Source organism: Topomyia yanbarensis, chromosome 3, assembly GCF_030247195.1.
Source record: "Topomyia yanbarensis strain Yona2022 chromosome 3, ASM3024719v1, whole genome shotgun sequence".
In the NCBI taxonomy this organism is placed as follows: domain Eukaryota; kingdom Metazoa; phylum Arthropoda; class Insecta; order Diptera; family Culicidae; genus Topomyia; species Topomyia yanbarensis.
Genome location: NC_080672.1, coordinates 148,594,982 through 148,701,580, shown reverse-complemented (window position 1 = coordinate 148,701,580; position 106,599 = coordinate 148,594,982). Strand labels below are relative to the sequence as shown.

Sequence of the window (106,599 nt, the reverse complement as noted above, 5' to 3'; positions counted from 1 at the left end):
GACAATGAAATCATTAAGCTAGAGCTTGAACATTGGCATGGGTTGCCAGTGTTTTCTTCCTGGAATAAGAGCTGCCAGTTTTCCGGCTTTTGTGTCCGCCTAACTCTATATATAGGAACTCTAATCCTGTCGGGTTAGTTGAGCTAGGGCGAACTCGGTTTCGCTCGCGTTATCTGGCAAATTTTGACAGGAACCGAGCAAAACCCAGGCATAACTCGGACATAAACTGTGCAAAGATCCTGGCAATTCCTACCTGTTAGAATTTAGCACGAATCGAGCAAAACATCTGACAACGATGTGGCAGGAAGCGTGCAGAGATCTTGGCCGTACATTTCTGGCTGGATTCTGGATAAAAGTGAGCAGCATCGGTTGGTTTAACCGCTTCTGTCAGAAACGGTTGTTGCATTTGAGCGAATTCGTTGCCAGAATTCTCGTACAAATCGCGCAAAATGCTCGCAGAAACTCTGCCAGCATCAATTTCGCTTTGCTCAACTTTTGCTAACTTTCTGCTCGCCACGCTGATCTGATTTAAACCCAATGCACGACCACCCGGTCAGCGCGGCATGCAGAAAGTTAGCTAAAGTTGAGCAAAGCGAAATTGATGCTGGCAGAGTTTCTGCGAGCATTTTGCGCGATTTGTGCGAGAATTCTGGCAACGAATTCGCTCAAATGCAACAACCGTTTCTGACAGAAGCGGTTAAACCAACCGATGCTGCTCACTTTTATCCAGAATCCAGCCAGAAATGTACGGCCAAGATCTCTGCACGCTTCCTGCAACATCTTTGTCAGATGTTTTGCTCGATTCGTGCTAAATTCTACCATGTAAGAATTGACAGGATCTTTGCACAGTTTATGTCCGAGTTATGCCAGGGTTTTGCTCGGTTCCTGTCGAAATTTGCCAGAAAACGCGAGCGAAACCGAGTTCGCCCTAGCTCAACTAACCTGACAGGATACACGCAGAAATCTGACAGAGCTGCCAAACCAAGACTTACAGAAATCTAGCAGAGCGGTCTCTGCCAGAAAATTTGCTCACTGGGCATGATTTATATATAGGTGTGGCCAGCGTTGCCAACATTTTTTTTCAAAAAAACTGGAACCTTGAAAAAAACTGGATACTCGAAAAAACCAGAGTTTTTAATAGTAGAGTTGCGTAAAGAGGATTGGCAACATTGGACCAATCATTGGTCTTTTTTAAATTTTGGCAACCTTTTATTTTTAGTTAAATCCATATTAAATTTGCAAAAGGGCGAATAAGATTTGTAAACAAACTTTTATTTTGATGATTTCTCTTAATTTTTTATAATTTCAAAGCAGAAAACAATTGAAATTACTTCTACGAAGGGCAAAAATTTACATTAACGCATATTTTTCATGAAATTCCACTCTGCAGCAGACTAATGAGCGAAACAAGTTTGTTTACAAAAAACAGTTTCGCCCTTTTGACGAATTAATATTGAAATTTCAAATGACTTAACCCGAACGCTTCAGTTAGAAGTTAACTTTGTGCATTTAAAAATTTAAAATTAAATGTTTAGTTTTATTTTGTAAAAATCAGTACGATAAATAACATCGTATTCAGCTTTTTGTTGGTGGCTGCGTCCTCAAATGCGCACCCCACTTTGACAAGTCCTCCGTCCAATATCAATTTTGACAAATCAACAGTCTTGTCAAATTTGACAAAACGTGCTTTAGATTCAAATTTTTGATCGCGGTAGGCGTTCACTTCTGCTCTCAACTAAAATTGAACGTCAAATAAATATTGTTTTTCAGTTGAAAAACTAAACTGATTTCGGTACGGATTCGCACAGTTAACTGTAGTTCCATTCAACAGCGGCACTCAACTCGAAATATGGATACAGAACATCTGCTATTCAAAACTATTAGCTACTCGCAATCGGCATACAAAAATCGGTCGACCATTAATTTTGCTACAAATTTGTATCCAAAATCAGATGCGAACAAACATTGTTTAGGTCTACTTTTAGGTACTGTATCGTTAAAGATGCTTTTCCTGGTGGTTTAAAAGCAAGTTTCATGTGCTATTATTAGTCATTTCATGTGTGATGAATTTAGGTAAGAGCAGAGGTTCTAATCGCATAATTCTCTCGACACTTTCCAAAAGCTGAGAATCTGCTTATAAATAAAGAAGGATATATGATAGCCATGAAACTCAAGGCTGATGAGACCGCTTGTCAAAATTGACACTGCTGACGAGTTGTCAAAGTTGACACTGTACAGACGACTTGTCAAAATAGAGTGCGCATTTAAAAACGCAGCCACCAGCAAAAAGCTGAATAAAGAATTTAAGCTTTTTCCGGTTCTCAACTGATCCGCAACTAAGGCTAGTTTACAGTTCGGGAAATGGATCACGGGATTTCGCACGGGATTTGCGTCGGGATTTGATCAGGGAAAATTTCCCGCTGAGATCTCTCCAAACTGTCAAACCAAAAACTCTGCTGCTTCTTAAAAATACAAACTGTATCCAACTTGCAGCGAATTGTAAACTTTATAAAAATACTATTTTCCCCGTCGGAAACAATTTGTGTTGAATTGTTCCCGGCCGGATTTCTGTGTGGAGAGTTTTAAAATCCCGTGATGTTTCCCGCGGTTGGGTTTACACTTCAGGAAAACTGTCATTTTTGTGTAGACTTATTTCCCGTCACGGGATTTGAAATCCCGAGCTCCATTTAAAATACACAGGGACCCAAATCCCGTGACACGTTTTCCGGACTGTAAACTAGCCTCTAAGAACGAAATGCATTGATTTTTGCCGCTTGCCGTCTGATTGGGGTGTGACAAAAACAGTCGAATTTGCAGCGTAAGATAAATTTGAAACAGATACATATGTATAAGTGGAATGCATACACAAATTTGTCAAAATTTTAGCTGCACTTTAACTATGAGAAATACCTTCACCCTGTCGGTGGAAGAGCTGTTCCGGTGTTTAAAATAGTGCCAAATTTGAATATCAGTGAGCATAAATTTTTTAATAATTGTCATTAAGCAAAATATTAACATTATTTAAATGTTAATATTACATCATTGAATTTTTTCTCATAATTATAATCACATAATAACGATACTCCCCACGCATTCGAGCATTGTTATTCTTCGTGTCCGATAGGTAGACGTTTTGAATGTTCAATAGGTAGATTTGCTTCAGTCTTTGCGCAACTGTTCTTTATAAACTATGGAAAAAACCTGCTTTACCCTTGTACTGTTAAAGTCAACGATTCAATGAACGTAATATGGTTCATACCTTTTACTGAAAATTTGAGTCAGTTTTTTTGATACAGTCGTAATTCGCTGGTTGGGCCACACCTCTGTCCATCTAACGAATTTTATTCGTTAGTTGGACCGACTAACAGATGTCAAAAACTCTCCAAAGGAGACGTAAGTAGTGTAATTACATCTATTCACATCTCCAATAATTGTCAGATTGATTGTCAAAGTAAATTTGACAAAAGATTTCGACGTTCAGATGTTTTTTAGTTTTTTTTCCATTTGTTTATTTGATAAGGCACGTATGCGTTAGCTTAAAGGTGCCATTTTTTCATTGTTTTACATTTTGATTTTCTTAAAACTAGGGGGTTACACATTTCAATATTATTTTGTTTTATATAATGAAACTAAAAAAAACTTTACAGCTAACTTATACATATAAAAGAGGGTATAATATAATATTCGTAAGATTTGGGGGATGGGTCATTTTGTGTGTTCTTTGTATAGTAATTCACTTTATGATTTTTAGAAGGGAGATTGTAGGAGAAATTAATTATTAACTAAGCGGAACATTTTACAAGCTTATTAACTAGAAATAACTAGAGAGAGTGGTTCAAGATTAAGGGGAATTAATTAGGGCTATTTTAAAGTAGTGGTACTGTTGTGCATTTCTTAACGAGATTAAATATTGATCAACTAAAACTAGAAGATAGGGGGGCACATAAGTTTTGGGAAGATATTCAAGGGGAGAAGGGGGTGAAGTCATACATCTGACGCCGGGCGGTTTTCCTCGAGTCGGCAGGGATTCCTCCAGACGATTTCGTAGTACGGCTCAGATACGGATCGGAAACACACCGCGTTGCGCGTGTGATGTTGTACTGTAGATCTCGTGTTGTTGGTTCATTCGACAGATGTTTTGTCTCGTCTTGGAGTCGTATCAAACCATCGTTGGGGTACGGTAGGCGGAAGAGGGCACTTCTGGGAATGATAAGAGAAAAGATAGGGGCATTTAAATTTGGATATTGATGGTTTTGAGGAACGTGTATATAAGGGACATGTAGAGAATATCGCGGCTTGCTAGTACATCTAGAACCGGGACATTGGGTGATCTTCCTCGGGCCCGAAGGGAATCGAATAGTTGAGATCATGTAGAACAGTACTCGGCGCATGCCCAGACAACATGTTCAATTTCGTGATAACCGTTGCCACAAGGGCAGATACCGCTATCCACGAGCCCAATACGCCGGAGATGTGCGTCCAGCGTGTAGTGATTGGACATGAGCCGAGACATCACGCGAATGAAATCCTGACCCACATCCATCCCCCTGAACCAAGGTTTCGTCGATACCTTAGGGATTATCGAATGTAGCCACCTTCCCAGTTCACCATTGCTCCATGAAGTTTGCCAACTTTCGAGGGTTCTCTGATGAGTAATACTGAAAAATTCGCTGAAGCTAATTGGTCTTTCATATATGTCACCTTGCAAAGCGCCCGCCTTAGCTAAAGAGTCCGCTTCTTTATTACCTGGAATGGAGCAATGCGAGGGAACCCAAACTAAGGTAATCTTGTACGATCTTACAGACAAAGCACGCAGGCGCTCCCAGATTTTCCCCAGAAAATATGGAATGTGCTTTCTAGGTTTCATTGAACAGAGAGCCTCGATTGAGCTGAGGCTATTCGAGACAATAAAGTAATGATCGGTGGGCAAAGTATCAATGATCCCAAGGGTATACTGAATAGCAGCAAGTTCTGCGACGTAAACTGAAGCAGGATCATTGAGTTTGAATGAGGCGGTGAGGTTTTGATTGAATATACTGAAGCCAGTGGAGCCGTCGAGGCTTGACCCGTCGGTGTAAAACATCTTGTTGCAGTCGACTTCTCGAAATTTACTATGAAAGATGCTTGGGATCACTAGCGGACGTATGTGATCCGGGATTCCACGAATCTCGTCTTTCATGGATGTGTCGAAGAATACAGTTGAATCAGAAGCATGAAAGAGATTGACACGGTTGGGATAGTATGAAGAAGGATTGATATTTTGTGCCATGTAATCGAAGTACAAGGACATAAATCGGGTTTGAGAATTGAGCTCGACAAGCCTTTCGAAATTTGCAATTACTAACGGGTTCAAGATATCGCATCGGATGAGCAATCGATATGAGAGTTCCCAAAATCGATTTTTCAGCGGAAGGACGCCCGCCAGCACTTCTAACCTCATCGTATGTGTCGAGTGCATGCAACCCAAAGCAATACGCAAACAAAAATATTGGATTCGCTCTAGTTTGATGAAATGTATGTTCGCAGCGGAGCGGAAACAGAAACTCCCGTACTCCATCACCGGCAATATTGTTGTTTGGTACAGCCTGATCAGGTCTCCTGGGTGGGCACCCCACCATGTTCCGGTTATTGTACGGAGAAAGTTGATCCTTTGCTGGTACTTCTGTTTCAGATACCTAATGTGACATCCCCAGGTTCCTTTAGAGTCGAACCAGACCCCGAGATATTTGAAAGTTGAAACCTGAGCAATAGTTTGACCCATTAATTGAAGCTGTAGTTGCGCTGGTTCACGTTTCCTTGAAAATACGACTAGCTCAGTTTTCTCCGGGGAGAACTCGATACCTAGCTGGAGGGCCCAAGCAGACAAATTGTCCAAGGTATCTTGCAATGGTCCTTGCAGATCGACGGCTTTGGAACCTGTAATAGAGACCACACCGTCATCTGCAAGCTGCCTTAGCGTGCAGGAATTGACAAGACATTCGTCAATGTCATTCACGTAAAAGTTATAGAGAAGGGGGCTTAGACACGAGCCCTGGGGAAGACCCATGTAGCTAATTCGTGATGTCGATAAATCACCATGCGAAAAATGCATATGTTTTTCAGACAGCAAGTTTAGCAAAAAGTTGTTTAGAGTCGGTGAAAGACCACGCTGGTGCAGCTTCTCAGAAAGAATTTTGATAGAAACTGAATCAAAAGCCCCCTTTATATCTAGGAAAACTGATGCCATCTGCTCTTTGCTAGCATAAGCCATTTGAATTTCTGTTGAGAGCAACGCAAGACAATCGTTCGTCCCTTTGCCTTTGCGGAAACCAAATTGTGTATCTGACAGTAAGCCATTTGCTTCAACCCAATTGTCGAGGCGAAACAAGATAATTTTCTCGAACAACTTTCGGATCAGGACAGCATCGAAATCGGTCGATACGAATTATGGTCGGAGGCTGGTTTTCCCGGTTTTTGATGACCTTCACTTGCCTCCAGTCATGAGGGACAATATTACCCTCAAGAAACTTATTAAATAAATTCAACAAGCGTCTCTTTGCAGAGTCTGGCAGATTCTTTAACAAGTTAAATTTGATTCTGTCTGGCCCTGGGGCTTTATTGTTACATGAAAACGGTGTTTCGTTCGCGTTATTGTGAGGGGACGCGGCGCGATAGATCTTCTGTGCCGGGGCGGAATCCGGACAAACCTTCTTGGCAAAATCGAATAACCAACGGTTTGAATATTCCATGCTCTCATTAGTACTGTTTTGGTTTCGTAAGCGCCGGGCCGTACTCCAAAGAGTGCTCATCGATGTTTCTCTCGTTAGTCCGTCGACGAACCGGCGCCAGTAGCTACGTTTTTTGGCTTTTATCAAACTCTTCATGCGCGTTTCCGCCATCGCGTACTGTCGGTAGCTAGCTGGCAGCCCGTCGTCCCGGAAGGTCTTATACGCAGCGGCCTTCTCCACGTACACGTCTGAGCACTCTTTGTCCCACTATGGATTGGGAGGACGCCCGCGTGAATTCGCGTCTGGTACGCATTTAGTCTGAGCTTGAATCGCGGTATCGAGAATCAAGCCAGCCAGGAACCCGTACTCTTCCTCCGGAAGAAGCTCTTGAGTGCACTCGATTTTGTCGGATATCGCGGACGCGTAGCTCTTCCAATCAATATTTCGTGTGAGGTCATACGAAACATTGATTGTATTCGGTGGCCCTGAACCATTAGCAATATTAATTACGATTGGCAGATGGTCGCTGCCGTGGGGATCAGAAACTACCTTCCACATGCAATCTAACCGCAGCGATGTCGAGCAGAGGGACAGATCTAAGGCGCTCGGGACAGATCTAAGGCGCTGGAGGGGCAGGAATCCGTGTCATTTCAGCCGTATTCAAAATAGTCATATTGAAGTTGTCGCAAAGCTCATGGAGTAGGGTAGATCGATTATCGTCATGAAGGCAACCCCATGCCGTGCCGTGGGAGTTGCAGTCACCTAAAACTAGCCTCGGTGCGGGGAGGAGTTCCGCAATATCGCAAAGCCGTCGGTGGCTAACTAAGGCTGTAGGGGGATGTAGGTGGAAGCAATGCAAAGGTCTTTGCCTTTTATTCTGGTTTGGCAAGCGACAACTTCAATGCCTGGTGTCGAGGGAAGGTCGATCCGATTGAAAGAATAGCACTTTTTGATCCCCAAAAGTACTCCTCCGTAAGAGTCTTCTCGATCCAAGCGAATAATATTAAAATCGTGGAAGTGTATGGTTATTTCTGAAGTGAGCCATGTCTCGCATAGGGCAAATGCATCACATTTCAAATTATTTAGTAAGATTTTAAACGAATCGATTTTCGGGTTAATGCTTCTGCAATTCCACTGTAGAACAGTGATTAAATCCTTGACCTCGTTCGATGAATTAGCCATCGAAGGATGCAATCGCTGAAAGGAGGGGCCATTTCGCAGTGAACTGCATCAAGAATGTTTTTACTGCGGGGAGAAAGCTTATCAAGATGCTTTTAAGGGGGTCAGAAATATTTAAAGCAGTAAGAATCCGGTCCACAATGTCAGAGAAATTTATTAGTTTTCTTTCTCTGGCTGAGATATGGGAACACTTGGGGTTTTTGATGTTCCTGGAAGTGCTGGGAACTCCTTTTCTGAGCTCAGGTTACTGAGACCGGGAGCGACTTGCTTCGGTTTTGCACCAGTACTTCCTTGAGTAGTTATTTTAGGGGGACCATGAAGAGACACCTTCTGGCCTTTACGACGAAGCTTGGAAGAGGAAATGTTCTTCCTTTTTCTACTACTTCTAGGCACAGCAGAAGATGTTCCCTCCTGGGGTTCATCACAGTCGCCTTCGTCAGTAGACAAGTTGGTAAAGATGTTCGTAGAGACAGGTGGCGTAGCTATTTTAAACTTTTCTGCAAAAGATCGCTTAGAGCGTCCCTGAAGGGAATGGAGATCATGTGGGTTTCCCCCACAGTAGAGACACTTTTCGACATCTCTACCACAGGAATCATCCGCATGATTCCCACCGCATTTCCCACAGAGGGCTTTATTGCTACAATGGGAGGCTGTGTGTCCCAATTGTTTGCAATTAGTACAGTTCATGACTCGCGGCACAAAGAGGCGAACAGGTAGACGAACCTTGTCAAAGAGGAGGTAATTGGGCAGGGCAGAGCCGGCGAAGGTCAGCTGATAAGAGTCTGAGTTGACGTATATTTTCTTGCCGTCAGTTGCGACTGATGCTGAATGCAAACGTTTGCATTCCAGTATCTTCACTGGCTTAAGCATGGGGTCTTTGAAACAGCCAGTCCCATATTTTAGCAGGTCCTCGCAATTCAGACTCGAATCGGAAACGACCTCACTGACTTCAACCCTGCTAGCTGGAATATACACCCTTTACTCCCTCGTAAAGGGCTCGTAGCCAGCAATATCGTTTGCCTGAGTTGAACTGTTAACCACCACCCGAAGCTTATCAGGGCGAATTTTCACTTTTTTTCTTTGGTCCGAAAGAAGATCACAAATGACCCGGTGGCCGAGCTTGGATATACCTTGAGCCGGGGAGCCGATTTTATTTCGACGTCCATCTCACCTTGAGATGAACCGCCATCAGGGGAAGTCATTTTTGCACGGGCCTATTGCCCAGTACACGTTATTAAGACAACCAAGAAGGGGAAACGAAAACTAATACTTAGCTTGTGCAGGTAACGGTATCCACACGGCTTGCTAGAAGAACACTGCTTCACTTCACTGACCGGCTAACGGTACTCAGAAACAGAAACACAAAAGAAGGGAAAAAATACTAAAACCTCAACTAGGCGCAGAGTGTGCAAATAACCTTGAACGCGGATTAACACTATTTGTCGCTATAGAGTGTACGGACCGATGACAAAAGACTTCTATCTCGACTGAGTGCTCGATAACGAATGTTTTTTAGTTGGACAATGGTCCAACTAGCGGAGGTCCAACTAAAAAGCGGCCCAGTTAAAAAGTGTCCAACCAGCGAATCACGACTGTATTGCTGTCCAAATTAAAAAAAAATATTAAAGCATTCGAATTTAATTGTAATTGTAATAGTTACAGTCGAATTCAAGGGGTGAGTCGCTTGGCACAAATCGAACTGGGCTCACAAACAAACAGCGTGATAGCTTGTGCCACGCTGTGCCATGGTGTTCAGTAAAGCAAAAGTAATGATTGCTATGATTATTCAACTACACTTTGTTGACAGTTTTTGAGTTGTCAAAAGTGTGCCTCATTGTGCCACATATTGTGGTAACGAGTGAAATGATCGTGTATTACTGTGAATCGTAATCTTATATCGTGTTATGGTAGGTGATACAGTGTGTATGGCACATTGTTCTAAGCGACTCACCTCTTGGTCGAATTTTACTGTTTTGTAGGTTTAAATCTACACACCCACAAAATCCTAAATTTAAGACCATTTGCTAAACTTGAGGATGCGCTTAAACCTTTCATACGATACCAATGTAGCAACTAGCTGAGAATTCAACAAATGTTTATTAAAATATTTTGCACAATGCACTTCCATCTTTATGTTTGAGTAAAATTCATTTAAAATCGAATCAAAATGTACATTCCTGAACCGTTTAATTCACAAATATTATAAAAAGAGTACATGTTACGGTGGATTAAAATCTTATTCTGGGGCACTCGGCATCATCCCATCGCTTGCTTTAAAATTCTATGAATCAAGTTACAATTTGTGAGAAAAAAAAACTAAATAAATGAATATTTATCCAAAAACTGGAATAACTGGCTCAAATTTCAAAAAACTGGAAGATTTTTCCGATTGTCTGTTTGGCTGGATGTTGTAAAAAAACTGGAAGAATCCAGTTTAAACTGGAAGAATCCAGTTTGCTATCCTCTGAGAACGGTTGGTTTCAAAATTGTCCAATGAAGAACGTTCGTTGGACCAATTTGGACAACGTACAAATAACAGTTCAACAAACGTCCATTGTTGGAACCGTGTTGAACGATTTTGAAACAATTTTTCGGATATCTCAGTGGGTAGTGTTGGCAACCAAAAATGTGTATATACTTTGTAGCCAAAATTCTATCAAAATTGTTGTTTTGATTTTCATGGCAGTGATGCTGCCCAGTTAAGCTCATCCGGAAATGAACCGGAATTCTGGCTGGTTCGAGCTCGCATTCCGGCTGCAGTGACTAGTTAGAATCGGTTGTGTCACTGGAGCCGGAATACAAGCTGGAAACAGCCAGAATTCCAGTTCATTTCCGGCTTAACTTTACTGAGTGGTTGTACAATAAGGCCTTCCTTGACAAGGGGCTGGTCAAACCTAAGACAACACGTGACAATAGGGGGCCTTTTTTGTTCCAATTTGACGTCAGATTAGTCCAGCTCCTGATTGGTTGACTCTGATTTTTTGCACCGTACACAATATTACCACAGACTTAGTCTGTGATATTACTGCAGAATAGCGCAGAGATGCCAGGTACTTTTTTCAAATGTCTGCAATAATAATTTTAAGAGTCGAAGAACAAACAATGTCAGGAAAGCTAGTGTAACAAAAAGCCTTTACATTCAAAAATCTGTAAATATCTACAACCAAACTAAAAAATCTGCAAATATCTGCAACCAAACTAGAAAATCTGCAAATATCTGCGTCATCGAAAAAATCTGCAGCTTAAATTAAGTCTGCGAATTTGCAGACTTGTCTGCAAATCTGGCATCTCTTGGGTAGCGAAATGATGTCTGGCAGTGTTGTTATATTTATAGGAAAAGATTGTCATTTCTTCTGACAAAAAAAATTTCGTTGAAAAAGTATAAATGACTAAATTGAACTGAAATTGTGCCGTTTAGTGAAACTATAATCTAAAATTATTCAGAAAATGGCTTCATCAAACCTTTCTAAACACCCATGACATGGAAAAACGGTGCCCTTCATCAATATAGTGGATTCAAGATACAAAATATTGCTGGCATAAAATATTTAACAAGACTCCACTTTCATTAATAAAAATAGCAACACTGTTCGGAAGATTTCGGCAGGGTGAAAATGTGCGAAAAGAAGAATACCGAAGGAAAAATAAGAAGCCGATTGGCGATTTGCGGCAAAGCCAAAATTAGTCATGCGACACCTATGATTCAGCTCATGAACTGGCAAAGTGATACAGTTTGCTTTTTTCACCCGTAAGTGAGTCGTAGCTTACAACAAAATCTTCATTATCTTCTCGGAAAAAGCTTACCACTGCCAAAATATGAATGAAACGAGTAAGAAATTTAGTTTTATTTGCAATTATTCTGAAATTACAGCCATTTGCAACTATTTCACTCATATATTTCTTCGAAATGTAATCGGGGTGTTATTGTGGTTATAAAAAATCGTTCCATAAATAAAGTTCCAACTCGAAACCGAGACCCAATCAGTACCAATGTCAAACTCCTGCATATTTTGAACTACGTTGGAGATTCAGTGAAGACTATCGGAGAGAAGGATCGGCTGTGCATGATACAAAGCTGACACTTTCCTATTAGCCGGATATATTCTTTCCTCGCCTGATCTGGAGAGTTTCATGAATTTACACCATCTCATGAAGGTTTAGCTTAACTTAGGACGAACGGGAAATGCTGTTGCGGCGGCTACGGTGCTCAACAAATTACATTTTGAAACAGCGCGCATATAGCTCTGCGAATAATGTTAGAAACCACTATGTTTTACACTCTTTTCGCAAGATGTTTACTCATCATCTTATAAAATGATGGTTTTCCTTCATTTTCATAAACAATTATCAACAAATTGATCGGTAATTTGGTGTTTAAAAGTCATTTTTTACCAATGTTTACATAAAATATATGCACTATGACAGAACAGAATAAAATCAGCAACACTTTCCTTCCAGCGCTATCTGCGAGCGGTTTCAACGTAGAATCGCCAATTGTCACGTCTTGTCTTCCCACCCTCTAAGAACGGTTGGTTTCAAAATCGTCCAATGAAGGACGTTCGTTGGACCAATTTGGACAACGTCCAAATAACCGTTCAACGAACGTCCATCGTTGGACCCGTGTTGAACGATTTTGAAACAATTTTTTGGACTTCTCAGTGGGCAGTTAAGCTCAGCCGGAAATGAACTGGAATTCCGGCTGGTTCCAGTTCGCATTCCGGCTCCAGTGACACAACCGATTCTAGTTAGAATCGGTTGTGTCACTGGAGCCGGAATACGAACTGGAACCAGCCAGAATTCCAGTTCAGTTCCGGCTGAACTTTACTGGGTTATAGGGTCAAACAGGGTGGCCAGACCTACCGATTTATCGGTAGTGCTACCGATTTTGGTCTTCCCTACCGATTCACAGACGACCAAGGCAAAACTACCGATATTTTGTTATACCTAATGAAAACTACCGATTTTTATTGATTTTGGACACATCCTACTCAACTTTCCTTTTTTTGGGTTGGATTTGGTCTGATATCTGTATTTTCAGTATTTTACAATTCTATGTCAACGATGTCAACACTGAAAAAAGTAACAGTCACCGCGAACCGGCAATGGCCGGTCATTGCGAACCGGACCTGTCTTGACGAATTTCATTTTTTTTGAATGGATAGTGTCTGGATATTATTGTAGTATCCTTGCTATGACTCCTATTATATTTTGAAAACAAACCGTATGGTGATCGTTGGATTTATCAAATCCATATTAAATTTGCAAAAGGGCGAATAAGATTTGTAAACAAACTTTTATTTTGATGGTTTCTCTTAATTTACTATAATTTCGAAGCAGGAAACAATTGAAATTACTTCAACGAAGGGTAAAAATTTACATTAACGCATACTTTTCATGAAATTCCACTCTGCAGCTGACTAATGAGCGAAACAAGTTTGTTTACAAAAAACACTTTCGTCCTTTTGACGAATTAATATTGAAATGATATGCATTTCGAAACAAAGAGAAGAAATAATTCTAAAGCTTGCTTTTACTAATACATATACTCTAGAATGCACCATACAATCACGATTGAACTGAATTAAATTTCTTTTTTGATGGATGTACAATACAACGCTTGCTGCCAGATGACTGCAGAGATGCCAGATTTGAAGATTTGTCTTCATTTTGAAGACATTTGAAATGTTGTGAAGATGTGTTTGAAGACAATTTTTCTCGAATGTCTGACTGATTTCTGGCAGAATTCTGGCTCAAAAGCAATAACCGATTCGGAATCCTGGTCGATGAAGACAAATTAAGACATTTGTTTATGAAATGTGAAGACATTTGAAGAATATACCTGGTATAGACTTTTCTACGGATCATGTACGTACACGCCACATGACACAAATACTACATCACAAACTGATGGAAAATATTAAACAAAGACGGCAAAAGTAAATGGGGTTGTTTTCAACCAGGAAACTGCATTAATGTTCGTGAGACCGGTCGTCAAGCAATGAGGTTGATACTAAGGTGTGGCAATGCTATTGCTCTCTCGCTCGATCTCTGTAAAGCACGTGGACAGCAGATATATGGAAAATATATGGAGTTGAACTTTATTACGTAATAAAGTTACAGAAATTGAACGAGAGAGCAATACATCATTGCCACACCTTAGTATCCAGTACATTGGTCGCCAAGAGCTCAATATGCCTGAAATCATCATAAAGGGAGTGTCCCGAGCAAACGAAAACCCCATAATGCCCCCATGCTCATGGTCCAAATTCACTTCTACCACAGAGAACAAACATCCATGATCGAACAAAAATATTTAAAAAACGTGTGTAAACATTTGAATTAATATACGAAAAACACTAGCGCCGCCACACTAACCTATCCCAACTATCCGTCATATCGATTCCGGAACCGGTTCGAAATCCTGGATGGATTCAGCATGGAATCTTGCTCAAAGAAAACAACCGATTCCGGTTTTATCCCGGTCGGCGTGGCAAGCAGAAAGTTAGGAAAAGTTGAGCAAAGCGAAATTGATGCTGGCAGAGTTTCTGGGAGCATTTTGCGCGATTTGTGCGAGAATTCTGGCAACGAATTCGCTCAAATGCAACAACCGTTTCTGACAGAAGCGGTCAAATCAACCGATGCTGCTCACTTTTATCCAGAATCCTGTCAGAAATGTATGGCCAAGATCTCTGCACGCTTCCTGCCACATCTTTGTCAGATGTTTTGCTCGATTCGTGCTAAATTCTACCAGGTAGGAATTGCCAGGATCTTTGCACAGTTTATGTCCGAGTTATGCCAGGGTTTTGCTCGGTTCTTGTCAAAATTTGCCAGATAACGCGAGCGAAACCGAGTTCGCCCTAGCTCAACTAACCCGACAGGATACGCGCAGAAATCTGACAGGGCTGCCAAACCAAGACTTACAGAAATCTAGCAGAGCGGTCTCTGCCAGAAAATTTGCTCACTGGGATCGGTTGACGCAGTTGAGATGGTATTCATGCTGGAAGTCCGAATCGGTTCCGGACTAGTTTGACTGGGTAGAGGAATAACCGCTGTCAATTCTGTCGCACTCAGCCACAAAAAACATGACGACAGTAGCGCACATGGTTTAGATATCCAAACTACCTTCGAAACCGTTAGAGATTTTACACAAGTTGAATGCTGAAGATGGACGTCTAATCTCTGTGCCCCTACTGCATGGTGTTTTGATAGTGTCTGAAATGGGTTCAACCCATAAAAAATCCATCACCATGGTCCGGACGATCTCATTTAAAAACCATATTCTGGTATATTTATGGGTTTTTCAGGCCATTTCATGGTGTTTTGATGGTTGAGAAATTTGGCGGTATCACGGTATCTTTATGGGGTTGCATCTCTGTCAAAAAAAATGCGGATGAATGGTCAGGCGATTTAAAAAGTTCGACGTATGACTCAACTCGCCTGTGCTAATTGCCCCTAGGAACAAATGCAATTTGCGAATTCGATTTAAAGGCAATTTCAATACTTAGATAAATTTTCTGGCGGCTGAAATGGACTTGGTTGTTTTTTGCGTTTTTCAAACATGGCGGTTCATGTTTTTTTAAACAATAGGGATCTTTAATTTGGAAAAACTGTGTCAGTTTTTCATATATATGGATAGCGGGTGTCCTTACGAGTTCACTCATATCATCTTAAACCTTAATTATTATTTTCTGATTTTTAAATTAAAAAAGACCAAATCAAATTCAGCCAACAAACTGACAGTTGTCCTATTAAATGACGTATCTGCAACTATCTCGTTCGCCTCATCATGATCTGGTACTTTTGCAATCCTCTAGCAGCCTGACATCCCAAATTTTATCTGCAAACTATGGTAGATCTCATGAGGCAACCTAAAGAGTTGTGCAAGTCGCATGGGTTTGGATGTGTTATTGTTCTTAAAGGAAATAAACTAAAAAATGTTGTATTTATAGTTTCGGGCCTAAAAATAGAAAAAAAATTGAGTTATGAACTCACGGTACTAATCTGCATCAGAAAATGTCTTAACCCACACACCCCTAAAGATCCCTATTGGCGTGTTCCCGCTTGTATTTTGTTTGTTTAGTGCACTTAATTTAGCCAACGAATGTGGAAAATTGTGGAATCGTGGGTAAGTATAGTGGAACAAGATCTCTGTGTCTAAATGAAAGTCAGATTGTGGTAAGTTTTGGTGTGCAATACGAATTTCACCATCGATTCTTCCTATAGTCTGGTGGTGATTACCTAGTGTACCGATAAATTTATGTGAATAGATAGTGAATCCGAAAATAATGATTATTTTTAATTTTCATATCAGGCAATTAAATGACGCGTTCCCTGGGCGATTTAAGGGCGGGTAGAGCGCAAAAAAATGACGGCGGCAAATCGCCCAAATGCTGCATATAAAATAGCCCCCTAATTGCCAGCAAATTGCTGACAAATTGTGAGGCAATTAGCGCATCCGAGTTGGCAAATAGCCCCCCGCTAGCCAGCAACTTGCCCTTTTTGACTGGGATGGTGTTTGAACTAGAGCACTTTAGTTAGAGTGAGGCCAAGAGCCCATGACGTATCCAAACGAACATGGCAATTAGGGGGCTATTTTATATGCAACATTTGGGTGATTTGCCGCCGTCATTTTTTTGCCGCTCTACCCGCCCTTAAATCGCCCCTAAATCGCCCAGGGAACGCGCCATTTAATCGCATTTAATTGCCTGATATGAAAATTAAAAATAATAATTATTTTCGGATTCACTGTCTACTCACATAAATTTATCGGTACACTAGGTAATCACCACCAGACTATAGGAGGAATCGATGGTGAAATTCGTATTGCACACCAAAACTTATAACAATCTGACTTTCATTTAGACTCAGAGATCTTGTTCCACTATACTTACACACGATTCCACATTCGTTGGCTAAATTAAGTGCACTAAACAAACAAAATACAAGCGGGAACACGCCAATTGTTTAAAAAAACAATTTTAAACTTAAGCCAAACATGAACCGCCATGTTTGAAAAACGCAAAAAAACAACCAAGTCCATTTCAGCCGCCAGAAAATTTGTCTAAGTATTGAAATTGCCTTTAAATCGCATTCGCAAATTGCATTTGTTCCTAGGGGCAATTAGCACAGGCGAGTTGAGTCAAACGTCAAACTTTTTAAATCGCCTGACCATGTTCGTCCGCATTTTTTTTGACAGGGCGGGGTTGCCATTACCCGGTCAAATCATTCGGAATTTGATTCGGAACCCTGAATGGAGTCATTATGGGTTCCAAATCAAATGCAACAACCGATTCTGAGTCGGTTGTTGCATTTGATTTGGAATCCATGATGACTCCATTCAGAAATCCGAACCGGTTCCGGAATGAGTTTAACTGGGTATAAATGATTTTCACTCTTCGTCTCTCTCTCCCTATTCTCTCCGGGTCAAACACGTTTATTTGGTCAAATTTTACTTCATCAAATATTTGACAAACAGTGTACTGGTTTGGTTACATTGGTGTGGCTTGACTGGAACCAGCCAGAATTCCGGCTAATGAATTTTCCTGGGAAGCCGTGTCAAAAACAACAGCAAAAAAATAAATAAAGCGAATTAAGCCAAGCAAAACAAAAACGATGGAAAGCATAGTATAATCTTCAGTGTCGGTATCTAAAAATAGCTCTTTTTAACTATATTTTGGTATTATAGCGTTTAACTAACAAAAATGACCACGTATTCATCAACTGTATGAATTGTACCCAAAAAGGCAAACTCATATGTTGCGTTTATTTCTGATTAGTGATTCCAAGGGTTGTTTCTCAAAGCTGTTAGACATTAGTCTTCCATCTGTATAAGATTGTGTATCCTGATTTGACGATGCATGTTCCATACATGAAGGTAGCGATATACGCACTAACATTTTTGACCTATGCATATAGCGGATATGGTTCAAATATGCTGGGTAGTTTACGAGACGCTCTCATCGCCGCCGAGGCCGTTTTTGGAGATGTACTCAAAAATGTAGTACATGTTGCGAGAAAGTTTAAGGTTATTCACGAAGTGTTTGACGCGGCCGTAGATGAAAATTGCATATACAAATGTCCTGGAGGTGAGTCATTAATGAAGTGATGTAATGCTTAAAATATATTAAGTTGTTTTGTAGACATTACACCATCACGGAATAAATTCTATGTTCCTCAATCGGATGGTTGTGGTTCGTTGGGAATGAAAATTGATACCGAGTATCTACCGGCTGTTGAGATGGAACTTTGCTGCAACGTTCACGATATCTGCTACGATACCTGCAATAACGATAAAGAATTGTGCGATCTGGATTTCAAGCGATGTCTGTATAAATATTGCGATGAGTACGAAAAAAATGTCGTTGGTGATCTAGTTGTGAAAGGTAGATTTCATACTGAATATTCAACTGCTAGATCTAAAATTCAAATCTATTTCATGCTAGATCTAAAAAATGAGCAAAAGGGTTTTTCCACCGCTAGGTACAAAATCCGGGATACCTGTACTGCCGTTAAAAAGTATATTTGTCCTATGTTCTATGGGATTTTTTATATGCATGGGACAATTATGCATACAACGGCAGTGTACACAGAAAGCATAGGGAAAGGGACCAGGAATGTCAGGTGATATTTTGAAAAATCTGCGCGCGGCCCGTTTAAAAATCTATATCTATCTGTGTTACGGAAAACGTACTTGGCTGAAAACATCTGGGTGACGTTTTTTGGCTTTTATACGTGAGGCAAAAGTTAAGCGCAAGGTAAAAAATTGAGAAATCTGTGCTAATCTGTGCATTGTAGAAGAAAGCTGTAGAAATCTGTTCATTAAAACAGGAAACTGTGGAAATCTGTGCAGTATTTGCACATTCAGCATTCCTGAAAGGGACGAGAAATTTCAACATTAGCATTTTAGCAACCGCTTCAGCCGGTAGCTTTTTGAATGACTAAGGGCCGATTTCTTCACCCTCGCTTAGCGCTTAATCCATGTTGAAACGTACTGGTGAACCTGGTTTAAAACTTAAGCGAGGGTGAAGAATTCGGCCCTAAGGCTACTAAGGAACCATTTGGAGAAATGGTGTCAGATTTTAACTTTTGGTTAAAATCTGACACTTCGAAAGCTATTTGCGAAATAACCCTGTTATGATGAACCCCAGTTAAGCTCAGCCGGAAATGAACCGGAATTCTGGCTGGTTCCAGTTCGTATTCCGGCTCCAGTGACACAACCGATTCTAGTTAGAATCGGTTGTGTCACTGGAGCCCGTGTACGAACTGGAACCAGCCAGAATTCCAGTTCAATTCCGGCTGAGCTTTACTGGGGCATGGATAAAATTAGGGCTGTGAACCATTTGGTGAAATTTTTAACTTTTAGTTAAAATCTGACACTTCGAAAGTTATTTGCAAAATAACCCTACTCTGAAGTATGGTTAAAATTGACAGAGCGATAGTTAAACTGGACAGGTCGATAGTTAAAATGTTGCGCATGGTGCCGAATAAAAAGGGGGAAACATTTTCTATACCTAAAAACAACCCCCTGTCAAGAGTTACAAATAATCGTAGCTTTTTTTGACGGCTGAAAATGAACCTGATGCGACTCGCGGTGAATAGAAAAAATATTCATTCAAATATCCATGTTATTCATTCAGTTGAATATCGTACAATATATGCATTTCACTAATTATCAAGGAAAATGTTTTCAAACGCCGGTAAAGCATATGAAACAACAATCATCATCGCTTTCATTGTGCCAGAGCCTACTTTGATGCGGTTGATTCGTTGCTGCACGGTCGGTTCGTGTAATAATCGTAGACGAATGAAAATGTGCATGGATGAATGGGCGGTTGGTTCGTTTGACGTTTTCAGGCGCGTCACTGAATATTGAAAATGAATGCGGCTGAATATGATCAAATTTCATTCAATGAATATTTTTAACTCTGCCCCTGTCAAGGACGACGTCTCTGTACAGCCATGAAAATCAAAACATTAATTTTGAATTGGCGATTCTATGTTGAAACCGCACGCAGATAGCGCTGGAAGGAAAGTGTTGCTGATTTTATTCTGTTCTGTCATAGTGCATATATTTTATGTAAACATTGGTAAAAAATGACTTTTGAACACCAAATTACCGATCATTTTGTTGATAATTGTTTATGAAAATGAAGGAAAACCATCATTTTATAAGATGATGAGTAAACATCTTGCGAAAAGAGTGTAAAACATAGTGGTTTCTAACATTATTCGCAGAGCTATATGCGCGCTGTTTCAAAATGTAATTTGTTGAGCACCGTAGCCGCCGCAACAGCATTTCCCGTTCGTCCTAAGTTAAGCTAAACCTTCATGAGATGGTGTAAATTCATGAAACTCTCCAGATCAGGCGAGGAAAGAATATATCCGGCTAATAGGAAAGTGTCAGCTTTGTATCATGCACAGCCGATCCTTCTCTCCGATAGTCTTCACTGAATCTCCTACGTAGTTCAAAATATGCAGGAGTTTGACATTGGTACTGATTGGGTCTCGGTTTCGAGTTGGAACTTTATTTATGGAACGATTTTTTATAACCACAATAACACCCCGATTACATTTCGAAGAAATATATGAGTGAAATAGTTGCAAATGGCTGTAATTTCAGAATAATTGCAAATAAAACTAAATTTCTTACTCGTTTCATTCATATTTTGGCAGTGGTAAGCTTTTTCCGAGAAGATAATGAAGATTTTGTTGTAAGCTACGACTCACTTACGGGTGAAAAAAGCAAACTGTATCACTTTGCCAGTTCATGAGCTGAATTATAGGTGTCGTATGACTAATTTTGGCTTTGCCGCTAATCGCCAATCGAATGATTAAAAGCTGTAATTAGTTACTAAGTGTTGTTTTTTCTGAATAGTATGGTGTTAAATCATCCCACAAGATGCAAAACGTCGTGTGGAATACTTGAATATCGCGTATAATTCCGAACATAATTCTTTGTTTGGGGCTTTATAGCTATAACGGCCCAACCTAAAAACTACCTAAAATTGAGTACTTTTGACTCAATCTCGTGGCATCGTGCAGGAAGGTAAAATTAGGTAAACCGTGTTTAAGGTAGTTTCCATTTAACTACGGCAAAAATTATAACTCAACCTTAAGTTTAATTTACTTAAATTTAAGTTTAATTTACCTAATTTTGAGTATACCCCAAACAACTCAAAAGTACCTTACTGCACGGAAGACATCGACTAAGTCGAATCTCTCGTTTTGTTTTCGACAACACTAATGAGTGTGAAAGCGACGCTCAGCTCAAAAGTACCTAAATTTACGTCGAAAGAACTTATTCTGTAGCCGTTGGGCCGTTCATAAACCATGTAGACTCATAGGGGGACGGAGGGAGGGGTCTGGAAAAAGTCTACGTTTGTCTACGAGGTGGGAGGGGGTATGGGGGTCTTTGAAAAAGTCTACGTAGACTTTTATTTTTTGTTATTCTCGTTTTTCTAATTAAAAATAGGATTTAAATAGAGTTGTATTCAAAATATCGGTCTATTCAGCTAGGTGTATTTATGCAGACACTTCAAAGCTAGTACACTATTGAGGTAACTACTCGTTAAGCGACCATTCAACCCAGAACCCACGATTTTTTTTGGACAACCTCATGCGTTGTTGTTTCTTGCGTATATTTTGATATAGTTTTGATCTAGAAATAATACAAAATGACAGTTTCAAAGACGATCGCCTAAAATGCCTCTCGACGGAAGATTTTGACTGTGAAATCATCTGAGACACCACTAGTTAGCAGACATTCATGGACCATTAAATGCATGAACCATAAAAAGTAAAAAAATGGTCAAAGTTAAACATTAAAACCACCATTGTAAAAACAAAACTCCCGATTTTTAACAATAAGTGTATTAATTTTTTAATTTTTTATTTTTTTGATTTCGGTGGTTAAAGCAGTAGTGTAGTTAAACTTCTACAACAAAGTGTCTACTCGAGTTAATCAGTTTCGCTTACAATCATTTACACTGATTTCAAAATCTTTAAACACCCGTTAAATTTTACGTGTTGACCAACTCAACTTCGTGTAAACCGGTTCTACTATATTTATCTTTGAAAATATTCGGAGTTAAACTTTGATACTTTGCGATAATATTCTCAGGTGATATGACTATTAATTACACAAGAAAAACAAATATTTTAGGGAATATTTAAATAGCTTTAAAAGTGAATTTTGTGTGCATGTTTGGTTTATTATTTTAGTGTAGATGACATTACACATCGACAGTATTATTTTATAATTGTTTCTTATAATTTAACAATTTTAAATGCACCAGTAAGGCTCAAAAAGTGTTTAGCAATTCTGCATTGTTGGTGTAGGTCGCACTACGGCCAAAATTTGAACTAGTTATAGCAATATATGAGTGACTAACCTTGAAAAGAAGTATTCCGCTACACAAACGTTGGAAAGCACCTTGAATTGGTATTAATTGATTTGATCAATCATAGACAAAAAACAACCTTTCTTTAATATTTAAAAAGCTTGAAATTTAATTGAACATTATAATGTGCATCTTGGTAATTTCACATTTCCAGCGAATTAAAAAAAATTAAGTCTACGTAGACTTTTGGGTTGGGGGGGGGGGGGGTTTGGTAAAAGTCTAGTAAGGTCTACAAGGGGGGGGGGGGGGGTTAAAAATTCTCAAATTTCGGTCTACGTGGTTTATGAACGGTCCCTAGGTTATTTTATGGTTCCTGGTCAAAAAAGGCGGACGAGCATGGTCAGGATATTTAAACAGTTTGACGTTTGACTCCACTCGCCTGTGCTAATTGCTCCTAGGAACTAATGCAATTTGCGAATGCGATTTAAAGGCAATTTCAACACAAACAAATTTTCTGGCAGCTGAAATGGACTTGGTTGTTTTGCACTTTTCAAGCATGTTTGGCTTAAGCTTAAAATTGTTTTTTAAACAATTCGCGTGTTCTCGCTTGTATTTTGTTTATCTAGTGCACTTCATTTAGCCAACGAATGTGGGAAATTGTAGAATCGTGTGTAAGTATAGTGGAACAAGATCTCTGGCCTAAAGTCTTAATGAAAGTCAGATTGTAGTAAGTTTTGGTATGTAATACCAATTTCACTATTCTTTCTTCCTATAGTTTGGTGGTGATTACCTAGTGTAGTGATAAGTTTATGTGAGTTGATAATGAATCCGAAAATAAGTATTATTTGTAATTTTCATATTAGGCAATTAAGGGCGATTGAATGGCGCGTTGCCGGGGTGATTTAAGGGCGGGTAGAGCGGCAAAAAAATGACGGCGGCAAATCGCCCAAATGTTGCAATTGAAATAGCCCCCTGCCAGCAATTTTCTGGCAAATTGAAGGGCAATTAACGCATTCGAGTTGGCAAATAGCCCCCCGTTAGCAAGCAACTTGCCCTTTTTGACTGGGTAGCGTGTAGGTCGCTGTCAAACTCCATATGGTAAAGGGTTGCCAGGGGGCTACCTAAAAAATGAGGTTGACAAAATTCAACGCTCTTTCGTGAAAAGGGCGATAGTTACAAACAGGGATGCTACATTAAAATCTGCGTTTCAGTCAAAAAATCTTTTTACCTTCTGTGATGGCTAAAACAGGAAAAAAATCTGTGAAAATCTGTGATAAATTTCCAAAAAATCTGTGAAAAATCACAATATTTCCAAAAATCTGTGAAAATCTGTGAAATTTTCATCAAAACGCCAAAAATCTGTCATCTGTAAAAAAGAATCTGTGATACAAAATTGTGAAAAAAAATCTGTGAATATGGTAACCCTGCTTACAAATGTAAACATAACGCTTTTTCATACATGCGAATGAGGGTTTTGAAACGCAACCTAAATAACCTAAAAATTTTGATTCTACGACATTACTTTCTTAAACTACAACAAAAAATACAACGGGCAAAACTGTATTTTTGTTTGTTTATTTAAAGTTTCGCCCTCCACGCTCCATGCAAACAAACACGGCGATACTTTTTTTGCTAGCAGTTTAGAGGCGAAACTGTTTTTTTTTTCGTTTTTTTTAGGATTATCAAGCTGATACCAGCTGTAAATAGTAACAATGATCGCTATTGAAAAAACCCGGACGAAATCGGTGGTGTAAAACGGTAGTTATTGTAAAAAAACGTAAGGACTATACTTCAATGCTGATAGGTGGGACCGAAAAAGTAAACAATCGCCAAAGGGGCGATACTATCATTTTGTCAATTTCAATAGCAAAAACAAATTTTAATTTAATAATTTCAAATACTTTATGAAGCTTTGGGTTTCGATTACTTAATCATGCAATCAAGGATGTAAAAAACACAATAGTTCTTAAATAGGAAATAAAATCAAGTCTGGAAATATTCACTGTTGATTTTCTTTGAATGGTGTCACTGCTAGTATCGCCCTTTTGAAGAAAAAGCGTCGAATTTTTCAAAACAAAATGAAGGGTTAAGGGCATGTTCAGGAGCATTTTATTTTATATAGGAGTTTCAAAGTAGAACTGGAACTGAAACATCCACATCCCCAGCAGAGCGTTTTGTTTTATAATTTCGAACAGTTTTGTTTCAAAATTTAAAACTGTTATACGACGCTGTTCTATTTGTTGATGATTTTAAAACACGCTTAGAACTGTGTTTTAAATACATGCAAAGTTTTCAGCTCAGACACTTAGACCTGATGGACTGGGGAAAAATTTGAATGTAGTAACGCTTAAGGCACAGAGAACACATCCATGATCGAACAAAAATATTTAAAAAACGTGTGTAAACATTTGAATTAATATACTAAACACACTAGCGCCGCCACACCAACCTATCCCTAGCGGGAGACTTCAACGCTTGGGCAGTGGAGTGGGGCAGCCGCTGTACAAATAGCAGGGGTCAAGCGCTAATGGAAGCGTTTGCGAAACTCGATACTGTGCTAGCTAATGATGGCTCCGCTAGTACATTCCGTAGAAACGGAGTGGAGGCGTGGATTGATTTGACCTTTGCCAGCCCGAGTCTGGCTCCAGGCATGGAATGGAGGGTAGACGAAGGCTACACCCATAGTGATCATTTAGCAATCCGCTTTAAGATCAACTATGGTGTGCAGCATCCGAGGGCGGGAGATCCCTGTCAGGTACGCGGGTGGAAGTCCAATCACTTCGACAGCGAAGCTTTCACCGCGGCCCTGGGACTGGAGGCCAACACCGACAGTCTAAGCGGGGATGCGCTGGTAGCTGTTCTATCACGCGCGTGCGACGCCACTATGCCGAGAAAAACACTGCCAAGAAACGGTAGATGCCCGGTATACTGGTGGAGTGCCGAGATTGCAGCTCTACGGTCAGCCTGCCTCAGAGCTAGACGTAGGATGCAAAGAGCTCGCACCGAGGATGCAAGAGAGAACCGCCGTGAAGTGTTTCGAGCTGCGAAATTAGCCCTTAACAAGGCTATTAAAAGCAGCAAGAGAGCGTGTTTCGACAACCTGTGTGAGAGTGCCAACGCGAATCCGTGGGGTGACGCCTACCGGATTGTGATGGCCAAGACCAAAGGGGGCTCCTCACCCCCAGAACGGTCTCCGGACCGGCTGGCAACGATTATCGAAGTACTCTTCCCGTCTCGAGCCACAAGCCCCTGGCCACCTGCACTACGAGACAGTGCGGGCACGGTCGAAATGGTGGCTCCAGTGACGAACGAAGAACTACTCGCAGTGGCTAAATCCCTAGCAATGAACAAAGCTCCAGGGCCGGATGGAGTCCCGAACAACGCTCTCAAGGCAGCGATCATAGCGAACCCGAACATGTTCAGGCTAGCTATGCAGAGATGCCTTGACGAGTGCCGTTTCCCCGATAGATGGAAAAGGCAGAAACTGGTGCTGTTGCCGAAGCCCGGGAAGCCGCCAGGCGACCCATCGGCGTACAGACCAATCTGTCTGATAGACACGACTGGCAAACTGCTTGAGAGGATCATCCTCAACAGGCTCACCCCGTACGCGGAAGGTACGGACGGTCTGTCAAGCAACCAGTTTGGCTTTCGGAAGGGTAAGTCCACAGTGGACGCTCTCAACTCAGTGATAAATACTGCCGAGATAGCGATCCAACGAAAAAGGCGAGGTATTCGATACTGTGCGTTAGTGACACTTGACGTGAAGAATGCATTCAACAGCGCAAGCTGGGATGCCATCGCGCTCTCGTTACACCGGCTTAGCCTACCGGTGGGTCTGTACCGGATCCTGGAAAGTTACTTCCAAAACCGCGTACTGCTATACGAGACCGATGCCGGTCAGAAAAGGGTTCCGATTACCGCCGGAGTCCCGCAGGGCTCGATCCTAGGCCCGGTGCTATGGAACCTCATGTATGACGGGGTTCTGAGACTGAAGTTCCCTCCTGGGGTCAAGATCGTCGGCTTTGCCGACGACGTAACCTTGGAGGTCTACGGGGAGTCAATTCCTGAGGTAGAACTAACCGCAGAACACGCGATTAGCACGGTGGAGGAATGGATGAGCGCGAGAGGCCTGGAGCTCGCTCATCATAAGACGGAGGTAGTTATCGTCAACAACCGCAAGTCGGCACAACATGCAGTTATCCATGTGGGAGAAGTCGCGATCACTTCACAGCGAAGTCTGAAGTCTCTCGGAGTCATTATAGACGACAAGCTGACCTTCGGCAGCCATGTCGACTATACGTGCAAGAGAGCGTCGACTGCTGTTGCGGCACTATCGAGAATGATGTCCAACAGCTCAAAGGTGTGCGCCAGTAGACGTAGGTTACTGGCAGGCGTTGCCGTATCTATCCTCAGGTACGGCGGCCCGTCATGGTCAAGAGCACTGAGGGTAACCAGTTACCTACAGAAACTGGAGAGCACCTATCGCGTGATGTGCCTCAGAGTGATATCTGCCTACCGCACGGTATCACACGATGCATCCTGCGTGATAGCGAGCATGATGCCAGTCGGGCTGGTCATTCGGGAAGATGAGGAGTGCTTTGAGCTACGTGGAAATAGGGGAGCCCGCGAGCGCACCAGGGTGACCTCGGTCGCCAGATGGCAGCGTGAGTGGGACAACTCCTCGAAAGGTAGGTGGACCCACCGGCTGATACCTAGCATATCGAGCTGGGTGGGAAGACCCCATGGGGAAGTTCACTTCCACCTGACACAATTCCTGTCAGGCCATGGCTGTTTCCGTCAGTACCTCCACAGGTTCGGACACGCGGAGGTCCCAGTCTGCCCGGACTGCCCAGGTGTAGATGAAACTGCCGAGCACATACTGTTCGTATGTCATCGGTTCGACGTCGAAAGAAGAGCAATGCTTGACGTCTGTGGCTGGGACACAACCCCTGATACCCTTATTCAGCGGATGTGTCAAACGGTGGAGAAGTGGAACGCAGTCTCGGCTGCTACCATCCAGATTGCCAGTAGGCTACAGGTAATCTGGCGAACCGAGCAACAGACGGCGGGCACGGCTAACTAGTGATTGGTTAGTTGGAGCGAAAAAGGCCAAGCGCAAAATAAGAGAGTGAATGGTCTGTTCATGCCGAGGTAGGTTGGCGCAGCGAATGGCAACCGCGTAAGGGGTAAACCCAGCCACCCCGAAGCAAGACAGAAGAGTGAGTGTATAGGCGTATAAGTGGACTGCCTCATGCCAAGACGGGAGGGTCGTAGCGTAGTATGTTGGAACTAAGCTATCGATGCCTCATGGCGTGGCAGAGGAGTGAAAGGGTGAGCATCCAAGTCAGTCTCACACTGCATGTTAAGGGTGAGCATAAAAGTCAGCCTCACAGGTTGGTAGAGGCTAGCACAAAAGTCAGCCTAGCAAGGAATGAAAAAGGTGAGCACAAAAGTCAGCCTCGCATGGTATGTCAGAAGTGGGGCCTAAGAAAAATGTCCCACATGGGATACCAGAGGGAGTGACAAAGGTACAATAGAGTGGCACGATTGAGAGTGAATCAGGTGATAGGGTGAGCACCCAAGTCAGCCTCACATGGATGGGTAGGGCGAGCACAAAAGTAAGCCTAGCAAGGAATGAGTAAGGTGAGCACACAAGTCAGCCTCGCATGGAACGTAAAAGGTGAGCACAAAAGTCAGCCTCATGTGGGAGTGTTTGAGAGTGAATCAAAGTGTGATTGAGAGAGCACCCAAGTAAGCCTCATACAGGATGTATGATCGCGCGAGTGAGAGTGAATGAGTACATTCAGTACAGCCATCCCCCCAGAAGTAATACCGAGAGGTAGTTCCTGGGAGGAATGATGGCGGAGCCCAATGGAGTTTAGTCGGTATTAATGGCTGGTCACCATTTGAGTCCGACACGCCCCCAGTGCACCCCGTGTGGTAGATTGGACCCTACCGTTAGCACGTGTACTGGGCTAGGACATAAAGGTCTTCTCCATTGTAAAAAAAAAAAAAAAAAAAAAAAAAAAAAAAACACCAACCTATCCCAATTATCATAACAGTTTTTGCAACCGACCGAGACGGTTGTGCCTCCAGGTGGAAGGTTTTGTTCTCGAGAGAGTGACGGAGTGCGAGACGCTGTATGCGTTATTGTGGGAGAGAGAGACGAATTTGTTAAGTGTGAGTCGACAGTTGATACGTCGGAGGCGTGGTCAACGGCATCCTCGACAAGTGGTGTTTTGACAGCAAACCGCGGGTAGACGAATTTGCCTACCGCGGTGGCAGAAATCGACAGTGATCGTGCCTGTACACACAGAAAAAAAATATAGTGTATTGGTGTCGTCGGGCAATTCTAATCGACGAGAGGGAAGCGTCACAGGTAGACCCATTTGCTCTATTTGTCTACCGCAGAAGTGGTACGACGAATAAGGAAAACAAGTGGCACCGAAAAGTGCCGCATCGACAGTGGGATTTTCGCAGCAAGCCACAGGTAGCCATTTGTCTACCGAGGTGGTGGAAACGGAGAGAGCGCGCTTGTGGTGGTGATACCGACGAGCAGCTTAATCGGAGAGAGTTTTGAAGTGTTGCAGGTAGGACTATTTCTCTACTGAAGAAGCAACACGACGAAGAAGGACAGCAAGTGTCACATTGTCAAACAACGGGCACCGAGTTTACAACGTAACACATGAGGTGTGTTCTACCGGTGTCTTCGTCACCTAATAGATAGTAGATAACAGGTATATTTTTCATTCCTTTTTGTGATAGTTTTTCTTACTAGGTAAAATGGATGAAGAGATGGGAGAACGAGTAACAGACCCTCCCCCTAAACCTTATGCTGAAAATGTAAATCCGACTAGAATTAAAATTTACCCAGAGTCGTCAACGGGACCATGGATTGTATTTATTAGGCGTAAAGCAAAGGCGCTAAATATCATTCAAATTTCTAAAGATTTGACTTCGCGATTCTCGGATGTAAAAGAGATCGTAAAAGTTAATAAAGATAAAATACGCATTGTCGTTGGTAGTCTCAAACAAGCCAATGCAATTGCTTCTTGCGAGCTTTTTACGCGTGAATATAGAGCGTATATTCCTTCAAAGGAAATTGAAATTGATGGGGTCATCACAGAATCGAGTTTGACTGTTGATGACTTAGTTAAGCATGGGGTTGGTCGTTTCAAAGACACCATACTTAAAGACGTAAAAATACTTGAATGCAAGCAATTGCATTCAGTATCACACGAAGGAGATAAAAAAGTTTATCGACTGTCTGACTCATTTCGAGTGACTTTCGCTGGGTCTGCGCTGCCCAACTATGTCATTATCGATAAGATTCGTCTCCCTGTTCGCCTTTTTATCCCTCGTGTAATGAATTGCCTTAATTGCAAACAGCTTGGCCACACAGCCACTTACTGTTCCAATAAGGCACGGTGTGGCAAATGTGGGGGTTCACATCAAGAGGATACATGCAATGAAAATTCAGAAAAATGTTTAATGTGCGGAGAAAACTCACATGAGCTCCCTGCATGCCCCATTTATAAATTGCGTGAGGATAAAATTAAACGATCCTTGAAGGAGAGGTCTAAGCGCTCCTATGCAGAAATGTTGAAAAATGCTACCCCTAAACCCATCTTCTTAGAAAACACTTACGCATCTCTATTTTCGGAACAGTCTGACTCTGACGGAGCGTGCGAAGGTACATCATTTGTTTTACCCGGAAATCCCAGAAAAAGAAAACAGTCTTCTTTTCCCAAGCTGCCAAGAAAAGGCCTTAAAATTTCTCCACCAATAGATAAACTGCGCCCAAAACCGAAATATTCCGATTCAAAACCGAAATCAATTCCGCCCGGTTTTGGGAACGTACAATACAAACAGAACACCATTACTGGTAATAATAAAATTTCGACTTCCTCTGAGCCTCAGCCAGGGGTAGGATTATTGAAATTTTCTGAAATTGTTGATTGGATTTTTAAAGCATTCAATATTTCTGAACCACTAAAGAGTATACTTTCAGCTTTCCTCCCAACAATTAGAACATTTTTAGAGCAGCTGATTGCTCAATGGCCCATCCTTGCAGCGATTGTATCTTTCAATGGGTAATTCACCTCCTCCAATGAAAGATTCCATCACAGTTTTACAGTGGAATTGCAGAAGTATCATACCTAAAATTGATTCCTTAAAAATTTTACTGCATAATTTAAAATGCGATGCTTTTGCTCTATGTGAAACATGGCTTACCTCAAACATTAATTTCAACTTAAATGATTTCAACATTATTCGCCTAGACCGAGACACCCCGTATGGAGGAGTGCTTCTAGGAATTAAAAAGTGCTATTCTTTCTATAGAATTAACATCCCCTTGTTTGCGGGCATTGAGGCTGTAGCTGTCCAAACGAACATTAAAGGCAAAGACATGTCTATCGCTTCTATATATATACCTCCCAAAGTTCAAATTGGACAACGTCAAATTTTTGAGGTAGTGGAATCCATGGCTGCTCCGCGTCTGATACTGGGAGACTTTAACTCGCACGGAGTATTGTGGGGTTCCCTCTACAATGATAATCGATCCTCTTTGATATACAATGTTTGTGACGAATTTAATATGACAGTTTTAAATACTGGCGAAACAACACGCATCCCTAGACCTCCTGCACGTCCAAGTGCATTAGATCTATCTCTGTGCTCGACATCACTTCGGTTAGATTGCACGTGGAAGGTTGTACCTGATCCTCACGGTAGCGATCATTTGCCAATCGTTGTTTCAATTAACAGTGAATTAGGCCTTACGAATTCAATCAATGTTCCTTATGACTTAACACGAAATATTGATTGGAAAACATACGAAACATTAATTTCCACTTCTCTTGCTTCGACAGAAGAGCTACCCCCTACCGAAGAATATGAATTCTTAGCGGGTTTAATTATTGAAGCAGCAGAACAAGCCCAAACGAAATGCAATCCTGGAATGACAATAAATAGACGGCCCCCTAATCCTTGGTGGGACAAAGAGTGCTCTGATGCATATGAAGCTAAACAAATTGCCTACAAAGAAATTATGAAACAGAAAGGGGGTATACGTGAGAACTTTGAAAATTATTTCATTTTGCAAAACAAATTTGACAGTATACGTCGTGCCAAAAAATCTAGTTATTGGAGACACTTCGTTAATGGCTTGTCAAGAGAAACATCAATGAGTACTCTTTGGAACACAGCCAGAAGAATGAGGAATCGAAACGTGACTAATGAAAGCGAAGATTTTTCGAATCGTTGGATATTTAATTTTGCCAAGAAAATTTGTCCCGATTCTGCTCCTGCGCAGAAAATCACTCGCGATGCTCCCACAAGTAACGATTTCATAGATTCGCCTTTGACAATGATGGAATTCTCAATTGCACTCCTCTCATGCAACAATAATGCTCCGGGACTAGACAGAATTAAATTCAACTTGGTGAAGAATCTGCCTGACCTAGCAAAAAGACGCTTGTTGAATTTATTCAATAAGCTTCTTGAGCAGAACATTGTCCCGCACGACTGGAGACAAGTGAGAGTTATCGCAATTCCAAAACCGGGAAAACCAGCCTCCGATCATAACTCGTATCGACCGATTGCAATGCTATCCTGCATCAGGAAATTGTTGGAAAAAATTATCCTACGACGTCTCGACAATTGGGTTGAGGCGAACGGCTTGCTATCAGATACCCAGTTTGGTTTTCGGAGGGGAAAGGGAACGAATGATTGTCTGGCGCTACTTTCGTCAGAAATCCAACTCGCTTACGCAAAAAAAGAACAAATGGCGTCTGTGTTCTTAGACATAAAAGGAGCATTCGACTCAGTCTCCATTGATGTTCTCTCGGAGAAGCTACATCAATGTGGTCTTTCACCGATATTAAATAATTATTTATACAATTTATTGTCAGAAAAGCACATGCATTTTTCATATGGCGATTTGGCGACACTCAGAATAAGTTACATGGGCCTCCCACAAGGCTCTTGTCTAAGCCCCCTTCTCTATAATTTTTACGTGAATGACATTGATAATTGTATTGTCAGCCCATGCACTTTAAGACAACTTGCAGATGATGGCGTGGTTTCTGTTACAGGACCAAAAGCTATAAATTTACAACAACCATTGCAAGATAGCTTGGATAATTTATCAATTTGGGCTTTAAAGCTGGGCATCGATTTCTCTACGGAGAAAACAGAGTTGGTCGTTTTTTCAAGGAAGCGTGATCCAGCTCAGCTTCAGCTTCAGTTGGTTGGTAGAACGATAGCCCAAGTCATGACCTTTAAATATCTCGGAATTTGGTTCGATTCTAAAGGTACATGGGGAGGCCACATTAGGTATCTGATAAAGAAGTGCCAACAAAGGATAAATTTTCTGCGAACAATAACTGGATCATGGTGGGGTTCTCATCCAAGTGACATGATAAGATTGTATCAAACAACAATACTTTCAGTAATGGAATATGGGTGCTTCTGTTTCCGTTCAGCTGCGAACACTCACATTATTAAACTGGAACGGATACAGTATCGTTGTTTACGAATTGCCCTAGGTTGCATGCAGTCGACCCATACGATGAGTCTTGAAGTACTAGCGGGAGTTCTTCCTTTAAAAGACCGATTCTGGGATCTCTCCTCTCGTTTACTTATTCGTTGTGAGGTTATGAACCCACTGGTAATTGAAAATTTTGAAAGACTTGTTGAGCTCCAACCCCAAACCAGATTCATGACAGTGTATTTCAATCACATGTCACAAGAAATAACGCCTGCTAGGTATGTTCCCACATACGTCAATATACTAGATACTCCTGAATCCACTTTATTCTTCGACACGTCCATGCAAGCAGAGATTCGTGGAATTCCGGATCATCTACGCTCGCGGGAGATCCCTAAAATATTCACAAGTAAATATCAACACATAGACTGCCTTAAAATGTTTTACACTGATGGGTCACGAATCAGTGAGGCCACTGGTTTCGGTATTTTCAACAATAATTTTTCAATTTCTCTCAAACTTGCAGAACCCGCCTCTGTTTATATAGCGGAACTAGCAGCAGTTCACTATAGTTTTCAAATAATTAATACTTTACCCCCGAACCATTACTTTATCCTCACTGATAGTCTCAGCACAATTGCAGCTCTACGCTCAAAGAGGATTGATAACCATGATCCATTCTTTTTGGGGAAGATACGAGAATCTCTGAGTAACCTGACAAGAAACTGTTATAAATTTACCCTAGTGTGGCTCCCCGCCCATTGCTCTATTGCGGGAAATGAGAAAGCTGATAATTTAGCCAAGATTGGTGCACTAGATGGTGAAATATATGAAAGACCCATCGCTTACAATGAATTTTATAGCGCTTCTCGACAGAGGACACTTGTTAGTTGGCAAACATCTTGGGACAATGGAGATATGGGACGATGGCTACACTCAATTATCCCTAAAGTATCAACGAAGGCATGGTTCAAAGGATTGGATGTAAGTCGGGACTTCATCCGTGTGATGTCTAGGCTCATGTCCAATCATTATACTTTAGATGCGCATCTCCGTCGTATTGGGCTCGCTGAGGGTAATCATTGTGCTTGTGGAGAAGGTTACCATGACATTGAGCATGTTGTTTGGTCCTGCACTGAATATCGTGAAGCCAGATCACAATTAGTAGATTCTTTACAAGTCCGAGGAAGACCAATCCATGTTCCTGTTAGAGACATCCTGGCGTATCGCGATCCTCTATACATGGAACTTATCTATCATTTTCTAAAAACAGCATCTGTCAAAATTTAATTAAATTCATCTCCTCATACTCTCATCCAAGGCTAATCATTCACCAATTAAAGTGTCCTAGAATATTTAGTTTTTAAATTTAGACAATAACATATCCCAATTATCCGTCAAATCGATTCCGGAACCGGTTCGAAATCCTGGATGAATTCTGCATGGAATATAGCTCAAAGAAAACAACCGATTCCGACTCTATCGGTTGACGCATTTGAGCTGGAATTCATGCTGGAAGTCCGAATCGGTTCCGGACTAGTTTGACTGGGTAGAGGAATAACCGCTGTCAATTCTGTCGCACTCAGCCCCAAAAAAACATGACGACAGTAGCGCACCTGGTTTGGATATCCAAACTACCTTCGAAACCGTTAGAGATTTTACACAAGTTGAATGCTGAAGATGGACGTCTGTTCTCTGTGCTTAAGGCATGGCTAGACATAAATTTTAAACTGAATAGAACACCCGCTAAAACTACTGCTGGGGACAACAAGTTCCAGTTTTAAAATTTTCTGTTTCATATTATAGAACTGTCAAAATTATGAATCTAAAACTGAAACACTCTAAGGGCATGTTCAGGAGCGTTTCATTTTGTATAGGAGTTTCAACGTAGAACTGGAACTGAAACATTCACATCCCCAGCAGAGCGTTTTGCTTCATAATTTCGAACAGCTTTGTTTTAAAATTTAAAACTGTTATACGACGCCGTTCTATTTGTTGCTGTTTTTAAAACACGTTTAAAACTGTGTTTTAAATACATGCAAAGTTATCAGCACAGACACTTAGACCACATAGACTGGGAAACAATAAATTTGAATGCAGTAACGCTGAAGGTATGGCGAGACATGAATTTTAAACTGAATAGAACATCCGATAAAACTGCTGCTGGGAACAGCAAGTTCCAGTTTTATATTATAGAACTGTCAAAATTATGTATCTAGAGCTGAAACATTCCTGAACATTCTCTCAGGAGCGTTTTATTTTGTATGGGAGTTTTAAAGTAGAACTGAAACTGAAACATTCACATCCCCAGCAGAGCGTTTTGTTTTATAATTTCGAACAGTTTGTTTTAAAATTTATAACTGTTATGCGACGCCGTTCCCCAGTAAAGTTCAAGTAACTGGAATTCTGGCTGGTTCCAGTTCGTATTCCGGCTCCAGTGACACAACCGATTCTAGTTAGAATCGGTTGTGTCACTGGAGCCCGTGTACGAACTGGAACCAGCCAGAATTCCAGTTCATTTCCGGCTGAGCTTAACTGGGTCTATTTGTTGCTGATTATAAAACACGGTTAGAACTGTGTTTTAAATACATGAAGAGTATTTAGCACAGACACTTAGACCCGACAGGCTGGAGAAAAATAAATTTGAATGCAGTAACGCTGAAGGCATGGCGAGACATGAATTTTAAACTGAATAGAACATCCGCTAAACTGCTGCTGGGGACAGCAAGATCTAGTTTTTAAAATTTTCAGTTTTATATTATAGAACTGTCAAAATTTTGAATCTAAAACTGAAACACTCCTGAACATGCCCTAAAGATGGAAACGATAATGTGTTGTATCAAGATTTGTTTGGGTTATTTCATTATGTGGATGTTTACGTTTTGAGGCTATGACTTTCATATTTAATTTAAAAAGAAAAAACTAATTTTGAAATATCGACAAACGTTCACACCTCTACCAACTTGTGTTCATCGCAGCTGTCAATTCTAAATAACTATCCAAATGTCTAATCTTGAAATGGTTCGCTCTCTCGGTTAAATTTTACCATTCGAGAGAAAATAACTTTTGAACTGTCAAATTTTAACTAGAAGTTAAAAAAAATCGCCAAGTGGTTCACAGCCTAAGACTCCATTTATATTTTGAAAACGTCTCGTATTCAGCGATGCCAACATTTGAACATCCAGTCAAACAAACATTTGGGCAAATCTGTTTTTTTGAGATTGAAAACGTTACTGCACTATTTGAGGTTGGGTATCATCGAAGACTACATATCTAGTAGACTGGCAACTCTGTCTAGAATCTGGAGACAGGAACACCAGCACCTCTTCCGGGTTAAGGTAGTACTTTCCATAGTGATGCACGCACACATTTATTTTTACGTAGAGCTTCCTACCTTCATTTATACGGAGCCGCTGTAACTAAAGAGACTAGAATAACAAAGAGACCCCGGATAGAATTTTACAATAGCATTTACCCTACAAACAATCATAAAACAATAAATATTATAGTTATTACTGTTTCAACATTGTTTGATGCCAAGTTCTCAGAGTAGATTTACAATGAAATTTCATGTAACAATAAATTTCACTGTTCAGCAAAAAACTGATACAGTGCATTCACATTAAATTTTACTGTTTTGAGAAAAAATGGATGAAGAAAAATTGATTTTTTTAATGTTAAGATACATAACCACCCCCCTTTTTCACTGTAAAAGTCTATTTTACATTGAAATTTACTGTAAAAACGTTAAAGTTTATTGTTTTTGTATTGTAGCATAACACTAAAACTTACTGTAAATTATTGTAAAATTACTGTACTGTCACAGTGAGAATCATGGTTTTGTTACTGTACATTTCTATTCGGGACGCCATCTTAATTCAGTGAAAACAATTAAACTAGCAACCAAGCAACCCAGGGACAACTTGTAAACTAGTTTACAGGCAACCTACACTGTACCAAAAACGAAGAGCAAATTCATATGATATTGTTTATGACCCAGCCCTTTAACATTTGACAGTTGTGTTTTGGATGGCTGCCATTTGATTTTGGTTGCAAACTACATTTCGTTCATGTATGCAAGTATCAAATAATAGTCATACAGAAGTTATATGCAAAAGTTTTGAATTTCAAAATAGCTACTGTACAGGATTGAAATGCGATAATTAATTTTTCAACATCTAAGATGTCGAATTTTAACAGATATTCTCTTATTTACTGTATATATCAAATAGGGGAATCAAATTACTTCCATTATTTCTTATTATGCGAGTCATCACAAAATTGAATGAAAGATGCTCGAAGAACAAGATGATATTTTATTGGTTTTTGAGTGGACCGTCAGTTCAAATCAAGGAATGTGTTATCTATATTTAGTTCATATATAAAACAGTTCGCTTTTATTTTATTCACGGAATTTAAATCTATGTTTAATTTAGCCTGTCATGCGGCACATTGAAATATTATTACCACGATCTATGTACTTAGTCCTATCTATATCTAAACCTTTAATATCACACAAATTCTAACCTAAATTTTTAATATAACCTAACTGTCTATAGGAGTCACTTTTTATGATTTTTTTTATAGATGTCAATATTTTTGAATGCATGGTGAAATACAATATGTTGGTTATGTAGTGCATTATATAAAGAGTTAAGTGCCATTTACACGATTTGTCAGTCTTTCTTCGTACTGCACGTCAACGAAAGGTATAAATTAATTACCTATAGAACTTTTTTTTAAAAGGGCTAATAAGCATGCTGTCAAATCTCACTCTGAGGGGGAAATTCCACACAAACCATTACTTGCCGATCATTAGCAACAGCAGTAGACGAAAGAGAAAATTTTTCTCTTTCATAAATTGTGGACATCCGTTCTCGATGAGCTACGGTTTATTCGCAATTGTCTCTTAAAGTAAATTTTGACAGTATGCTTATAGGCCGTTTACAAAAACACGCGAGCTCATGATGACATCATAAACAAGCTTGTTTACTAGGTGTTGGAAAGTAAAAGTTTCAAATTTTTGAAGTGTGCTATAATCAAAAATCCCCATGTTGACGTAAAAAAGCTCTCTAAACTATCAAAAAATAAGGTTAAAGTTTCATGCGATACTCAATGGAAACGTTCACACACAATGACACAACGGCACGAAACGTTTTAACGTACGGAACGTGTGAATGTGCGCATAAGACATGCATTCAACTTATCCTGGCGAAACGGTGACGTGACTTTGATGTTGTGTTCCGTTGATGGAAACTGACGAATCGTGTAAATCGTACTTTAAGGAGAAACGTATACAAGTGATAAAATTATTAATAAAAAGATACATGGTATACACATTTAAACACATTTGTAGAGAAAAGAGCTTATAACTACTAGAGGACGCATGTCACTGCTACCAGATTCTGAAACCGATTGAGTCGGAATCGGTTGTTGCATAATCCATACTGACTCCATTCAGAATTCCGAACCGTTTCCGGAATGGGTTTATTTGGGTAGAGGTCGCATGTCGCTGCTAACACTGAAAATTTATCATCTCGCTCTCACATATGCTAGGCACATTAGTACTTCCACCAGCAGAACTTGTAGCGGAGTTGTTTAAGGCTGATCGAAATGTACAATTAAACTGCATTACCGGGTTGTGGTCATTTTAGTAGTTAGGCTCACAAACAAAGAATCCGGTGGTGAGCGTTAGCTAGAAAATATTCTCACTATAGATGATTTTGAATCACATATAGTTGGAAAGCTGGGAATTTTTTTCGCCTGAGGAAAATTGCTTGTGCCACACAATTGGACTAACAAGCGATAGGATTATCAATATTCCGTTAGCATTACATTTTTCTAAAAGTTTAACGATATTGAAGACGTATTGAAGATTTTGTCCTTTGCTGTTTTACCCATCAATTTCTTCCTAATTATCAAGGTCACATCGATGTCGGTTGACGGTATTTTATCAGATTTTACTGCAGCTTTGTACAGTTCTTTCAATTTAAATTCCAATAACAATAACTCTATGCTGCGATTAGAAAAAAGGCAAGTGCATTTGATTTCTGACAGCAGGAAATATTTTCCGTCGAGGAAGCGTTTTCTTCAAATAAACCTCTCCGATTAATGTGATCTCCACCGGATTCAGTTATCATTTCACAGATGCTTTTATTTCGTCGTACTCGTAGTTTTCTTTTTCCGTTGTCGCCTTCTTTCGCCTTTAAAGTACGTTCTACCAAGGTCTCGCAAAGTTGCACCAGATAACCAGAACAATGACAGTATACTTCTTGAAAGGCATCGGCCAAGCATCTCTTTGGCCACAATCGAACACTTGAGCGATGGCGATTTATGATAGTACATATTCGACGAGGTTGATGGTCATTGAAACGCCTATGATATCATATATCTTCAATGCGAGTTTTCTGTGAAGTGTTATTAAAATTAGTTAATGAATAAAGCTATTTTTAATACTACACACCCAGCCTGTATGGATACCGACTCGCAGAATCTGAGCGGTGGCGATTTTGCTCTTTCCGTAACAGCGTTACCCAGCGCATCAATGGCATGGTCTAGAAACTTGTTACCGATCAGAACATCGACGATGGCATGAGCAAATATCTCTTTTTTAAAGCCAACTTTGATACCGGAAGAGAATTGCTCCATTTTCTTGGGTTTTCTTCATTTCATGCACACGAAAGATACCGTCACAAATACTAAAAAAAATCCGGTTCCAACAAATCAGCCTACGGTGCTTAGTTCAGGATTGTGATTCCGATTTTGAATCGCAACATGGAGCTTGTGGGTAGCAATCTGAGAGACTTCGACGACCTGCAAATACGGAAAATACAAACCTCAACCAATTTCACTTTCCATCATCTGATATGCCTCATAACTAACACAAAATGCATAGAAATGCTGAGTTTAATTAATTTTATTACAGGAACGATTTTCTCTGGAGTACTTCCAGTTTCTCCAGGTACTGGAACAAACCTAATATAAACAATATTTTGCTGAAGTTACCCGACGCACCAACGAACGAAAATAGTGTTTACATTACACTTCCAGCACAGAGAACAGACGTCCATCTTCAGCATTCAACTTGTGTAAAATCTCTAACGGTTTCGAAGGTAGTTTGGACACAGAGAACAGACGTCCATCTTCAGCATTCAACTTGTGTAAAATCTCTAACGGTTTCGAAGGTAGTTTGGATATCCAAACCAGGTGCGCTGCTGTCGTCATGTTTTTTTGGGGCTGAGTGCGACAGAATTGACAGCGGTTATTCCTCTACCCAGTCAAACTAGTCCGGAACCGATTCGGACTTCCAGCATGAATTCCAGCTCAAATGCGTCAACCGATAGAGTCGGAATCGGTTGTTTTCTTTGAGCTATATTCCATGCAGAATCCATCCAGGATTTCGAACCGGTTCCGGAATCGATTTGACGGATAATTGGGATAGGTTGGTGTGGCGGCGCTAGTGTGTTTAGTATATTAATTCAAATGTTTACACACGTTTTTTAAATATTTTTGTTCGATCATGGATGTCTGTTCTCTGTGCTTCCAGTGTTGCGGATTTAATTGTTTCGTTGCTTTGATTTTCAAAGTTCGTATTGTAATTGTAAATGCAATTGATACTGAAACAAATGGAAGCTTTTCATGTTAAAGATATTTTTCTTTTTCGAATCACATTAATGATTTTGTATATCCTTTCAAAAGAAAAGTTAAAAACTTTTGAAGGTACAATCAAATACAAATATGTTTGTATTTGGTACAATATTATTTTTTGTATGCAGTGCAGATCATGGCAATCCCTCATGGGTTCAAACTCCACACAGCCCTTCAGAAAGACTATAAATATAGTTCGTGTCATATTGCACAGTAATTAATACCAGAATACCGGACTATGGTGATGATGTTTTTATGGGTTCAACCGGTTCAACTCATTTCAAACACCATGAGCTTGGGGTATTATTGACTTTTCGTTTGCTCGGGACATCGTTCGCATGTGTCACAACATCCTGAAATTTATTTAATTCTCTTTCGTGATCTAGTGTATCCAATAAGGAAATCAGACCAATATGCACACAGGATTGGCCATTATCCAGAGCCGTAAGCGGAAGACAGTCTAGCATGCCCGTGAAAAATTTCCAGATTTGGCATACCTTTTAACCCTCCGGAAGTCGCGCTTAAGGCCCACTGAACGAGCAGCCGCTGGTGCACTAAGACGATATCGCTAGATTTTCAGAGCTGCGTGCACTCAGAGCTGCAAATTTTCAACAGTTTGTTCTGAACTTGAAGGAGGAAAAATTCTCAAAACATGCCCTACTATGTTCAATTCGCAGTTGTTCGTTTCCATTATTCATTCAAACAGCCGACCTGCTCAATCATTTTCCATTCATTTTCAATTTCATTGACCCTGTGAATATCTCTTTACTAGGTATTGACTAGGTTTTTCAAGCAAAACTACTCTGAACATAGTTCTTACTGTCTATGTAAGCTTGAAAACGCAAAACATGACGACATTTAACCTAAACTGGCCTCTACAGAGCAGATGACAGCTTTGGTTGGTGAACGAAAAAGCATCAATTTGAAATGAAGACGTACGATTCAGTTATGAAAATCCCGCCAACTTGAAAGTGAATGATTGAGGGAGGCTTTGAATTTGAATAATGGTTGGGTTTGATTGAACTGAAAGTTGGCATTTGAAAATGAAAATTTGCACCACTGCGTGCACTAGCGCGACAGGCGGAAGGTTAACTAAATTTCTAACTAGCAGGACTGCGATCCTCTTACGATTCAGAGCCTTTATGATCGGTAATAGCGTCATTAGTTCGACCGAGCAATAATTCCGACTAATGTCCAATTAACAGATAGTTAGTGTTCGGTGCCCTTCCACATATTCTAAAATAATTCATCTGATCGTAAACTGTCGTACTCCAACTGTTGCCGAAGTTTTATCTCTTGTACATTTGACTACTTAGACAGTATTTCCTTTACCTTGTTACATTTGAGCTTCGGTCAGCTGTTTGCTCTTTTGTAGTTCCAAGGAAGCTGCTGATGATATCGTACATGCCCAACTGGATCTTTGAATCAAGACGCTTGTATCCTTCCATAGCACCGGTTTAGATTTTTTTTGGGAACGCTACAGTGGAACAAGCAACGATATTTGCAAAACTTTTTCGCAAACGCATGCGGTTTTTGCGACTGCACTGTTACCATAGAAAAGAAAACAAAATATAGTAAAGCTTCTCTCATGATCGCATGAAGCGCTTCAAACGATTGTCATTTGATTCAGTCCTAACACTGAAAACAGATGAAACACGAATGATGGAACAGTGTAAATTGTGATGATAATCATATATGCCATCGCTTACTTTATTCGAGTGCAAGTGATTCATTTGGTGTTGTGCTCATCATGTGAAAATCATAAACCAGCTCATTGCAATACAGACATGAAGTCATTCGATTTTGAACTCATTCTTTTTTCGGATGATTGCCATTCGAAATCATCAACATCGAGTTTTCAGATAGTTCGTATTACAAATCATTCGCTATATTGCAACAATTTTTGTTCAGTGTAGGGACAACTTGACAGACACACTGAAAATAATACACACGTTATTGTCAAGTGTTTCGCACTTGAATCTGTGCTATAATATAAATCATAAGAAATCCATATGCCAAACACTTGAGATTCATCTATTATGGCGAACAATCATTTCAATAGCCAAACACTTGATTTTAACGTGTTTTGCACTCGGAACGTGCTGGATCCTTCACTTGATAATCAATCACTTTCTTTAAAGACTTCAATGTAGTCATCATGAAATTTATATTATTTTCTTATGAGTTTTGTGTTACAAAGCATTTATAAATCAATAAGCGCAATTAAGACCGCCTTTCAATATTGAACCACAGAGAACAGACGTCCATCTTCAGCATTCAACTTGCGTAAAATCTTTAACGGTTTCGAAGGTAGTTGGGATATCCAAACCGGTACTTAAGAATCCTGCTATAAATTAAAAGAAACATTTGGCAATGATTAATGTGTCATATTGCATTATATTTTGATTATATTTACCTCGAAAATAATCGTGGTGTTGTCACTTTCGTCAGTGACAATACGGCCCAGTCGATGTTCGGCAAGCAAACGTAGAACTTTCGTTCCGTTGTCCGGATCTATGTTTTGCTCTATAACACAAAAAAAAATACATTTCTCTAATATTTCATTATTTTCTATACGTACCTGAAAGTATCCTGCAAATATGATCAGGAAAACCGAACGCTTTAAATTTTTCTTCATCCGAGGAACGTGTGATTACGCTTTTGGTGTATCCGCCATCTTGTTTTCGTAAGCATCTGCATATCAAGATGGCGAAATCATAGGAGGAACACTTGAAAGAGACGTGTGTTGCATATCAAAATCAATAAAATGTTCCTTGAATTTCGTCCATAAGTCAATACATATGAAAATAACGTGCTTCATTAACGAAATTCAATAGGAAACCACTTAAAATGAGCGTGTTGCGATACATTGAAATTAAAGTGTAGTTAGCACTTGGAAAGAACGTGTGTATTATTTTCAGTGTAGTGCTTGTTTCATATATGTACCACCGATTTGATGGTGGCGCTGGTATGCATTCTCTGTGCGAGTACCACGAATAACGACACGAAAAAGTTTCAAGAGAAAAGCGTGTTTCGTTACATGTGTTATGAACGCCGTCAATGCGGCTAGAACAACATTTAGAAAAAGCGTATTCCAAAATGTGGATAAAGAAAACTATTATTAGAGAATAAATTTATCCCTGATTGGAAACCGTCAGCAAATTTACATAAATATTATTATAAATTCAGCTGGAAGTCGTTGTTTTTACCAACCGGCTCTCTTCCTTCCTAAAAATGTTTTGGTTTTCTTGTTGTGTGAAGTTTGTAATCGGTAAATATAAAACCATATAAATATAACGCCAATATAAATGAAACATAAATGAAAACATTTTGGCCAATGAAAGTAAATCACCATGTCAAAAAGGGCAAGTTGCTGGCTAACGGTGGGCTATTTGCCAACTCGGATGCGCTAATTGCCCTTCTATTTGCCAGCAAATTGCTGGTAACTAGGGGGCTATTTCAGATGCAACATTTGGGCGATTTGCCGCCGTCATTTTTAGCCGCTCTACCCGCCTTAAGTCGCCTCTAAATCGCCCAGGAAACGCGCCATTTAATCGCCCTTAATTGACTAATTAATATGAAAATCACAAATAATACTTATTTTCGGATTCATTATCTACTCACATAAACTTATCACTACACTAGGTAATCACCACCAAACTATAGGAAGAATCAATGGTGAAATTGGCATTGCACACCAAAACTTACCACAATCTGACTTTTATTAAGAGTTTAGGTCAGAGATCTTGTTCCACTATATTTAGACACGATTCCACAATTTCCCACATTCGTTGGCTAAATGAAGTGCACTAGACAAACAAAATACAAGCGAGAATACGCCAATTGTGTAAAAAACTATTTTAAGCTTAAGCCAAACATGAACCGCCATGTTTGAAAAACGCGAAAAACAACCAAGTCCATTTCAGCCGCCAGAAAATTTGCCTAAGTATTGAAATTGCCTTTAAATCGCATTCGAAAATTGCATTTGTTCCGAGGGGCAATTAGCACAGGCGAGTTGAGTCAAACGTCAAACTTTTTAAATCGCCTGACCATGTTCGTCCGTATTTTTTTTGACAGGGCAAGCTTAACAATTCGTGAACCTGCGATATCTTGTTTCTAGTTCATTAAGAACGTCAAGAATTCTAGTATTTTGATCGGGAGAATAAACAATATATGTAGGATTTTCTACACATTTAGCAAAATTGGTTTTGAATAAAATGTGTGTGCTTTTATCAGAATTCTAGCAGCAAACCGGTAGTGCTCGGTTTCAGCAAGAATGCTGCCAGGAATGTACAATTTTGTTCGACTCCGGCCAGAGTTTTGTTCGACTTTTGTAATAATTCTGTCCGGTAGATGTTGCGATGGTTTCAGAATTATTCTGGCATTTTACTCGGCTCTACCGGAGAATTTTAAGCTTTAGGAGATGTTGATTAGTTTCGGAAGATTTTCGGAAATTCCAATATAAGTGGTAGTGGCTCGATTTTGAAAGTAATCTTCTTGTCTTTCGATTTTCTTTCTGATTTTTCAAATTCCAAATGGCATCGATGTTTCTGTTTAGATATGGGGAATGAGGACAGTTTCTAATGTGAACAGCGAAATAAATTTGATGTTAGAAATGCTTAAATTGTTTATTTTTTAAATATGGAAAATAGTAAATGGGATGAGCCTTTTTCAAATTTTGTTCCATTTTAGCCGTCATGACATCATCAAATCACCACAAAATTTGCTTATGAGTCCAATATATGGGAGCTGTCAAGTTGTCCCGGGTTACGTGTATGTTTGTGATGCTTGCATTCCAAACGAGCAACATTATTGAAACATTCGCCGAAACGTACACGCCGCACCAAGTGTTTGCTAAACGCCGCTGTAAGGTTGCAACAAGTTTTTTGTGTAACTAGTACTTGTATTTGCTATTTGCAATAGTAATAAGCCTTCCATTTTGTACTTTATATGTTTTCTACCATTTAATTCCACTATGTTTGTTTATAGTTAAATGCACTTGCACTATTTTACAGATACCTGGTATTTCGATTACTACTTGTAATCTTCTTCAGTGTTTGTATCAGTCTATAGGAAATTACGGGATTGCTAAGTCTAAGTTGGGGTTAATTTAAACTTTTTACATTTTCTAAGAAAAGAAATATCCTTATGCAATCCCGCGATTTTTTTCCTGGGGCTAATAAATTTGAAAGCCTAGAAATTTTCAAACATTCCTCTCCTTCCTTGCTAAATCGAGACCAAGGTAACTTTTATTCATGGCTCTTCGAAATATTACCCACGTGCAAAAAACGGTCAGCCTCACGTGCCTAGGTACCTACTAACCACAGCTTACCCATGTTGACATTAAAAATGTCTTACTCCACTATCTGGGGCAGGGTGCCATTCCAAATTTTAAAAATCTCCTATGTAACGAAACTGTGTAAGGTTTGTACGGTTATAACATCGCAATTAGTTGATGGATTTCAATAATTTATACACCAATCGATTCAGAAACACCTGACTTGAATATAGTTGCTAATAAGTTTGATGTACTATATAAGTATTCTATTGAAAATCGCTTGAATTGAAATTGAAAAATTTCACGAAGAAGGGGGAAATGTACATACACGAGGCGGCTATTCCGAGCAGAGCCGTCAATACAGAGCATTTGAGAGGCCAATCAAACAAGGAAAAGTTATAAATATATATGCTGAATTTCCTTTTTGCCTTATCATTCGATACTTGATGGTCGACGAGTAGTGTACGGACGATTCTCATAAACAAACGACCAATAATTGCCGCTGTACTGTACGGAACAAACAGATTCTTGCGTGGTTTGGGAAAAAAATCGTAACAATTGTGTAGCAGATTCCGTAGAGAATACGATGACCGTAAATTTTGTTAGAAATGATTTTGTAAAAGCAATAATTAGCCGTGCTTTGATTGGTGGTTTACTTGTTAGCGCCGCCTTTTTGACGATGAACCACATCTGAGATAGGTAAAACGAATTGTCTATAGGAAAATGTTTTCAGTTTGCATTTGATCATCATTGAAATCAGTTCGCTTGTCGCCGGCGACCCGCTTCGTTAGTTCCTGGAAGGACCACTCCCCATTAGCAGCATCAAACAAAGGAGCTCTCAAAATTGCCTCCATCACTAGACGTGTACAGAAGTCGCATTATTATTGGCAAGGAAACGGCGAAATAATATTCGCAACAAACGGTCCTTATTAGGACCACAAAATCGTTCTCAGAAAAATTACAATTGAAATTTCCATTTCGCGCTTTGGAAAATAACTTCCCTCTTATCGGATTAGTTATTTTCTATAATAATACCCGAAAAATGTACGATAAAATAAATAAACTGACCAATTGGACGGAAGCAAGAAAATACCTACAAAAATTTGAGTCAGAAAAGTGACATTGACGGAAAAATGCTTCGATCGTTTCTAAGTGTTTGGCACCCGAAGTTGCCGTTGTTTTCCAACGTCAATTATTTGCGCTGTGCTGTACAGAATAAATAGATTTTTGCGCGATTTGTTGGAAAATAACCAAAACTATTGTGTAGTAGATTCTGTAGAGGATACGATTACCGTAAATTTTCATAGAAATGATTTTGAAAACGCATTAATTAGCCGTGCTTTGATTGGTGGTTTCCTTGTTAGCGGCGCCTTTTTGACGATGAACCACACACTTAGGAGCCATGCACTAATTACGTAAGGCTTTTTTAGACTTTTCAACCTCCCCCTCTCCCCCTGATAAGAGTTCGTAAGATTTTGGTGAATTCCCCCTCCCCTCTACGTAAGAGCTTATCATGATTTTCGTAATTAGAAAAACATATAATTCATTAAATAGAAAGATAGCGAAAACGGTACTTAAAGAATTATTACAAGAAAATTAATGACAAAATTCAATTGTAATCATCAGCAGTAAGTTTATCAGCATCTTGATTTTGCCCAGTAAAAATTTCAGAATAATTGCTGGGATATATTCAGAAACTTCGATTTGGTCCTTCGCTATATTCGGAAATAGTTCCTTGTGATGTAAAATCTCTTCTGGTGGAAATTAATTCTGAGTTCCAACTGTGACGCTTATCGTACGCGTAGCTCCGAAGAAAATTCGTAGATGGCTATCTACGAATTTTCTTGAAGTCAAATACAGTTCACACTCTGCAAATATTCGGTTTATAAGATCTTTGACAATCGCATGACAGAACATTTTCCGGCTACCTTGCGGAAGCGAAAATTTGAAAAAAGGATGTTAGCCTAATAACACGGTATCAACATTTCCTAACTTGTAAGGTATATGGTGACTCGAGTTCCTGAACAGAACAATGTACCAACAAGAGTCAAGAAATTGTTGTAACTGCTCCAACACCATCGATAATTAAGTCGCTCCTCACGCTGCCAGCGATCAATAATATTCCATAACTAATTTGGGAATCATATCCTGCCGGAAAATACTTTAATTCGAGGTCCGCCCTTCCTTGACCATGATGTACAATATATGCTCGTTTTGTGTAATATACATGTTCATGGCAGAAATAAGAAATAGGACCCTTTTCTTATGAAAATAATATTTTCCATATTGATTTCATTTTTCATACTTGTTTTATGATATTACGTAAGAAAGGACAAACCCTCCCTCCCCCTTAGATAAGAATTCGTAAGATATTTTGAAACTCCCCCTTCCCCCATATTCCCTTACGTAATTAGTGTATAGCCCCTTATTTTAAATTACTGGGTACAGTAAAATTTTGCTGGGGTTTTGAACAGCAAACCGTTCGGTAATCAATTCAGTAAAACAATAAGGTATGGCGACTTGACAGATGATTTGCTGTACCTGTTTTGTAAGTTTTTGACAAGGTACGGTAACGTTGGTACAATTTTGCCGAACAATAAGTCAGTATTTTACTGGATAATGTTTATGTACCGAAAAAAACAGAAGAGCTGATAAATTCAGTGAAAAATATTGCGGGTTTCAGTAAATTATTCGAAAAAATCCTGAAAATCGTTAAAAAATGAAAACTATTCCGCAAATTTTTAAACAGTTTGCTGAGGCTCCTTAAAAATATCACTTTACTGAGCAAGTCGTCAAAAGAAATTACTGAGCAAGTTTGGGCTGGGTTAGTGTGCACATCTGAGATAGGTAGGTAAAACGAATTGTCTATAGGAAAATGTTTTCAGTTTGCATTTGATCATCGTTGAAATCAGTTCGTTTGTCGTCGGCGACCCGCTTCGTTAGTTCCTGGAAGGAATACTCCCCGTTAGCAGCAGCAAACAAAGGCGCTCTCAAAATTGTCTCCATCACTAGACGTGTACAGAAGTCGCATTATTTTTGCAAGGAATCGGCGATATAATCACAACAAACGGTCCTTATTAGGACCACAAACTCGTTCTCATAAGAATTACAAATAAAATTTCCATTTCATGCTTTGGAAAATAACTTCCCTCTTATCGGATTAGTTATTTTCTATAATAATATCCGAAAATTGTGCGATAAAACAAATAAACTGACCAATTGGACGGAAGCAAGAAAATACCTACAAAAATTTGAATCATAAAAGTGACATTGACAGAAAAATGCTTCGATCGTTGCCTGAAGTTGCCGATTTGTATACCAACGTCAATTATTTGCACGGTGCTGTACAGAGCAAACAGATTTTTGCGCGATTTGTTGGGAAATAATCAAAACAATTGTGTAGTAGATTCCGTAGAGGATACGATTTGTTACCTTTTGTGTGTAGTCCTAAATAAGTCGATGGCATTACAGGATGTATCCACGCTCACAAAATGGTCGGATTTTTCATGTCATCGCGGTCGTGTCTTGTACACAACCCTTTAATTTTTTTCCTAGATGAAAGGCTTAGCAATCCCGTAATTTGCTGTAGACTGATACAAACACTGAAGAAGATTACAAGTAGTAATCGAAATACCAGGTATCTGTTAAATAGTGAAGTGCATTTAACTATAAACAAATATGGTGGAATTAAATGGTAGAAAACATATATAAAGTACATTCTTTCCGCTAAGACCTCCGTTCGCGTATAGATTGCTTCCATTTTGGTTTAATCGCAAGGATAATTTTTAAAACAGAATTTGATTGATAAGTACAGCTCATTAAACCCGTTTTATCCTGTAATCTAAAAAGAATTTTTGAATTTTACTGAACGTGATTAATTTGGCACCACTGGCATCTGGTATACTCAACTTGCACAAAACGTTGCATAACGTAGGGCTGATTTTTGGAACAACTTGTTTACTCATTCAGTTCTTCGTTATGCAAATTTGCAACATTACGACAGATTTGATAAGCACGGTGTTTCATGAAGTGCGACCGTTCCTTTCGATCAAGAAGGACCGCGTGGAATTTTGGGGAAATGCGCTAATATGACTGACGGGTCGTGTACACGCAATGATTAGCAATATGGATGGAAAGAGTAGGTTGCTAGTACAGACCTGGGACGGGACATGCAAAGTGAATAAAAGTAACTGTCACCACGAACCGGCAATGGCCTGTCATTGCGAACCGGACCTTTCTTGACGAATTTCATTTTCTTTGAATGGATAGTGTCTGGGTAGTATCGTAATATCCTGGCTATATAGGGGAACTGGGGGTAAGCCCGACACCCCTCGACTTTTCCCAGATATCAAATTTTAAGTCATACAATAATGACAGGATATTACTAGTACGATTATTTTAGGCATTTCGATACACATCGATGCCATATGGATTCATTAAACGTCAACAAAATAAAAAAAAACAAGCGAAAGCAAAGTTGATGTGCTTTTGGATGTTATTTTTAGTTGATACATTTTATGGATTGAATAACGGAAAAGCTTTGAAAATGACCAGTTTTTGTGTCACACATTCTATTCTACTCTCCATATCGTTAATTGTGTGAATTGAAGATAAGTTTGAGTATTTCAATACTGTAAATTAAGCATTTAACAAAAATGTGCGCTGTTGGGGTAAGACCGACAGTTTTTAGGTGGGGAAAGACCGACACGGTGTTTAGTAGATTGGGTTCGTTTTTGAATCGATACAAACGACTGGGTATATTTGTTGTGTTCAATTATACTATAATTACGTCATGTTAATAATTGAAATACACGGAAACTATGTTTTTTGCATTTATTTATCAGTATTGTTTAAAATCCGATCAAAAAAATTAAGAATTAAATAGAACGTGATTCAAACATTACAATTATTACAAACAGAAACGAAAAGTATAATCTAATATGAGATTTTGAAATGATATTCATGAAAAATTTTCATTGACCGCCAGATTATTGATCAACAGTGTTCCGAAAAATCACAACACGAACCGGATAGCTTACTACGAAGCGTGCGTCACTTTTAAGACTCTAGTACAGTGGTTTTCAACCTTTTTTGTTCCGTGTACCCCTTTCCGAATATTGATCCCCATGATGTACCCCTTTCTGAAAATTGTTTACCATCATTACCCTGTTAGGTTGCTACCCCTCCGGGTTTGAACCGGAGACTCCATATACCAATCGACTGAGCTCGACGATTTGGGACAATTTATGTATGTGTGTGTGTATGTAACGGACAAACTCTCATTCGTGTTTCTCAGCAATGGCTGAACCGATCTTTTCCAAACCAATTTTAAATGAAAGACCTATCAGTCAGACAGAACGCTATTAATATGTTTTTGATTCTGATGTTTAGTTTCCAAGATATGAATGTTTGAATGTGCAAAAATGGCGTTTTTACAGTTTTTTTATCTGCCAAAATTGACAACAAAGATTAGCAATATATTATTACTTTATATATTATATATTTTTAGACAGCTTATACGAATACCTCTCGAACAAGCTATAGATTGTTGAAATCGGACTAATATCAAAAAAGATATTTAACATCGAATACGGACGAAAGATTTTTATCATTTCCGATTGCCAGAAATATGACCAAAAACACGTAATCTATTATTAACGCCAAAACGGCTAATTTTAGGTCAATAGTATCTTCGGAGAATTTAATAGAGGCAATATGCGCTTTCTTTTGCTGGTTATCCCACCTACGAGTGAGATATTTTCATAAATTTTCTTGGAAGTGGTTGTATTGAAATAATGCCTTCAGCAAATTTGTAGCTCTTACTTTTGCGAATAACTTTACTGAAGACATCAAATATCTATTTTGAATACTTTAAAAGTTATGACTTGTTGTTTGTGGATTACCTTTTGTCGCCTATTTGTTGTTCAATATAGTAATAATCGATTTAAATAAACCAAATATTATTTCGATAAAACGAATTTTGTATTTAATTTTTCTATCTACAACCGCTAGAAATAATCACCGAACAATTCCAAGTTGTCTGGAAGGAACTTGATGACTTATCAGTGCAAAAATGTTCATTTGCGCGAACCTTGTGACTGCAATGTCACCTCTGTTTCTCAGAGATGGTTGGACCGATTGCACAAACTTAGTCTAAACGAAAGATACAACCTTCCCATCGGCTGTTATTGAATTTTTTATTGATTGGACTTCCGGTTCCGGAGTTACGGGTTGAAGAGTGCGATCATACAGTAAATTCCCATATAAACTGAAATGAAAAATTCTCAAAGGGGAGAGTAAGGGAAATTTTTTTTAATCCAACTGACTTTAAAATGCATGAAACATTGAGATTTGATGTAAACTCGAACAAAAAAATTTTTTTGACAAATCCCCACCAAACCGAATTTCTGGCTACGCCGCTCACTTAAAGTAAGTAGAAACAAAGTCGTTCAACAGTCGTTCACAAGAAACTTCTTCGAATACTGAATATCTATTGTAATACATTGAAAACCCGATTTTATCAGCCAAATATGAACATATGTTTGATGGGCTCTAGCAGACGAACAAGACTGAATTCGAGTAAATCCTTTCTTGAGCATGTTTTCCTTATCATGAAGATGGAAATATGCAAAAATAAAAAGTTCATCTTTTTAAATATTACGCTAGAAAACCCCTTTAAAGTAAATTTATATTAAATAATCAGAAATAGTTATCAGACTACATCAAGGGACGTGAAGAATATTTTAACAGCTTCAGTTTATTATAAAGAAAAATAAAATTACCTGATTTAGTCAATGTCCCCATGTTATCAGCCTAAAATACACCATGATACTGATAAAAACGGGTCTTTATTGTATGTATTATTCTCCTCTCTTCCACATTAATAGGTACAATTTATTTTTCGGGATTTTTTTTATTGCATCGAACTACAACAATTTTTAGGTAGTTTTCAAGGGGTTATTTTATCGACTTCTTCCAAAATTTGCGAACCTATTCCAATTAATTGGTATATTCAAGGGTTTATATGTTGCAGATAGAGAAAATACTGAAATTTTCATATTTTACACAATATTACAAAAGCTTTTTGAACATTTAACCCTCATAAATTTGTGAAAATTATAAACTATTTGAAATTTTTAATAGCTTTATTTTTTATTAAACCGTGATTTTTTAATAAATAGGTACCGTCGCTTCACAACGCGGTTTATTTTTCATGGCTTGCGGTGAGACGGTCTCTCGAATTGCTGAACTGAAAATTATGGAATAGAAGTTAATTTTTAGTATTCTTTATTCGCCGGGCAAATGGCTCTGAATGAGAACCGCTGGCGCACAGTGGGGCGAAACTGAAAAAAGACGGTCAAAAGTCTTTCCTGAGTTTCACAGATGTTTTCATGATTTGATGTCTTCAGGAAAGTTTCCTAGGACTACATCCCACATCTTTTAGGATAAGCACCTTAATTTTTCTTAAGGTGCAAGTGTCACTTAAAAAATATTTTTTTTAGCTCGGCAACCAAAAAATTTTTTTTGCGCGGAATCTTGTAGAGCAATTTATTTCGAACAACTTTGAAGAACATATCTGCCATCTATATATTTTTCCTTAAGTGATATGTACGTTGCACCTTAAAATCAATTTTTCAACTTTCTCTTCTACAACTTAATTTTTTCTACATTCATATATTCTAGAAAGTTTTAGATACCGTCGAAACACACAACTTTTCTGAAGACTCCAATGATGTATGACATGTGTATCGGGATATAAATCGATTTTTCTTTAAAAAATGCTCTTTATTTATTATAAAATTTCTCAAAATTGTGGAACTTTGTGAACCAAAACTCAGCATGATTAAATTCGCCATGTTAGGTAGTAAATATAAGCGAAGTATAACATTTCGGGCATTTCGGGTTTTTTAGTTTTCCTACATTTTTATACTGTATAATGCATGGATATTTCACAGTATCTATAGAGCGGGCGTTAGTAAATCAACACGTCATAATACAGAATACTAAATTCAATGCAAAATATTTCTTCTATTATCAACAATCAACATGTAAAAACTTTGAAGTGTATGAAGCACCAATTATACATTAGAAGGACGCCTAAATTGCTTTTTACGCGGGTACATTACACGCTTAACAGTAATCTAATTATTTATAGCATTAGTAATATTTTATTGTGAATTATTGAAAATAAAAGAAAACACACATCAAAGCAAATATCATTCTGAATCACTCTCAGAGCTTGCGTTTTGTGGATTTTTGAGTAACTGGAACGAAGAATGAGAGGGATAATACCAAAATTATGTAATCTTTCCAAGATTAATCGTTTTAGTCATCTTCTTCTATATATATAAAAGTCAATGTTTGTATGTATGTGATTTATGGACTCCCAAAGGGCCGATTGCCCTAAAAATTTATACGTAGTAGACATTTGTCATGGAGCGTGTTTGTGTGCTATTGATTGAGGCTTCGGAACAAATTGTGTTGCCATGGCGCTTCGGAACAAATTGTGTTTAATCCTATTTAGTTGAAAGTCGCAGCAACACGCGGCGGGTATTGGCTAATTCAATATAAAATACTTCTATTGTATAATAAGTGCTTCATACACTTTCATTGTTTTTACATGTTGATTGTTGATAATAGAAGATATATTTTGCATTGAGTGTAGTATTCTGTATTATGACGTGTTGATTTACTAACGCCCGCTCTATAGATACTGCGAAATATCCATGCATTATACAGTATAAAAATGTAGGAGTACTAAAAAACCCGAAAAGTCCGGATTGTTATACTTCGCTTACAAATACTACATAACATGACGAATCTAATCATGCTGAGTTTTGGTTCACAAAGTTTCACAATTTTGAGAAATTTTGTAATGAAAAAGAGTATTTTTTAAAGAAAAATCGATTTAAATCCCGATACACATGTTATACATCATTGGAGTCTTCAGAAAAGTTGTGTGTTTTGACGGTATCTAAAACTTTCTAGAATATACAAATGTAGAAAAAATTAAGTTGTAGAAGAGAAAGTTGAAAAATTGATTTTAAGGTGCAACGAACATATCACTTAAGGAAAAATATATAGATGGCAGATATGTTCTTCAAAGTTGTTCAAAATAAATTGCTCTACAAGATTCCGCACAAAAAAAATTTTTTGGATGTCGAGCTAAAAAAAAATTTTTTTTTAAGTGACACTTGCACCTTAAGAAAAATTAAGGTGCTTATCCTAAAAGATGTGGGATGTAGTCCTAGGAAACTTTCCTGAAGACATAAAAGCATGAAAACATCTGTGAAACTCAGGAAAGACTTTTGACCGTCTTTTTTCAGTTTCGCCCCACTGTGTGGCGCCTTGTATTTCGCTAGATTTGCAGAGCATTGTGCACCCAGTTCGTTAGAGCAAGTGACGGAAGGGTATCGAAAAGTTTCGTGAAAATGAAAATTCCAGTAATTATGATGATTTTTCCAAACGGTTCGGTTTCGATAGGTTTTTATTTGTTCTTTGGCATTAGGATTAGCGATAATAATTCAAATTAAGGGGAAGTCACTTTTAGAAAAAGTCGTAAGTAAAGTTTGAACTATGCACGCATGCACTTCAGAGGTAGCGAGATATCAGGACTTCAGGAGCTGCGATTTCACTTCTTAGTTCTCAGTCGCGTTGAAAATTTGAGTAAAGTATAAACTTCAAATCGATTAAAAAAAATTCGATTTTTTTAGCTCAGCACAATATATAACCCCTTAAGGAAAATTCAGATTTCTCACCACAATGCATTGATTTAGGAATTTGAATATTTTATTAGCAGAGCATTAGCAACAAATCGTTTGTATGTCCATTTTTTCGCTTTCCCATTGATTTGGTTTGAGATTTCTAGCACTGATATTGTCCTATGCTGTTTTGAGCGATTCTCTGAGTCCTGCCACTATCCCATGTAGTATGTGTTATCAAAAACATCGCGAAGCATCAAGTTGTAAATGTTCTCAAACGATATAATATCCGAAGAGAGTGATAAGAGTTATAAGAAATGTCTCATCACACTGTTAGGTGAATTAAAAGCGTTTTTGGAGAGGATTGCCTCCGGTTTTTGCATCTATTTCTCCGAGTATAGTGATACGATGAATAATTTTAACTCAATATGTTCAAATGAGTTCCTTCGGTGTCGGACCTTAACTGTTGGTCAGGTAGAAAAAAATTGTTACTTTGTTGGTACCTTCCTAGCGACTGTGATGACGAATAACCGAATGTTTTGTGCCCAGCAAAAATTTTGGAAGACACCGCAGTGTGTTTCACAGATGCTACCGCTTTCCTGCCTGCTTCACGGTACTTAGCTACGGCAGAGAGCAATGGTTGTTCGGCTGCGCCTCCACAGCTTGAGTGGCCGGTGCTTTTAGATTTTTGTCGTTAGTCAGGGAAGTGAAATTCTTATCTAAGTGGACAATACGGTTTACAAACGTGATAAATTTAGAGCTAATAAGAAAAGCTCAAAGTAGTGGTGTGCATCATGCTTTGCCAAAACAAAACAACAAATGGTCAATGTTAGTTATGTTTGGTGGTTGATACTTCGACGAGTTACAAAAAGAATGAAGGAGTTTATACTTGTCTAATTTAAACTCAGAAGATAGGTCAGATAGGTTCAAAGTGATTCTATAACAACCTATCCCAGGTCAGTAAAAATTACCCTGTAAAAAAAGATTTTCAATTGGATGAATGCCACAATTTTACAGTAAGAAACCTGTTCCAGGGCACTCTCAGTAAGCATCTCAATTCTTGACATACTGAAACAATATATAAAGACAAATACCCGAAGGAAATGTTTGGATAACAAGTTAAAATTTGTCCCGCATAATTCACCCCCAACAATCGTCCATTCGTCGTGAATTCACCCCCGGTTGAAAACCACTGCTCTAGTATATACAATACACCCACCGCAGTGTGAATTTACGCCACACAGAATTGAAAGACCAGTAACTGGAGTGTACAGTGGAATGTGCTCTTTGGTTAGTTTTCTTCAGGGAAGCGGTATACCACTATAGTGCGGGTGCGATTGACGATTTGATTAGTACTGATTGTAGCGTTGTGAAAAGGAGATTATGTTGGTTTATTGAAGTTTAAGTTTCTGCTGATGTTTTGGTACTCGGGGCAAACTGGGTAGACGTTTCACATATCATCGTATATGCTGCTATAAACACAGTTTTATAACGATCCCTAGAGCCAGATTAATTGTATAACATGTGCATAACGGGATTTACATTTTAATTAATTTGTTTGCGAATTTCACTGGTCAACAAATGTAATGCTCCGTTAAAAGTAATGTCCTGGTTGTTGGTTATTATCATTCATAGGTGATGATTCCAGGGTTATGGCGTAGAAACCTGGTTGGTTAAGGTATATATATATATATATATATATATATATATATATATATATATATATATATATATATATATATATATATATATATATATATATATATATATATATATATATATATATATATATATATATATATATATATATATATATATATATATATATATATATATATATATATATATATATATATATATATATATATATATATATATATATATATATATATATATATATATATATATATATATATATATATATATATATATATATATATATATATATATATATATATATATATATATATATATATATATATATATATATATATATATATATATATATATATATATATATATATATATATATATATATATATATATATATATATATATATATATATATATACTTAAAAAAAATCAGCATACTAGCCTAACTTCGGCTATGTCTCTGGCATTACCAACCGATCTTTTTTTGTTCTGATATTTCAAAACCGTGCATAGAAAAACTTGTATAACGTTTGAAAAAGTAAATTAACAATTCTGCAAAAAATCATGAATTATAAAACTGAAGTTTCATCTATTGAAATCTATTCATAGAAGCATTTCTGAGCGATAGGCGCCAAATTTCGAAAATTTATGGTAAAAGACGTTTAAAACTTAATCTCATTTCGTTACCTCTGATTTTTGTTGAATTTGAAATGTGCACCGTGATATTGAAATTCCTACCAGAGATACCAGATTTGCAGACGAGTCTGCAAATTCGCAGACTTTTAATTTAAGCTGCAGATTTCTTAGATGACGCAGATATTTGCAGATTTTTTAGTTTGGTTGCAGATATTTGCAGATTTTTTAGTTTGGTTGCAGATATTTACAGATTTTTGAATGAAAAGGCTTTTGATTACATTAGCTTTCCTGACATTTTTATTCTTCCCAGACTTCTAAAATTATCATTGCAGACATTTGAAAAAAGTACCTGGCATCTCTGAGTCCTACGTCAAAACAATATCAAAGCAAAGTAAAAGCATATGCATCCATACAAGATTTCAAAATACTTGATATTCTTCTCCTCATATACATTTGTATAATTAATTTCAGCATCTGCTAGAATTTGTCCTGTGTACATTTCTTATTATCTAATGTTTTAGGTTGCAAAGCGGCAGCCAAAATGCTATTCACGGGTACCATCACGCTCGGCTGTAAGTCTTATTTGGATTCTCAGGTACGATCATGCTACTGTCCTCCGGCAAAGACGGAAAAAGTCTACGAGAAATCGGACAAAAGTTTCGATAAAGCGTATGAAAGATCCGATAAGGCTTATGATAAATCCGATAAGTATAACGATAAAGGTTACAAGGATAAGGACAAAGGAAAAGATAAGAACAATGGAAAGTATGGATGGAGGCCCGATCTGTAAAACTAAAACAGACAAGTGATACTATGGGATCTAGTTTACATAACAAATCTCTGTAACGTGATTACCAAGTCAATAAAATAGTATTCAAAAACATACAAGTGTTATGCTTCAATATCACTAATTTCTCTCTCTCTCTTAGGTTGATGGGCTTAACGGTATTGTAAACATAATCACGTGATATTCGTAATTTGTAATTGTTGAAGTAGACTATTGAATCGTTTCAAAATTTCCGGGCGAAATATTATCCGATTTTTTTAACGTGAACAGCTACCGACGTACCTAATGAAATAGCTAGTAATGATGATGATTTTCCCTAATGATTTCCGAGAGTTTTTCATTTATTCTTTTGCATTAGGATTAGCAATATTAATTTAAATCAAAGATACTGCTGGGATACTGCCCTCCTCCCCCTCCGTGGACAAGCGTGGACGATTCCTGTACCCCTACCGCCTTCCTTAAGATGTCCACGTGGACTTTAAATAAATTTGAGTAGTTTCATAAAAATAGGTGCTAAGCAAATTTTTCAATGCCTAAGACTGCTATGCTGAAGGACCTAATGAAAATTGTTCACATTTCAACCACAGAATGTCATTATGATCTTTTATATCAACGTTTTAAAGATTTATCATAATGACACAAAATTGAAGTAACCTATGGATTCTTGAATTGGCTCGTGATTTCAACCACAAGCTTTCAAATCCAAAATTAGTGGGATTTGACCAAGTTACAGAAGATCGAATAAAAAGATTCAGTGAGAAGTATTTTTCTGGGATTTTATTTCGTACGATTTCCTCTGATTTTCTGATCATAGCTCGTCGCTGTTGTGCTATCTTATGACAAGCGCCATTTAGCGCATTTCGAGAAAAACGATTTTTAAAGTTTGAGATTGAATATCTTGAAACTTATAAATAGTAGAAACAATTCAGGGCAAGGTTGTATGATTTTTATTCGCCTGAATGCGAATGCAACTCATCTGCCGAATGGTTTCGGGTGCTTGATTTATCGGAAGGCAATACTTGAAAGAACCATAGCACAGACTGAAAACGAAGCCGAAATCAAGCTCGAGGGAGCGAGAGCGTCGGGAGAGAGACTATAAACAAACTCACAGCATAAATTCATTCATATGCCATTCTCCTCAACACATTTAGGCTGTGAGTCCACACTCACACGAATTTTCGGACTCTAGAATCATGACAAAGAAATTCGCAATAGTTGAATGAAGCGTATTCGCGTGAATGCCGTTTGTGAACGCCATTTCGATGGCGGTGTCGCTGCTGAGCGCGTTGGTTGTAGTTGTATCTACCTAATTGATTCTCGTGGAAAACGAACAGCGGAATACTGCTAGTGGCTGGTGACTATTGGGATTTTCGATTGATTGACACCGGTGTAGTGGATTGCACTGGTTTTGCACTTTCTAGCAGAAGTGCCAATGGAACATACCCAGTTTTCTGCACTTCTGCTAGAAAGTGCAAAAACAGCGCACTCCACCACACCGGTATCAATCAATCGAAACCCCCATATGTGTTCTGCCTCGCTTTCCTGAGTAGGAAGGAACTTATTTTGACGGGCTGCTGCCGTCTCCGGGAATTAAAATACTGCGGGCAATATTACCCGATATACTAAATAAAAGCGCGCACGTCTATCATGAAATGGAGCGCTGTGTTCAAGGCATACCAATAATACAAATCTTAAATTGATTTGGTCGAAAAAACATCGCATGGGAATCCATAGCTTGTAAATTAAGGTGTTACACCACTGTAGAGCGCGAAAAAAGAGGCATATTTCGGGAATTTTTCTTGGCGCAATAAATAGATGAATTGTGATCACTTGTTAAATGAAATTTATGACATAAGAAATGAATAACAAAAAAATCGAGTAATTGCATCACAAGAATTCGAATATACTGTGAAAATTGGAAAATGATCAAAATTCATTTGCTCGAGGCTCGAGTTACATTTCCGATCAGCTCACAAAAGGGGTTTCGAGAAAACATTTATGTATTGCTTTCGTTTTACATTTTTTTGGATATCATCGCATACAAAACATACAATAGCACATTTTAGGCAATGAATAAAATTAAATTTTTAAAACAATCTACAGTGGTGTAATAAATAACAAAAAAAGATTGGATCCCGATTGAATTTTCTCATACAAAGTATACATAATTTCCATCGACAATGTCTAAGAAAATTGTCTCTTATAAAGCACAAAGTAGCAAAAGCGACAACAATTAGGAATCTAAATTTTGTTTGTCGCAAAAACTTTTCTGCTGTAGTATGTATTTTTTTTGCCAAGTCGTTCTCTGAAAAAAATTGTATATATTTAGAGTTATGAAGAATAAACTTTTTAAGGAGAGGTTATTTTTTTGGACGTAAATAAGGTAAAGTTTGTAAACTTTTTGTGAAATAATTAAAAGGCGTAAGAACTTTCGGTTTTGATGGTTAAATACATTTATTATACAAGGTTTCGTAGAAATCAGTATGATGCGTCTGGCGATAGGACCCAATTAAATTAACTTCGACGAGCGACGCACCAAGGACGGTGATATCGAGAAACAAAGAAAAAGTTACTGTGAACCATCCGCCGCCGGCGGTGGGTAAGATGGGACTGATTATTTCTAGAGAAAATTTTCAATAGGACGTAAGTAACATTGAGAGCCTCTCTTTGTTTACTTTCTCTTTCGTTTATTACGACGTCATTACAACACTTTGTACTAATTTTCCAGTACATATCGAAAGGCGACGATTTTTACTACAATATTATACAAAGAGTAGAGTAGTAAATGTTGAAATGGCCGAGTAATGAACAGAAGAGAAAGACCTCAAAGAGAATCTCTCATTGTTACTTACGTCCTATTGAAAATTTTCTCTAGATTTGATTTTATTTCGTGTACAGCTGGCATGCAATTAAAACTGTATGAATATATCACAGATCGTTACTATCTCCGTCATTTTGATATTGTGAGCTTGGGGACGCCCATGAAATACCCTCTGTCGCAACACAGTATCTGAATGAAATCCAAAATGGCGATTTCCGTCTGCCCATCCGCACAAACCATGATCCGAAAACAACGAGCCTGAAATAAACTGAAAACAAAGATCCCTACAATTTTTTAAAAGTATATAATTTCTTAAGGTTGAACAAAGAATGGGCAAAAATCGAAAACGAAAAAAGCAGTTTTTTCCACATCTTCATAAAAATCAATCAACAGTACTGTAACAACATTTTACATAAGCTGATTGATTTTTATGAAGATCTAGCACACGGTGTGGAAAAAAACTGCTTTTTTCGTTTTCGATTTTTGCCCATTCTCTGTCAAACCTTAAAGGTAATGAAATTCTTTACATTTACATTTTAACGACATTGAATTAGCTAGAGATTACTGGGTAGGGAAAGTTATGAAAATTTAGAGCCAGTCGGTTCTCACGATAAAGAGGGGCAAGTTTGTCATTGCCAAAAGACATGCTGGTGAACTTGAGTGATTCGTAGTTAGGCTGCCTAAGCTCGACACTCATCAGCAGAAGACAAAAGTAAAGCCCGTAAGGTATTAAACCTGTTCTAATGACCCTGGCACTTCTAGTTTTCCGATCTGTATACTTCACATCCTTGTTTTCACTTGAGTACTATGGCTTTAAATTTTGATAACTTTCCCTACGTAGTAATCTCTACCTAATCAAATGTCGTTAAAATATAAAAATGTTTATTTATAATTTTTCAACATGAATCAAATGAAGAAAGGTGACAAAAAACTTTATTTTATAATTCAAATGTTTATTATACACTCAATTCATCGTCAAAATTCATTCCAGTTAGGTGTAAGTCGCACAAAATTTCATCAACTTTAAGAAATTACAATGATTTTAAATTTCGTTTACTACAAGAGGCTGCAGGCTCGAACTTTCTAACCATGTTTTGCGCGCAGTGGCAGACAGAATTCGCCATATTGAAGCCGCCAATCTGAATTTCACCCAGGTACTGATTTTTACGAGGTCTTGAATAATATTTAATCATCAAAACCAAAAGTTCTTAGAAATTTTTAACTAATCCACAAAAAAACTAAGTTCTCTTTTTTTCTTCCCTAAGATAAAGACCCTCCCCCGGTCATTTCAAATAACTTATTCAGGTGCATTTCTTTGTTTGTTTATAATTTAAAATTTAAGTTTTTTTCTATCGCTCATTTTTTGTGTATTTGATAATTTTATACTCACAATCCAATCTGCAAATTAATGCACACAACACCTTTTACACGTAAAGCCATAAAATAAATGTAATAAAAATAATACCTCATTAATGATCAGAAAATGTCTGTGGGTAGGGACCATCCATAAATGACGTAGCATAATATGGGGGAGGGGGAGTTTTGTATTTTGTGATGATGTGTGACGACAGGGGGGTAGGAGGTCATGTCATGCTACGTAGCTTTTTTAAAGGGAATAGGAGTTGACCTGATGTCACGACAACCTTACCCGTTTCATCTAACTACCATCGTTTTTTAAGGGGGGGGGGGTAGGGTTACCGTCAAGCTACGATAAACATCGCAGTAGAAAACGGAATAGAAAAACTGATCAGGTCTTTCAACCACTCTCTCGAATCAGTAGCGTCTGGCTCAAATGGCACGTTCCCCATGTTGATCGGAGATTTGTGCCTTGCCAAGCATCGTCTTTTCATCATTTTCCTGATGGGAAGGATTGGGGAAGTGGTAAGGTTAGGGGTAAGGTAAACAACGACACAGAACAATTAAAACAGATCATTCTGCACCTCCGGAGTGATGCTGAACGATCTGCAGGTGCTACAACAGCAGGAATAAAACTTCCAACCCCCGGAGGGATTTAGAACCTCAAACAGTGAGCGGATATATCAATACCCCCGAGGGGATATTGAGATAACAGAACGACAACACCCCCGAAGAGATATTGTCATTCAAATACGGCTAAAAACTATAGCTCTTTACCACACTGGGTTAGGAACAAAGGTATATCCTTAAATTTCAGCTCTCTGTACATAGGTTCATCTATGTATGGAGAACCAAAAAACCGGATGCGCAATTGCATTAATACAGGGCAATTGCATATCAAATGATATGATGTTCGGTAATCGAATTCACAAAGATCACATGAATAATACTCAGCGCGCTGAATAGTAGCCATGTGATAATTGAGTTTGCAATGTCCAGTCAGTGCCCTGACCAGAATACTGCAGTTGTGCTTGGAAAAATGCAACAAATTTCTTGACATTTTCGGACTCACATCCGGCAGAAAAGCCTTTGTTTGAACGCAAGTTTGCAAGCTACGCCAATGGTTGGTATGTTCGAATGCAGCCCAAGAGCGAATCTTGTGATTTATCCAAATTTTTGACAGTGGTAGAACTGGTTCTGAACCAACGAAATCAGTCGCAGCGCCAGCTCTAGCCAATTCGTCCGCCCATTCATTTCCAGTAATACCGGAATGACCGGGTACCCATAGAAGGTAGATAGCACTTGAAATGCTAAGTTCTTCGATTTGAGTTCGACATGCGATTACTAATTTCGATCTCGAATCTGCCGAACTAAGTGCTTTCAGGGCAGCCTGACTGTCAGAGCAAAAATAGATTCTTTTACCGCAAATTCCCTGTTGAAGTGCGGATTGTACGCCACACAGAATCGCAAAGATTTCTGCTTGGAATACGGTACAGTATCTACCAAGCGAATGAGATTGGTTTAATCTCATCTCATGACAATAGACACCAGTACCGGCTCGGCCCTCCAACAAAGAACCGTCCGTATAACAAACTACGTATTCTTCAAGTTGTCGCTCCATCCAGCCAGACTGCCATTCCTCACGAAGAGGAATTCTCACATTGAAAGTTTTAGAAGGAAAACTACATGTGAGTGTAAGGTTACTGGGAGCAAGTGTATATTCATCCCAAGTAACCATTTGGGGCCACAGTCTTGTGTGGCTAGTTACACGATCTATTGGGTTACTGTTCCAGAGCCCAGTAACCTTAAGACGGTATGCACAAGAAAGTGCTTCTTGTTTCAGAAACACATGTAGTGGTTTTATGTTCAAGAGTGCCTGGAGAGCAGCAGTAGGTGTTGTCGAGAACGCACCAGTCATCGCCATCAAGACCATCCTCTGAAGATGGTTTAACTTTGATTGGATTGTCATGACTTCTCCCTTCTGCCACCAAACAAGGCACCCGTATGCCAGTATTGGTCTAACAATTGTTGTGTAGATCCACTGAATGTACTTGGGTTTGAATCCCCAAGATTTGCCGAAAGCCCGTCTACATTGGCCAAAGGCCATGTAAGCTTTCTTGATCCTGAAATCGATGTGAGCTGTCCAATTAAGTTTTGAGTCGAGAATTACCCCAACGTACTTAACTTGATCTTCGACAATAATTTCAGAGTCAGAAACTGCAATGGACGAGCTCCGGTTGTAATCCTTCGTTGCGTGAAAAGCACCATTGAGGTTTTATTTGGATTAACTGATAGTCCAACATGAAGACACCACCGCTCAACAACACATAAGGCTTGTTGCATCAAATCAAAAAGTGTGTTAATGCAAATACCGGTGATCATTATATGATAATCATCGGCGAAACCATACGTCGGAAACCCAAGCTCATTTAGTTTTCTCAACAAGCTATCGGCGACAAGGTTCCATAGAAGTGGTGACAGCAAACCACCTTGAGGACATCCGCAGACACTCAGTTTCCTCATCTCTACTTGTCTTAACGATGAGCACAGATGTCGGTTGCTAAGCATTGCGTGTATCCAGTTCGTGATATATGAAGGTACTCCATGATCTCGTGCTGCTTCCAAAATGAATTCGAAAGACACGTTGTCAAAAGCACCTTCAATATCGAGAAAAACTCCTAAACTTGATTGCTTTTGTGAAAAAGCTTTTTCAATGTTGTAGACAACATTGTGTAACAGGGTGGTAGTAGACTTCCCCCGCTGATATGCATGTTGCATTGTATGCAGCGGGTGCTCGCCCAAGCTACCATCCCGAATGTAGTGGTCGATTAAACGTTCCACTGATTTGAGAAGGAAGGAGGTCAGACTGATCGGTCTAAAGCTCTTTCCCTCCTCATAAGTGACGCGGCCACCTTTGCGAATGAATTTGACAGTTATTTCCATAACTGACATACTTCAAACCCGCCGCCGGATTTTTTCTATCGCTCATTTTTTGTGTATTTGATAATTTTATACTCACAATCCAATCTGCAAATTATTGCAGACAACACCTTTTACACGTAAAGCCATAAAATAAATGAAATAAAAATAATACCTCATTAATGATCAGAAAATGTCTGTGGGTAGGGACCATCCATAAATGACGTAGCATAATATGGGGGAGGGGGAGTTTTGTATTTTGTGATGATGTGTGACGACAGGGGGTAGGAGGTCATGTCATGCTACGTAGCTTTTTTAAAGGGAATAGGAGTTGACCTGATGTCACGACAACCTTACCCGTTTCATCTAACTACCATCGTTTTTTAAGGGGGGGGGGGGGGGGTAGGGTTACCGTCAAGCTACGATAAACATCGCAGTAGAAAACGGAATAGAAAAACTGATCAGGTCTTTCAACCACTCTCTCGAGAGTAAATGGGCTAGCATGTCAGTGTCGCCAAAAAGTTGGAAGATTTGAAAAGTTGTTTTAATGAAAATGTAAGCGTGAAATTGAATTAGTTGGAATGAACAGAATGAAGAATTTTAGTAATAGGAAGGTTCATTCTGAATCTGAATCAAAACGAAAAATTTTGACGAATAAAGAAGATGAACCGATGTTAATTGAAATAGACGATGATGGAAATAATGACGAGGTTTTTGATAAAAATAGTAGAATTACTTACACGAATGTTTTGTCGGGAGCTACTGGGACGAATAAAATTAGAACTAGAAGTCAAACGAAACGACAAAGACTCGCCCGGTCATTGTGATTAAACCAGTCGAGCCGTTGCAATCGAGTGACGACACGAGGAAGGAGTTAAAAAATAAATTAGATCCAAATGTACAAAAATTATCAACTTTAAAAACGGTAAAGATGGCTCGATCATTGTGGAGTGTGCAACTCGGGATACTATTGAATCGGTGAAAGAAAACATTATAAGCAATCTGGGTGAAAAGTATAATGCTGTTATACCGATACCCGGTAAACCGAAGTTGAAAATAATGGGGATGAGTGATCGATACTCTGAAGAAGTCTTCATTGACTTCTTGAAGAGTCAGAATGAGGGTATTCCGTTTGAATATGTTAAAGTTGTTGCCAATTTCCAAAATTCACGCTTCAAATATAACAAATACAATGTTATAATTGAAGTTGATAAGGACACTTATAGCGGCCTGATGTCAGCCCGTGCGGTAAACATTGGTTGGGATAGGTGTTCTGTTTTAGAGGCCTCTAACGTGCTGCGCTGCTTCAACTGTGGAGAATATGATCATAAGAGCACGGGATGCGTGAATAAAGAAACATGCTCCAGATGTAATGGAGCACATAGAACATCTGAATGCTCGTCAACTTATTTTATATGCGTGAATTGTATTAAAAATAATAATGAACGTAAAATCAAGCTACGTAATTACTAGGAGGGGCATTTAGAGATTTGTGACGAAATGCTACGATGGGGGAGGGGGGTGTTAAAAATCACTCAAAAAATGCTACGTCATTTATGGATGATCCCTTACTCATATATGTACATTACTTAACATACATCGTTAGCGCAGACAGCTAAAGTTTAAGTTTGAGGGCTAATCAGTTATAATGCATGTTTAACATATCAATAAGAAAGAAAATATCTCGTAGTCAGAAACAATCTGATAAAAGGTCTGATGATCTGATATGTTTTGCATAAGCGGCTCATGGTTGGGTTAATTCTAACATCTGATGTACTTTTGCGCGGATACGTTTATACAAAATAAAAGAAAGAGATCGGGCCGTATTAGCCAAAATGTGCGCAATTGATCAGGCTTTCCAGGAAAAAATAGGTCCAGTTAGTCGGTGAACACATTTCAGATCAATGGCTCATAAACCCTTACCAGGTCGGAATTAACGCAGGTCCACCTAAGCCTTTCTAATAGAACGACTGGATACTATATCGTTCTCATTTTCACATCGTTCTTTTCAATAAGTTTGCTAGATGTATAACCCAACTTGTTACGAACGCAGCATTGCAATAAAATTCCGTTCTTTCATTTTGATCGGATATGGGTGTGAAAACTTGTAAATGTTAAACTTGTAATACACAGAACAGATTATATATGACCGCACTAATAAAATTCGTTAGTTAAATCAATAAAGATTACGACGATAGAATATATATAAAAATGCATTAAGTGAAAATCAGATAAAATGTCAGTTTAAATATAATTTATTTATTGGCGGTAATGTGAATCTGTTTAAAATTGTTGTACTAAACACTAATTTCAAACAGATTAATACGTTATGTTTCTATATAGTATATTATATATGTTCGCATTGAATTTCTGTTTCCGACTCTGCACTTGCTAGGATAGTTTGCATTAGACCTGTAGACTCAATCTCCGAAAACCCTGTTTTAAGCAGAGGGTGACGTGACGTCATATTTTCGTAGAAACATAAGAACTTTGCTTGTAACAAAATGAACGAAAATAATTTTAAATACGAACGAGGAGCACTTTAGTTTACATCAACTCAGTTAAAGTGTTCATTGTTTTCTTTTGTTTACTGCTACTATTGTTTGTTGATGACATTTTAAGCGATTTTGACGTTATCAAACTGACCCCCATCGATCGGTGGAAAAGCGATGTTGCCTATTGTCAAACTCTGTATGTAGAGATAGGGATGCCAGTTACCTGGTTTTAAGCAATTCACTTTGTGTTATATTATTTAGCGTACCATTTACATGTTAACCTTGATATTATTCTTACTGGCAACATTAGGCAATCCATTAGACGTTTGTTTGACAATTCAGCGGTGGGTTCTGTCAACAAGTCTACTTCTGCGAACAGAAAAACTCGTCCGACAAACATCTTTCGTCCGTCCGATTCGTTTGATGTTGGATCGAATCAACGATATTGTTGGACGTCGCACCCCTCGGAGTAACGTCAGACGAAGGAAACAAGAAATAATCAGCTGATCAGAAACGTCTCATGGATTGCCTAATTGTCACCTTTTGTACACGCTAAGATTAAAAAACTTTTTTTTGAGGAAAAAATACCCATCTCGGACTAAACTTCATCCCATCAAAATTGGGTAAAAGGCATATTACCCAAAGACTGAGTAACATTGAACATTCTCAAAAATGGGTAATTTTTACCCAATGTTAGATCCATGAATGATTCTCAAAAGTAAGTAATTTTTACCATAAATTAAGTTGGTGAGACATTACTTCAAATTGTGTACTTTTTAACCAAAATTATGGTGGGGGAGTCATTCTTATAATTAGGTAAATTTAAACCAAAATTGAGCTCGTTTTTATGCTTAGGAATTCGGAAGAAAAAAATTAACAAAATAGATTATAACCTCTAAAGCACATCGTTACCCATTGCTTTCACAATGTATACACGCAGGTCATTGGATGTTTACTTATTGACCTATCATAATATTATGTAACAACGAAACAATATTTGACCTAGCCCTCTGGAGGATACAATCTCTTTTGGTTGCTTATTTGTTTTCTGCAAGATTTTATTTATTATAACAGCTTTTTTTCAAGGCCGTTTACCTTGATTTACTGACTGCGATAATTTTGTTTATGAATTCATAAATACAGCCTTTGTGTGGATGTTTTCAGGGAATCAAGAGTTTTACTACAAAAAGAGAAATAAGAGCAATGGTCTATCGACCGTAAATTCAATGGAACAGGCACTTTTGATACGGGGTAGTAAAATTGGAAGCATGATGTTAACCGTTCATCTCAGCTGCATCTGTGTTATCAAGTGCTGTTACCAGATCGTTTACCGACCTGCGCGAGCTACATAATAGAACTTTCTGTACTTTCATGCGAAACAAATCAGATATTGGTCCTAATAGCGGTGGAATGCGTAAGTTGAACACTACGAAACATTTAAACAGGACATCAAGAGCCTGGAGCGCACTCGAGCCGATTGAGATTTGAGCATCTCCACCTAACACGACAAAATAATTGCCATTTTGTGCAGGTGTTCCGATGCACACTAGATGAATGTTGTGATCAGAGCTGAAATGGTCTATGGCATCTGCAGGCTGCAATATATAAATACGTAAGATATTGCTTATAACAAGAAATAAAATAATTACATTTATCCATCTTATTAGCGGCGCAGCAAACAACTCATCTGGTGTTAAGTTTCCTGGTGTGTGTGGTCTTTTTACTCCTCGTACGGCCATTTCTTTCATCAAGATTAGAGTTCCTCGAATGTACACTGCAAATATTATAGAAATAATATTTCAAAATAAGTAATGGCATATAATGTTGTACATACCGTCAGCTATGTTCGGAAAAGCTCCACGGCGAAGTAACAATGATTGAGCTAACACTCGCTTAAGGCTTGCCTCCGAATCTGGAGCATTCATCAACCTGTCGAACGCCTGCTGCACCTGGTTTATATAAGAAAAGGACGCATAATGTCATTAGCAGGAATTAACATAACTTGTAGTATTAGATGAGACTGCTTAAAAATCTATTGATTCAATCAATCTTTTTCAGGCTACTTTTGTTTCATTTCATAGCCTTTAGCCAATGAGAACGTTTCGAATCATTCTTTTCAACTTCTTCAGCGTTTACGTTAAATTCTAGAAACTGAAACCACATCCGCCATATTGAAAAGTTTCTACTTCAAGTTTAAAATAGAGCGCATTGGCCCGATTTACAATGAATGATGGCTCAATTAAAAACTTTGTTGTTACAGATAATATAAGACGGTATTAGATAATTTCTTCACCCTCGCTTAACTTTTAAACCAGGTTTGCGAGTATGTTAACCTTGTTTAAATGCAAATGAAAAGCCAAACGCGTAAGCCAGGTTTTATCGCACCGGTAAAACGGGTTTAAAAGTGAAGCGAGGGTCAAGAAATCGACCTGAAGCTCATTTTAGACTTTAACAATCCTAAAAAGGGTGGCTCAAAAATATTTATTTCGAATAATGGTTTAAATAAAATGGCGTTTTGTTTCAATTTTAGTAGCTTTAACCTTATGGTCAATTGCCTAATTTTTCGGGGTAGACAAATTTTCTAATTCTATATACGGGTATGAGAATCAAACCAAAGTGAGCCGCGTACAAGGCAATCGATTTTACAACTATGCTATGCTCACCCCTTTCGAATAGGATGTTTCTAGGGTATTGTTGGTACTAGGAGCAGTTCCCAATAGAATGGAATACGAGAGAACAAATAGATATTTATGATAGATAAATGAGGGATCCTTACCATTAGACCATTGTATGATTTTAAATGCGGAAATTGGCTCAGAATTTGATGGACATTTTTTTTCTGGGTTATCATGTTTTTATGGATGACAAACGAGTTCTTTAGAGCTATTGAAATCTCGCGTGAGTTTTGAGGGGTAGCCTCCATAGCAGTGCACATTTCCGCCACCGCCACCATCTCATCAGAAACATCCTCTAGACTTTCGTTGCCATTTGTGCGCTTAAACTTTCGCATACCACGTGGTATTTCTTTGCGCATGTTCGCCACTCGCTGTTCAATGTAGCCACTGTGCGGGCCTGTTAATTGACCATTATGTTTGAAAAAAAACGCCGACTGTAAGAGATTATGTTAAAAGTTATGTTGGACAGGTTTATCTTATATATAAATACCTCGATGGGTGCATCTTCCGTCACCTTTTTGATTAATTGTGGGAACGCTTGTACAATCCGTTGCGCAAGAAGCATTTTTTCCTGTCTGGTAGGATAACTGAAATAAGAAAATTGTGAAGAAAAACGAGAGAACAAAAAATGATGTATTCAATATCATTAACTACAAAAACTTACTTCTGTTCTGTCCAAACACGTTTCCCAAAAAAATGGTCGCATATGACCCGCGTCATACGGAGCAGTTCATTGTGTTCCAGAACCACGTGCATTAATAGCTTACTGGTGTAAATGTTTCGAAATTGTGGGTTTTGTTCCAATGCAGCCTTAATTTCATGAATCTGCATAATATAAATGGTTAGTACATGTAAGTGAAAATGACTTTCTAACTTACTGGAAATGCTGAATTCACCGGTGCTGATGACTCGATCCAGTCGTCATGTGAAGTAATAGTTCGCTTGGCCTTTTCAATGAAGTCCAGAATGAGAACAAGCGGTCCTTTTTTTGTTATTTCCATCTCTCTCAAGTCTTGCTCTTTCATAACAGCTATACTCTCGAACGTTACGCCGTTTTCTTTCCAAAATTACAGAAGTAAACCATTAGATTGTGATATTGTATTTGATGTACAGGTTAAGTATGGTGAACTAACGCGCTCAAGAAATTTATGATTATATTAGTATCAAGCACACATATCAAATCAAATAATATTATATGTGCATTGGCATCATAATTTTATTGGAGCGACTGTAAGGCAAAATTGGGAAATCTTCAAAATCCACCATTAAACAGGTTTCTCTCTCTTATCGTTGGCATCAAAATTGATCAACGTATTCAGGACGAATTTTCGAATTTCGAAGCGATGGATCCTTGTTTTGGAAAACCTTGCCAACAGCAGGTAACATTTTTTTCAGTCGAAGATGTGCGATTTTGAAGATCTCTCAATTTCTCTCTGAATTTTAAGAATTGCACACAGATACAAATGAATGTGTTAATTTAATTAATTCTGCCTGGCATGCATTTACATATAGAACTTATTTGATTTTAATACCATGGAGCCAATGTATTATGAGTGATAAATGTAGTTTTAAACAGTTGAAACTTTATCTGGTGAGTTGCTATATGATTTAGACGATAAGTTTGCATCACACTTAAAATAGTTTAGTTAATAAGAATGTTGATTTATTATGTTGTCCAAAGGAAATAATCCAAAACAATCTTATTATGCCCCGAATAGAAATGTACAGTAACAAAATCACGATTTTCACTGTGGCAGTACAATAATTTTACAATAATTTACAGTATGTACTAGTGTTATGCTACAACACAAAAACAATAAACTTTAACATTTCTACAGTAAATTTCAATGTAAAATTAACTTTTACAGCAAAAAAGGGGGTGGTTATGCATCTTAACATTTAAAAAAATCGATTTTCTCCGCACATTTTTTCTCAAAAACGGTAAAATTTATTGTGAATTTACTATATCAGTTTTTACTGAATAGTAAAATTAATTGTTACATGAAATTTTATTGTAAATCTACTGCGAGAACTTTGCGTCGAACAATGTTGAAACAGTAATAACTATAATATATATTGTTTTATGATTGTTTGTAGGGTAAATGCTGAAGCAAAATTCTATCCGGGGCTAAACCTAGGGGCAGATCACTCTAGGAATGTATAACAAATTTGCATCAACTTAGAAAAAATGCATTTAATTTCCATTTTTGCATCAACTTTGCACTCCCTCGCAGAAAAGATTACTTAACAATCGTCCTACGCTGATCCACTTTGTTCGATGTTTTGTTGAATGTGGGGCTGTTTTTTGTATGGTTTTGCCGTCTTTCACGCAACGCAAAATACATTGTACGCAACGCCAAATGCATTACGAATTTCTATTTTGATGGAAAGAAATGCATTTAATTTCGCTGATTTTTAAAAATGCATCATAAGTGATCTGCCCCTGGGGCTGAACTATATTTCGTTTAATGTATGCTCATGCGGTAAGTGCTATAGTTTTAAAGCGGACCCTACACGAGACAGAAATATTGTCAATAAATATATTGACAAGACTGCTTTAATCCATCAATCCCATTTAAATACTACAGAATCAATATTTTCAAGATGACCTTACACCATCAATATATTGATCAATATATGATTTATTGTCAATATTTTTGCTCGCCTAGGGTCTGCTTAACAAACCTGTTTCCGTTGGATAATATGCTTTAAAAACAAGATCACTGAATGCAATACAGTTTGATTCAGATCGTCATCACTGGTGTCACTAAATTAAGATCTAGAAAAAGTATTATATACAGTACATTGAAATAATCTGAGTAAAATCAATGAATTGCAATCTCTTTGTTTTTTTTTTAAATCTTTTGCTGGATATATTTTTATAGTGCACATTATATTTCTAATTTAATATATTGGGTCTTAGCCACAACCCAGTAAAGTTCTGCCGGAAATGAACCAGAATTCCAGCTGGTTCCAGTTAGTATTCCGGCTCCAGTGAAGCAACCGATTCTAACTAGAATCGGTTGTGTCGCTGGAGCCGTAATACTAGCTGGAACCAGCCGGAATTCCGGTTTATTTCCGGTTGATGATCGGTAGGCCTTTGAAACTGCTCTAGGCTATCTGCCGTAAATTGCTGTTTACAGTCCATCCATAAATGACGTAGCATTATATGAGGGAGGGGGAAGTTTTGTATTTTGTAATGTGTGACGACATGGAGTAGGGGGTCACATCATGCTACGTAGCTTTTTAAGGGGGTATAGGAGTTGAGTTGAGAGAGGCCAATTTTCAAATCGTAAGCGTTTCCGTATATATGATTCCAAAATCGAAGTGTGAGCAAATTAATTGGTTCCTGTAGTGAATGATTTTTAATGTTTCCAAACTTTCAAGTTTTCTAATGATAATGGAAAATTCTTGAACATGTGCGCAGTTAAAAACGAAGTTTTTTCTTTGTTAATTCTCGAACAATATATACTCAGCTTTAGGGGGAGGTGGGGGGAAAGGTTTCCTTCAACCTATGTCATTACCAGGGGGATTGGGTCGAAATGCTACGATAGGGGAGAGGGGTGCTAAGAATCGCACTAATAATGCTGCGTCATTTTTTTGATGTGGCTTGTAAAAGTAGTGTAGATACCAGCCGAAACCTGCTGTTCACCAGAAAGAGTTTGAGTATTGTTGTATACATGATTCTGTTGTTTACTATTAGGATATAATATGCTTTCGCAGTTAAGTGATTTTCGTTGTAGGAAAGTACTTGTCAATTGGAGCAAAGACCTAAACTAATCCGAAAATCTGATTTACAAACTATAAAGAGAGCTAAGGGGCCATGCATAAATGACGTAGCATTTTAGGGGTCAGGGAGGGTATACCAAATTTGTGACGAAGTGTGACGAGGGAGAGGGTAGGGTCAGAAGTTTTGCAACGTAGCATTAAGTTTAAAACCCATTGTTTAGAGAAAACAATTTAATGATCCTCCATTCCCAAGAGATATGAATTTAAATTCAAACAAGTTACTTTTGATGCGGTTTTTCATGAGGTAAATTTTACGATTGGCGGAATTACAATAATACGAAAAGATTTTGTATGCTGATTTAATTTGCTGCATTAGTTAGCTAATGTTGCTAACTAGTAGACTTAGTTTGGAAGCTGAATATAATTTTCACTTCGGATTCAACCAAACAAAATTTAGTAATTTAGATGAACGTATGGTTCTTAGAATCATTGGCAGCTGCACGATTGTGAACTGAGAGAACTTGTCTTCATGCTCTCCTTGACATATAAAATTCAAAACAAAACTATCAACACTATATTTGTCATGAAATGGGCTTATTTTGCACGCAATTCGCTGTTATAATGAAAATGTTGATAAAAGTCGTCAAACATTTTGACAGGGCGTGTATTTAAAATAATTAAAAAACATGTATTTTTTTTTCATTTCCCGGGCGCTGTGCGTGGGACGAGGGGGAGGGGGTAGGTAATTGCTACGTTATTTGTATGTTCGTGATTGTATGTCCGCGTTTGTATTCGTACGTTTATGTGTCACTTGTGTGAATTCGTTGCGCAAAGGCATGGAGTTAAGCTGCTAGGACCGCGCGTAGACACTTCATGATCGCGTGGGAGCGAGCGCTTGTGTGTTCGCGCTTGAGCGAGCATTTGTAAGTTCGATGTGTTAATCACCGCGGCGGTTCATGATATTGCGAAGGGTTCGAGCATTTGTGTGTTAACGTATTTGATCGCGTATGCTAGCGTGTTCGTGACTTCGAGTGCTCGAGTTACACCATATTAACCCTCAACAAGGCAAGGTGTCTCAGAGGCCCAGCTAGTTACAGTTCTCTAGTTTCAATGAACTTAGAATTTGAAATACAAATGATCAAACTTTTTTAAAAAGATTTTTTTCTCCGAAAATACCTTAAACCCTACGCCCCCTCCCCCCTTAATGAAAAATTGTAAATTTGTGACCAAGCAATGTTTTTCGATTTTCTCATAGCAGCAGGGGACATTTTTTTGTGTTGAATGTTCAGACAAATTCATTGATTTTAATTTTGATTTCTATTACTTATTACTTACTAATTTAAGAAGATAAACAAAAACTTACCATTCAACTTATCACGCGTATCTTCGTCTAATGTTAATATGAATTTATTGTATAAGCTGTCTTTAGTTCCTGTTGATAAAGAAAAAGTTTTAAAATGAGTTAGTGTTATGACGTTAAAATATTTCAAGAACTTATATTCATATTTCTGTTGACAAATTATTTCAATGGACCTAGTGGATCTTTAAGGATATGTAGGTTAATGAATTTTCTGGGTGGATTATCAAAATAAGGGCTATTAAACATATTACGAACAATACGAGTTAGGCCGCCATCATGGCACGCCAAGAGCTGGATAGTATTTAGATGGGTAGCTCTCTCTAACACCAGTAGTATGAACGTTAGTATTGAGCAGTTAGGCAATGGTTATTATAATAATCATAATTTTATTCTATAAAATGGCGCTATTTTATATAATAAAATTATTATCATTATAATAACCATTGCCCAACCTGTTCAATACTAACGTTAACGCTACCAATGAAAACGTACCTTTCTACTGTTAACGAATTGGAGTGTTTCATTTGTTCCTATTACAGCTCATCCATGTATTGCAAACTGATGTATAAGAATTCATTATTCGCATCGTAGGTTTTCCATAAACTGTATGTTTTTCGTTTGAATATTTTTGATTCCGCTACTCGAACAATGCGCTGTGATATTGTCGTTTTATAGGCATGTGTTTTTTCGCAAAATTCTATCATGTCCAGTTCCTGAATAATAAATGCATATTCTAATACCGTATCAATAATTGCAAGGACAACTCCGTAGCAAGTGACGTCACATTTTTTATATTTAACTGTAAGTCCTGCGGTGAAATTCGTTTCGTTGTATGAATAGTGCATAATCAGAGTGATTTCAGGCGGCAATTCGAAGAGCAGAGCTTTATATTCTAGCTCATCTTTTTTGACATTGGCAGTACGAAGTATTTGTTTCTTTCCAATGTCGTATTGGTGCTCAACAATACGTTTAATTTGACTTAAATTTAAGCGTTTCGTCAAACTAAGCGTGACATTTTTAAAATTATTGCAATTTTTTGTTTGACCCTTTATTTGCTTAAATTTGCTTTCAAAAAGCATGCAGCTATCATTCACAGATGGTCCTTTTTCCAAGATTTTTTGAGGGTAATGACTCAAGTGATGAAGTTTGTTTATGGCATTTCCAGGATGCCTTGCTGCGAATTCAAGATAAAATATGCTTATAGCCATTCGTAGATCTTTAATCATGTCTTCATTCATAATGTTTGAAAAAGAATAATACGTAATCTTTAGCAAAGCACAAAGAATTTTTGTGTAGTTAATGTCTTCGTCAAGAAAGCTGCTGAACAAGAAAGGGAATGTACGTAACAATGTCCATGTTTGTGCAGCGGATTGGCTGATAGTGTGACTTTTAGATTTTAATATATCCATGGAAAAATTTGCTGACGGTTTATCTCGTTTTTTTGCGTCGCCGTAGTTGAATTGTGTAATTCTTTCGTTGATTTCTTGTACTGTTATTACTTTTTTCTGTACTGAAGTCCTTAACATAATTTTTAAAACCATGCTCACTACTCCCTCGAGTAGGTCGTGCATTGGATCAAATGTTAGATTATTTGCCATCTTGAAATATCGCAGTTCGTGAAATGGGCAATCCTGTATAATCCCGCATTGATTTGGCGTAATTTGTCCTCGCTGAAGTGCTGTTAGATCATTCTCATAACTCTCTACCGTCCGCAGTGGATATGTATCACCAAACTCACCGGTTTTGAACGTGTCACGGTTGATATAACAAGTGCGACAAAACATTTTTGCTGAAGGACTAAGCAATCCCAATACTTCATGTAACGCCAAAGTATCACCGAGTATGTCCACTAACACCGCTCGCATTTGCAACTGTCCTTGTGGTGTACTGATCGTGATTCCTTCGTCAGATTCTAATGTGAGTAGATCATCGATTAGTGGCTGCAGCGTCGTTTTAAATCCGTATTTTTTCAAACATTTAGCTTGCACGATCAGAGTGGTATATATTCTACTCAGTGATGCGTTCAGTATCGGGTGAAAGTTTTGAACCTTAAACGAAAATACGGTAACTTTCTGTTTCCCTTTTCTTGAACCCAGTGGATTCAAAATTTCGATGTCATCAAGATGAAGCGACAATCTTACTGCATGAGGATACTTCTTCAAATAAGGATGCGACCGAAACTGAGATCCATCTTTAAAGGTACGTATTGTACCATCGTTTCTTGGTTCCTCCAGAGTTACCATTCTTCTTGCATCAGGATTGCTCATTATTAGACGAAGAGTGTCTGTAATCGGGATGTAGTGTGCACGATCTTTCACGAACCATATTTTTTTCACCGGTGGTCTCGATTGTAACCTTTTCAAAATCACTGTTCCTCGCTTTTCGGCAAACGGACATATTTCCATCATTTTAGTTTGACCTAACTGTATTTCTCTCGGAACCGGTAGAGGGCATTTTGCTTTGTATTCCAGAAGTGCTAAATTACTTTTATGTGTTTTGACATCCACAAAAGGATTAGGTATGAACAAATTGTTTATGAACTCAGTTGCATCATCATCAGAAACTGGAATTTTTTTCTTTGCCAAAAAAATGCTCACGGTGCGCATTGTATATTTTTGAATATTTTCACACATTTTCGTGGCCGCGTCAATAAAACATCTTATTTTTGATTCTGGAACTTTGACGTCACTTCGCATAGTAGTAATGACTGACGCACAGTCAGCAGTAATTTGTTCCAGCAACAATACTTCAATGTTTAAAAAAAATGGATTTGTGATCTTCGACGTATCCATTATATCCATTTTCTCAGAACTGTTCGAAGTTTCGATAACTTCATCATTTACATCGCAGACAATTCCATCGTTCGACAAAATATTTTCCTCGACTGGACCATGCTGATGGTAATGTTGATAATGTTTTTTCAGTGCGTCGAAGTTAGTAAAAAGAACTGGATGTGTAGTACATATAGTACATTTATATGGCATTTGATTTCCTGATTTTGATTTCAAGCCGTGTTGTTTGTAGAAATGTGTTTTTAATAGATCTAATGAGCTGCATGTTGTTTCGCAGTTCGGCATGTGACATCGAATACCTTACAATTCACATAAAGAAAAAAATGAACCATATGTAGTATGTATTGTATGACGTTTCGTTATTTTATTTATTTACTTGTACTGGTCTTCGAAGTACTCGTATACAGTTCCTTAATTATTACTAATTCTATGTGTAAAAATATTCTTACTTATATTTAAATCATGTATCATCCATTTTGGATCTTTTTGATTCGGGATTTGCTATCAAAAACGAATCCAATAGAACATCAGCCTATCCTTATAGCATTGGACGTGTTGCCATACAATGCCGAGGGCATACGTTGCTAAAACTGCAGTTTTTCTCTCCGCAGTTCTCTTTCTAGAGTTTTTCTAGTTTACTCATAATTTTATCCACAAATCTAGGAACATTGTCTATGGTCCGAATATACGACGTTAACTGATTCATGATTTATCACATATTGATCTTTATTTGGTATTAGTGGTTGTTAAACAAAATTAACAAAGTCATATTTTCTCGAAAATCGTTACACGACACTTGGAATATAATTCATGGATCCATTCTGGATTCGTCAAATGGTTATGATTGCGAGCATATAAGTTACAATTCACCATTCGTGCGCGTGGAATGGTCCACAAGTTAAAAAAAAACACTTCCACTTTCAAGATATAGTTAATGAAATTTACGATTATGAGCCTGATCTTAATCTTTGCACGTAATCAATTTCACTGGAACGCAGTGTACTATTCATCGATTTTTTAACCGATTTATGATTCCTAATATGCTAGAAACGATTCATCATTCGAGCTCGTGAAACTGTTCATGATATATATAATGAAGTAATTAATTTGCCACATAATCTTAATATACTTACGTAAACAATTAAAAGAAACTCAAGACTATTATTCATGGATTATTCGCTCTGCTTTTTGTTTTTGAATATTCGATGTGCGCTATTGTGTACAACTGCTAGCAACCAGACTCATTGGCGCGAGCATTAGACACAAGAAAACTAGTAGGACTTGTAACCCTGTTACAAAAATTGCCAAAATTTGCCAGAAACGCGAGCGAAACCGAGTTCGCCCTAGTTCAACTAATTCGACAGGATGCGCTCAGAAATCTGACAGGGCTGCCAAACCAAGACTTACAGAAATCTAGCAGAACAGTTTCTGCCAGAAAATTTGGTGACTGGGCAATTGCAGACGAAACAGGCCGTTGCAATTGCAGACGAAACAGGGACGTTGCCCACTAAATCACTGCATAAGGCCAATTGCGGCGGGCCATGATTCTGAATGTGATATTTATTGTACGGTTTAGATATGAGACTTCACGATCGCGTGTATCATCGCGAAGGGCTCGAGCATTTGTACGTTAACGTGTTCAATCGCGCGTGCGTTTGCATGTCGCGTGTGCTAACGTATATGTAACTTCGCGTATATGAATTCTATAACTCATGATCGCGCGAGTTGGCAATCGTCGTAGATGAGTTGGCAATCGGTTGAGATGCGTCTTCCTCTGCATCTTCTGCGCAAGGTTGTCCATGATGTGCTGTCTGATTACAATACTTGCATGTAGGAGTTTGCCCCTCATGGGTGCATAGCGTAGTTTGTTTAATTGTAGTTCCGTGAGTTTTGAGTTTTATTGTCAAGTAGGAGGGTATGGGCCTAGGGACAGATCACTCTAGAAATGTATAACAAATTTGCATCAAATTAGAAAAAATGCATTTAATTTCCATTTTTGCATCAACTTTGCACTCCCTCCCATAAAATTTTGTTTAACAAACGTCCTACGCTGATTCACTTTGTTCGACGTTTTGTTGAATGTAGGGCTGATTTTTTGTAGGCTTTTGACGTCTTACACGCAACGCAAAATACATTGCACGCAACGCAAAATACATTACGAATTTCTATTTTGATGGAAAGAAATGCATTTAATTTAGCTGATTTTTAAAAATGCATCACAAGTGATCTGCCCCTAGGTATGGGTCTTTCGACCCCCATCATCACTACAAAAACGCCGTTAGGAGTACCCAGGAAGAAGTTTCTCCAAGTATCAGACGTAATGGATTCTACTTCTCGGTATTGCGACAGTATTTTGCAATTGGCTCAGGAGGGGTACGAGGTGATAGGTCATATAGCTTTACATCTATATAATCATTTTCAATATAAACGGGAATCTCAATTCCAACGTTGTCACTTTCAACCACGTGTTTTAAGTTGTTCTGCAAAACAAACGCTCAGCTTGTGCTAACGTGTTGAATGATATTAACACTGCACTGATGATACTGAAGATACACGACTTCCGCAAGCCTAAGTTGCATTTTTACCTTCAGAAGGTATTCCACTTCACTAAAACTCGGTCGTTTTGAACAAAATTTAAAGTCAACGACCGCAGCGTTGGGTCGGAGTAGAGCTTTTTCGTCAACTTTACTCATCATGACAAGAATAATCCGATGTTTCCTTTGTTCTCGAGACAATGCACACTAGATCGAGAGGCCCGTTTTCTAGGGGCAGATCACTTGTGATGCATTTTTAAAAATCAGCTAAATTAAATGCATTTCTTTCCATGAAAGTAGACATTCATAATGTATTTTGCGTTGCGTGCAATGTATTTTGCGTTGTGTGTAAGACGTCAAAACCCTACAAAAAAGAAACTAGTCCTACATTCAGCAAAACGTCGAACAAAGTGAATCAGCGTAGGACGTTTGTTCAGCAAACTTTTCTATGAGGGAGTGCAAAGTTATTGCAAAAATGGAAATTAAATGCATTTTTTCTAATTTGCTGCAAATTTGTTATACATTTCTAGAGTGATCTGCCCCTAGCCTGTTGTTCACTTCGCTCGATTGTACGTCTGACTGCGGCAGAAGTAGAAAGTAGACTGAAATTATCCCAATTGATGGTCAATAGCTAAGTTATGATTATATTTTCTTAGTGGTGTATTTTACCCCATCTACCTCCACATACGCTTGCATTACATTCACATAAATCACTTGCGACGCGTTTGTGCAAATGGAATCTTGGTCATATCTCGAAAAATTCAAACGTGCACCAGAGGCACATGCCTGGCAAAATTCAAATGTTAGATTTGTTCCAAAGTTTCGAGTGGGTAAATACCAACTCGATTATTTTCAAGTGGATAGTACTACCTTTAATACACTCAAACAAAATTATCACTTACCAATCACATGCAAAAACATATAAATATTTTCCATAATACTTTTCACGTAAATATTACATATTTCCCACATAGAAAACTTTGTTGTCAATCTATAGAAAAGGGGAAAAAATTAGTAAAAATAAACAAATTTTGGTTTTAAATAACAATTTTCCCGTTTGATATAATGACAAACAAGATTCAGGTTTGATTCAATCAATTCTGTTGGTTGAAATTACCAACAAATTCTTTTGTTGGATTTTCAGTAGTTTAAACAAATATTTCGTTTGAAACAACAAATTTTATTTTGATTCAACAATGTTTCTATTTAAAATGTAAACAGAAGTATTTGTTGAACTAAATCAAATACATGCTCCCGAAAAGCGCCCATTTCAGTTTGAAATAGTCATTCGTCACGTTTTAGATTCTACTAAACGTTTTGTTGATTCAAAAAGGCCTGATTCTTCTGCGTGTAATTAAAACCAGTGTTGACTACATGTATATTCTAAGTGAAGTTCATTTCCCTTCCATAGGAATTTCATATACTTTCTAGAATTATTCCATATATTTTAATGTGATTTTCATGTGATTAATAGTTGCATTTAAAATTACATTCAAATGATTTTTTTAGTGTATAAAAAAGTCGACGGTAAATAAATACATAGGCATTGAATTTTATTCGTAATGCATCTTATATGATTGGTTTATAATTAATAGCATAACTATCCTCAACTAGAACAGTTTCCCTTACCATGCATCCTTTATGTTGAGAAAATCAGCAAACTTCGTCGTAGTTTTCGTTGGTTCCTATAATGCTTAATTTATTTTTATTTTCTGCAATCTGAAATATAATTTAATTTTACTGGTATTTTCCTTTTGTACTTAATTGATTGAATTTACATTTACATACCTTCAGAAAAGTGTTCGAGTATCTCTAGGCGTATTTTGCCTTGTGCTGTAAGTACCGTAAACTATATTGAAACTTTTTTCACATCTTAATTCACGTAAAATTCATGTTCTTTACACATAACACTTAAGTATGTGACAATCACATAGAATGTATGCATGGTATACTTTAAAGTCATTGGTAGCGTATTTGATATTCATTAATTTAGGTATGAATGTTAATTGCTGCACATGAATCTAATGAGATTGGAGATTTTTAATATTTACGTGTTTTTTCACATGAAATTTATATGATTTTTTGGCTCAGTGTATAGTGGGATCAAAATGCATTCGTCTTGCTGAATGTTTTTAGAAATAGGCCACTTTAAAGCATGGCATGTACAAATAAAGTAAATTAAGGGTCAAATCGGATAACAAATAGTTTTTGGACTTACTGTAAATTGTACTTATTCTACAGTTAAGAGCCAGCAGAAGGGCATTTGCGCGTGGAATGTCTGCATTAGAGACTTAAGACAAATTCCCTATAACTAATATCACAGAGAACATACATCCATGATCGAACAAAAATATTTAAAAAACGTGTGTAAACATTTGAATTAATATGCGATAAACACTAGCACCGCCACACCAACCTATCCCAACTATCCGTCAAATCCATTCCGGAATCGGTTCGAAATCCTGAATGGATTCAGTATGGAATCTTGCTCAAAGAAAACAACCGATTCCGACTCCATCGGTTGATGCATTAGAGCTGGAATTCATGCTGGAAGTCCGAACCGGTTCCGGACTAGTTTGACTGGGTAAAGGAATAATCGCTGTCAATTCTGTCGAACTCAGCCACAAAAAAAACATGACGACAGCAGCGCACCTGGTTTGGATATCCCAACTACCTTCGAAACCGTTAGAGATTTTACACAAGTTGAATGCTGAAGATGTACGTCTGCTCTCTGTGATAATATGTGCAAACCTTCACCAAGCAGGTTTCTTAGCGTGGAGTTTTCGCAATAACCCTGTAATTGCCACGTATGGTAATAACCAACAACGCATGTAGTGCCAGGCAGCGATGCCACATGTTTTTATGAAATGTCTGTAGAAGAATAATTAAAATGTCTGTAAATGTCTCTAAATGGTTGAGTAAAACCTAGTTACACTAGAATCACAGAGAACAGACATCCATGATCGAACAAAAATATTTAAAAAACGTGTGTAAACATTTGAATTAATAAACGAAAAACACTAGCGCCGCCACACCAACCTATCCCAACTATCCGTCAAATCCATTCCGGAACCGGTTCGAAATCCTGGATGGATTCAGCATGAAATCTAGCTCAAAGAAAACAACCGATTCCGACTATATCGGTTGACGCATTTGAGCTGGAATTCATGGTGGAAGTCCGAATCGGTTCCGGACTAGTTTGACTGGGTAGAGGAATAACCGCTGTCAATTCTGTCGAACTCAGCCACAAAAAACATGACGACAGTAGCGCACCTGGTTTAGATATCCAAACTACTTTCGAAACCGTTAGAGATTTTACACAAGTTGAATGCTGCAGATGGACGTCTGTTCTCTGTGCTAGAATATTAATCTTAAAATAGATTGAAATTAAAATACTATTAATGAAGGAATCACTCGTAGTCGAATACAGTTATTCTAGTACAATTTTGCTAAACACTTACTCTTTTAAAAGTCTGTAGATTTCTAACTACGTCTGTAGGAGGCTATCAAAAGTCTGTAAAATTCAGACATGTCTGTAAATCTGATATCGCTGGCCAGGACATTACTTTTAATGGAGCATTTCACTATTTGAGCTTCGAAATAAGCAAAATCGTTTAGCTGAACATAAAGTAAACCGGTCTTAATGTGGATGTACAAATCCTGTCATACATGCAGCAGTTATACACTTAAACTGTGATTATAGCAGTATATACATAGATATTTAAAAAATTATCTCAGTTTGCCCCGAGTTTCAAATCAACGGCAGAAACATATTATATCAGTATCCAACAATCATCTCCTTTACACAACACAACAACCAATGCTATTAAAATCGTCATCGTCAATCGCACTACCGCTTGCCAAAAAAATTAGCCAACATAATTTATGATGAATTTATCTGTGCCCGCCACGCATTATTTAAAGAGCACTCAACCACCCCTTCGCACGTGCACACTTGCAATCCGCGTATTGAGCTCCGAAAAAAGAGCGGTGTTCTACTTTTTCTGCGATGTGTGCACGCCACGCCTGTGCATCATTGATGGAATGATGCCTGGCAGCAGTCATTGAATATAATCCAACCAAAGAGTTTGAGCTGACACAAAACGTAACAGCTACTACGAGGTCAGAAAGCAAACCGAATTTTCTCTTATGTGCCGTTTTTATACCTGGCGAAGTTCATAGGATAACAAAGAGGCAGTCCTAGCAACGTTCGCTGCTGGGTTGAGTTGTGCGGACCAATCAGCGCAAATAATTACCACCTTTACAAAATACATTATTTTCGTTATCTATAATAGAAGTACATTTTACGGGATCAAATACAATATACGTGCACATATTTCCGATGCAAAAATATAGCGATTTCGATCAGTACAACGGAAGTTACTCGCATTTGAAAACTGGTGAAAATATCTCAGCAGAAATTTTTGAAAAGGAACCCCCATATTGAAACGTTAGAAGTATTCTACTTAAAAAATGCGGTTAATGTACATACTACCCTAATTTGGATATAATTTTGAGTAAAAATTAGGGAAATAACACATACGAAAAGACTGAGACGCTAGCGAATTAAATATTATCTGAAATATATATGTTTCATGGTCGCTTGTAACATAATAAACAATACCTAGCGATTTCGAATCATTCCGTTGAATTTAGTAATTTTGTTATATTAGCCTAGTGACTTCTGTAAGGAATGGTGCACTGTGAACAAAAAGTGAAGTCACCACAATATATAATATTAGATATTCACGTTGGCCTATACAAAATGATGGACCACAACAGTTCGAGAAATCAGTAGATAATAAAGAAAACATTGCTTAATGTTACAAACTTACCGTTACTGCTTGTAGCTTCACTGTCCATTGTATAGTATTGAACCCTAAAAGAAAAATGTTGAAACAAGTTTAGAAATATAACACGTTTTATTTCATTTTCACTGTAAAGGATAATTGCATGAACTGTCAAAAAAAGATTATAACTACTAGATAGCATATGTCTGTTAATATTTTTTCGAAGTACTAACGGCATTCAATCAGTGAGTGACTGGAAGATATGAAAGGTATGATTAACGCCTTACTCTAGATAGAGTAAGGGATCTTAAATCTGTTAATTGCGTTCTTGTCGGCTGGTCTCACGAACACTAATGCAGGTTCTTGGTTGAAAACAATCCCATTTGCTTTTGCCGCCTTTGTTTATTATTTTCCATCAGCTAGTGATGTAGTATTTGTGTCATGTCACGTGTACGTAAAGTCTATACTGGTAGGATAGTCTCTCATAGGTTTAACAGTTAGACATTTATTGCCCCAGGTACATAGATGTCAAAGTAATAAGTTACAATATGTTAGAGCAAGACATCATGGTTCGATTAGTGAATGCATGGATACACTATCCCATTGCCCCCCAATAGTTATAATCTGTTTTAACTGCTGACTAGTAGAGAACGCTGTCATTAGCTTCAGCTGCAATCTAATTAATATCGCAACAACATCCGAAACAGAAAATAATTCGGATGCATCTGTTTTGTATGGGAGCTCCAACACCACATCAGTTAAGGAATGTATGGGCCTTATAACAGTTCATGATTGGAGCGCGACGACTGGATTAAGTGAACGCAAATGTAACAACGTGCAAAACTTACCAGATTTGCTTTCGACACGCTTTGCTTCCCGTAGATATACGACCAATACCTCTTTCCTCTTCCTACACGGATGCGGCAACGCTGATTGTTTCCTAGATAACGAATAAACTTAATTAATGTTTCATCTAAAGAACCTAACAACGGATCCGTATCAGCAATGTCCCGGCAAGTTAGACCATCAACCAAGAGGCTGTCTAAATTGCCAGGATTCATGCTGATTTCGTTTTTGGATACGAGTCGCGGTTGATTCCCTTTATGCAGTCTTTTTGTATAGATTTACCATTGTAATCCTTGAAGCAAACTTACTGTGATTCGTTTCGAAAAACATAATCCAAATGAACACAGAATGATTTGTCGGTTTTCCAATGAAAAACACCGGAACAGTGGTTTTGCACTCTCTAACAGAAGTGGGAATGAAACACGTCTAGCGGCCTGCTCTTCCGCCAGAAAATGAAACAGCAGTGCAATTCACTACCCCAGGGTTTTTCAATGAAAAACCCAATTGTTCAAAATATTCGAAGTTACCCAAAGTATATAAAGATTTTGGAACTTACCAAATTTTCAATCGTTTAACTTCGATCTTGTTCCTATTAAACCACCTTTTAATTCGGGTACAGCTGGTGTATAGCCTTGACCCGCGTCGCTAACAGATTCCCGTGTGGTAAATAATCCTCCTATGCCGATGCGACAACGCCGATCTTTTTCCTGGATAAAGAATGTACTAAATTAGCGTTCTCACAAAAGATCCAAATATAACGGAACTGTATCAGCAATGTTCCGGCAAGTTAGACCATTAAATCAGATTCCAAATTGTCGGAATTCGTTTAGGATCCGGGTCACGGTAAATTCGCTCAAAACAATCGTTTTTTTTATATATATATTTAGTCAACATTGAAGCGAACCTAGTTTGACAGTAGCCGAACCCAATAATTTTTTAAAATATGCGAACTTACCAAATATTTGACCGATTTCTTCCTCCGTTTTTCTTAGAAAGTTCCTTCCTTAACTTTAACTAACTGAGGTACAGTCACGCAACACTAAAAATAACAGCGGAATTCGCTGGAAAATTGTCAATTGTCATTGAAAATACCCAAAAGTACGTTCCCTGCATATTACCCATTCAATGGGTAATCACCATGGCGAAAAAAATACCCAATTTTAGGTTCATACTATTAGAACTTCTCGCTATGGATTATTTACTCACAGTTTGGGTACTACATTCTTTCCGTGTACTTCCACTTTCTTAGATGATTCGTTCCAATAAAGACTTCTGACGAGTTAAAACGTGATTCTTTGTGACTCTTTCCCATCATCATAACATGGTGTCAGAAGTTTTCGCGGTTATCGAGAAAGTGCGTATCGAATCGCGACGATAAAAAAAGAACAGGAATCGGTGTATTATAGGAATCGAGCGCGTGTGTATGTGCCGAATATTTCCATCTGACCGGTATTGAAGAGCTAGAGTGAACTGGAGGAATTTAGGGAATTGCTTAAAAATCAAAATAAACTTTTCGAGAAGTTTATGCGTCAAGTTCAGAATGGTCAGCAGCAGGCAGCAGCGGCTGCTCTTTCGGTGTTACCAAGTGTTCCGCTTCCTCCTCCCTTAGCAATTGATGGTGACATGGAGGAGGATTTCAGCTTCTTTGAGGGTATCTGGAAGAACTATGCTACAGCAGTCGGCATCGATGCCTGGCCAGAGGAAGAAAATGGTAAGAAAGCTTTTTGCTATCGATCGTGGGTGTACATGCATTGAAAAAATACTTCAATTTCGAGCTGACGGAAGAGGACAAACGTACGTCTGATAGTGTTCTAGCGGCAATTAGAAAAAAGTGGTCAGTGCGGGGAATGTGACAGTAGACCGGTTGGATTTTTTCACGGCTACTCAACTATCGTCCGAGTATGTTGACGATTACGTGTCGCGGTTGAAAGTTATGGCAAGAGTTTGTCATTTCGGACAGTTGGAAAGTGAAATGTTGACGTACAAAATCGTAACCTCAAATAAATTGCGGAATTTGAAATCGAAAATGCTCACAATGGCTGACAAGGCAGTTAATTTGTACCGCATTGAAGAAATTACGGCAAAACACGCCCAAGTGCTTTTATTGGACGGAAAGAGAGATGTGCAAAAATTGAAATCGACAGAAGGCCGCAAGTGTAAGTTTTGCGGAAAATGGCATGTCTTTGCCAAAGGTTCCTGTCCAGCGTATGGAAAAAAGTGCCAAAAGTGCGGTGGTAAAATCCACTACAAAAAAGTTTGTCGTGCGAAAAATGGATCGAAGAAGAAGTCACGGAAAGTAAAACATGTGAATGATGGAAGCAACAGCAGTTCTGAAGATGGCGATTCACAGTGCAGTGATACTGACGATTCGGATGAGTCTCATGTCGATGGGAAAATTGGGAAAATTTATGACAATTCCCAAAACGGAGGCAACGTGATGGCAGACATACGATTAAAAGTTGGGAAAACTTGGAAGAAAGTTAAGAGTGAACTAGATACGGGAGCTAATACGAGTTTAATCGGGCGCGAGTGGCTGTGTAAACTGATTGATGATCCGAATCCGCAGCTTTTGCCGTCACCTTATAAGCTGCAGGCTTTTGGCGGAAGCTCAATTACAGTGCTTGGACAAGTGAAACTGTTGTGCAAATACAAAAAGAAGAAGTACCGACTTGTGCTGCAGGTTGTTGATGTAAATCATAGACCATTGTTGTCGCTGCGAGTGTTTGATTAAGTTTTGTAATTCGGTGTCTATGGTACCAACCTCAATCCAATCCAAACCACCACACCCACCCAGTTTGCAAATCATTCTGTAACAGCGTGCTGGTACCCGAAAAATCCGTACACGGTTTAAGGCTCAAGTTACCTCAAGGCTTGGTAGTATGCGTAAGAAAAATTGTGTTCAGCTTTGCCACCAGATTATCCATTTAAACCTTTTCAAAACTCTAAAAGAAGAATATCAGTCGATTTATTAGATCATCAGGATTCAATTCATGCAAAATACCTGCTGGAAAAACCATTGGCTTAGCTGGATGGTGCTTTTGAAAAAGTGGCTGTGATTTTTTTTCACACTACCACACCGAGCGGGGGTACGCAACACATCTGCGCAATGAAAAAACCACAGCCACTTTTTCAAAAGCACCATCCAGCTAAGCCGATGGTATTTTGCATGAATTGAATCGTGATGATCTAATAAATCGACTGATACTCTTCTTTTAGAGTTTTAAAAATGTTTATATGGATAATCCGGTGGCAAAGCTGAACACAAATTTTCCTACGCACACTACCAAGCGTTCAATTCTAACACATGCTTAAAAACGGTAACTTGAACTTTAACTGTGTGCGATGTTTGAAGGTATTTTTATTATCTATCAATTTATATTTCCTATTCTATTCTATTATTTCTATTAATTCTATTATAAATATATAAATATAAATATTGGGTGGATCACGAAAGGGGGGGGGGATTTTCTGGAGTAATCCTTATCTATTCATTTAATGTGATTATTGGTGACGAATTCAATTTTGACATAAGTTTTCCGATAGCGCTTATTGTATTGTCCGGAGATGATATTGCTCGTATGGGATAAGAGCAACAACTGATCTAAACGGTCATGCGTCGCCTCTATTTATGACTTTTCGTGTTCGATTGAGCCACGTAGGTGCTTCCTATTGGCAGCTCTATCTGAGAAGTCATTATTAACAGGAAAAACCAGAAACAAAAAAAATATGAGCATGGGCATGATGACCGTACAATTTGTAGCTGCCACTCCGTGATTGACCAGATCAAGCGAAATTGCCCAGAGAATCCACGAATGGGGAATGGGGCCTGGGAATAGCTATCCTTTCTCAATGTGCACGTTTAGAGAGTTCTATACATTGAAATACCAATAACGGTGCCGGCCGCGTCCTTACAGTCATTGGGGAAGGAAAGCCATGTTAGTGTAACAAACGTTGTTATAGAGATCATGTATACCTCTGCATTTATACGTTTGCCACGGGAAGCAGTGTTTGTTAGTAGGATGGGGTAAAGAATTACACAAATCTGGATTCACCTTGATAAGTGATACGACCTATGCAACCTCAGAAGTGTTATCATGTGTATTGCTCTGGGCAGCCGGCTGCCGAGAATTTATGATAGATTTATCGTTTGTTGAATTAATTTAGAAATGAAATATTTCTTGAAAAGCCACTTCACTTCCGGACTACCGATAGTCGGGAGTGTTGCTTATGTTTAATTGAATCTAACGGTATGTGAACGATTTTATTATTCCTTGCTTAGGGCAAAACACGACATTCTAAAAACAATACAATAAAATGAAAAGCGACTACCTTTAGTGTCTCGAGACAGTGAAGATTTCGTTGTACAAGTATTATTTATCGTGTATAACATTTGGTATTTATATAGCAAAAGAAATGACAATTATATGTTGGTTTATTTCCCGGCGAGCAATTGAATAAGGTGCAAATTCTTAAGTTATCATTATTCGTGCGCGTTGTTAAGCTAATTGAAGCTCATTTTATACGCTATAAAAAAGTACTACCGGAATACCTTAAACGAGTAGCTTTGCAAATCGAATATACAACCGATGACGCTAATTTTTACGTTAGTTACTAGAACAAGATTGGAGACAATTGGAATGAAAAGAAACTAACTTCTTGCCTTTAACGTTAATAAGCAAGCTATAATATTTTTATACTCATGAAGAAAAATAGCCAGCATGACAATCAATAATACAGTGCATGTACTACTTCAAAGCATATGAAAGTATTTAATGAAATGAGAACAATTGTTTTAGTTGATTAGTTTATTCGTTTTGATATGACTGCCGCAAATTGGTAGCTGGCTTTCGATTCTTCTCGCGAACTGTTAATTCTCAACCCTCATACTTGATTCGACAGACATCATTTCACTCAGACAAGACCAGGTGTATTCCCCACGCATAATTAATGCTAGTTTCCTAGTTGGTCAAATAAATACTAAACAAACAAAGAAATTAGTTTGCTCAGTCCAAAGAAATGTCAGCTCGATTGGTATCAACCGTTGGATACGTGTACCCTTACAATGTCATTAAATCAAAGAACGAGAATCGAGAAAATATGTGCAATTCTGAATATAATTAAATTAAGACTACTTAATTATTTGCAATAAAATAATATCGAAAAAATACGTTGAATAAGTTAAAGATAGTACTTATAAAATAGTTCATAAGGAACGCGGACGAAAATAGCTGTCCACCACCAGTACCATATCACATATACCACATATAATAAAAAATACCTTCGAACATTATTAACGGTAAAAATCAGAAACAAAAAAAATATAAGAAAAAATAAGCATTTGAGGAGTTCATCATAAAAATTGCTTCATAAATCGATTACTGTGAATGACAGGAACAACATGTCTTCTGCAGAATTTATAAAAGTAATCTCCTCTACAACTATCTCTTTTGATCCAAAAGTTTTACCATAGCCAATTTTTTCAAAAAATAATTATGCAAAAAGATGGTGCTTTTTACACACACATACAAACATTGTAGAATAAGTAAAATCACATGGACCGTTTTGACTACAATTAATTAAGTACCTTTAAACGCAGTTTTGAACCACTGTGCAGTGGTTGAATTGTATTCGAATGTATATTTGACGTACTTTATCATTGATAATATAATCGTCGCTGTTGTGCTATCTTATAACAAGCGCCATTTAGCACATTTCGAGAAAAACGATTTTTAAAGATTGAGGTTGAATATCTTGAAACTTGTAAATGCTATAAACAATTCAAAGAAGACAATTGATGCTTCTATCAATTCGGTATTAATCTCTCAAATATTATGAAGAACGGTTGACTATGTTGCGAGTTTTTCCTAAAAATGTAAACAAACAACGCACTCACACGTGTCGATGACAAAATTTGTATGGCGTGTCATAATAGTGCATGGAAAATTTTCCATAGAAAAAAATCAGTAATTATTAACTTTTATTCATATCTTTGGCTTCATTTGGTCCATAAACAATCGGTGAGATGCATTTTGAAGGAATCTAGAAAAAATTGTTCGTTACAGTGTTGCCAAATATGCTATATTTCCAGTTAAACTCAAACTGCATTTTTCTTACAATTCGTGTATTTTTGTTTGGAAAATGATTATGCCATTGTGTTTCTAAGTTGGTTTTACACATAAAAACATCTTATACATGAAGATAACTTGAGCCAATCCTACGAAACAGTCATTTGAAGCAAAAAATTAAAAATTTCTCAGCAAGTTTTTCGCTATATTATCTCAGTAACCAAGCAGAATGTTAAAATTCTGAAAACGCTACTTTGTAGAGATTTATTAGACAAGTAATGTAGCATATCTAACTCAGATTACCCCAAAATGGCGTTCGTCATAAGATAGCACAACAGCGACGTAATGTTCACATACTGTGCTCGGTCGCAACACAAATGAAAGGATTCGTTGACGCACCTACGAGGTAAATCTTGATTCTTATTATCTAGATAAAAACGTATTTTTTCTTATGTACCAGACAGGAGAGCGCACGCGCTCTGATAGGATATAAATATATATGAAAGAGATAACAGTCAATTTTTGGAGAGGAATGCTAGGTTCCTTACAGCTTAATAGTCCAGATAGAACCATTCAATTGAGAAAACACGACTGCAGCGAACTATAGGAAAATTTAGTTTTTCACTAACAGCAACGCCATTAAGGCGTCTTGCTTCAATCCGTAGTATAAAATTTGAAATATTGTTTACTAAACATCTTTTGTTCTTGTTTGAGTTATAGCCATCTAATAAATCCGGGCATTTCAGAAAATATTGTTAATCCGCACAGGTGTGAAAGGAACATAAACAAGTGCTCGAACCGAAGACAATTTCCGGACGGAAATACACGCTTTTTCACCGAGACATGATCCGCATCGATCGATTTAATGGTTGCGTGCATGAATAGTGTAGTTTTCTGAAAAGAGGGTACACGCTCTCAACTGTAAAGGAAATGGTGGCGTTGAAATTCCAGAAGAAGATGATGCTTATATTGGTTTATTTTAATTGTGATTTGATATATTTTAAAAAAAATATCAATAAACATTAAAGTGGCAACTGTTAATTTCAAAGCAGTACATTCTTCAAAGAACAAGTAGGTATAAATATTTCGATACAATCTACTATTGTAAACCCTTTTAGTTAATTAAACTCGTTTAAAAATGAGGGCGCCTTATTTTTTACATCAGTTAAGTGACAATTTAAAATGTTTTGCACTAAAACACGTTTTTGTTAGGACAAAAGTTAAATACCACATGGTACTGATTTGTCATTTATTGATATCAAAATTCATTTTCTCTGATATGACTAAATGACGAATTACTTCAATATCGATTGACGTCAGTGAGTGAGAGAGTGGGTATTTGCTTCGAAGAATTGCATATTTCTAGCTAGATGAACGACGACGATATTCGGTAATATTGACTTGATTGAGAGCGTTAACTATTGGAGAGTCGGAGAGGACGTTGTATGATCACAGTATAAGGTATTGTGCCTGTTGCCACCATACAGTATTTGACAAAACATGTGAGACTGATAGCGAGCTTAATCAAATAGCGTCAGTTAACTTAATCGTTATTAAATCGATTTAAAGTAAGATTTCACAGTCTCTTCTTTTGAAGTGGTGGAGCATGATATTCCACCTCTGTAGTCCGAAAATTTATTTCGGAGTAAGATTCGGAAGACAGTGGTGTTATAGTCGATTTTCCCGTATTTGACATAAATAATTTTTGTGACAACTTCGCATAAGCAGTAATCGATCCGCCAAGCTTACAAAAAAAAAATCAGCGAAATATATTTCACTGAAATTTCAGGAATTCAAAACTGTCAAAATGTTGGTTGCATTTGCTGAAACCATCTTCCTCTGATTGTTTCAGCAATCGTATTCTATAAATAGGCTTACTTTCGGCAAAATATTTTGGCATTACTCTGAAGCGAAACAGAAACTGCCAAACTGAACTTTTAGCAAATCCTATTTAGTAGTGTCTGGGACATAATCGCAGTGTCGTGGCTAAACTTCCGAGTGTCATTTGAATGAGAAATCATTTTTTTGCCTTTCTCATATAGAAAGGTTATGCAATCACTCTGAAAAACGTCAACCTAATCCCGGCCCGGAGGGCCGAGTGTCATATCCCATTCGACTCAGTTCGTCGAGATCGGAAAAAGTCTGTATGTGTATGTGTGTATGTATGTATGTGTGTGTGTATGTGTGTATGTGCGTATGTGTCAAATAATGTCACTCATTTTTCTCAGAGATGGTTGGACCGATTTGCCCAAACTTAGTCTCAAATGAAAGGTGCAACCTTCCCATCGGCTGCTATTGAATTTTGGATCGATCGGAATTCTGGTTCCGGAATTACGGGTTTCAGAGTGCGGCCACACAGAAATTTCTCATATAAACTATAGGAAAAATTAAAAATAGAATTTTTATTTTTGATACTAAATGTGTTCAAGGTGCATGAAACGTCGAGATTTGATGCAAACTCGAAAAAAAAATTTGACTACGATTCACTTTTTTGGATTTTGGCACATTTTTGCCTTTCTCATATAGAAAGGTTATGCAATCACTCTGAAAAACGTCAACCTAATCCCGGCCCGGAGGGCCGAGTGTCATATCCCATTCGACTCAGTTCGTCGAGATCGGAAAAAGTCTGAATGTGTGTGTGTGTATGTATGTATGTGTGTGTATGTATGTGCGTATGTGTCAAATAATGTCACTCATTTTTCTCAGAGATGGTTGGACCGATTTGCCCAAACTTAGTTTCAAATGAAAGGTGCAACCTTCCCATCGTCTGCTATTGAATTTTGGATCGATCGGAATTCTGGTTCCGGAATTACGGGTTTCAGAGTGCGGCCACACAGAAATTTCTCATATAAACTATAGGAAAAATTAAAAATAGAATTTTTATTTTTGATACTAAATGTGTTCAAGGTGCATGAAACGTCGAGATTTGATGCAAACTCGAAAAAAAAATTTGACTACGATTCACTTTTTTGGATTTTGGCACATTTTTGCCTTTCTCATATAGAAAGGTTATGCAATCACTCTGAAAAACGTCAACCTAATCCCGGAGGGCCAAATTTTTTTTTTCGACTCGCATAGGGTTTCTGGATTTTAACAGGGGCGTAGTTGATGGTTTACGGAGAGGGGTTACATCAACCCTCTACTGTTCGCGCCCCTCCTTTAAAAATCTCCTTAAATCACCCCTCAGACCACCACCCCATCCAGCCCTCATACCCCTCCCTTTCAACCCCATCATTTTTAAACCACCACTATATCACAAAGCATAGCAATTTAAGCTGGGGAGTCGTTCGTTCATGGGACTTTCGCCCTCTTCACATACCCACCCCCGCATGACAAAATAAGTTAGCAAGCAGATAACATTGATCTAATGCTGATTAGGCTAATGGAGTATTTTTTTGTTTCAAGTGTTTCACCGTCGACACGTAGCTCATCAAGTTCGTGGCTGGCATGCCATTGTGTATAAGTGCAAAGTGTACTAAGAATGTAATGGACAGTTCCACGATTATGTTGAACATAAAAAGCCTCCGTGCCATAGTTTAGAGAAATGAGTAAGGCACAATTGCACCGCTAGGTGGATTAAAACAGGTTTTTAAATTATTATGTTGGTTCTGAAAAGAATCTTTGATGTTTGCGTTGGGTGATGCGCTGGATTCGAAGGTAGTTGGGTATTGTTGACTTCTGTCCACTGTGTTCAAGCTCATTCAGATTAGGGGAACATGGGGAGACGACCAAGTCCTTTTCAAAACTCTAAAAGAAGAATATCAGCCGATTTATTAGATCACAACGATTCAAATCATACAAACTATCGGTTTCGCTAAATGGTGCTTTTGAAAAAGTGGCTGTGATTTTTTGTCACACTACCACACCGTGCTGGGGTACGCAACGCAACTGCGCAATGAAAAAACCACAGCTACTTTTTCAAAAGCACCATTTAGCTAAGCCGATGGTTTTTCCAGCAGGTATTTTGAATGAATTGAATCGTGATGATTTAATAAATCGACTGATATTCTTCTTTTAGAGTTTTGAAAAGGTTTAAATGGATAATCTGGTGGCAAAGCTGAACATAATTTTTCTTACGCACACTACCAAGCCTTGATGTAACTTGAGCCTTAATGGCAGGAGATAGATCATAGGTATCTTCTAGAAAGCAATAATTTAATTGAATTGAATTGATTTCTGAAAACGTCAACTCGCTATCTTGTATTGCAACCGGTTTATAAGATGTATTCTGTAAATAGACCTCGAAACTCAGCCTCCAGGTGAATTTGAATGTAATATTTTGGATGATCATCGCAACTTTTTTGTGGTATCGCAACAGACGAATTTCGCGCCAACTCGAACAAATGTTGTCAGCACCCTCTCAGATTTTAGTGAAACTTTCTGTACATGAGAGCTTTCGCACAAAAAGCCACTTTGCATACTTTGTTTTTCCAAAAATGATCTAGACTGTTTTTTGAAAAGGGCCAAACTTTTTTTACCAATTTTTTTCAAATGGCTATAGTCCTAAAATGACAAATCCTAAATTGACAAATCCTACAAAAATTAGTCAAATTTTTGAATAAAAATATTGAAAAAATTATTCATTGACTCCTACACTAAAAAAATCGATTTTAAAAATTTAAAGTCGATTTACAAAAAAAACCATTTTTGATTTATTAAGTTTATTAAGGGGTTACATACCTTTTAGTGATAAAAATGTCAAGAAAGTTTGAATTTAGATAAAGGAATAAAGCAATGATTTTATTACATCAAACTTATAATATTTTGGTAGTACATTTTTCATTAAAATAAACAAGCATAAGTTTATAAAAATAAATTGATAATTGGCGGAGTTATGGCTTTTTCCCCGAAACCCTTTTTTATTTAAGAGGTTTGCAGTGATTACGATTGGAGACCAATATATCATCTGAAATCCCAAAACTCAAAAAATTCCATTAGTATATGAGTATTCCTCGTACCTTAACGATTAGTTGAATAAATAATAATTTTTTCCTGCATTCGAGAACGTTTTTAGTAAAAAATCGCTGTTTTAATCTCTAAAAATTGTATTAAAACATTCTTATCTATGAAACAAAAATTTATGAATAAAGAATGAATCGTTAAATTATGAAAAAAATTAATTAGGATCAATTGAAAAAAAGTTAAGAAAATTGATTGAGTAGTTTTTCGGCAATCGTGATCACGGAAAAACCATTTTTAGTAAAACGACATTTCGAGATAATAGAGTTTAAAATTTCAAATTACCACTGCTCTTGGTAGATGAAGCGCGCTTGGAAGCGCTGTAACTTTCGATCTATTCCTAGGATCTTTATAAAAATTTGAGAAAAATTTTCAAGGAGTTGTACTTTCAGATAAAGTAATAAAAAAAATCGATTTCATGAAAAGTGAAGAAGTAGTTGACCCCTTAAAAAAAATATGCTTAGTTGCTAAATTAGACAATATCTTCGCACAAACTGAGTTTTATTGGATTCTGAGATGATTATGACTTTCATTGGTTTAGTTTTCGATAAAAATACACTGAATAAAAAATTCAGTTTGAACAAAGAAAAGTATTTTTCTAATAATTTTTTTTCATGAAAGTGCCCAACTTGAATTTTTGATGGTAGGTAGGGAACATAATTATCTATCTTGGAACAAAATTTCATCCAAATCAAAAATGTTTTTTTTTGTAAATCGACTTTAAATTTTTAAAATCGATTTTTTCAATGGAGAATTTTTTCAATATTTTTATTCGAAAATTTGACTAATATTGTGCACTCCTACAAAATTTTTTTTGTAGGATTTGTCATTTTTAGACTATAGCCATTTGAAAAAAATGGTAAAAAAAGTTTGGCCCTTTTCAAAAGACAGTCAAGATCATTTTTAAAAAACAAACTATGCAAAGTGGCTTTTTGTGACAGTCTTCATGTACAGAAAGTTTCATTAGAATCTGAGAGGGTGCTGCCAACTCTGAATACGATTTGGCGCGAAATTCAATACGTGGTGATTGTAAATGCCAGATTTACAACTTTTCACACTGAGTTTCTCAGTGCTAATCATTTCATTTTGATTTTTCATATTTTCTTTAATATGCGATGTACGTTAAAAGAACTTTAACTGAGACTCCCACCCACCTTTCCGTTAGATATCTAAGTTAATTATGATGCACCCAGGTTTTTTTACGCGGGGGATACGTACCGCGCAAAAACAGGTAAAAAACCGCGATAATTGGAAAATCCGCATAATAAAAACCGCGGTAGTTCAAAAATCCACATTAAAAAATCCTCAGCAAAAGACTTATAGAATATTTTTGGAAGTTTTTTTGTACGGATTTCGCAATTAACGCGGTTTTTGCAAAAATATTCTAAGTCCTTTATTACATTTTAATGACATTCAATTAGCTAGAGATTACTGGGGAGGGAAAGTTATGAAAAGTTAGAGCCCTAGTACTCAAGTAAAAGCAAGGATGTGAAGTATACAGATCAGAAAACTAGAAGTGGCAATCATTAGAACCGGCTTAATATCTTACGTCCTCTTGAATGCAAAAGACTTAGAAGATTTTCGGAAAGATGAAAGAGACGGATCTGGAAGACTACTTATGGCCCGCACCTCAACAATTAGGGTATTTTCGGAATGGACTTGACGATTAGGTACCAGAAGTCGATTTTGACGCCATTTTTAAATCCAAGATGGCGACTTCCGGTTTGGCGAAATTCGCTATAACCCAATCAATATGGATATTTTCCGAATGGTGTTGACGAGTAGGTGCAAGAAATTGGTTTTGACGCCATTTAGAAATCCAAGAAGGCGACTTCTGGTTTAGTGAAATTCGATATAACCCAACCAACATGGGTATTTTCGGAATGGTCTTGACGAGTAGGTGCTAGAAATTTATGTCTGACGCTACTTTGAAATCCAGGATGGCGACTTCCGGTTTAGCGGAAATGTTCTACAACCCATACAATATGGGTATTGTCGGAATAGTCTTAACGAGTAGGTACCAGAAATTGATTTTTTGACGCCATTTTGAAATCCAAGACGGCGACTTCAGGTTTAGTGAAATTCGCTATAACCCAACAATATGGGTATTTTCGAAATACAGTAAAGACTGTAAAGGCCCGTTCTTATCAGCCCATTGGCGAATTTTAAGCTGATAAAACAGGGACATTGATAAAATCGGGACATATATTTTTCTGTCTTTTTAATAAACAGAAACTCTTAAAATATTCTTCTTTGTTCCTTAGATATAGCCTTGCAACTTTTTCTGATTATTTACTTTAAGTTTCCTGGGTCTGACAGCGAAAATTTAAAAAAAAAAAATATTTTTATTTTTGCATTTTTCGGATCTCTAAGATAAAAAATATATGTCCAAGAAAGGATTTACTCGAATTCAACTTGGGTCGTCTGCTAGAGCCCTTCAAACTACCAACTATCAATTTTCATATGAAGCTAATAATATCGGGTCAAAAAGCTGATAAAATCGGTGGCTGATAAAATCGGGTGCTGATAAAATCGGGTCTCCACTGTAGTCTTGACGAGTAGGTACTATCAATAAATAAATCTGCATCTTCCGCGCAAGGTTGTCCGTGAAAAATTGATTGTTGACACCATTTTGAAATCGGGGAAATGGCGACTTCCGGCTTAGCGTGATTCTCTACAACTCAATCAATATGAGTACTTTCGGAATGGTTTTGACGAGTAGCAGACAAATGTCGATGTTTCATATCATTTGGAAATTCTAGATGGCGACTTCCGGTTCGCCGAAATTGCCGTATAAAAAATCTGGGTGATTATCTTCGAATATAAATGCAAAATATTTTTATGTGTTCATCTAAAATAGTGCGGTGAGAATAAAAGTGAGAGAAGAGAGAGACGTATGTGGTGTGATTTAGAGGTTTGAATTGATTCAAATTAAACACTTTGCTAAAATTCAAGTAAATTCAACTGTTTAATTAAAACTATTTGTACTACTAGACCTGTGCGCCGTCGCCGCCGGTAGTTTTTAACGTACGCCGACGCCAAACGGTAGCCTGGCGGCGCGCCGCCGATGCATTTTTCCCACGCCGATAATTCGCGAACTCGAAAATTGCTGACTAATAATTTTATCCCCAAATCTAGCAACAATATCTATGTACCGAATATACGACGTTAACTGATTCATGTTTCATCACATCTTGATCATTATTTGGTATTAGTGGTTGTCATTTGGATTACAAAATTAACATAGTCTTGATATTTTCTCGATAATCATTACACAACGCTCGGAATATTATTCATGGATCAATTCTTGCTCCGTGAACTGGATATGATTCCGAGCATATAAGTTAAAATTCACCATTAGTGTGCATGAAATAGTCCACAAATTCACTTCGACATTCAAGATATAGTTAATAAAATTTGCGGTTTTGTGCTTGATTCCTAGTATGCTAGTTACGATTCACAAGTCGAGCTCGTGAAACAGTTCATGGTATAGTTCACGAAGTAATTAATTTTCTGCATGATCTTAATATATTTACGTAAACAATTTCAAGGAGCTCAGACTATTCATGGATTCGAGAACTGTTTCTTGTGCGCTTCCAAATGCCACCCTGCTCTCTGGTCTTGAAATTTCTACGTGATCTATTGTGTACAACTGCTAGCAATCAGTCTAATAGGCGCGAGCATTAGATTCAAGGATTGTTATTCTCTTGTTAAGATTCAGTGTAATGTTCATAATAAAATGAAACTGCTCTGAGTACCAAAAATACATTACATAGCAACAATTCATTTTCGTAAAATAATTAAGAAAACTCTTAGACACGTTACTCTGTGTAAAAAATCTCGACGATAAGCTCAACACTAAAATATCACCATACCAGGAAGAGAATTTGAGGTCTATTTTAGTTGAAAAAGTTAATATTAATCATTGTATCCTAAAATTATAAACTAGATTCATAAAAATAGTAAACGTATTCAGACACAACCACAGTAACTTTACTAAACATTAGAGTATAAAGCCATTTTTGTTTCTTTTTTCGTGAGCACAAGTTTTGTGAAAACACAAAAAATGTTTTCAATACGCAGTTCATTGATTAAATCTTGACCTCAATTTTTTTCTCAAAAAATTGTTGGGCTGAATGATCTTGACTTTTCGCGACGCTGGTGCACTGAAGTGGCGATGCAGAGGGTAAGATTTCTGGTCTCATAAATTAACCGTCGTGTGGTTGAGTCCAAAGGCGTTGTTTATGTTATAAAGGCCCGCACAGAGTGAAGCCAAATCTACCTCAGTCAGATGGCCACCTATCGTGCAAAGTGCAAACATTCTTCTTTCGGAGAACATGTAAGAAAAGTATTAGGGTTGAGAAAAATAATATCACGGCGAAATATTTCTATCGCCTAAACAAGACACTGTATTCAGTTGATTATTCTTTTTGTAACAATGTAAAATAAATTACATGGAATAGTATTATGAATTAAGTACTATAAGCCACGAAACAGTAGGTTTTCAATTCACTCCACTGTGTAACTCGGTTGAAGCGTTGAAGTCACTCAAAGTTACAGCAAAAACTGTGGGTGCCAGGAACAAAGAAGACGGCATCATTTTAGGCAGTGTTGCGCATTCCTCTGTACGGGACTCTATAATACCAGTGTCTAGTTGAGCCTAACTTAGGAAAGATTTTCAGTGTCAGTTGCACCAGCCCGGTATCACAGACAAATAGACGCAATACGAGATGAATGTTCATCATAATTTTTGACACTTCGCTAGTCTGTGTATAAAGTGTCTGTAATTTTGACACAGAGCTAAATGCGTTACTAATAGCGTTTTTTCAATTTCTGGTACCTACTCGTAAAGACCATTCCGAAAATACCCATATTGATTGGGTTATAACGAATTTCGTTAAACCGGAAGTCGCCATCTTGGATTTAAAAAAAGTGTCAAAAATCAATTTCTAGCACCTACTCGTCAAAATCATTTCGAAAATACCCATGTTGTTGAGATGCGGGCCGTAAGGAGTCTTCCAGACCCGTCTCTTCCATCTTTCCGAAAATCTTATAAGTCTTTTGCATTCAAAAGAACTTAGACTATTTTTGCAAAAATCGTGTTAATTGCGAAATTCGCTCAAAAACAAAACTGAAAAAATTCTTCTAAGTTCTTTGCATTTAAAAGGTCTTAGAATTTTTTTCGGAAAGAATCCAAGTCTTTTGCATTCAAAAGGGCGCGGTAAAAATAACCTCGTAAAAGAATCGCGCAAAAAATGTAAAAAAAAACCTGAGTGTATTAATATCTGAGCGAATCATACGTTCAAATAATAATATATTTTAGTGTATTCTCACTTCACAATGGCACCTCTAGCTAGAGGTGTGCGCCGATGCATTTTTAATCGGCGGCGGCGTAAGCGACATTTTTAGCCGGCGGCGGCGGCGTCACGCCGTTGGACCCTATCGGAGGCGGCGCGCCGGCGTGTGTCGGCGTGACGAATATTGACGCCTATGTAACTAAAAAAAATTCTTGACAGTACAATTCCTTTCCCAAATTTTTGGTTTCTATTGTAACAGATTTCACAGCACATACAAACAAACGTTACAGATTAAAGAAAATCTAAAAAAATCATCGCCCACGATGTACTAGCGACATCTGTTGAACACATTGCACAAAATGTAATTCTCGCAACCATATCAATTTTTTTTTCAACTGAAGCTCCAATAGTGCCCACACTGCTTGCCAAATGCAAGATAATAAATGAAAGGTGGAACTATTTTTACAGTTGTAAAATTTGAAGAACGAAATAGAAAAATTGTCGATGTCGCATACTACGACTTCGCATGAAATAATGATTGCAATGGACAAATTTGAAGAATGCAGAGTAACGACTGTATTTCAATGACCCATAATAATTATTTATTGTTCTATATTTGGGAAATTAAGCAACGGTAAAAAACGTTTTTGTTTTGTTTGAGGAAATTAATTGTTGTTGTCGTTTCATTGCTTTTTGTTTCTATCTTTACCGTAAGCCCGGGGACAATTGACAGCTCCCATATATTGAATTCATAAGCAAATTTTGGGGTGATTTGGTGATGTCATGGCGGCTCGAATGGAGCAAAATTTGAAAAAGGCGCATCCCATTTATTATTTTCCATATCTGTGGAAAATAATCAATTTAAGCATTTCTACCATTTCTTTTTGCTGCTAGAATTCTGATAAAAAGCACAAATTCTATTTAAAACGAATTGTTAAGCACCAATGATTTAACGATTTCAAACTTCACACAACAAGAAAACTAAAACATGTTTAGGAAGGAAGAGAGCCGGTTGTTAAAAACAACTACTTCCAGCTAAATATATAATAAGATTTATATAACTTTGCTGACGGTTTTCAGTTAGGGATAAATTTATTCTCTAATAATAGTTTTCTTTATTCATATTTTGGAATAAGCTTTTTCTAAATGTTGTTCTAGCCGCATTGACGGCGTTCATAACACACGTAACGAAACACGCTTTTCTCTTGAAACTTTTTCGTTTTGTTGTTCGTGATACTCATGCAGAGAAGGCATACTAGCGCCACCATCAAATCGGTGGTGCATATATGAAACAAACCCTATCTGTCAAGTTGTCACTGGGTTGTTTACCGTCGCTCTTTTAGAATCCCGCAGATATTAGGTACCATAAAACGAGGCGTTATTATTGGCATTACTGCGCAGAAATGTCACTTTTAATGATCGTGTAAGGACATCTTTCAAGGTACCCATTACTTCATTTTCCAGGCTGGTGTTAACTTTTACTTCTTGTAAGTACAAAATTGCCACGATGATAAGGAATACGATTCCCTGGTACTACATTTTCTTACAACGTACGATCTGGTTCTATCTTGAGTGCAAAGTATGCTCGATGTGCTGGAATCATACAGATCTACACCCTGACGAAACCTAAATATACAGTTACTATCAATCATAATCATTCCACGATTTGACGTGTTCGCTCCTGTTAGGTTGAAACTGATCACGAAACAAGTCTGATTGAAAATGGTCTGAGCGTATCTCTAGTTTTCGCAGCACCTGCACCCCGCGAATTTCTCCAGCAGTTCCAACGAAGCAGAGGACCAACGAATTCTAATCCATTGCATACATTCGATACACCGAATCAATTAAATTACTAACATCCTGTTATGTGCCTACTCACCGATCGCCATCATGTTGTAACTTAAGAAATGGTTGTGAACAACTCCCACCTTGGGCACTTCGACAAGAAGAAATTTCACATTTCCGGCCCATATTGTTTGTTTTGGTTTGCATGAGATTAAAAAGACCGTAACGTTTTCGGGTGGGTGCGGAAACTAAGTAACGCATTTAGCTCTGTGTCAAAATCTCTTCACTAACGTCACCGATTTGTAATTGAAATCGACCGTTTTTTTTTCTACGAGTGATGAAAATTCATCTCGTGTTACGTCTTATTTGTCTGTGATACCGGGCTGGTGCAACTGACACTGAAAATCTTTCTTGAGTGGGGCTAGATCACACGATGATAATTTATGAGACTAGAAATCTTACCCTCTGCATCGCCACATCTGTGCACCAGCGTCGCGAAAAGTCAAGATCACCTTGCTCAACTATTCTTCGAGAAATTTTTTTTTAAAATAGGTCACGATTCAATCAATTATAAATAAACCTCGTATTGAAAATAATTTTTGTGTTTTCACAAAACTAGTTCACGCAAAAAAAGATGACATTATACTCAAATGTTTAGTAGGTGGTTGTGTCTGAATATGTTTAATATTTTTATGATTCTAATTCATAACTCGATGAAACATTGATTTGTATTAACTTTATTGACTAAAACAGTCAACAATTGAACGACGTGCAACGATTTTCATAAATTCTCGTCGTGTTATCGTGATATTTTAGTCTTGAGCTTACCGTTGGATTTTTTACACAGAGTCACGTGTCTTATAGTTTTCTAAATTATTTCACGGACAGGCTAGGTAATGTATTCTGCTCAGCGCAGTTTTATTTAATTCCGAACATTTCTCTGAATTTTAACAAAGGAATAACAGGGTCACAGGTCCTAGTAATGTCTTTGTATCTAATGCTCGTGCCTATGATACTGGTTGCTAGTAGTTGTACACAATAGCTCACATAGAATATTCAAAGCCAAAAAGCAGAGCGAATAATCCATGAATAATAGTCTGAGTTCCTTGTTATTGTTTGCGTAAGTATAATAAGATTATGTGGAAAATTAATTACCTCATGAATTACATCATGAACAGTTTCACGAGCTCGACTGGTTATTAGGAATTAACAATCGGTTAAAAAATCAATGAATAATACACTGCGTTCCAGTGAAATTAATTACGTGCAAAGATTAGGATCAGGCACATAATCGTAAATTTCAGGCACATATATCTTGAAAGTGGAAGCTTTTTTTATTTGTGGACCATTTCACGCACACGAATGGTGAATTGAAACTTATATGCTCACAATCATAACCAGTTGACGAAGCAAGAATGGATCTTTGAATTATATAGCGAGTGTCGTGTAATGGTTTTCGAGAAAATATCAAGATTAATTTAATTTTGTAATCCAATTGACGACCACTAATACCAAATAATGATCAATATGTGATAAATCATGAATCAGTTAACGTTGTATATTCGGTTCATAGACAATGTTCCTAGATTTGTGGATAAAATTATGAGTCAACAATTTTAGAGTTCGCGAATTGTCGGCGCGGAAAAATCACACCCGCCGATCTACCGCTCGGCGTCGGCGTACGTTAAAAATTACCAGCGGCGACGGCGTGGCGCGGCGGCACACAGGTCTACTCTAGTACGGGCACCCCATGCTGA

The 106,599-nt window shown here is 37.9% G+C and overlaps 2 protein-coding genes and 1 long non-coding RNA gene across 4 annotated transcripts; 1 reads left to right on the top strand and 2 right to left on the bottom strand.

The window, feature by feature from the left end:
- The first annotated feature begins 17,459 nt into the window (after positions 1–17,459).
- Positions 17,460–58,520, top strand: LOC131689044 (group XIIB secretory phospholipase A2-like protein). The gene is made up of 3 exons (XM_058973792.1): positions 17,460–17,971; positions 18,026–18,268; positions 58,154–58,520. The coding sequence occupies exons 1-3, from the start codon at positions 17,740–17,742 to the stop codon at positions 58,420–58,422; spliced, it is 744 nt and encodes a 247-aa protein (XP_058829775.1). The 5' UTR covers positions 17,460–17,739; the 3' UTR covers positions 58,423–58,520.
- LOC131689045 (uncharacterized) lies at positions 39,181–39,824 on the bottom strand. The gene is made up of 2 exons (XR_009305336.1): positions 39,600–39,824; positions 39,181–39,530 (listed from the first exon to the last, which is right to left on the bottom strand). It is a non-coding gene; the product is annotated as an uncharacterized LOC131689045 (long non-coding RNA).
- A 10,638-nt stretch (positions 58,521–69,158) lies between the features above and the next one.
- LOC131691204 (uncharacterized) lies at positions 69,159–87,810 on the bottom strand. Of its 2 annotated transcripts, XM_058977429.1 has the most exons (13): positions 87,692–87,810; positions 87,293–87,443; positions 86,739–86,830; positions 85,936–85,979; positions 75,778–75,846; positions 73,371–73,464; positions 71,564–71,742; positions 71,350–71,510; positions 71,176–71,272; positions 70,787–71,119; positions 69,845–69,959; positions 69,660–69,784; positions 69,159–69,605 (listed from the first exon to the last, which is right to left on the bottom strand). In XM_058977429.1, exons 7-13 carry the CDS (start codon positions 71,708–71,710, stop codon positions 69,285–69,287), a joined length of 1,299 nt encoding a protein of 432 aa, XP_058833412.1. In that variant the 5' UTR covers positions 71,711–71,742; positions 73,371–73,464; positions 75,778–75,846; positions 85,936–85,979; positions 86,739–86,830; positions 87,293–87,443; positions 87,692–87,810; the 3' UTR covers positions 69,159–69,284. The 2 variants fall into 2 exon arrangements, with proteins under 2 accessions (XP_058833412.1, XP_058833413.1); XM_058977430.1 differs by lacking the exons at positions 85,936–85,979; positions 86,739–86,830; positions 87,293–87,443; positions 87,692–87,810 and adding an exon at positions 76,267–76,403.
- Between the last annotated feature and the right edge of the window lie 18,789 nt (positions 87,811–106,599).

Excerpts from the sequence above, each read along its gene's own strand:
- LOC131689044 (XM_058973792.1), top strand. The coding sequence starts at position 17,740 with ATGCATGTTCCATACATGAAGGTAGCGATATACGCACTAACATTTTTG. Across the intron at positions 17,972-18,025 it reads CATATACAAATGTCCTGGAG|ACATTACACCATCACGGAAT; the intron begins GTGAGTCATTAA and ends GTTGTTTTGTAG. Across the intron at positions 18,269-58,153 it reads TGGTGATCTAGTTGTGAAAG|GTTGCAAAGCGGCAGCCAAA; the intron begins GTAGATTTCATA and ends CTAATGTTTTAG.
- LOC131691204 (XM_058977429.1), bottom strand. The coding sequence starts at position 71,710 with ATGAAAGAGCAAGACTTGAGAGAGATGGAAATAACAAAAAAAGGACCG. Across the intron at positions 69,960-70,786 it reads AATCATACAATGGTCTAATG|GTGCAGCAGGCGTTCGACAG; the intron begins GTAAGGATCCCT and ends TATATAAACCAG. Across the intron at positions 69,785-69,844 it reads TTTTCCGAACATAGCTGACG|TGTACATTCGAGGAACTCTA; the intron begins GTATGTACAACA and ends TAATATTTGCAG.